This window comes from Myotis myotis, unplaced genomic scaffold, assembly GCF_014108235.1.
Source record: "Myotis myotis isolate mMyoMyo1 unplaced genomic scaffold, mMyoMyo1.p scaffold_m19_p_8, whole genome shotgun sequence".
Lineage (NCBI taxonomy): Eukaryota > Metazoa > Chordata > Mammalia > Chiroptera > Vespertilionidae > Myotis > Myotis myotis.
In genome coordinates this window covers 41,919,539-42,063,717 of record NW_023416390.1, presented here as the reverse complement: position 1 = coordinate 42,063,717, position 144,179 = coordinate 41,919,539, and the positions used below count along the sequence as shown (strand labels likewise).

General features: G+C 40.2%; 1 long non-coding RNA gene across 1 annotated transcript; it reads left to right on the top strand.

Moving 5' to 3' along the window:
- The first annotated feature begins 35,084 nt into the window (after nucleotides 1-35,084).
- On the top strand, nucleotides 35,085-96,451 carry LOC118661129. Its single transcript, XR_004969152.1, has 3 exons — nucleotides 35,085-35,193; nucleotides 40,772-40,905; nucleotides 96,287-96,451. It is a non-coding gene; the product is annotated as an uncharacterized LOC118661129 (long non-coding RNA).
- The last annotated feature ends 47,728 nt before the right edge of the window (nucleotides 96,452-144,179 follow it).

Below are 144,179 nucleotides of genomic sequence, written 5' to 3'. Positions count from 1 at the left end.
TGTCAGGCTCTCAGACCACTGAATGAATGTATGGCCAAACACAATTTATATACTCAGCTTAGCACCTTTTCTCATCTAGTTTGCAATAACCTAACTTAATAGAACATGGGCCACTAAACTGGAAATAAACTACAATTGAAATAATATAACAATAAAGGTACTACAGCCCTAACCAGTTTGGCTCATCGGCCTGCAGACTGAATGGTCCCAGGTTCACTTCCGGTCAAAGGCATTTACCCTTGTTGTGGGCACATCCCCAGTAGGGAGTGTACAGGAGGCAGCTGAATCGATGTTTCTCTCTCATCGATGTTTCTAACTTTCTATCCTTCTCCCTTCCTCTCTGTAAAAAAATCAATTAAATATTTTTTTTACAAAAAAGGTATTGCAACAATAACAAAAACCAATATGCCTCACATTTGAATGATGCCTCCCATTTTGAAAGACTTTTACAAACATCATCTTACTTGAAGATGTAACCATGTTTCGCAACCCTACTGTGCAGCAAGTGATCTTATCCTCATATCACAGATGACAAAACTGAGGCTCTAGGCACATAAATCACTGGCTGGAGGCCAAATAACTCATAAAGTGGAGTTAGAATTCTAAGGCCATGTTTTCACATCTCGTTCTGTGCTCTTTCTTCTATACTTTGCTGATTTTCAACAGGACTGAACTCAACAACAAAGCAATCAGTGTAATCCTCTGATCAGGATTCAAACTCGGTTCAGCAAGTGTTTCTTCAGCCTCAGCTCTGTACCTGGGCATGGCATCATCCCAAACTTCTTCTAAATATGAAGCCCTTGTGGCTCTCAATTGTCCAGGCTCCTGTTTTATTAAAACAAAATATATGAGGCCAAAATAGTTATAAAAAATAGGTCTATTCAAATGTTTTGAAATCACAAATTAATGTGCTGAACACAAATATATACAATTGCCATGAGAGGATATAAAGACCACCCTTGGAAATAACGTCCAAGTCTAAATAAAAGCCCTTGGTCAGGGTGAGACCTCCCTGCCCTGGAACACAATCCTGCCTGTGTCAGGAAATGCCTCCTTCACTAGAGAATTTTTAGACTCTACAGTGGATTGTAAATAGAAAGGTAGGACTTCAGAGAATTTTGATTAAATTCCCAAATTGTCTAATATTTGCAATTTATAATTACAAGGGGGGCTGGGGAAGAGGACTGGCGAGAAGTGCAGACACGGGTTCTAAACCCAACCCAACTGTCCTGCACTGTCCAGGCGACCATGGCGGAGCCCCGCAAATCCCAGGGCCTTGATTCCCTCATCTGTCCCTCAGCTGCTGGACTTCACTGTGTGAGATGCTTACAATTCATGTCCTGTGATTTGAGTGCCCATCTCCAACCCTGGAGAAGCTTCTTGCTGGTCCATGAGCTGAACCTAATGATCACTTCAGCCAGGCAGGGGTGCAAAACTGTGTGAGAAAAAAAGAATGTGCCATCACCAAAACAAACCAGCCCTGACTTTGGAGACGGGGCCATACCAAATAATGGCAAATGGCAGTAACCCAGAAGCTCATGCACCCACAAGAGCGTTTTACTTGGTACTTGGGACCATTGTGAAGTTTTATCCACACTCACGCACAAACACTTCCAAAGCAAACATTCTCTGGAAATACAAAAACTGCAGTTCTAGACGTCATCATTTTTCCTGGGCTGATAGCAGCTCAGGTGACTGCATTCTGTATGGGTCCCCACAGGGGGTTTAAGAACTTTCCTTAATTGGCCCGAGGATGCTAATCAAGCCTAGAGGCTCAGAGTCATGAGCTCCTGTGCTGCCCTCTGTGTTGTTTGAAATCAGACCACCTGCTTGGTGTGAGGCTTACCCCTGTTATTAAATCCCCTTTTGTTCTATGTGCACACCCATCAATCTTACCTTACAAATCAAATAGGGAAGGGACAGCATGTTTATAATTAATCCCTGTAAGCTGTTTCCAAATATCTAGTCACGTGCTCTCTATGATGTGTGTGCAAAACTATTTTTAGTTACATAGTGAAGTTTATTTTACTGATGTTAATAATCTCTTTTGCAGTAAAGTAATGGCCTGTAATCTCTTCTGGTTTTAATGTAGACTATAGAACTGCTTTGAGTTAGATAATTATTCTGATTATCTTGATTATATCCAAGACAAGATAGTTTTATTATAAAGAAAAAAATCATATAACCAATGCCAGCTTACTTGAAAAATTCCAAATTCATAAATATATTATTACTTGTGTCACTAATTTGGAAATCAGGCAGAAGCTATTAACTGCCTCCCACTATTCAGCTGCTCCTTCTCTCTTTTAGAAATAGAATCCCCTCCTACGTTTTAGCAAGACACAGACCATCCAGACAAAGACTCCATCTCTTAGTCTCCCTTGCAGCTAGGTGTGGCCATGAGACTAAGATCTTATAGGATGTGACAGAAGTGATGGGTGCAACTTCCAGCTCTTGGCCTTCGTGAAATCTGAGTATGTACTCTGCTCTCTCCTTCCCCTTCCCATGGGCTAGAACGTGGACATAATGTAGCTTCAACTGGCCAGATGTGGGCATCACCTTCAGACTGTCAGAGGAAAAAGAGAGAAAGATCCTCAATTCCCGGATGATATTGGACCCCTGCCTTCCTCTAGGTTGTTATATGAAGAAGGAATGAGCATCTACCTTGTATGAGTCACTGCATATTGTTCCAATAGTTTAGTAAATACACAAAATATGGACATTTTAACTTAGCCATTTACTGTTCAGCCCCCTTCCTTATAGAAAATCAGACTTTCCCATGTATTTTTCTTACTGTGTAGGCAGTCATAAAAACAAACATTTTAATATGTCTTATACGTATATAGGGAGGCAGCATAGTGTAGCATTTAAAAGTGAGAGTTCTGATGCTAGTCCAAGAATTCAAAAATTGTCGTTGCCACTTACTAAGCTTTAAGTGACCTTGGGAAAATGACTTACCAGTTCTAATCAGAGTTTCATCAGCTGTAAGTGTGATCATGACAATACTCATGAAATAGGGTTGTGGTAAGAATTAAACAATGATTTATATTAAGAACGTAATAAGTTCTCAGTAGATGTTAGCTCTTATGGTAATGATAATGCTATTGCTATATTTAACTGGCAAATTTAGGTAGCCATAGAGGATAAAAAAATATCTGGGGTATCGCTTCAATTTGCCCAGACTCTAATAAAGATAAAGCTGAAGCAAAGTTGATATGCAAAATTGAGACACCTCATTTTTTTAACTCATTGCCTTGCTCCTTTTTTCCCCCAATGAAGCACCTCTTCCTTATTTCTGTTCCTAGTTTTTAACCTGCTAGCCAAACAAGAATATGTGTATTATTATCAACTCTTAAGTTCACCTTGGTATTTTCATTTTGAGCCCTTGTTTAGAGACACTCAGACAATATATTTTAGTAAGAGAGGTATTGGTGCCTGATACTAATGCATATAGTGTCACTGGTCCTTCATTCTGTCCTGCTGCTCAGTCATTGTGCTTTGTCCTAAAACTCCCAGCCCCCTGGATACCTGGCTTGAGGCACTGGAACAAATATTATCTGTTCAGGAACACATATGAGGAGTGGAAAGAGTTAAAAAAAGGTAGAGAGAGAAGCAGTCTAATGACCAAACACTGGCCATTCCCTGGGGCTTGGAAAGCATGGAGGTGGCTGGGCAGGAGGAAAGACACAGCATCGGGAATGGAAAACTAGTCATTATATGATCTAGGACACACATTTTAGGCGTGTGGGCTATTGATTACGACAATGGTAAAATGAGGAATGACTAAACACTGTGGGGTATTAGAGTAAATGTTAACATAAATATCAATTACAGATCCTAGAGGACTGAAACCAGAGGAGAAAACTCAAATTGCAGTGTTTTACAAATCACAAAGTTTCAAAAACAAGGCATTAATAAGAGTGAAGATGAAGAAGGAGGAGGAGGAAGAGGAGGAGGAGGAGGAGGAGGAGGAGGAGGAGGAGGAGGAGGAGGAGGAGGAGGAGGAGGAGGAGAAGAAGAAGAAGAAGAAGAAGAGGAAGAAGAAGAAGAAGAAGAAGAAGAAGAAGAAGAAGAAGAAGAAGAAGAAGAAGAAGAAGAAGAAGAAGAAGAAGAAGAAGAAGAAGGAGAAGAAGGAGAAGAAGAAGAAAGTTGAAGCAGACATTGACTATGCCTGCCAGGTCCAGCTTCTTCCTAGCTTATCTGGCCCCACTGAGCAGAGCATTAGCCCAGCACTGCATTAGCCCAGTCCTTCTGGCCAAAACTGATCAGGAAAAAAAGAAAGAAAAAAGCTCAAAAATATGAACAATAAAATGGCACAACTGAATCTAAAAGACAAAATAAATGAACAAGCAGAACAGAAATAGACTCATAGATACAGACGCATATGGGAGGGGGTTGGGAAGAGGGGTGTAAAAGGTGAAGGGATTAAGAAGTACAAATTGGTTGTTACAGAACAGTCATGGGGGTATAGAATACAGCATATGGAATATAGTCAATGATATTCTAATAACTATGTATGGTGTCAGCTGGTATAAGACTTATTGGGATGATCACTTAGTAAGTTATGTAATGTCTAATCACTGGGGTATACACCTGAAACTAATATATTATTGTATGTCACCTCTAATTGAAAAATAAATATAAAAGCAAAATAAATAAAAAATAAAACCATGAAAAAAAGAAGCAAAAGTATATCCTCTCTGGGGAAGGAGGAGATGATATTATCCAGAACCTCCAATGATCTCTTCAATTTTTCATACACAATGTTCCGTTCTCAGTAGGAGATCATTTAACCAAAACCAAGAGATAAAATTATATCAGACAACAAAAACAACCCTCAGGAGATCTAGATATTGGAGTTATCATTTACTCACCAATTCATTGCATACCTACATGACATGACATAAACTGTGCCAGGCCATGAGAATATACTGATGGGCAAAACAGTTACGGCTCCTGCTTTCATGGAGCTCACAGTTTGGTGGGGGGAATCAACAATAATCCTTCATTTGAATTAAGGGAAGAAAAGAGTCTGAGAGACCACTCAATGGTGACTGGCAGGAAACTGTGAGAGCATGTAAAGTGGTGGTCAGACCCCGTGCCAGCATAAATTTTAAAGGAGCAAAACCTAAGAGCCTTAGGAAGAAAACTGATCTGCCACAGAGGATTATGCAGTATATTTATAGAAGAAAGCATAGAAGAGAGACTATGCAGTCCCAAAGAGAGCACCAGAAAGATCAAGAGTCATTTCCTGATGGCATTCCAGTTCCTAGGAAGCCCAACTACATTTCTCATAACTGGGTTCCATGAAATTGACCCTATACCCTTTAAATCAGCACTATTTTGACTTGAACTTTCTTAACTGAATTTCTGATCCTTGCAACAAACGGTATATCTGACAAAGACAGGAGTCATATGTGACCTGAGAACTATTACGCTAGAGAGAGAGAGAGAGAGAGAGAGAGAGAGAGAGAGAGAGAGAGAGAGAGAGAGAAGACATAAATTAAATATGTTGGATTAGCTTATTATGAATTTCATCTGATTACACTAGAAAACTCTACAAATGTATGATCAGTGTAGTCATATGCTGAAAACGCAAAAACTGAGAAGGAACCGCAGGTACCAAGCAGTTACAATTTGGTTCCCCAACATAAACAAGGCTGCCTCCCAATGAGTCAGTTACCTCCCAGACAAGTGAAAATCTAACCGCAATATTTAAACAAGTATTATTATGTTGTACTTTTTGACCAAAATATGTTCCCGGGGTTTTTAGCCACATGGTTGTTCTTTTTCTGAAAGTATTTTATTGTGCAAATCTGTCATTGCTTCTTCTTCTGCCACTTACTGCTCCATTCAGAAGGCCTTTCTGTCCAAATTACATATATCCAAAGTGGTCCAGGAAGAGAGTGCTATGCAGAGGCACACAGGGCAAAGGTACAGAAAGACGTGTGAATGCACTGGGGAGATGAGCAGAAAGATGGAGCGGTACTTGGGACTCAGCAAAACAAAACCAAAAGCTAATTTTTTAAAAATATATATATTTTATTGATTTTTTACAGAGAGGAAGGGAGAGGGATAGAGAATTAGAAACATCGATCAGCTGCCTCCTGCACACCCCCTACTGGGGATGTGCCTACAACCAAGGTACATGCCCTTGACCAAATCGAACCCGGAACCCCTCAGTCCGCAGGCCGACGTCCCATCCACTGAGCCAAACCGATCAGGGCACCAAAAACTAATTTAAAACTAATATAACTAAAGGACATTGGCCATATTTAAATTCCAAGAGCCAGACTTCAGTACTCTTTTGAGACCTTGACCAAATATCCTCTGGCCATGGTAATTATTTTTTCTCTTCACTTGTTTGGCATGTTTGCAAGTAGGGCAGATTGTGTTCATTTACAGGTTCATGTTACTTATATTAATTTACTGGTTACTCTGTACACATATACCCACAAATACTCATACGGTTTATGAATTTCAATCAAGCAGTAAAAAGTGTGGGGGTCAGGCATAAATATCTTCTATTGGTGAGCTCAGCATGGCACAGCTGAGAAATTCACCCATAGAAATGTCGGGTCCTTGTTTCCTCATCCAAATACACAAAAGTGAACAAAAGAAACCAGCCTCCCTAAAGTAAAATGAGCTTAAATTAGCAAGCAGCAAAGATGGTGCCAGTTGCCCAGGGCAACAAATGGTTGATGGATGGAATAATTAAGATCGACAGTAAACTAATCTCTGTTCTTTCATTGAAAAACGAAGTCCCCTGAATCAATTAGCCTTGTCATGGATTCCTTCTGCAAAACCGCCATGACATCCCAACCACTTCTCTTTGTTTAAGGATTTGCCTACATTCGGTAAGTGCAGGGACTGAATTCAACAGCACCAAGAGATAATAATGGGAGATTCCAATGCATTAGGCCCTGCACAAACAAATATAGCCACAGTCCTTGAAAACTATAAATGTCACAGACAAAGTAGGCCCAGAAGACTTCATGGACATCCTCAGAGATGTGATTTCTTCAAAGTGTTGCTGCTAAGTCTAAAATCCATTCTTTATATAGGGCAAGCATGTGCCTGTTAGAATGGAGACCTGTTGGCCTACCCTCATAAATGATAGAGTTGGGAGAACAAATGGTGTTAAGAGGAGATATCCTGATGCTCACATAGTCACTTTGGGGTCTGAGACAAAACAGGAAAGACCAGAAGATGAAAGAAACAGAAGATGGTAGGTTTTAGGAGTTTTTTCTGGAGGGAAGGGATACCAGAGAAGGATGCTAACATTCTCCATCAAATAAATCAACTCTGCAGCTATTGCAAGAGTTACCCTTAAGTTAGGGGATACATTGAGATGGTCAGAGATGGCCAAGAACTACAGTCTGGTTTCTAGTGTTCTGTGACCCGAAGTAAAGCCATGGTTGCTATAGTCACTTAAAAATCTGAGGGATTCTACAGTTAATCAAAGGACTTAAGTAGAAAGCCCTTTTTGAGTCATTTTTATAGGAAATCCTGCTCATTTTATTTGTCTACTCCCCTGCTTCTTTTTCAGTACAGCAAAAAGAAAGTCACTTGGTATTTCTTTGATAACACAGTTCCTGAAGTGCTTGGAAGTAGGACTTCTGATAGCCTTGTTAGAAATTTTGGGAAATACTGGTTAAAAAGAGTTTAAAGGATTTTTTCTGCAGAACGTTTATTGTGAGTATATGAATTGAGAATAGAGTTGGGAGATGGTAGTACATAGTGTTTCCAAAAATATTAGAGCACAGAACCCTTTTTCATAAACATGTCATGGAACTATTTATTCCACAAAATACAATTCTAGAATTTTTATTTTAGAACGTAAATGTAGATGTGAAAGTTGCATGTGATTACATATGAACAGATATGACCTAAGGATAGATCTTGTAAAGTGCCTATTAAAAACTTCCATGCCAGCCCTAACCGGTTTGGCTCAGTGGATAGAGTGTCAGGCTGTGGACTGAAAGGTCCCAGGTTCGATTCCGGTCAAGGGCATGTACCTTGGTTGTGGGCACATCCCCAGTAGAAGATGTGCAGGAGGCAGCTGATCGATGTTTCTCTCTCATCGATGTTTCTAACTCTCTATCCCTCTCCCTTCCTCTCTGTAAAAAATCAATAAAATAAATCTTTTTTAAAAAGACACATCTACATATTAAAAAATAAAAATAAAAAAAAATAAAAAAAAACTTCCATGCCAGTTTTACTGTCATGGAGAGAGGATATTAGCATTATTCAATAAAGGATCTTGCCTTTTTCCTTCTAAAATGATCAGTGTCAAAAATAAAAGCTCAGTAACTTAAGATATTTAATTACTTGATTACTTTTTTAAAATAAAATTTTATAATGGTAATAACACTAGCAAATTTTTATATGTAAATATATTAACTGTATGCATGTACCTTGCAGTTTTTGTTTATAGAATGTTATCACACTACTCTAGATAAAAACTTTAGCATCAAAACTAAAACCAAGTGGTCCTGAGGTGCCCCCCCCAAAAGTTGGCATCTATTGCAAATATGTTAACTCAAGTCGTATGTAAAACATCGTTTTTGAGGTAAGAATATGCACAGAAAATCACAAGAGTTGTCTGCAGCAGGCTTGGGTCATTTTACCTCCCAACAGAGAATGATAAAAGGGAATAATAGTAGGTTTTGCATCATGTAAAGAAAAAAAAAAGTATACCCTTTAAAATTGTCACTGATAGAAGTAAATTGTTCTACTTTATTTTTTAAATAAACATTTATTTTATGCAGATTTTAAAAGTAATATGTGCTCACTGTAAGGAGCCTGGAAATCACTGGACATTATTAATAGACACAAGACTAAAAGACATTACCAAGTGTGCCACCCACTATAGGCATTTTGGTGCATGTCCCTCTTGATATCTATGGTTTCACAGAGTTTAGATCATACTGTGCATATTTCGCATCCTGCTTGTTTCCTTCCCTTCCTAATGATCTGAGGCATTTTCCCTTGTCTTAAAAACTCTTTTAAACATCATTTGAAATGGCTGTCTATGATTTCCAAGCCATTAGCACGCCCATTATTGAGAGCACTCAGCAACACGGGGCTCTGTTTTCTCTGTGCAGAGACCTTGCCTGGTGAAACCTCCTGGCTGCCCAGCAGGGGTCCTGCTGTCAGTGGACAGGCCATGTGGGCCCGGCTATTGACTATTCACTACCCAGAAACGAGCATTTTCTCCTACACAATTTCAAGGGCAAAAGCTGCATTTTTTCTCTCAAATTCAAATGCACCAGGTACCGTTAGGCCTAAAAAACTATTTGCTTTTGCCAAACTCACCAATCGCAGGCGTCATCTGTCCAGTGGCACAAGACAGAACTGGCTGGAGCTCGCCTGAGTGCTTGATGTTACAAACCCTCAGGGCTGGAGGAAGCACAGTGTGAGAAATCAGTGAATCTCAGGATGGAGTTTTACTACCAGTGAGTGTGTGCCTCTGGCCACTTACAGTCCCTCTTTGTAAATAAATACATCCGGTGGTGAAAAGAAAACAAGTCTTATATTTTTTTCCTGTGGTTATGGGTCCCTGGAGAAGTAATACAAAAATTCTATTATCAATATAGGCAGTGGTGGTGAAGCTTCCACAACCATTCAAAATGCCATCCATTCACCAGGCTGGGGCCATCTGTTGGAGAGAGAGGGCAGTTCAAGTTGAGCAGGTATTTCTCCTTCCCGGTGGGCTGCGACTGGAGACCTGCAAACCCCTTTTCCTGGGGTCAGGAAGAGCCATCAGTAGGAAATAACTTGGAATCACTACTCGTGTGGGCTGGATATGAAGCAGCCCCCTAGAAGGGCTGAGCACTAAACTCCAGGCCCTGACAGCCTCCCACCGCCCAGGCTGCTGACACTTTTATTTGCTGGCATTTACAACGTTGCAGCAGCTCAGCCCTGCTAATGTGGCTGCTTCCAACACAGCACTTGGGCAAGGACTTCTTTGAGAGGAAAGCAAAGGGTGCATCTCTGGGCTATGAGACCTCCACCAGTCTTGTTCGTGCAAAAGGGAATTGCATTATCTTAAAAGCAAAAGCTAAAGACTGGCTATTCTTCCCTTAGTGTTTTCTGCTTCACAAATTATGTGATTATTTGTCATACACACCTGTGAGGGTGTTTATCATTTTTTCCCTCTACTGGTAACAAAGAAAAGAAATATGACATTAACTACAGCTACCTCCTAAGGAAAATGGACGTGTTAAAGGGGAGATGAGCACCTCCTGAATCTGGACATGACCCAGGCATTGAACTGAGCTTCATGTATGTAGAGATGGGTGTGGAATCCAGTGTGGAAGTCAGCCTGGAGCAGTAGAGCTTAGGTACACTGCAAAAGAGACAGAGGGAAGAACTGGGCATTTCCAGCCGCCATTGCAGAGAGCGGGGAGAGGAAAAGCAAAGGCAGACGAGAGGAAGAGAGGGTCTAGCAAGAGAGCCAAAGGCCAGAGCCCTCTGCTGGGGAGTGCACTGGGGAGAAATCAAGTTGGTGGGATGGACAAAAGGACTTTTCCCAACAAGGATGTCTTCATTTATTTCCTGTGATATAACCTTGGGACCTACACACCTTCAGTGCAAATTCTGCTAAATTTAACATCCTTAGTAATGTAGCTGATTGGGAGAGCTACAATTTACTAAGACCTACAATGTATCAAGCCGTTTGTACATGACATGTACAAACAAATTGAATCTTTACAAGTCACCATGAGGTAGGTGCTATTGTTATAATCACCCCCAGCTTACAAATGAGAAAACTTGGGCAGAGAGAGGTTAACAAGCTAATAAATGGCAGGGGTCGGATTTGAATTAGATGGTGGAGCTCCAGGGCCACACGCTTAACCAAGGCACTGCACTGCAGTAAACTAAATTAAGGGACAGTAAGAATACAAAATGGAAATTGGGGTCAGAAGTGATAAGGCCCTAGAAATAGTCAAAATACCTTAGACAAAGACATTGGGCCAGCCTTCCTCAGATCTTACTGGGTAGGATCCTAGCTGATGTCTGAGTTACATAGCCTTTCTTTCATGATTCATTGATTGAATATAGTTAATGAGCCTCCTACAAAGTACCAAGCACTGCATTTGGCACAAGGAAAACTATGAACAAGGCAGGCCTGGCTCTTACCCCCATAGTTTATAGTCTAAAAAGAAAGAAAGCTCAGGGAAGTACGGTATGTGCTTCAGAGAACATACAGAAGGAGCTCCTACCTTGGACTTGGAAGGCCAGGCTTCCTGGGGGAAAAGTCTAAACTCAGTCCTAAAAACTTAAAGCCAAGAAAAAATAGGACAAAAAGAAATCCAGGCAAAAGAATCAGAATGAACAAGACCCACAAGCAAGATAGGCTATGGTTTGATAGAAAAAATCTACGCTAATAAAAGAGAAAGATGCAAATTGACCGTACCTTCATGACACCCACCAGCCAATCAGGAGTGAGTATGCAAATTAACCTAACAAAGATGGCAGGTTAATTTGCATATGCAGACACCAAGCGGCTGGGGACGAGGTGACGACATAGGCGTTCCACACCTCCCCAGCCACTCCGGGCCTCTGGGCAGCATGGGAAGGCAGAAAGGCGGCTCCAGGCTGGAGCGAAGGTGGAAAGGTGGCTCTGGCCATAGCGATGGTGGTGCCAGCAGCCAAGGGAAGGATGGCCCATTCTTGCATGAATCTTCGTGCATCAGGCCTCTAGTGAAATATATTTGGATATGTAAACTTGATCATATATGCCACATACTTTAGTTACACTTTATCACCAAGCCAATGAAAACCATTGTCATGTTTTAGGCAAAAGAAGAATATGATTCATTCATTCAACAAATATTTATTGAGCACCTACTATGTGCCAGACAATGCTCTGGATGCTCGGGATGCTTTGGTAACCAAATCAAAGATCCCACCAGCCTATGGGGCCGGGGGGTGGAAAGGGATGATAATCTCAAACTTAAAAAGCAAATTATGTAGAATGTTATAAGTTGATATAACTATAAAAAAGAAAATGTTGCAAGGTAAGATGGTTTGGGATTGGGCAAGGGAGCGTGGCCAAATGCAATTTTAACGAGTTGTCGGGGGTAGGCCTTATGCACTTGATAGCTAGCAAAAGACTTGAAGGATCTAATTATTGCTCACTCTGCAACTCACAATCGACATTAGCAAACAGATGATATTCAAAGCAAAACTTAGAACTGTTTCTCTCTGCTCTATGCCCACAGCCTTACTTACCCAACTTGGAATTATAGTCCATTTTAATTCAGAAACATAAAATCAACGTTAGACTGTAGACTCTAGAGTTGAGAAAATAATCAAAAGCCAAAAATTCACTGAAATTTAGCTCAAACCGTAAGCATTTTCATAAGCTATTATCATATGTACCCCTTAGATGCCTTCTATCTTCAACTACCTGAAACCTTCTCTACCCCTTTACCTTCATGTCCATCTCCTGTGGAATGCAGCAGGTTAAAAATGTTTGATTTACATCTATTTGTCCTACAGCCATCCCAAAGACTTCCCAGTGGAAAACAAAGGCAACCATATTTGGTCAATTTGGTTTCTTTCTTCCCTTTTTTTCTTTCCTGAGTTTATAATTGTCAGAAACAGCTGTGTGCATTGCCAATGCCTTCCCTTAAAACGAACAGGGCTATAACGTACAAAACATCTATTCTGCTTCTAAATTTGTTTTTAATTATATTACAAGATGGAAAAAGAAATGCCTTAGCTGTTAACACTGGCTCAGTGGGGCCAACAGTAGACATAGAGCAGACACAAGGAAATACTTCAAAAAATTTTTTTTTCGTTTGCCATGATTTAATGGCAGATATTCCTGGCTTTGAGTGAACTCTGCAATATCCCTGTGTGACAGGATAAATGATCGTCTACCACTATTAATTTTAGGTCATAATGTCTGAAATGCTGCTTCAAAAATAAATGCAGTATTTTCACTTTATTTGGCCAGGTAAATACTAAACTATTTTGTCATAATAACTTTACAACACTGTGTTTCACCTTGTCTTGCCTTGACTGCTGAAGGTAATAGGGACCGTTTTATTATGTCCATAAATTGAATCAATTGACTTATCCTTATATCCTGTTTCCTGAACTTAACGAGAGATTCTGCATCATTAGGAAAACACACCATCCTGCAGCAGGATCAAACGCAGAGGAAGCCTGATAATAAGTCATTTTGATTTCAGGGAATGTTCACCAGGCAAACTTTCAATATTCTGGCAGAAGTAAAACAAATAACTGACTTTGCAAAGCATAGTTTGCTCAGAGCTGTGCTTATGCTGGAGACATCCCAGAGGGTCCACATACACACACACCCCCAAATAAAACCTCTCTGAATAGGAGGCCCTTGCAATGAATTTGTAGATTTAAGAGGTTCAGCACAAATCAAAATACTAAACATTTTTGCAAGGAAACTTTTTAAAAGACCTTTAACAGTCAGAGTTTTTAAAATTCATAGTCACAATCACATTCTTAATTTACATCTTTTTGTGTGTGTGAAAAATAAACGCTCATGGTAAAGCCAAGCTATTCTTTCTGGAACTCTGAAAGCTGTGGGGTTGTTTTGACTGCGTGTTTGTTATTGCTTCCTTACATGCCCAGACCCCAGTACAGTGCCTGGCGTATAGCACAATAAACAGGTGTGTGGCAGCACTGTGTTAACTGGGACAATGGCAAAGGAGATCGTGCCCTCCATACTGCATTCATAGGAAGGTCAGGACCCAACCCACAAATACCAATCCCAGTGATGATGAATGAGCAATGATGGTTTTAAATAATAGCTCCAATAGATTGAACATCTGTGCTGTGCTGAGGAACTGCCATAGATTGCTTCATTTGATCTCCACATTTCTATGAGGTAGGCACTACTACTATTACCATGTTACAGATGACTAAGCTATCGCTTAGAGACATTACATAATGTGCTCAAGTTTACACAGCTGCTAAGTGGCATCTGCTTCCAAAGCCTGAGCTTTTGGACTCCAGCGTCCAAATCTTGCAGTCTACCACCCAGAGAAGGCTCTCTTGCCAGAAGACACAGACCGCCAGAGGAGCCTGGTAAGAAATGAGCAAAGACCCTACACGTGTAGAAGAACCAAAGACACTGGGCAAGGTTGAGCTAAGCAGGCAGGTCTCTTGTCTAACCTATTACTCCCCTGGGCCTCTCCCACCTGCTGGGACCCTTCAGGAACTCTTTTGCAAGAGCCATTGGACCTTTATCCTCATTACTTATAGAATTCCCTGATGCTCCCTCAGATCCCTAGACCAAAGAATCTGAAGATCACCAGCTTCATACTAACAAACTCAACCAATGTAACTACTCTCTAAAGTACTGCTCAAAATGCTTAAGTGCTGAGGACCCAATTCAATGCCATTGAGACTGGGTAACCCTCAGGTAGTCCCACTAGATAGCCAATTCAGGAGCAACAGATAGAAATCACTTCAGTCTACCCTTGCCTAAACCAAGTAAACTACTAATTTTTTTTCTCATATTGTAGACCATCAAGGTACAAAATTATTCCCATTCTCCACTATATAAAAATAAAAGAATCGCCCTGACCGGTTTGGCTCAGTGGATAGAGCGTCGGCCTGCGGACTCAGGGGTCCCAGGTTCGATTCTGGTCGAGGGCATGTACCTTGGTTGCAGGCACATCCCCAGTGGGGGGCGTGCAGGAGGCAGCTGATCGATGTTTCTCTCTCATCGATGTTTCTGACTCTCTATTCCTCTCCCCTCCTCTCTGTAAAAAAAATCAATAAAATATATTTAAAAATAAAATAAAATAAATAAATAAAATAAAAGAAACATCTAGTGTTCTGTTGGAGTCATTCAAAACAAAGAATTATGAGCCTAAATACACCTGTAAGGAGTGCAAATATAAATGACTAACTACTGTCCAAAACTGACAGTGGCATGATCTGACCCCATCAACTTCTCCAGTGTCCCACTGGGACCCTGTCCCGCTCCTCCTCACTCACTGCTCTCCAGCCACATGGAACCACTTTCTGTTTCCACCTCAAGCTGCACATGTGTTCTTTTATCTAGAGTGGCCTTCCCCACTCATACTTTTTACCTAGATAACTTCTGTTGTCTTTTCAGTTGTAAAGAAATGGAAACTCAAACCAGCTGGCTCACATATAAGGAACACACTGAAAACTCCAAAGCAGGGATGCTTTGTGTTGACTTGCATGGTTAAGGAAGCCAACAAGAACCCAAATTCTCTTCACCTTCGTCCTCTGTGTTTGGTGAATAGGATTTTCCCTCAAGTGAGCTCCACTCACGTTCAGACCTGACAACATTCAGATGCAGAAAAGGTTGCCTCTTCCTTGTAAAGAGTGAGCTAACCATACCCAAAAACTCACTGGCAGACTTCTCCTTTACCTCAGCCAAAATTGTAACATATGCCCTAACCAATCACATGTGGTGACCTAACACATGCCTAACTCAATGGATGGCAAGGCCTTGAGATCGCCATTATTGACTCAGATCAATCAGGACAGGATTTGTTCTAGCTGTCACTTTCTCAGGAACACCTTCCCTGAAACTCACTACACAGCCAGACTCAGATCTCCCCATTATACACCATAAAGAACACTCTACTTTTTTATCATAGCGTTTATCACAATTGTAATTAAATAATTATGTTCATTAATACTTAATGTCTTTCTATCCTGTTATACCCTCTTATTCATTGCCCTAACCACAGTGCCTAGCATGATACCTAGCAGGACTGCTGGCCAAAATGTAGTCTTCTCTCACCACTGGAGCTATGCTGCTACTGACTCCACCTCATCCCTTGCCTTCAAGACATACAATTTTCACTGTGTCTGCTCCATGGACTCCAAGATGTTGACAGCAGTCAGCAGCTGAGGAGTCTGTCTGGCTCTGTGCCTCGCTGCCAGCAGGACTGTTGGCCAGTGATGTGCCCTTGCACCATTTCCCGTATCCATAAGGCAGCCTATGCCAGCCCCTGCCAGGAGAGCAGATGGCCAGGCTGTGTCCAGCTTAATCTCCTATGGAGATATATTTCTTTTTGTAGTGCACAAGCTCCAGGAACAAGTAGTCTATGAGACAGATATTTGGCACTGGCTAGTCAAAATTCCTCCAAATCAGTTTCTCTGGTGGCATCAGGGTGAGACACATAAACTGTGTTTTATGCCTTCCATTTGAGAGAACAACTGAGATAGAAACACTGAGTTCTTTGGAGTCAGACATACTTTGGAAAATTATTTAATCTTTCTGCATCTCATTTTCTCATCTTCAAACTGGAGAAAACAATCCCCATGATGTTGCTCAAGCTGCCATGGGGATAATGGTTGTAAAATGTAACAGCTGAGACATTCCATTAGTCTTGTTGCATTGACATCTACAGACAACTATATATTTAAAACTGTGTGAGGCTACCAGGCAATGGGAACTGGTGAGAGACACCTGACATGGTAGGCCTCAGAACTGCATAGAGATGAGATGACAACTGTGATTTTGCCAAGGCTGGTTGGCCAGGCCGGGAAGGCACCTCCAACGGGAGCTGAAGAAGCCTTCAGTGTTTAGGGTACCTTGAAAAACTCCATCTTTATACTGAGAGTAAGACTCCAAAGGGACTTCCAATTACTATACTCTATGTTATCTAGCTCAAGAATCATGACCATGATAACTTAGCCTTTGTTGTTTTTTACTGGAAGCTTATAGCTTCCCCCCTGTTATTCTATACCTTTACCATTAAAAAGACTGGATGTTTATCTTCAAAGTCAGCTGGAAGTCAGGAGAGGTTGAGGACACCATGTCCCACACTATTGACTGTCATCTAGAGAAAACATACAAGATGGCTGGTGGCACTTTTAATGAGTAGAGGAACGCAGCCTGCATCTCTGGGCCTGCACCGAGGAGGAAAGGAATGGCTTCCCAAGTCCACCTGGGCTGGAGGAGTGACTATCTTCTCTGCGGGCTGCCAAGACCACTGCTCCCAGATGACAGCAGACCCTTTTAACCCAGGCCTTCTCTTGCTCCCTATGAATGTAGTGATGCCATGCTCTCCCAAGTCAGTCTTAAGCTGTGCTGAAGGTGGACATTCCTTATGCAAATGGTCTGTTCCTCTCTACCCATGGGTACCTCATCCTGTGCCCTGGAGAGGTGCAGTCAACACTGTAAGAGATAACATTCTGTGAATGCAGTGATTCCAACCTGAAGAGTGTTTGGAAGATTTATTCTTCTACCTTTATGCCATAAATTTAAGAATGGAAAATTTAAAACTACAAGATAGTGATGGTTTGCATTTTCCTGAATACTCTGGGTAAGACTTGTAGTTTTCATCAAGAAAGCAGAGTAACAATTTTTTTTTTTTAATTCTCACCTTAGGATATTTTTCCATTGATTTTCAGAGAGTGGAAGGGAGAGGGAAAGACAGAGAGAAATATCAATGTGAGAGAAACACATCGATTGGTTGCCTCCTGCACAAGTCCCGACCAGGGCCTGGGCCGGGGAGGAGCCTTCAACCAAGCTATGTGCCCTTGACTGGAATCAAATTTGGGACCCTTTGGTCTGCAGGCCAATGCTCTAATCATTGAGCCAAATGTCCTTCAGTGGTTGGCAAACTGCAGCTCACGAGCCACATGCAGCTTTTTGGCCCCTTGAGTGTGGCTCTTCCACAAAATATCAACTTCTGCACATGGGCCACGAAGTTTCAATCGCACTGTACATGCACTCCCGCACATGGTATTTTGTGGGAGAGCCACACTCAAGGGGCCAAAGAGCCGCATGTGGCTCGCGAGCCACAGTTTGCCGACCACTGGCGTAGGACCAGAGTAACAATCTTAAAGAATCATTAGGCCCTAGCCGGTTTGGCTCAGTGGATAGAGCTTCGGCCTGTGGAACCAAGGGTCCCGAGTTCGATTCCAGTCAAGGGCACATACCCCGGTTGCAGGCTGGATGCTGAGCCCTGTTTGGGGCACGTGTGGAAGGCAACCAATCAGTGTGTCTCTCTCACATCAATGTTTCTCTCTGTCTCTCCCTCTCCCTTGCACTCACTCTAAAAGTCAATGGAAAAATATCCTTGGGTGAGAATTAAAAAACAAACAAACAAAAAAGAGTCATTGGAAGTCAGTATTCAAGGGTAGCAAGGTAGATGACGCCATATCATAAGTCATAATATAACCAGCATTAAAATAAATGGCATTATGGTATTGCAACCACAAGATCTATACTGTTTCAATACAAAAAGTTCTGGAGAGTCATGTCATTGTGAGTAATAACAGTGTTGCTTTTTTTTTTTTCTTTTTTTTTTCTTTTTTACTACATAGGAGAAACAAAATTAGCCAGGAACAATGCAATTCACTATAAAGAACATGAGCATGTGCACTGATTCGACAATATACCAACCACTATGTAAGTAACTCTTCTACCCATTTTTCCAAATCTTCATCACCAAAACACTACTTTTTATATTGTATTTTTGTAATACATTTTTAATCAAATTGCAGAGATAAAAAGAGGTCCCACAGAAACATATTTGCTTAAGTCCCCACATACCATGGAGAAAGATGGAAGCCCTGTCTCTCAATAACAATTCTCTACTTCTGCTATAGAAATAAAGTTGTAGCTGAACACATGACTGCATAAAGACAATATTTCTCAGCCACCCTTATCATGAAGTATGGCCATTTGACACTTCTAGATTATGCTCCTAAAAAAGAAATATGCAGGCATTTCTTTGATCCTTCCCCTTCTCCTGCTGGCTGGGATACAAAGAGAACTGAAGCATTCCTGGAACCCAGAAATGGAATCCAGGGGTTAGGATGGTAGAGTCATCCTACCAGCACTGGATCCCCCATCTCCACACTGTCCTGTGAGCCAAAAATAAATTCCTATTTCATTTAAACCACTGTATTTTGAGGTCTTCTTGAGACAGTAACTTACTGAAGTTTGGGAGGAGAAAGTATGAGGCGAATAAATCCAGGATTCAGTTTTAAATGTATTATGTTTGAAATTCCCATGAAATATCAAAATGGTGAGTCACATGAATAATTGGATCCACAGCCTGAGGCTCATAAGAGAGATCTATATTAAAAACTTAACTGCAAGAATTGTCAGCAGATTTTAATCAAGCTTATTGAGGTATATCTTATTATAAATTGAACCTATTTAATGTGTTCAGTTTCATGAGTATATACCTATGAAACCACCCTCATAATAAAGATTCAGATCATCTCCATCATCCCATAATTTTTACTCATGCGTTTTTGCAGCCCATCCTCCCTCTGCCCCAGCCTCAGGCAATGCTGATTGGATTTTTGTCACTAGAAATTATCTTGCATTTTCTATGATTTTAGATATATGGAATGATATAGCATGTACTCTTTTATGTCAATCTTCTTTCACTTATATTTGAGATTCATCCATGGTGTCATGTGTATCCATTGTTCATTCTTTCTTATTGCTGAGTAGTATTCCATTATATAAATAACACATTCTGTGTATCCATTTACCTATTGATGGACTTCCAGACTTTCCCAACTTGAAGCTATTGTGAATGAAGCTGCTATAAAATTCATGTACAGGTCTTGGTGTAGACTTGTATTTTTCATATAGATGTATTTTGAATGTTTAGGATTGAAAATTCTCAAGAATTTGGAAAAATGGGAGCAGCCAGGACAAACTCTGAGATATTCTCCAACTACATAGAGTTTGAATAGGAGAAAATACTTTCTTTCCAAAACAGAACTGGTGCCATTGAAGCCAAGAGATGAAGTATTTCAAAATGGCAGGAATTCGCAGTTCTGACAAAAACTGCTATAAAGCAAAAGAAATGTAGATTAAAAAGAGTCAATTAAACTTGAGGAGATGGAAGTGCCTGAGAACCTGAGCATGATGAATTCTGTTGGAGAGGTGGAAGTGAAAACCAAATTGTAACTGGTCAGAGAGCAAATAAGAAGTGAATAAATGAAGTAAATATGTATATACAAATTTTCATAGGATCTTGACTGTGAAAGAGGCAATTGATGAGAACGTGAAGTTAAGGGGGAACTCTCTTAAGTGGGGGTACAAAAGCATGTTTGGATGATGGGAAATATTCCATTTGGGAATGGACATGGGAAAGGTGAATGAATGAATGAATGAATGAATGACTGGTTTCATCCAATATAGGAGTATTATTATGCAATGAGTAAGGCAAGGAAACTGAGAATATTTGCAAGAAAGAGGTTAAAATGACCATGAAATGTAAGTGAATTTGGAAGAACGAAAAGATAAGAGGAGATGGAAAGGTTGATGGACTAGAGATCTTAACGAAGTAGTACCATAGTGGAAGCAGGAAGGAAAGGAAGTGGTGGTTAAAGAACAGCATTTTGCCTAAGTGACTTCCAGGTGATGCAGTCTCTGGCAACGACAAGTCTAGCGTGTAACCATGGAAGTGAATGGCTAAGTCAGAGCAGAAGAGAGTCATTATCATTGTGGAGGTCAAGGAACTGAGAGATAGGATACTTACTGTACAGGGTGCCCACATAGGCAATGAATTTGCCAAGGGCAAAGGCAAGAGTTGGATTAGAGAAGAATGCTTTCAACAAGCATGCCTGCCTCTAGGAAAAGATCAGACTCCCTGGCCAAGATGAGCTGGGCGCCGGAGGGGAGACTCCTAGAAGATGAGTGGACCATGAACACACATACTGTAGCTGAGCAGGTCTTGGGCTTCTACCTCAAATCCAAAAGATTATGCTAAGCAAAATAAACCAGACAGAGAAAGACAAGTATGACATGTTCTCACTCATAAGTGGAATTTAATGAACAAAGTAAACTGATGAACAAAATAGATCCAGAGACATAGAAGCATGGAACCGACTGGTGAATCTCAGAGAGAAGGGGGGTGGGGTGGAAAGAGGTTAACCAAAGAACTTATATGTATTGTGCATAATCCATGGACACAGAAAATAGTGTGGTGAAGGCCGGGGGGTGGGAGGGGGACAGCAGGTAGGGGAAGGTCAATGAGGAAAAAAGGAGGACATCTGTAATACTTTCAACAATAAAGATAAATTTTTTTTTAACGTTAACATTTAGAGTCAGGGCTGGGGTGGGAATATGGCTTTTATGGAGGCTCTTAATTGGTCAGAAAGCTATTCTTGTGGCATTAAAGTCTTAACAAAAGGATACTAAAGAAAAACCTATGCTTCTGTTTCCAGCAGAAGTTGTTCATGTAGCCAAAGCATCAATCCTATGAGATACAGTCATCATTATTTCATATTTATTACTGTACTTAATCTTTTTAAGAAAACAGGATTAACTTCCAGATTAAACACCATGTAAATGTTGTATTGAACTTTAATTAAAATGAAGAAGCTAATTAAACCAGAAAAAAGTTCAAATAAACCCTTGGGAGGGTATACCTTTTGTTAATGCTTTGTGATGTGAGTAAGGATTATGGCACATTAGAGATAAGTATTAGTTGGCTTTTGTTATATAGTAAAGGTTCCTAGATCATATATCATACTATTAATGGTGAGTTTATATTAATTATGTCTGCATACCAAAGCAATATTGGACAATATATGATATATGGCATATTATAACATGCCTCAATTCTGAATAACATTGTCAGCATACATTTAAACTCTCATTTTCAATTTATATTTCTGGGAATTCTTGTGTTTAGTTTATGCCAATAGAAATGAGCCTTTAAAATGAAATTGGAAAAAAAAAACTTTATAAAAGCAAAGTCGGAAATGCATTCATTCCATCCTGCTTGTTACACTAAGATCCTAAGTGTGTAAGGGTTCCAGTGGAGCTATTATTACCAAGTAAGGGGAAGTGCCTGGTAGCTCTCAATGAGTGTTCAGTCCACAGCTCATTGCCACTGAAGTCAGGCCATGGTCTGCTGTGTAAATGTGCACTGTGGGGCTCTTTAATGCACAGATTATGGGTACAATAGGCCATTACTGCTCTTCTCTGCATAAACACGTTCTTGGGGGATTTAAATATGTATACTGTTGCTCAAACTCGGAATAATTTCTGGATTGCTCTTATCAGCTAAATCACATTGCTTTAATGGGGACTTTCTCAATTTGCAAATGAATGATTTCTTCACTAAATTACAGATATAACAGTCTCCTGAGATTGACTGTGTCCAAACCCATTTCACAGTTTGTCCTTAATGTGGATTAAGACACTTTGGTCTTCTCACTTTGTTTGGATTCTTGACAATTTCTGCAAGTCTCTTTGAATTCAATTGACTCCAAGATCATAGATGATAGATAGATGGGTGGGTGAGTGGGTGGATGAATGGATAGATAGATAGATAGATAGATAGATAGATAGATAGATAGATAGATGATTGATAGATGATAGATAGATAGATAGATAGATAGATAGATAGATAGATAGATAGATAGATAGATAGAGGTGGAGCTGGCAGTGGGTAGCAATCACTGCCTGGTGGTCATGGACTTCTCTTCTCGATGTAGGAATATTCATTATTTACAGGCAGCTGGAGAGTCCTGTGGAGTGCTCCTCCAAAGAGCCAGCTGTGTAAGTGAGAGCCACACAGCAGGAACTGGTAGGATATCTATCCAAATGCCTCCTAGTCACTTCCCAGTAGTCTCAGTAACACATAACCCCCTTCCTTACCATTGTCAACCTCCACAACACCCACTTTTAAAATAGTCTGTACGCACAGTATTAGTCCCAGCCAATACATCGTTCACAGTTGAACACACCTTTAATCTATTTACCCAATAAACCTTCTGTGTCCTTTCAAACTTACAAATACATGGGAAAGAAACATTTTAAAAAGCCCTTTCCCACCCGCTCCCAACAATTTTGCTGCACTGCGGGGATGCCTCACAGCCTGAACTAGGCTCAGCATCCTGCAGGGCTCTTGAAAACTTTCAGCAGCCACACCAAAAACTCAACTGAGCGCAGTCTTTTCACTGCCTGCAGATTTGACTATATGTGATTTTTATTGTTAGCATTATTATATCGCAGTTTTATAGCCTCTTTATACTGAGGAGTTGAAAGATTTAATCTTCCATCCTTCAAGATCACTTTTCATTTTCAAAAAAAAAATGGAGAAAAATAGAAGATAAGGAGAAGGAAAAAACTTCAATAAAAAGAAAGAAAAATGAGGAACATGGAGAGGAAGTAATATTTGGAACAAGTCCCATCCGCTGGATTCCCACACTATGAGAAATGTGTTTAAACCCAATTTTTTTAGGGTCAACTTAGGTACTAATAAATAATTATTTCCTTCAATATAGCTCTTTCTTTCAAAGCAGTTTTCTATAATAATGATAATAATAATAGCTACCATGTATTAAGTGCTTACTATGTGCCAGGCACTGAGAGGTTGAATAACTTCCCCTAGGTCACACAGCACTAGGAAACAGCGGAGCTGGGATTCCCCTTCATTATCACCATATCCCTCGATAGATAGGAGCATCCCCTCCTTATAGGTGAGGCTCAGAGGCCACATGATGAACCCAGGGCTACAAATAACAACAGATCTAGGAACAAAAGAACCACAATTAGGACCAGGACTCTTCACCAAACATCTGGTGATTTTTCTCCAAGAACATACTTTGCTGTACTCTTGTCTAAACCTTTAAAAATGTGAATGTGTATTTTAACTGTGAGAACCGAAACTACTAGCACAGTGCTGGGCACTAGAAACAGAACTGTCCATTTCCCAGATGTCCTATTTACTATCTTATTTACCGAACAGGAGCTAGAAACGGCTTCTGTTCCTTTGAGATGACTGAGGTGTTGAGAAGGACTCCCAAGGAGATCGATCCCTGTTCTTGTCATCAGCCCCACATGACAGAGCCTTTCCCTCTCACCAGCCAAATTTAGAGAGGACTACAGGACCGGTGCAACCATGGAAAGCTCACAGATCTACCGGTGAATAACCTCAAGGCCCCTGACTGAACCAGCTGCCTTGCCAAGAATCCCTGCTCTTATGAAACCTCAGGGCAAGCTGGTGTACAGCGAGACCCTCTGAACCCCTGCACCTCTAATGAGCTCTGAGACCATTTCACCTGAGTTTCTGGTACTTCATTAGTAAAACTAAAATAACATAAAGTAAAAATAAAGGCATATGGTCAGATAGGTTAATCTCTTACCACTTCTCATTAATTTAAATTTGTGATTCTAAAAATAATACTCCATATTCCAAGTGGAAAACTGAGGTAAAAGCTAAAAGACTTGCTTAGATCCACAGAAAAGCCCAGGACCAAATTTGCTAAATTTCTAGATACTTTCTAGACACAATCATGAAAGTTCATAATTATCAGCTACTTGCTACTTACTTTTTTAAAAGGAATTTGCATAAATCAAATTTACTCATAGTTGTATACTAAAACACTATTTTGTCCTGGGTTGTTTTTTTGTTATTTTGGTTTTGGTTTTTTTGGCAGGCTAGTGGTTCTGTAGGTAAGGTTAATGAGATAGTTTTATATCATAAATCCACCTAGCATAAAAACTGTTTCCTTTTACTGTTCTAACTCAAAACAATTAATGTCCTATTTATAAACTGCTCAAATATGGAAGAGTTTGAACCAATGCAATTATATAAAAATAAAATAAAAATATTGAGATGCCATAATGATAAAATAAAATACAAAAACATGCCAGTAATTATTGAAAAGTGTGTGTGTGTGTGTGTGTGTGTGTTGATTTATGAGTCAGCCATTTTAGCTCCTGCCAGAAATGTGCTTAACATCCTGCATTGGGTCATACTGGATTGCCTACTGTGAACACATTGACTGTATCTGGCTCCATCCCTACTGGCTCCTTCCTCAGAAAGTGGTTAGAGCATTAGCCTAGGGACTGAAGGGTTGGATTTGATTCCAGTCAAGGTCACGTACCTCAGTTGCAGGTTCAGTCCCTGGCCCCCATCAGGACACATGCCGGAGGCAACCAGTCGTGTTTCTCTCACATCAAAGTTTCTGTCTCTCCACGTCCCTTCCAATAGAAAAAATACCCTCGAGTGAAGATTAACAAAGCAAAAGGAAGGAAGGAAGGAAAGAAGGAAGGAAGGAAGGAAGGAAGGAAGGAAGGAAGGAAGGAAGGGAGGGAGGGAGGGAGGGAGGGAGGGAGGGAGGGAGGGAGGGAGGGAGGAAGGAAGGAAGGAAGGAAGGAAGGAAGGAAGGAAGGAAGAAAGATGTATCTGTGTTAAAAAGGAAAGGGAATTAATTCTATGGATTAAAAATTCTACAAACACAGCTTTCATAAAACTTTTCATAAATCAGACTTCCCATTCTGAATGACAAATACATTTTTCTAATGTTTTCTTATGTAGAAGCACCTTAAAGGAATTTTAAGAGCAGAGAGAAAAAGTTTGCTAAAAAGATAGAAAAATGAAATAAAGATATGCCAACATATACATGCAATTGCTTTCTACCCAGCTATTCTGAAATAAAAATCTAGAACCCTCTTTACACAAACTGTTGACCCAATAAGCCGCTATCATACCTAATTCTCCTATTGATTAACCTCAATATGTCTTGAAGCTGAGAGATTTGATAATACCTGTGCTCTCCACCAAACTATAGCTAAATCTGGCATGCTGTCTGTTTTTGTAAATAAAGTTTTATTGGAACACAGTTATGTCCATTACTTTTGGCTGCTTTCAAACTACAACAGCAGAGTTGAGTAGTTGTAGCATTGATAGTATGACCCACAAAATTGAAATATTTACTACCTGATCCTTTCTAGAAAAGCATGCTGACTCTTTTTCCATACAACAATTCCATTCAAGTAATAAATAAGCCAAATGTATTTTTGCCATAACTGCTCTCCTCTATACCCAGTCATTCAACAATATTCAGTGTCTACTATTAGCCACACAATAACCTTTTTATATATCTAACATATATACACTAAAAATTGAATGAAAGCTCTCTTAGCCACAATATTTAAAGAAATTCTCTCATTTCAAAGTGAATTTTTTCTATGCTTTTCAGCCATTAATATTTGCTTCCAATCATCTTTTGTCAGAATTTAAAATTTGGAACTAAGTAAGTAGGTGAGGGTTGTGTCTGTTTTCTAGGTTTAATAGCACATCCTCAGAGAAGAGGCAACCCTAGCCCACCAGCTCACCCCACCTTCTTCCTATCTCCCCCCATCCCCAAGAAGCCCCTCACTGAGCATAGATTGAAAAGTCTTGTTCTGGACCACTCTTTTATGTCTATGAATCAAAACACTACAGAACAATAGGGATCTATGCTTATTTTTAAAGGTCTTTGGGACAAAAAACTAGATAGTTTTCCTAAGTAGTTCATTTCAGTGTCAGCCAATTTCTCCAATGAGAAAACCCTGTCACCTGTCTATTTCCATTTGAAATTTACTCCTAGTTTTCTTCCAGTATTCTCAACTCTGAATGACTTATGCTTCTGGAGTTCATATGTATTGAGGTTAAATCTTTTGGCTTCTTTGAACAGCTTTAGAGCTAATAAACAAAACACGTCCATAATAGACAAATATGCTACTCGAATTCTCCTCATACTGGGAAATTCTGCTCATTCATGCAAACTGTCCCACAGTTCCTTGGAAAAGTACATTGAATGACATTTTAAAGATAATTATTTGCAATGGCTAAAGAGAAAGTTATTCCATAAGGATAGGTGAATGTTGGTTCTTGTTCCTTACCTTTACTCAGTTTGCCAAGACCTAGAAAATACAAGTGCTCCTAGAGAAACAAGAAACCAAGGAAATAGAGCACGGCTCTTTGTGCTGCTAGACTTAGTTGAGCCACTGTGCTCAACTCATTGTGTTAACAAGCCACTTCTCCTGTGTCCAGGATGAATTTTCAAACCCCAGCCACTTACTACACAAGCATGATCCCTGGGTGAAATAAAATAAGTAGATCAATGTCAACTCATCATTGCCTCCAGGAAATAAAAACAACTTAAGCCTTGCCAGTCTTTATACATAAAACAGAGTCTATTTTTTTTTTATTTCACTCCCACTTAAATTGTAATAAATAATTAAGATGAGAGACTCCTATGTGTCACCCATGTTTAAATAGTCAAATTGCTAATTTAAAAACAAAAACAAAACAAAAAACAACACTGAGAGCCCATCTGGCATGGCTCAGTGGTTGAGCGTCGACCTATGAACAAGGAGGTTACAGTTTGATTCCTGGCCAGGGCATATGCCTCGGTTTGCAGGCTCGATCCCCAGTGGGGAGCATCGGAAGGCAACCAGTCAATGATTCTCTCTCATCCTTGATGTTTCTATCTCTCTCCCTCCCTCTTCCTTCCTCTCTGAATAAAATATATTTAAAAATAATAAACTTAAAAAAATTTTTAAACAATTAGATACTTTATTATAATAAAGTTAGACCCAGATACTATTTCTTCTGCAACAATCACCAAAAAAAAACTAATGGGGTAAGCACTGACTTAGACATTAATGATTTTGAGTGACTGACCATGGCTCTTTACAACCCGCCGTGCAAATGTTCTGAATTTGATCTTAAGTTCTTGGAAAATAGAATACTCTTAAAACAGCACAATTCAACAAAGTAAGCCCGGGAGCAACAAAATTGGAGCCTACAAAGCAATACCGTCAGGCCCTGAAAGAATGGCGCCAAGCCACTGAGCCTCACAGCATGTTTTCTACTCCAAGTCTGTTTAAAGCTATACATCTACTTCAATCCCTTCATCCACCCGCAACAGAGCTGCCTTGATGGGATTGATTTAATACTTGGGAGAGCCCTGAATTTGATGAATGCATGACAGCTGCTTATTTTGGCTTCTTTTGCAAAGCTGTCGCTTACATTGTTTGGCCTATTCTGCCCAAGCTCTCGCCAGCTCTATGTGGAAATGCAATTTTTTCCCTTTGTTGCACTTATCAGAACACATTCAGGGTAACTGTTACAGAGAGCAGGCTCCTGGTGTCCTTTTAGCACAGCCGGTCGTTACAGTGCTGGAAATGGGCGTGCTGGCTGAACGTGGTGCTTAGAGCATCCTCTCTTTGCAGAATGATGAATACCATGCCCATGTTAGTACCAAAGTCATCATCCACAGACACACCCTCCTTGGTTCTCCTGAGTCATGACAGGCCTCCTCGCTTGTTTCTTCCAGCTACCGTGCCTACCATTTTTGGACAATCCTCCCAGGCTGCAGGGACGTTTTTGAGGTTCATCAAGATGGCAAAGACCTCCCACCCATCGCTAATGCTGCCCTTCCTCTACCACTTCCTTGAAATTTCCTCCAACCACAGACACCAGGGTGCTGCTTTTCCTGTGTTTCTTTGCAGCAAGTCCAGAACTAGCCCTTAGTGGCTTTATGTCAGCCATTAGGGGTTAAAAGCACTCTTTAGATTAGAGGCAGAAAGTAGGCACGTGCATTGTAGAACACACTCCACTCACGGGAGGAAGGTGGGGGTTCACTGCCGACCACATTTGCACTGTGCTGGGCTAATGCTCTTTAGCTGAGAGGGGAAAGGGCCCGGTACAGTCTGCCCTGATAGCTTTCACTGCCTAACGGTTCACAGTTCCACCTGGATATGGAGAAAGTATCTCTTATCAGTGTACTATAATAGATTGCTATATGTACAAATGTACCCATTCATATTTGTTGTACATTTTTATTCAGTTCTACAAATTTCAGGAAAATACTTCATTAACAGTTACTATCATGCCGAATCAGGGTGATACAACGCATCATGCTTGTGCTCCCTGGCGCAGTCACTTCTTGTGGCATCAAAGCTTGTGCCCTGAGTTAGAAACTCAGAAGCCTCTGGAAGACAGCTCTCCACCACAGCTCTGGCTGACCCAGGGGAGAGGAGGGATGTGCCATCCATCACACAGGCTAAAACAAGGGGGGGCCGTGCAGGGGGTTTGGATGGAAGGAGGTAGCGGATGTGCTGGAGCAGGCTGTGAGGACGGTGCTGCAGGGGAGGGGCAGGAGCCTCGGCCCTCAGTGAGGGCACTGGGATGGGGATGAGAGTTTCTGATCAGATCTGGGGGGCAGGGAGCTTCGAGAGAAGCAGAAAACAGCCCAGTATTGAGGGGTCCTAGGCTGCAGTCACAACCCTAGGAGATCAACCCTGCAAAAAAGCCAGCACCCAGGGAGAGGGACCGGGTGGGTATCGGTCAAGGAGGCTTTGGTCTGGGGAAGGGTGAACAGGAAGCCTGTGGTGCTGAGTCTAAGAGAAGCCTCGTGCTTGGATTGACTGAGATGAGAGAGGGAGAGAGTCCTGAGAGGAGGGAGCCACGGGGGCATGGAGAGCTTAAGTGATGGATCAGCCAGGGTCCTGGAAAGAAACAGATGCTCATAGGAAAGAGAAAGGGGAGTGTTTCCTGAAGGGACTATTTTCAATGAAGAGGGCGGGTTAAAGAAAATCAACAAGGGACCTAATGGCTGTGGAGGAACAGGGGAGTGGGAGTACTAACCACCCCTCACCTGAAGAGTCCAAAGGAAGGAGCAGGTAGCAGTTGTCTCTCAGGGGTTTTGACCGAGAGAGCTGTCAGCTGGAGCTGTGGGGGAGGGCCCCCGAACAGCTGGCCTTTTGGGAGGAGCACAGCCACGGCCACCACATGGCCAGCAGGGAGGGAGTCCCGGAATAAATGCTACAGGTTCCCCTGCTCTTCTCTCCACTGGCCAGGGCAACAGAGGGGGAGAGAGGAGCCTGGCTGATGCAGGACGTGCATGACATTCCCTCCGTGCACAGAGTGGGGTGGACAAGTGTGGCCAGTGAGTGTGCAGGGTAAACTAAGAGTGTGGAGCACAGCGAGGGCCCTGGGAAGAAAGGATGCAGAAGCCCAGAAGTCACACTTGGACTCCCAAGTCTGTCTGCAGAGTTTGACTTGCTTTTAAGCAGAGATGGAGTGTGGGAGGAAGGTTCTTAATAATTTAGTTAACATCTTTTTTTTCCAGTTTGATGCAGGTATGGGGCTGGTCTGAACACACAGGGGTCATCTCTGCATTCAGCTGGTGGAGCAGGAGACGCAGAGAAAACAAGACAGGGCTGGGGCTGCTCTCTCAGGAGCAGGGCACTGATGCCAGCAGGTGTTAGCAGCCTGGACTGTGCTTCCCCCTTGCTGCCCAGCCTCTGCTGGCAAGTCCAAGGCCACTGCCGGTTCCCTGGTCTCTGGGCAGCTCCCTTCACACCTCCTCCCCCAGCTTTTTCTTTTAAAGCCCCCAAGTCAGTGGGTTCCCTTACAACCCCTCCCACCCCCCATGTTGCAGTGTTCGCTTGCTTGTTTAATTAGGCTCATTTAGCTTCTAGGCTGTGGCGGAAAGTCAAACCACAAGAAAGCTTTCAAGCCAGAGTTTCCCCAGCACAGCCAGCAGGATCCCAGCATGAAGCCCAAGCATCTCAACTCTCTCCTGCCCTCCTGCTCCACCCGCACACTCTGGGAGGCTGGAAAGAGTCTTTTTCTTCTTTTCTTGTTTGATATTTCAGACCTGACGCTAAGCGTCCATTTCGGCCCTTCCCTTCACTATGTTTACCCACTGGGGTTCCTCAGTAAACAAGTTTTATGGATGCTTTGCAGAGGTGCTGAGAGAGAATTAAATGCTGATGGCAATCGCGTCTCTGTGCACTTTGCTCCTGGTCTCCTCTCACCCAGATACTACACAGCTTGATAGGCTAGTAATTAGTTTGACCCAGAGAATCTGAGACCTTCCAAAAGTGGTTCTGAGAAGAGCGACACAAATCACCTTACAATAAAAGCCGCCACTTACTGAGACTAGCTAGATCCCATCCATTCAGTTGTATGGCTTATATATTTGTCCTCTAATCACCATATAAATATATGAAGAATATTTTATCCTTTAATACAGCAGCTCAATGGTTATGTATTATTATCTTCATTTTAGAAATTAGCTTAGAATGTGTAGGTGTATCCCCAAGATTAACAGCAAGTAAGTTGCAAAGATGGGATTTGAATTCAGGTATCATGGACAGGCTATTCTTAGTGCCTACCCTGCCTACTATGCCATCAGGAGCCCCTGCTGTAAGTGGGGCTAAATCACCTTATGACAGAAAGGGGCAGGAATATGTTCATTAACATAGTAGCAAGGCATGAACATGAAAATAAAATACTTCAGTAAACTAGATATGTGGGTTTCAGTTTTCACCTCACTCATATCTGTGTATTTCTTAGATGCATTATTTTCTTGGAATAGTACCTAATTTACATATTTATTTTTAATTGCACTGCTGAGACCAAGTACAGGACAACCACTCTTCTCAAAGCTTTATTAATACATTTAATTATTATAAAATCATTAACTCAATATTGTGTTTGAGGCTGGCAAACTCCTTTCCCTAAATCACCATTTCCAATTTCCGATATTCATGCTCAACAGAGCCTGTGACTGCCACCCCCCTATCCTGACACATTCCCCTCACTTTCTTGCACCCCCACTGTAATGTGTATTCTTGATCTCCTGGGATCTATAAACATCAGCAGCAGTCCTTGGCCACCTCAACTGTAGGAGGACCTCTCTATATGTCTGCAACTCTATCCCTTCACTGCCCCACAGAACAGCCTTCCTGCCCCACTGGGGCCTTTCCAGCCAATCCCAAAGCGTCATCTACACTATATTCCATCGCTGTTTACTGTCTACTGTGATGCTATATGCCATTTGCTTATTCCTTTGCAGCAGTTATCATTTTATTAGCTTTCCCTGAATTGTGGTCATTTAATTGGCAAAAATGGAAAGGAAATCAACAACACAGGAGTATAAAGATGTAATGAAGGTGGCAAGGAAGGTATTGAGCAGAGGAATTAAAATAACGGTTGTCATTTCAGGCAACCAAATGCCCGAGAGGCTGACTCCAAGATTGGTTTACAGACTGTGTAGCAGCACAATCCATGTCCACACCCTGCCTCACTTAAGGCCCAGCCTTCTGGAGACTTCAATCGGAGGTTCTGTATTTCACAGCTAAGCTTGGAAAAGGCAGCCTGGCCTTACAGGTGGTGAGAGAGCAAGAGGGAGAGCCAAGGCCCATGTCCTTTACATTGATGATATGATCAGAGGAGTCCATGGGGACATCCGAGGGACCAGCCACTCCCCGGGAAGCCAGTCCCTGGGCCAGCATCCCTTCCCCAGGCCAAGAAGGACTGAGTCCATCGCTTACACACTGTGACACAGGCAGAGCAGGTGGTGTAAATGAATGGGGACAGGAATGCAGCAGTTAGGAGTGCGTGTGCAAACTGCAAAGAAGGAAGCGGCCACTGCCCAGTTTGCCCAGTAATGGCCACATAGGATTGTGGTCAGTGTTGCCAGCTCCTCTGATTTTCCCAGAGAACTCAGAAACCTGGGTTTTTATGCAAAGTTTCTGTTTGTAAATGTTATCAACAATTTTAAAATAATTTTAAACTATGTGTGCCCTTGACTACAAACACACAGATGTCACCCACAGATTTCCAGTTTGTAATTTCTGCCTAATGCCCCCAAATTAAGTTCCGTGTCCTCTTTCCTTTCATTTGATTATTCCTTTTCATTGTGCGCTCACTAAGCTTCCACCCTTCCCCTTGGCATTCCTTCTGCCTTCTCTTTTGTATTGACTCACACCATCCTAATTCCCTTCAGTCCAAACACTCACTCCCTTCTCTAAATGCTGCCCTATAATTACATAAAAAGACCCAAACCCCCAATCAACAAAGCAATTTATGAAAATGAGTAAAACCTTTAAGCCTTGCATTAAAAGCCACCTAGCAGATTTCTCAGTCACCTGTAGGCACCTGAGGCTCATCTTTGAATTGAATCTGTTTTATTCCTATTTGACATTGTCTCATACGTACATACACTGTCTTTTCTCTTTAAGTTCTTGACATGAAGAACCCTGTCAGCTTCCCCTGCTCAACCTGTCACTTGCCTTCTCTCCACAAGCTAACATTTCTGACCCCTCTCTTGGGAGCTAGCTGACAGTGGTGCCCCCTTGGACCTCCTGAGGGTGCTAACTCTGTCTAAGGAACTGGGGCCATGACTGGAAGCTCTGAGGGAATCATCTATACTAATAATAGCCTAGGTCCATGGTTGGCAAACTGCGGCTCGCTAGCCACATGTGGCTCTTTGGCCCCTTGAGTGTGGCTCTTCCACAAAATACCACAAAATACCACACGCGGGCGTGCACATACAGTGCGATTGAAACTTCGTGGCCCATGTGCAGAAGTCGGTATTTTGTGGAAGAGCCGCACTCAAGGGGCCAAAGAGCCGCATGTTACTCACGAGTGCAGTTTGCCGAGCCGCAGTTTGCCAACCACTGGCCTAGGTGGTCATCATGCCCTCATGCATCATGCCCTAATGTCGTCACAAGATGGCCATAGGGAAGGACAGTTAGGGGCGAGCAGGCCAGCAGGGGAGGGCAGTTGTGGGTGACCAGGCCTACAGGGCAGTTGGGGTGATCAGGCCAGCAGGGGAGGGCAGTTGGGGGCCATCAGACCAGCAGGGGAGGGCAGTTGGGGGCAATCAGGCTGGCAGGGGAGTAGTAAGGCATCAATCAGGCCTGCGGGGGACTGGTTAGGGGGTGATCAGGCTGGCAGGCAGAAGCGGTTGGGGCAATCAGGCAGTCGAGCAGTTAGGAGCTGGTGGTTCCGGATTGTGAGAGGGATGTCTGGCTGCCGGTTTAGGCCCAATCCCACAGTCAAACATCCCCCAAGGGGTCCCAGATTGGAGAGGGTGCAGGCCGGGCTGAGGGACAACCCCCACCCCCCGTGCATGAATTTTATGTACCAGGCCTTTAGTTTGTATATATTTATCCAGCACCTCAGAGGCCCAACTCTCTGCCAATACTAAGGTATTTTCATTCCTCATTTTCTGGATTCTTTCTAATTTCTGGTCATTTCACAGGACTAAAATGTCAAAAACAGGGCCAATCTTGAGTCAAGAAACAGGAGACAATTACCTATATTCCAAGATTTACCAAAACATTCAATAGAAACTAAAAACTTCCCCCTCTGTCTACTATGGCTGAAACCTCTGGCCAAGTTTTTCATTCCACCACAAAGGTGCAAGAGGAGTCTGTGCCCTTGGAAAAGCTTCAGCAAATTTCAATCCATCCTAAGGGGGAACTGCCCCATGTCAGGCATTCCCCTGAAAGCCAGGTTTGATGATGGAGAAGGGGAAAACGTGGTGCTATGTAATAGGGAGGAGGCTCACTGAGGTACTGAGATGAGAGGTGTGGCAGTTGCTGCACTATTTTGCCTGCATTTCTCATCTACCCTGCTCCCTCATTGCTCCTCCTCCAACCTGGAGCACAGTGAGTATTTTTGCCTGCCAATATTAGAAATTTTGGGGGAAATACTTTGTATTTCCTGCAGTCATTCAGACAAGATTAAAACCCTAACCCACCTTCCACCCCACAATCTATCCCACCCCAGCATTTACAACATTTTCACAGACAACTCGGGAGACAGATAAAGTCTGCTGGAGTGTTATGCTGGTAATTCCTGAATCAAGACTCCAGGCAGGTCCTTTCTCATCAAGGAATTTCACTTTCCTGGTCCAACAGAGATACAGCCCACAGGGCAAACTCCCATGTTGGGTATAATTCTTTGGGTGAAATATTTAGAAGAGTCCTGCCAACACAGAGCAGCAATTTCCATGCAAATTAGTGCCTGTGGGGAAAAATGCAATTGGCCCAACAACCGTACTGATGGGACAGCCCCTTCCCACTCCAGTGGGGTGTGGAAGCATGACTTGGAGAAAGAGATCTATCTGTTTTTTCAGCTTTTCTCCCTCTGAGCATAAACAACTCCTGTGTTTCAAAAGAGGCGTTCGCTCCACACTGCTGCTCCATGGCAAGGACTGCATGGAAATGAGAAGTTGTTTTCCCTCCTTCTCAGCAGGACTGTGAGAACAAAGGCAGTGTTTTTCAAAAAGAAAAGGGAAAAAAGCCAGGGCATTGTGAAACCAAAAAAGGTTGGTTAACCACGAGGACTTTACAAAGAATTATCATCATCCACTGAACTTGGTTAGTTCCAGGTGATGACAGTGCTTCAACACCACCACCCCACCACCACCCGCGCCCCCCCCCCCCCAACCACCGCCCCTCCCAGCACACACACAGCTGACTCCCAGGGCCTGTGGCCACGCCGGGGCAGTGGTAGATGTAGTGGTGGAAAGAGTTCAGGAGATTGTGCTGCTCTCCTCCGCTATCAAGATGAGGCGGGGAAACGGCAATGAATAACTGTGATGGCGCTGAAGTAGCTCAGGCGGCTGTATAGTGGAAGACAGGTATGTTTGCCCCAGCGCATGAAGACTTTGCAAGGGGTTCATGGGTAGGGATGGTTTTGACAGTCAAATCAACTCCTCCAAGTCCTCTTCCCTGAACTTAATCTGCCTAAGGGGCCACAAGGACTCTTTCCCAACAGTCTTTTTCCCATTTTGCAAAAGAAAAGCATACCCTTGGCCCAGTATATTGCATTGTCTTGGGATGTGAAACCTCTATGGCTCTTCCTAAGGGTTGTCCTTTACTAGAAAAGCAGAGAGCTTCAGAAAGAAATACTAAAGGAGGCTGGGGAGGGGGGTGGGGGGAGCGGGGGGGGGGGGGGGGATTCATGGGAAGCCTCTTTCCTTCTTCTTCCTTCCCTTCTTTCTTTCCTCCAATTCCTGGAGTCAATTCAGAAGCAAAAAGTTTCCAAAAGGTTGCATACTAGCACACTTACTTGAATTAAAAAACAAAATAAGGGTTTTTTCCAGACTGAAAGTAGGTCCAATTTGGCAGAACGATTTCACAATAAGGACTAGCTTTGCCAATTCATTCATGTGATGGACACTCTCCATAAATTTAATGAGCTAAATCTGCAAGGCCAAAGTTTCGCTGAAAATAGATTTTAACCATGGATATGATATTCAGCACATCTAACATTCTTTGTTACTATTTAAATTTAAGATAAAATTTCAGATGTCAATTCAAAGAGAGTCTTTCAACATTTTCTTATGGGTTGTGGAGAAAAGAGAACCCTCATTCCCTGCTGGTGGGAATGTAAACTGGCACAGCCACTATGGAAAACTGTCTGGCGGTGCCTCAAAAAATTAAGATGAGTTTCATATGATCCAGCAACCCCTCTCCTGGCATCTGCTTGAAAAACTTGTAAACATTATTCACAAAGATATATGCACCCCTATGTTCGTAAGCAGCATTCATGATGGCCAAGATATGGAGACAACCAACATGTCTTTCAATAGAGCATTGGATACAGAATGTGTGGTACATGTATACTATGGAATACTACCCAGCTATAAGAAAAGATGAAATACTGCCATTTGCAACAACATGGATGAACCTTGAGAATATTATGTTAAGCAAAATAAGTCGGTCAGAAAAACCTAAGAACCATGTGATTTCACTCATATGTGGAATATAAAACTGAAACTCACACACAGACAACAGTATGATGGTTACCAGAGGATAGTAGTGGAGGTTGGGATAGGTAAAGGGAGCTAAATAAATGGTGATGGGAGATGGTTTCATTTTGGGTCGTTGGTTCGCAGTGCACTATACATATCTTGTATCATAGAGATGTATACTTGAAGCTTATATGATCCTACTAACCAATGTTACCCCAATATATTTAATAAAAAAAATACTATCAGTGAGGTTATTACTATTATTCACTCAACAGATGAATAAATATTATGATTACCTATAACAGCTTGATTATTTGAACTTATAAAATAATAGATTTTTATAGTAAATATCGTGTACAACAAAATTTCATCTTAAAAAAATAAAAGTGGCATAGTCAAAGGGCTAAAAAAAAAAAAATCTCTTATGGAGTACATGAGCGAAAAAAATAAGCCACTAGTCTAGCTCATTCTTTCCAGATAAACTACATATGAACTGTCATGCTCTCTTTTCTTTCTCCCTCTCTGCCCCCAGCTCTATCCCCCACTCTCTTGTCCTACTGTTTTCTCAATCATTGTACTTGAGAGGAGCCTCTGTTCCTAGTGTTTAGTATTCCTTTTCTCCCCCCAAATAAAACACACCTAAAAGACAGAAAAGTGGAGGGAGAATCAGTGGAGGCCAGATAATAAAGACCCCAGAGGACATCCCAAATATCTTGATGATCCTACAGATGAGGGGGCTGGAATGAACAGACTGAATAGCTCTGTTTCAGAAAAAAATAATAAACTGGTTTTGCTCCAGTTCCCCCACTGGACTAATTTAATATTTCCTTCTACCCATAAGAAATAAATATGATGGTCAAGGTCAAACACAGCAGCAACCTTTTTATTTAACTTTCTCTTTGGAATGCATTCCATTGATATAATTCCTTTTTTGTCCATGATGACCACTCCTGGCTATGAAAATGGCTAGGGAAAAAATATGTAGATATAGATACAGATATAAAGATAAATATAGAGATAGAGATGAGAGAGAGAGAGAGAGAGAGAGAGAGAGAGAGAGAGAGAGAGAGATCACCCATTCCCTTTGCTTGATTTCTAGGACACAGTGGTAAGTTTTTAGCATTACCAACAATCCTCAGAGAAGGAGATAAACTCCTCAGTGACTCTGATTAGCATTACTGCCTCGCTGGATCTTGTTCTAGATGAAACTTTTAAATTTTTTCATGCCATAGCCTCCTTTGGCCCTCTGTGGACTCTGATTTTTTCCCCAGAGTGGCTGTACCACTTTGTTTTAATTATGGTAAGAACACTTAGTAACTCATGTACAGATCAAGTTTTTAAGTATACCATACAGCACCGTTAGCTCTAGCTACTGTGCTACACAGCAGATCTCTAGAACTTAACTGAGACTTTATGTCCATTGAACAACTTATAGTTGTAACCACCATTTTCTCTTCCATGAGTGACTATTTTAGATATCTCCTATAAGTGGAATCATGCAGTATTTGTATTATGACTTTTATTTTGCTTAGAATTTTGTCCTCCAGGCTCATCCATATTGTTGTATATGGCAAGATTTCTTTTGTCTTTTTTTAAACCTCTTCATGGAGTTATGGAGACCTGCAAACAACTGTGCATATTTAATGTGTGTGACTTGATTCGTTTTGAGATAAGTGAAACCATCACCATAATCAATGCCATAAACATATCCATCACCAAGTTTCCCCTTGCCCTCTTCCTGTGAGTGTGATAATAACTTTAATGTAAGATCTACCCTCTTAGCAAATCGTTAAGTATAAACAGAATCATTCACCATAGACACTATGCTGCACAGATCTCAAGAACTTTTTGAGCCCTGACCGGTTTGGCTCAGTGGATAGAGCGTCGGCCTGTGGACTGAAAGGTCCAGGTTCAATTCCGGTCAAGGGCATGTACCAATAGGGGATGTGCAGGAGGCAGCTGGTCGAAGTTTTTCTCTCACTGATGTTTCTAACTCTCTATCCTTCTCCCTTCCTCTCTGTAAAAAATCAATAAAATATATTTTTTTAAAAAAAGAAGAACTTTTTTGAAATAAGCCAGTCAATGAAGGAAAGATACCACATGATCTCACTCATTCATGGATAATAGAGACCATTATAAACTTTTTTGTTGTTGTTGTTGTTGTTGTTGTTGTATAGTTAGTAATATTTCAAGATGGTTGTTGAGCTTAGGTGCACATTCTCAAACTGCTGAAGAAAATATTCTTTCTTTTTTTTTTTTTTTTTATTGCTTAAAGTATTACAAAGGGTATTACATATGTGTCCATTTTATCCCCCCGCCCTAGACAGTCCCCTAGCCTCCCCTATCCCCCAATGTCTTATGTCCACTGGTTATGCTTCTATGCATGCATACAAGTCCTTTAGTTGATCTCTTACCCCCCTACCTCCTGCTCCGCAACCCTCCCCGGCCTTCCCGCTGCAGTTTGACAATCTGTTTGAGGCAGCTCTGCCTCTGTATCTATTATTGTTCAAAAGTTTATAATGGAGAGCTGCCTCAAACAGATTGTCAAACTGCAGCGGGAAGGCCGGGGAGGGTTGGGGGTCAGGAGGTAGGGGGGTAAGAGATCAACTAAAGGACTTGTATGCATGCATATAAGCATAACCAGTGGACATAAGACATTGGGGGATAGGGGAGGCTAGGGGACTGTCTAGGGCGGGGGGATAAAATGGACACATATGTAATACCCTTTGTAATACTTTAAGCAATAAAAAAAAAAAGAAGAACTTTTTGATCTTGCATAAATGAAACTTTGTACCCTTTGACCAAATAACCTCTCCTCCCAGCCCCTGGAAACCACCATTCTACTATCTGCTTCTATGTGTCTGACTATTTTAGCTGCCTCATATAAGTGAGGTCATGTAGTATTTGTTCTTCTGTGTCTGGCTTATTTCACTTAGCATAATGCTCTGCAGATCTACCCATTTTGTCACAAAGGTCAGAATTCCCTTTTTTAAGGCTGAATAATATTCCATTGTGTATGTTTGTCTGTCACATTTTCTTTATCCATTCATCCATTGATGGACATTTAGGTTGCTTCCATATCTTGACTATTTTATATAGTACTGCAACGAATATGGGGATGCAGGTATCACTCCTGGAACCTGATTTCAATTATTTTGGAAGTGGGATTTATATGAACCCCTTCTCAGAATACATAAAGAAATGAGTAAGGTGGGGAAAGGAGATAATTATCTTAAAATACTGCTATAAAATATTTTAAAACAATTTTGTGGCATAACATTTTATGTACTTTTATTAACATATTAAATAGTAAGCATTGACAGCAGGACTTGAGATCTATCACAATTTTACAGTAGTGATTAGTATAAATGATATTTTAAAATATCAGTAACCACTATAATATATCATTAAAATATCTATGATTTGGTGACAAATTCACAGATACTGCTATTACTGAATTTGTTGCTCATGTACATAATAAAAGGAAATGTTACATTTCACTTAGAGTGAAAATAAAGACAAGTATTTTTCCCATCCAATTTCATGGATCCCCTGCTCTAGACAAACTGCAGCTCAGGTAACATTTTGAAGGTCTGTGCACCTTCCCTTTTTCCCCCCTCTTTACTCTGGTTGGCTCTTCCTCCCTAAAGCATCTACCGTATGGTAATTTCAGTTAGCTCATGTGATGGCTCATGAATAAGAACACCAGTCATTGTCTATCATACATTTTTTGTATAACTTTTAAATATAAATATTTTTTATTTCAGAGAGGAAGGGAGAGGGAGATAGAAACATCAATGATGAGAGAGAATCATTAATTGGCTGCCTCCTGCATGCTCCCTGCTGGGGATCCAGCCTGCAACCTGAGCATGAGTCCCAACTAGGAATCAAACCGTGAACTCCTGGTTCATAGGTTGATGCTCAACCGCTGAGCCATGCTGGCCAAGCCATTATCTGTATAACTTTAAAAACCATCCAGGACATTTTATCAGTGAAACAACTGAAGTTCAGAGAGGGTAAATAACTTGCCCAAGGCCACAAAGTGGAAGATTTGATATTTAAATTCAGGTCTGTATGGCTTAAAGCTTATTCCCATTTCAACTACACCATATTGCCTCCTTCTGGTATAGAGAAATTTTGCATTTTAATAGAGTCTAAAAACCAAATTTCTACCAAAAACATTTCTAATGGATTTAAGGGATCATCAGAAGTAGAGCTATTTGGAGATAAGGAGTCTTTAGACACCCCTCAAATCTTGCTTCATAAATGACTGTTCTCACCTACCACCCCACTTCTATGAAGAGATAGGAACTGGGCCAAACTATAGAAATATGTCCATAACCCTTGTGAGGCTTGCACAATTTACAAACATGTAGACAAACAGAACCCTTCTATCTTTTGGAAGAAAAATAAAGGCAACTGTGGGACTAAGGGACTGAGTCTTCATTACTTTTATTTAAAGGTGCCGGTCCCGGTTGTTTCACGCCAGGAATGGCTTCTTTCTTCACTGGAGCTGCTTTTGCATTGTTCTGTCCATGAGGCACTCCTGCTACATCCTTGGGCGTATGTCTGCTCTGCACTGATCTCGGCAAAAAAGTGAGCTCTCAGAGTGGGTCTTTACCTACTTTAATGCAATGTCTTGTGTTCCTAACAATACACTTGAGACTGAATTGCGGAGTGGATAAAAATGAAAGCATTGGGGTCAGAAAGATCTGGATCTCATAGTCCTTGCTCCACCACTTACTATGTGATCTTGGCCAAGCTACTTAATATCGCTAAGCCTTAGTTTCCTAGTCTGGAAAATTGACACAAAGAAATATATACTTCATAAAGTTGTTGAGGGGCTTAAAAGGGACTTTGTAGACAAAACAATGATCTCACTGCCCAGTACTTAGTAAATACCCACTAAATGGTAACTATAGTAGTGGTAGCAGCACTGCTAGAGGTAACAATGGTAGTTAACAATATCTAATGGATTGAGGACAAAGATGACAAAGTAAAGTACTCATGAACATGCAAATGAATTTTAAAGCTCCAACCCTTTCTCTATATAATATAAACTGGACTTAAATAAAAATATGATTATGGATATGGATATGGATATGGACATGGACATACATACATATGCATTAAATCAAAATATTTATCTTTTCACCAGGTATATTTTATTTATATTTCTTAAATGTTCACATGGGTATTTTCTGTCATTCATTTACACCAGCTATTCAAATAATTGTACTAAGAGACTCTACCTGTCTTAGAAAAACATGCAGATGCAATAGTGGGGCTCAGCAGATCACAAAAAATATAGCATAATGAAAATGTCTCTAGAGCATCATAAAGAAACACTTCAATATTTAAGATGGCTGGATTCACTCCAAGGACCGAGACACAGTCTGCCTATCACCAGCTCAGCTTCGAAATATAGTTCTTGGCTCCAGTCCACAGTTCAATGAATGTGATCAGTGCAAATACAAGGTGAATAAATCTTAAAGATACTGGACTAAGTTGTTTCCCAACACAAGAACACAAGGGACAAGACATTCTTGATTAGTCGATACCCAAGCAAGTATTTCATCTTGGACTGGCTGATGTGAAGTTTCATGTTATCGACTCCCTGTTTGAATCTTCTTTGGAGAAAAGCAATATTCCACTTTGAATTGGTTATTATCATAACACCCTCCCCATAGTTAAGAACAGTCAATATTCCTTCATCTGGGAGATGCTTAAGGTCTAAGGTTTTATTGGTCCTGACATGAAGTAATCTGCATCATAATTCACATGCAATTCATGTCACTTATGCAGTTCACCCTCCTGAACAAGGGAGAATCCTCCCAACAGGGACTATATTTATCTGCCATTCACCTGCAGCTGTGGAGAGGAAACTGGGTGCAGGATAAAATTAAGGGCATTTTACTAGTAGAGGATCTGAAAATTTACTTCTCAATAGGCAGCAAAGAATTGGAGGAAACACCAAAAGTTCCCAGGCTTGATATTAATTTCCTAGTCCTGCCGCCATAACAAAGTACCATAAACTGGGTGGCTTTAATGATGTTTATTGTCTCGGAGTTCTGGAAGCTAAAATCCAAAATAGAAGTGTCAGCAGAATTGGTTCCTTCTGAGAGCTGTTCTGGGGCTGTCTCTCAGCTTCTGTTGGCCATAGGCGTTCCTGAGTTTGAGGACCGTAACTCCAGTTCCTGCCTCCATCATCAAGCTGTCTTCTCCCTGTGTGTGTTTACATCATCTTCCCTTAGTGTATGCCTATAACTGTGTCCAAATTTCTTTTATATGAGAACTTTTATCATATTGGATTAGGGCCCACCCTCATGACCTCAATTACCTCTGTAAAGACACTATTTCCAAATAAGCTCATGTTCTGAGGGGGTTGGGACTTCAACAGATCATTTTTGAAAGACACAATCAACTCATAATATGAAACATGTAAAACTTTGAGCAAAACAGAGCAAGGAAATGCCATAGTCATATTATGGTAATGTAGGCCCAGGAAAAAATGCCAAAGTAGCACAAAAGATTCCCATTCTAGCCTTCCAAAACTATCTTTCCATGGTTTAACCTCCTTTTCTGCAAGCTACCATTAATATCCTTTCACTTTCCATCTCTATAATTCAAAGCACAGAGAACAACTTCACAACCTTTTCCTCCAGATCTGTTCTGGGATATCTGGCTTCCAAATAGGTTCTTCTGTTAGGTACAGGATCCCCTGGGTTTTCCATATTTGTTATTTCTTTAGCAAGAGGGTTTGGAATAACTTGCAGCCAACTGCTCTGTATATTATTTTGTTGAAAGTTAGATGCACATGGTAAGTATCAACAGATGTGCATTAGTTGTAAATTGGTAAAAGTCCTTCCAAACATTGGAATTTGACTTCATCTTTCTCAGAGAACATTTTTCCTCTCTTCATCGCTGGCCTCCAGTTTCTTAGAACTAACACCATTCGGGGGGGAGGGGGGGGTTAATTAAAGAAACTAGTAGGTTTATGATGTTGTTAGCCTATAAGTGTTACCTCTGCCAAGGATTGGTCTTCTAGTAATGGACTTTCAGTTTATTTCAATGTGCTTCAAGGAAGACCACTGTGAATCTGGGAATATCTCCTTCCTTTACCAAAAGTACTAGCATATGTTTTAAGCTTTTGAACCTCCTAAAGGACTAGCTTGCATATAATATGAGAAATTAGGGACAAGAGACCATTTCATAGAAACCATATATCTGAACCCAACTCTGGGTATATGTGAGATTTGAGATTGTACCCCACAGCAGAATCAACAACATAGAAAGTAAAGCCAATGTGAGCAATGTTTAGACTAATCCTTGTAACTGTATCTTCCTCAAGATTGGATGCTGAGTTTTAAATATTCCAAAGTCAGAAAAGAAGCCATAATTCAAGGAATATTTTTTTTCATTAGAGAAAAATATCCAGTTCTGGGACTTACAAGAATTACAGAATTATAACTAATTCTAACAAACTTGATAATAAAATACCAAACTCAAATGACCATTTAGTGGCACCATATTTTTGCCTGGGTAATTGACATTATAGGATATCGAGTTATGGAAGGTACATAACTTCAGCAACAGCCCCCAAATCCATGTTCAACATGTGGGTTTCTAGATATTTCAAAAGGTACCAACATGTGTTATACGAAAGAAAAAGAACCATTAGAGTCATTTTCCCAAAACTTGACCTATTAATTCCAGAAATAAAAGTCACTTAGCTTAATGGTAGTTTGGCTGCTTGTGCTAGTGTACTGATTTTAGACATTTTTCTTTCAAGTAAAATTGTCGCTTTACCGTAATACATTTTATGACACCTCATAACTAGAAGAGTTGAGTTGCATGATCTCAAAACTAGGACGGCCCTTAGAGATTATTATCTATCTTTTCAAAGTGGCTTTTACATACATGATCACTGTATCTTATATGAGCTTTCAACAGCTCTCTAAGGGAGATGGAAAGGATGTTAATAAGTCAAAAGAATATGGAGGTCCAGAGTGGATGTGGGACTTGCCCACATTCACCTACAAGATGGAGCCAGGACCTTGCACTCCATGCTCTCTGAATCCTCTTTTTCATCTCTATCTCACATCCATGCCACCTCCAAACACATCGCTCAAACACTTCCGCATCTGAGCCACAGTTTCTTTCCCCAGTCTTTGTCCATCCTTCTCAATAACAGAATCATCCATGTTGATGACCACTAAATTTCTCAACAGCTCTCACTTTCAACTCCATCATACATTAGCCACAAGTTGGATTTTCTCATCACCTCTAAGATGTCCATTCGGTTCTACTTTTCTGACACAATCTCCTCACTTTCGTCTCCTATCTCTATCCCCATATATCTTCTCAATCTGCCCTTTACCATAAGAAGTCAGTCTTTAAAAAAAAAAAAAAAAAACTATTAAGAACCTACTGCACTTGTGCCTGGGAAATCAGTGGGAGACTAGCTAAAGACAGGCATTGCCCATTCTGAGCATCCTCTCTCAGCTTACCCCACCCTTTACCTCTTATTCAGTTAGCAGCTCCCCATACACCAGTCCACACCTGCTCTGAAGAATTCAGTTGTCTCTCTGGTAATGGATGGTGATTTCAATGTTACCACCACCCCCCCAGCATCTTAAAATCCTTCAGTTCATTGATCATTCATCATCCCAGTCCCCAAATCTGAGTTGCTTCATCATTCATGTTCTCTGCTCCCAGACTACCTTGCTGCTGGATATGATCACAAAACTATGATGATTAGGTCCATTTCAAATTCAAATTCTCCAGCTTGAACTAAGACCTTTAAATTACTCCAAAAGGCCCAGAGAAAACCAAAATATGGGTGAATGTTTTTAAAATGCAGAGATCAGTTTGAAACAAGGTAGCAACTTATAACATCAGCTAACCAAGAACAGAATAGTAATAAATTCACTGTTACTGTTGGTGTTTACATAGAGCTCAAATCAGAGGTTCCCAAACAGGAACACCTGGGGAGATTTTTTTTGACATACAGATTCCCAAGTCCTGTTTCAGACATACTGCATCTGAACCTCTGGGAGGCGTATGTCTAAAGCTCCCCAGGGGATTCTGATGCTGCCAATCCACAGACAGGCATTAGAGTCCCTCTGGGCTATACTGTTGACTGGGCTTTATTCTGGGACACAATGAGGGGGATTTCTTCACTGAAGAGAAGTCCAGGTTGGATGGTCTGCCTTCACTTTTTATTTCCAGTTCTTTCTCCCCTACCTGAATCTGAAGCATGTTCAATGTTGTCTATTGCTTACACCCCTCTGTTCCACACATGCCACTTAGAGCTGAACATACTGATACAACTTGGGAGCACAAACCCTGCCCGGATCAGCTGTGTCAGTCCAGAACTCCTGCCAGTGTAGAAACGACAGCGAGGGATGCACAGGCGAATCCAGCTCATTCCAGCCCGCCAACACAAAGCACACAACTTCCCATCTTCCCACTAACACAGGCTGCTTGCTCTTTATGCTCGCTGCTCTCCTGCCTCGTGTGTAATGACTTCATGTTAGCCAGAATGAACGTTTCTTCGTTTCTGCCCTGTAGCAGAAATAAAAGCAAGATGCACGTTTTGTCTTTGCTGGACTAAACACTTAAATACATTTGCTGCTGCAGCTGGCCTCCGTGGATTCTACCCAGTGCAGTTCATGCCACTGTTTTTTAACATCTTTATGGTCAGTGAAAAGATCAAGCATTTACCTTCAGTGATGGTAAGGTCCAAATAGCCAGTTCCAGTAAATCCCTGAAGATGAGTCACAGTCTGCTCAGTTGATTTTTAATAAATCTCCCCCACATGCTTCTTGATAAAAGCAGACTTTTCAGGATGTTTAAAAGTTCCCTACCACGGCTTTCCTTTTTGTACTTTTCAGTTGGCAAATTATACAAAATTATAATTTCCATCATTTAATATGGATATGAGTACATGGTCCTTTAAAAAAAGTTACCTGCAAATATAGGTACTTGACCCCAATTCCATACACACACACACACACACAAAAATAGGTAATACTCTAAATGTTGTCTTTTCTGGTCTTTTTCATTGCATTACAAAGGTTTTATACAGGTCAGCATTGTGGTGCCTCTTTACTTTCATTTCTGTAACAATCTTCTTTATTATTAATAACACTGATGGCAATAAAAGTAATAATAATGCCTGTGTTTCTTCCCAAGAGCACAAAGGTCTTAGCCCTGAATACCAACTTGCACTAAAATATATGACAGATGCTATATATCATTTTTTAACATCTTGAATTTCTTCAACAATTTTCCTTTAGTTACTATGGAAATTCCTAACAATTGCCATTTACTGAAGGCATGATAGTAAAAAAAAAAAAATTTTTCCCTTCTTTTCTGTTGTCCCTTTAACAGAGCAGCCTCACATTTTTAGTCTTTCAAGTCTCATTTATACATTACAAAATCATTGAATTGAACAGATATTAGGATATTAGAGAAATACTTGAGTTTTTCTTCTGAAGGCCAGAATTTACATAGGAGTTTTTCTAACAGGAAAGGTACCTAGAGGAGATGGCCATTACTTATCTAGAGGTAAGCTATGTCCCTGAGGAAAAGATGGGCTTCAGGCCCACAGTCTAGCCAGCCGTGGGCAAACTACGGCCTGCGGGCTGGATGCTGCCCGTTTGAAATGAATAAAACTAAAAAAAAAAAAAGACCGTACCCTTTTATGTAATGATGTTTACTTTGAATTTATATTAGTTCACACAAACACTCCATCCATGCTTTTGTTCTGGCCCTCCGGTCCAGTTTAAGAACCCATTGTGGCCCTCGAGTCAAAAAGTTTGCCCACCCCTGGTAGACGATTCTCTTCTCAGCCAGAGTCATCCACTCATACTCTTCCCTTATTAAATCAGCCTTTTGGAAATGTAACTTCTCCTTGAGTCACCTGGACAACTACCTACTGTCAATTAAATAGACTTTGATTTGTTGGTTATTTCCTTCTCAGCACCATATCTAACATCCAGAGGTAACCATGTGATAATGGATCACAAAATACAAATCAAGTTCTTATGACGCACAGAAAGATGAGAAAATCAAACAAAAGCCTTTGTTTAGCCCATATTTTTATTCATTTCAATTTACTAAACATTTCTGGAACTTTTATTGTCCTGAAATAAGTTCCCTTGAAAACTGATCCTAGGGCAAGGCTTAAATTCTAAGCTTTATTGGGAGATGTAATCCAAGGGCAGCAAGACACAGTCTCTCGGTATAAGCTATACAGAAAGCTCTCTTGGAATAGCTCATCAAGGGGTGGAAGAGAGGAATTATCTATCAGCTCCCTCCCACCTGTTATATCCTGGGGTCATACCAGGTCAGTTCCTACTCAGCAAATAGAGTGGAAGAAGGAGTCCAGAGTTCTAGAGAAACAGGCAAAGGCCAGAAAATCAGACTCAAGAGAGGTGTCTGATACATTTACTATGTGCAATGAAATGTCTTGTATACTGTTTCCTAGTCAAATAGGAATCAAAATTATAATTAAATACATCCTACCTATATTTTCAAATCATAACTAAGAAAAAAATAGCTTCTGACCACTAGTTTCCTTTGAAGAAGACATGTAATAGCATATGACTTTTTAGGTTATTTTCACCTGTGAATTTCATTGATAGCATTGCAAAGCAATGAACATTAGTTAAAACAAAAACAGTTGATCTTCTGGAGAACTTTCATTTGCTAAAGTCCCTCCAAATTAGCAGAATCACGTAAATATTAATAAGAGCTTCTAAGGAAATATGAGAAAGCCAGTGAGCTCCCCAAGAGTCCTCCCATCAGGAAGGTGCTTAGGGATGACTCTGACTTCCTCAGCAGGATGGTTGTGAGTATTGTGTTCAAATGCTGTGGGAGAAGGCAGAAGAAATTTAGGAAGAGTAAATTACTCCTTTCATTAGTATGCAAATAAATATATTATGCAAATAATATGAACAGCACTGCAGTAGCTGTGGTTATAGTATTTTAAGTCTGTCTTACAAAAAAAGTATTTTAAATTCATCTGCCTGAAAAAAATATATATGTATATATATGTATATGTATGTGTGTGTGTATGTATGTGTATGTATATGTATATATATGTGTATGTATATGTATATATATGTGTGTGTGTGTATATATATATATATATATATATATATATATATATTCCTACCAAATTTTCCACTGAATTATTTGGGCCAAAATAACTACATTTGATGCAATATTGCAATATGAACCAATATCATTGGACATATCTTTAAGTGTGATTAAAACACTTCAGCTCAGTCTAATTTATTTCTATCCCAAAGGTGTCCAAATGTCCTTAAGGACAGATGACTATACCTTTATCACTACCATCATTAAATATTTGGATTGAGTTGGAAATTCATTTTGGTTAGTAATGCCTGATGTGAGAGGAGTCATTTATTTGAAATGCAGAAAAGACAACTGAATTCTATGATGTACCAAGTCTTACTTACATGAATTAGAAGTTCAAGGTGCTTATACTGCTAACCCCAAATCCTTGGGCCACCTTTATTTTCAGTTTATCCAAAATTCTTGAAAACACAAAAAGTCTATTATTTACATTTGTTCATTCCCTACCTACAGGGAGAAAAAGGCCCTCCAAAATAGTATGGGGGGACCTTATCTTGTTATGGGTCTAGTCCATACGAAAGATGTCTTAGTCCCTGTATTAGTTTGCTAGGATTTTTTTTTTTTTTAAACAGACGTTTCTTTTTTTTTTTTAAATATATTTTATTGATTTTTTACAGAAAGGAAGGGAGAGAGATAGAGAGCCAGAAACATTGATGAGAGAGAAATATCGATCAGCTGCCCCCTGCACATCTCCCACTGGGGATGTGCCCGCAACCCAGGCACATGCCCTTGACCGGAATCGAACCTGGGACCCTTCAGTCCGCAAGCCGACGCTCTATCCACTGAGCAAAACCGGTTTCGGCAGTTTGCTAGGATTTGATAAAGTATCACACAGACAGTGGCTTAAACAACAGAAACTAGTCATCTTATTTTCTGGAAGCTGGAAGTCCAAAATCAAGGTGTTGGCAGGGCTGTTTCCTTCTGAGGGCTGTGAGGGAAGGATCAGTCCCAGGCCTCTCTGTTGGCTTGCAAATGACCATCTCCTCATGTCTCTTCACATCATCTTCAAAATGATCAGTTTAAACTGAAAAGTAAAGCTCACAAACCCAGTGGTGGAAAAGAAAGCAGTTTCTAACTTTCCTCTCCAACCAACTTAATCTCCTCCAAGTAAGGATGCCTTTTAGATTAAGGCAGACTCCCACAGCCAAGCTCTCAGGAACAGTTGGCCTTGAATTACAGTGGCTGATCTCCACCTCACTCCACCTTTCAATGCTTTAAGATTTCAAAAGAATGAACTTAGTGGCCAACTGTTCTACTTTAGATGGGGATCCTCTATACTGAGACATTATGCCATACAGCTTCCTTCTCACAGTATCTGCTTCTCCATACCTCAGAAGTCATCTCTACTATTCATATCCCACTTTTAAGCTGTTCATATTTTCTCTATTATTCAGCCTAAGTTGGATTACCATATTTTGTTGTTGTTGAATTTCTTTTCCAAAACTGTCCTTTGCAAATTCTTTCATATCCATGGTGTTTATATATTAAATTTACATAAGTCTGTGATAAAAGGGTAGTCTCTGCTCCCAAGATTCTAATCTCATGTAAGGAGGCTACTAGGCTTATTGTAAATACATTTTTATTATTTTGTTGTCATGTTTGGCTTTTCTGTTACCTTCTCAGGGAACCAGGAATAAAAACAGAGAGACCTATGCAGGGGATGGGTCTCTGACCACACTAATACCCTCCTTTCCTGATGCATCTCAGGAAAGGGTGAAATTAGCATAGATAGACATCACTCAGACTGACATGCTCAGCAGATATGTTTCCTGGGAGAGTCTAAAACTTCATTAAAGATCCAGGGCTACACTATGACTTGCATGGTCCCCTTCCTCCATTAAAAAAAATTAAAAACTATATTTTCAACTGCATTGGTATAAAGATGTCTATATTAATGCTATATATTAAGATATTTTCTTCAACCTAAAAACTCATTTTATCCTTCTGATTTAAAAAGAAATTAAGCCTGGCCAGTGTGGCTCAGAGGATTGAGCGATGTCCCATGCACCAAAGAGGTGGCTGGTTTGATTCCCGGTCAGGGCACACATGCCCAGGTTGTGGGCTTGATCCCCAGCAGGGGGCATTGGGAGGCAGCCGATTGATGACCCTCTCATCATTGATGTTTCTATATCTCTCTCCCTTCCTTTTGCGCTAAAATCAATAAAAACATAATTTAAAATTATAATATTAAATAAAATTATTTCATGGGCCCTAGAAATATTGTAGATACTGTGTCTCTGTGTCTAATAGATGTTGGCCCTGGGAGCATCTGAGACACTACAGTCTGATATAAGGTTCCTAGTTGCTGACTGCCTTAACCAATTCATTATACAGCATCAGAGATTGGTACTAGCCATAACCTAGAGTTCTAGAAGAAAGGAAAAAAAATACAGGCCTACCGTGGCTCTGCATTTTAGCATATAGTTAGAGTAACGATTGCATAAATGCTTCACACATATACACACTTATCACATCCCAATTCTCTCTGTATTTCCTTTATAGATATATAAAATAGCATTTTCTGCTTTTAAAGTATGCATTTTACAACCCAAAGTTACTGATGAAGAAAAAAAGGAACTTAACATTTACTGAGGGCATCCTACTGCCTTGTATTAAGCACTGCCTTGAATGAATCCACATGTATAGTCCAGGGAAAGATGACTCTCCTCTTTTTTATAAATAAAGAAACAGACTAATTAGGTCAAGTAATGTGTCTAAGATAACAGAAGTTAGTAATGATTGAGCTAGGATTCAAATCCAGGTCCTTTTCATTTCAAAGTCACTGCCTTTTCTATTGCATCAAATAGATTGAGTTGTCCCATTTAGTATCTTCAGATAAAAAGATTTGGAGTGACCTTTTTTTTTTTTTTAAGAGAAAGTACCATTTCAAATTAAGGCACTTATCTGGTAAAATCTTATCCTCTAACTGAATCACAAAGTTATTGAACCAGAGGTCACATTTGAAGATAGGCCCAGTTCAATCCTTTCATATTCTGGATTGTGTGTGTGTGTGGGGGGGGGGGGGGGGGCGCGGGGGGATCTCAAAGGATTTGTGAAATTCCCAAGATCACATAGATAGTGGTGCACTGAACAAAAAAGAAAAAAATAAATAACTTTTATAAATAAAGTACAAAAGAATAGTAGAAAACAGTTATATACATAGCTATTTAGAACCATTTTTCATGGTTCAAATTGCTGCTAAACACACCCTTTTTATCTGTCATCACATGACACTAATGAAGTCAATTTCATATGCCTTTGAGCTGGTGGAAAAGCTGAGTTTCAGTGACAAGGCAGGCTCTGTTAAGCTCTGGGAATCGAGCTGAACTAGTGAAGTGGAATGCAAAGTGCTTCTATGATCAGAGAAAAGCCACGAAGCAGCCTTTAGCATTTGCCCTGAGCTTTAAGACTTTAGAAAGCAATTTCATAAACCCTACCTTCATTATACCTTACAACTCTGGGAGGGAACTTGTTAACCAACATGTATAATTTTATTGTTTTTAAATTAAAAATAAAACCTTGTTTTTAAAAAAGTTCAAAACAATATAGAGGTATATAGAGTAAAAAGTTAAAGTTTCCCTTAACCCTTTCTATGAATTCTATCCCAGGGCCCTTTCTCATCAGCAAACTTAAGTATGTATCCTGTCAGAACTTTTACACACGCACACACACACACACACACACACACACACATCACATACAGAAAAGCTGGGATAGAAGAAGGAGAAGGTTGATTGGAAGGAGAAAGCTTGGGGACAGAACTGAGATATTTAAAGATACATTAACATTTTATTTGTGACAGGCAATATACCCCATGCATCACTGGAGCTATTAGAATTGTATTTTATGTTTGGTTTGGGACAGGGAGGGAGGTAGAGAGGGTAAAAAATAGTGAAAATCCTCAAAGTTGGTGCTGGATGACAGCAGATCCATCCCAAAGAGCCTGGTTACTTAAGATACAGGGATTATAGAAATTGGGAGGAACAAAACCGTCGAAGACTTGAATCCCCAGGCTAAAGATTCTAGAGGTGTGTGTTTTTTTCCTCTCTCTCTCTCTCTCTAGGCAATAAGAAGTCACTGGGGGCTTTTGAGCATGGGATGAATGGCGTAATTGATGTTTTAGGAAAATTCTTCTGGCAGCACTAGGTAGGAGATAGACTGAAGTTATGGAAACCAATTAAGAGGTTAATGGATCCTTAAAGCATATATTCTCAAGGAAATAGTCTTAAATAAGGTCAAAGGTTTATATACAAGTATTTTCTCCACAGTGTCATAAAAGCAAAAGTGTTTCTAAAACATGGAAACAAATAAAATATCTAAAAATAGGCAAGTAAAAGAAATGATGGTATTCCCAATTCAATGAAACTTCATGGAGTCATTAAAAACAATATTTTTGAAAAACACTTAGTGACATGGAAAGTGTTGGTAATGCAATGTTGAGTGAAAACACTGACACAAAACTGTGTATAACTTTTACCCCAATTATATAGAGAATTTCCTTAAGAATACTGTTGTGGTTATCTTGCTGTAGAAAAAGACGACTAGTCATAATGAACATGTTTCAGTTTGCAATGTTCTTCTCCTTTCAGTAAATAAATTAAATAAAAATGTTCATATATCAGCATAACTTAGTTAAAGGAATATTTTGATTCCTATTATTGGTTCATGTTTACCTCCTGAAGCATAAGAAAGGTGAGTCAATAATAACTGGACTTCACTTTTCTGAGATCTTAGGAGTACATAGGCCAATGGAAAGGAAGACCCATTCAGATGCAATATTACTGAACGGAGGGGAGCCAGCACTGCCTGTTCATGGGCTGCTCACAATGCCAGTGTTCAAAAACAAAAACAGAGAAACTAAGATGGAGGCATAGGTAAACACCGGGAAATTGCTGCCTCCCACAACAACTTCAAAAATACAACGAAAAGACAAAACGGACATCATCCAGAACTACAGGAAGGCTGGCTGAGTGGAAATTCTACAACTAGAAGGAAAGAGAAAAGCACACTGAGAGCCAGAGGAACTGTGGAAGTAAAGTGCAAAGGTACGGAGGCTCTCGCGTGCAGGAAAGGGGCTGGCACCTGAGGACGTGGCTGTCTTTTTGAATCAGGAGGGAGTCACAAGCTCCCAACTGCTCTGAACTCCGGTTCCGGGAAGTCTCTGGGGACCCAGGACTCATACGGGGAGAAACTGGACTGTCTGGCAGCAGGCAGAACTCGGAACTTGAGGGCGGCTTTCCCTCAGAGGTGCTTGCAGCAATTATCGGGACACTGAGGCAGGGCTGAGGACCAGCCATAGCTGCTTGCTAAGCCCTTTGATTCCTTAAGACCCCGCCCCAACCAGGCTGTGGCAGAGGCTTTTGCATATGAATGCCCTGGCCCTTTGCAACCTGAAAATTACCTAACAAATTGCAGCTGGGCCAGACAGACCCAGAACTTCCAAGAGAAGGCCCAAGGCCCCATAGCAGCTTGCATTGCTTCACAGCTGGGCCTCATCAGGGCACCTCCAAACTCCAAAAAAGGAAGGGGAATCTGCAGTTCTCTTCGTAGCTCCTGCTGGGTAACCTCAGGCAGAGGCTAAATTAGCACCTCCTTAGATCCAAGAGCCAGTGTACCCAGTGGTCAGAGTGGGACCATCCAGATTACAACTCCTCAGATCCATAAGGGACACACTCAGGGGGCAGACTCAGTGAGCACCAAAGCCCCACTGAAGCAAGTCTTGCCCCAGAAGGGTGTCTTCAGCACAGAAGTTCTCCCACTGCAGACACAGCTGATTCTCACTGCCAATTGGCCTGGAGGTCAATTCCTCCCAGTGATCCTACAACAATCAAGGCATAACTACAACAAGACTGTGCACAAAGCCCACAAGGGGGTGCACCAAGAGTGTCCACCTCAGGTAACTGGGGAGGCTGAGCCACTGGGCCCTACAGGACACCTAGCACAGAAAGCCACTCTACCAACACAGGGAAGCATAAAAAATGTGGAGACAAAGAAACAGGTCACAAATGACAGAAATGGAGGAAAACAAACAACTGGATATAGAGTTCAAAACCACGTTTATAAGGTTTTTCAAGAATTTTATGGAAACCGCTGATAAATTTAGTGAGACCCTGGAGGATATGAAAAAAGACCAATTAGAAATTAAGCGTACACTGACTGAAATAAAGAATAATATACAGAGATCCAACAGCAGACAGGAGGATCCCAAGAATCCAAGTCAAAGATTTGAAATACGAAGAAACAAAAAATACCCAACCGAAAAAGAAAAAAGATTCCAAAAATATGAAGATAGTGTAAGGAGCCTCTGGGACAACTTCAAGCGTACCAACATCAGAATTATAGGGGTGCCAGAAGAAGAGACAGGGCAAGATATTGAAAACCTATTTGAAGAAATAATGACAGAAAACTTCCCCTACCTGGTCAAAGAAATAGACTTACAAGTCCAGGAAGCACAGAGAACCCCAAACAAAAGGAATCCAAAGAGGACCACACCAAGACACATCATAATTAAAATGCCAAGAGCAAAAGACAAAGAGAGAATCTTAAAAGCAGCAAGAGAAAGACAGTCAGTTACCTACAAGGGAGTACCCATACGACTGTCAGCTGATTTCTCAACAGAAACCATGCAGGCCAGAAGAGAGTGGCAAGAAATATTCAAAGTGATGAATACCAAGAACCTACAACCAAGATTACTTTATCCAGCAAAGCTATCATTCAGAATAGAAGGTCAGATAAAAAGCTTCACTGATAAGAAAAAGCTAAAGGAGTTCATCACCACCAAACCAGCATTATATGAAATGCTGAAAGGTATTCTTTAAGAAGAGTAAGAAGAAAAAGGAACTCTTACCATTTGCCACAGCACAGATGGAACTGGAGAGCAGATAGCTTGTTTGGAGATTCTAGCAGGGGAGCGCAGCTACTCGTATACCCTTGACCGAAGACCGGTCCTCTCCTCGGGGGGGAAGGTCGTCCTCTTCGACCGAGCGCGCAGCTTCGGGAGGGACGCACATGGATCGGTGAGGGAGGAGGGGGACACCCGCCTAGCCAGCCAGATCAGCCGAATCAACCCTGGCGATCAATGGGGTGACAGATGTCGCAGCCAGATCGCCCTCACATCCTGGAGAGCAGATAAATACCACATGACCTCACTCATTTGTGGAATATAATGAACAACATAAACTGATGAACAAAGACTGATCCAGAGACGGAGAGGCATTGATTGGACTGTCGGGCCTTGGAGGGAAGGTAGGGGAGGGTGGGGGTAAGGGGAAAAGATCAACCAAAGGACTTATATGTAAGCATATAGGCCTAACCAATGGACACGGACAAAGGGGGGCTAGGGGGTAACGTGGGGATAAGGACACATATGTAATATCTTAATCAATAAAAAATATATTTAAAAAAAAATAAGTGCAACAAAAAAAAAATTACACATCCACACTCACGTGGAAAGGAAGAAATCTAAGTCGGAGCAGGCATTATCTCTGGAAAATGGCAGTATGGGTGATTTGTTTCATTGCTATGTTAATAAATGGAGATCACTTTGGTAATTAGAGGGATTTTTTTTTATTGGGTTAATTTGTTTAAATAAAGAAGCAAGTGCTTGCCCTGCCAGGTGTGGCTCAGTGGTTGAGCATCGACCCAGGAACCAAGCGCTCACTGGTTCAATTCCCAGTCAGGGCACATGCCCGGGTTGCGGGCTGGATCCCCAGTAGGGGGTGTGCAGGAGGCAGCCAATCAATAATTCTCTCTCATCACTGATGTTTCTATCTCTCTCTCCCTCTCCTTTCCTGTCTGAAATCAATAAAAATAGCCCTAACCTGTTTGGTTCAGTGGATAGAGCGTCAGCCTGTGGACTGAAGGGTCCCAGGTTCGATTCCCATCAAGGGCATGTACCTGGGTTGCAGGCACATCCCCAGTAAGGGTGTGCAGGAGGCAGCTGATTGATATTTCTAACTCTCTGTCCTTCTCCTTTCCTCTCTGTAAAAAATCAATAAAATATATATATATATATATATATATATATATAGAGAGAGAGAGAGAGAGAGAGAGAGAGAGAGAGAGAGTTTACAGTGTATACAGATTTCATAGGCTTTGCAAATAAAGAGGACTATAGACATTTTAGACATTAAAGAAACCTACATAGGTAATTGTCTTGGGTTTTTCCCAAAAACTCTGTGTAGAATAAAGTAGAAAAGTGAAATAGTACATTCTTTCTAACAAATCTTCCCCAAAACCTCAGTGATGGGCCTTCAATCAGCACTATCAGTATGGTAACGCAATATAAGAACTTCTCGATGTTTCAATTACTAATGCAAAACACAATTTTTAAAAAGGGAATATTACACAGTATGACATTTTTGAAGGACACTGAATTCTTTTCTTACACAAATTCTCAAAACATGGTTCTATAGATCTTAGCACTGTAGACATTTCATAAATGCTAATAGGACTACCAAGTTACTATAATGATTTAAAACAATGAAGATGGAATTTCCTAAATTAGCAGTCCATTCTCCATTTTCTGTCAAAATAGTCAACAAGTAAATTCCATTTTGCCATAAAGTTTCTATATTATTTCAGTCATTAAACTGAATGGCAATAAAATGAAAATTTACAGTTCCCGATTAACCCAATCCTCTCCGAGGTCTCCATGCGGAATTGCCTGAAGCCTTCCTCCCTGCCCTCTACTTCCCCCAGGAGAAATGGACATATTTGGACCACCCAGAGCTTTCTATCAACACTAACAAGAATTTTCCTGAATAAGTACGTAAAGCTCAAACAAAATCAAATAAAATTAAATATAAATCAGATATGCTCTAATTTCACAAATTAGAAGGAACAACTAAGAAAAGTTTATACCACAATCTAGAGGATTGGTGTCTGTAACAGCAAAGGGTGTATAAGACATGGAGAGATTAACTAAAAAATTTCACATGGTATGTTTTTTTGCAGTCTTTGACATGTTCATGGTTTTGTCTGACCTCACACTAGAAAACTCAGTTTTCCTAATTTGTTTTTAAACCTCTGCATTGCTAGATAACATGAAACTAGTAAATTAAACTTCCTGAGGCACACTGGCATTATCAGAAAAATTTATTTAACAAATATGTACTAACCAGTTACTCTCTGAAATGCACTATTAAATAAATAGATGTTAGAAAATATCCATTCATTTTACCAATAGAAATTTTAAAACCACTAATTCGTTTTCTGACTGTTGCCTATTAGCTACTCTTCCTCAAAAGCTTTCTCTACCCAATAAGAGATGAAAAGTCATAAAATCCAAATATTAAAAAATTATTAATGTAAAGCTTTAATTTACTTATATTTTCTGATCTATTTAAGTACAAAGCCTAAAAAAATATATATATATATATAGTATTCTTGTTTTATATATATACAACAAGAGGCCTGGTGCACGAAATTCATGCACTCGTGGGGCGGGGGGGAAGGTCTCTTCAGCCCAGCCTGCACCTTCTCGCAGTCTGGGAGCCTACGGGGGATGTCCGACTGACAGCTTAGGCCCACTCCCCAGCCATCAGTTGTATATCCTCAGTGCTGCTGTGGAGACAGGAGAGTGGGAGAGGCTCTTGCCGTAATCGCTGCACTCGCCAGCCATGAGCCGGGCTTCTGGCTGAGCGGCACTCCCCCTGTGGGAGCCACTGACCAATGGGGGCAGCTACTGAGTTGACATCTGCCCCCTGGTGGTCAGTGCGTGTCATAGCAACCAGTCATTCTGCTATTTGGTCGATTTGCATATTAGCCTTTATTATAGAGGATAACAATTCTAACCTTCAAAACAGTAATGGGTCAATTAATGCATCTTTGCTTTTTTACCAATTTTATTGATATATAAATTGACATATCAGTTGTATTAGTTTCAGATGTATAACATGATTTGATATATGTATATGTTGTAAAAATGATCACCATAATAAGTTTAGTCAACACCCATCATCTCACATAGTTACAAATTGTTTTTCTCTTGATGATAACTTTTAAGACCTACTTTTTTAGCAACTTTCAAATATATAATACAGTACTGTTAACTACAGTCATCATGCTGTACACTATATCCCCAGAACTTATTTATTTTACTAGAAGCCCAGCACATGAAATTGTGCAGCCCAGCCCAGCCCACCCACGCAGCCTCCCCATGCTTGCAGCCCTGTCCACCTGCGCCCGCCTTGCTGCACTCACAGACCCGCCCACCCATACCAGTCTTTGGCCATAACGGCATTAGGGCCACTCAGTTTTTATAATATAGATAACTGCAAGTTTATAGTCCCTTCACCCATTTTAGAAAGCTCTTCAAGGATACCAAATCCTATGGGATCTATATGTTCAGCAGCATGATTATATATATATTTGGTAGCCTCTAGCTGTACAGAAAATCTTCTACGTTTACAAATACGACTACAACCCGAGTTTCCCCAGGCCTCCCCGACCATTGAATACAAACATAACCACACTAATAAGTAGAGCTCTACTAGTAAGTCTATGGGCTCTTGCCTCCTCCTGGCAGAACCTCAACACCCTATAAAAGTTTCTCCAATGCTCGAAGTGCTTTCTGAGGTCAGGTGCTTCTGAAGTGCAGGTGTGCTCATGAATCATCCCACAGCATCTGTTACTGCTCTCTCCGGCATCCACTGGGCACTTCCATGTCACCTGTCACTGCTGCCATGTCACCAGAGGTACCAGAGAGGTATGGTGGGATGGGGACGATGCCCGACGTCTGCCTAATGTTGACCTTATAACCTGCTTGAAGTTTCCAATGTAGTGATGTTTGTATGACAGTATCAAACAGAATTTTAGCTTTTGTTTGTGGTTTCACTTTTATTGGCAACTTGCTCCCCACAGTAACCAAACCTCTGTTAGTGAGTCAGGCATGCCTGCTCCTCCTTTCTTTAAAATTGGTTCTCTCCTTGGAAGTTCCCCAGCGCCCCTTACAAATAGTCTTTAGGTGCTGTCCCATGCGTCTACCAGATGTATCCACACATACTCAAGCCCTAGCCCAGGCTCAAGCTGAGATCCCATATATATTAATCACACCTACTGGAAGGCTAAATGAAAGTGCTAACTTTGGAAGAAAAAATACCTTTTTAGTTTCCTCTAGAGAAGGGCTCTTTGGGTTTATTATTTTGAGAGAAATAATTTTTTTAGTTAAAGTAAGTCATTATATTTCCTCCTTTGGTATAAAATTTCACCAAAATAATTTAAGTTATGACCCCAAAATTCCCATTTGCTCACTCTCGCAGAATAAATGAGTCCTTCAACCAGGCAAACAGAAACATTTATATTTAATGGTGTCATAAATGGTTTGCAAAACATTTAACCCATTGGTAATCCCCTGGGCCCTTACAAAGACTGAGGGAGCAGTTTAGGAATGCTTTTTCTAAGATTAGTAACATACACAAGAGTTCTAGTAACTATTTCACCTGGTAATTTTCACCTGGCTACACTGACAGTGAGTCTCGGGAGAACTGTTTTTCTCTGCTGATCTCATCATTGCTGGAGACTTGTTCCCCCACAGACAACAGTTTTCTCACTGGTTATCAATCTGGTCAACGACACACTGCCTTTCTTTCCACAGTTCATCTTAAGATCAAGAGTTCTGATTGGTGTTTCAGGCTTCTTAGGGTATATCAAACATGATAACTATCCTTTCTTGATCTTCTCACCTCTTTAACCGCCCCCCTGATTCTGGTGAATATGTCTGGCAAGAAATTCTGATTCCATCACAAAGCAGAACTCCTTTCTTTCCATCCTCAAAGACTCGGTTCACAATTTGAGAGGCAGTATAGCATAGTAGTCAAGAGCACAGACGGTGGACACAGATCACTCAAGCTCAAATCTCTGCTTCCCCACTTATTAGTAAGCTTGGACAAGTTACTTGAACTCTCTGAACTCCAGTTTCCTCATTTTTACAATTGGGATAATGACAATAGTAGGACCTACTTCACAGGGTTGTTTTAGGATTAAATGAATAATACATATAAGGCAGTAAGAAGAGTGTCTGGTACACAACAAACATTGGTTGTTGTTAATACCTTAGAACTATTCTTTTCAGGACATGAGGAGGTAAAGCAGGTGTGATTTTAAATCAGACACCAAATTCCATTATTTTAGCCTAAATCTAAAAGCACTCTCTGGATATTTGGTCAGTGGCTATTGAGTGGCATTGAGCAAATGATTCTCTAAACCTGTCTCCTCACCTATAAAATGGTGCTAATTGAAAAAAAATACATGTAAATTACGTGGCAATAACCTGACCTGCAGTAAACATTAATATTAGCAGCTATATCATCTGTAATCATGTCTGCTTTATAGGAGTGCTGTAATGAGATAAAATACGTGAAGTACTAGCTTAATAATTTAATATTTACTAAGCCAGGGGTCAATACACAGTTTCTTTCTCTCTCCATTCTCCTTTTAAACCCTATAAAATTACATATCGTCTCTTCCTCAATTGCCTTTCCTTCCCTTGCCAACTATACCTGTAAGCTCAAGGAATAGACAGAGCCAATGATCATGTGGACTCTACCTACCACTTAGACCCTCCACATACTTATAATTGATAAGCAAGCCTTTATCAAAAGTGAAGATTTATGTGGATAATTCTAGTTCAAAATAGGTAGTTGAGTTTTGGGCAACATATCATATTAAATATCAGTACCAACTCTTCCTGGTAATGACTAAAAATACTGGATAAAATTTAAAACAACTTGAATGCATCCATATGAGAGCAAAAGAGTAAGAAAGACCCAGGAAGGCAGCACTGAATCAGCGTTACCCTCAAGACATTTTGCTGAACCCAGTATACGTGAGCATAGATTTCCATTTCCATACTCTGGAAACAGAAGACACAGCCCAGGGACCACCCAAGTTGGAGTGTCCTATATTAGAACCCTCATAAAATTGGGACCCAAAATCATACACTCAGTGAAAGAGGGGACTAAAATAAACTACCCATTTCCACCCCCAAAAGTTTGCATGGAAAACCAAGTTTCAAAAGTTGGCAGTGAGCAGAGTGGGGAGAAATTATACAGAGAATTAGTAACCACAAGCTGACCCTCACACAACTTTGCACCACAAATTTGCACTTTTGAAGCAGCCTCAATAAAGCCTGAAGTCGCTATTACTTAAACTGGTTCTGAACTGGTAATGCCCAGGTACCTAACAAAAGCAAATGAATATCCTTTGTAGGAAACTGTCTCTTTCATTCCATGACACAGAGACACTCAATGGATAAATTTCCAAAGAAAACTAAACAACTCGAGTCAAAATTACTAAAGGCACAAGGAAGCAAGGCCATGCGTAAGAGGCCGCAGAAACACAAGACAGCGCAGACTCAAAACACTTCAAATACTTGAATTATCAGGTAAGAATATTAAAAGGCATGTTTAATCCTATACATTTTTAAAGGTAGCAGTTGAAATTAAACATTCAAGGACAGATTTAGCAACACGGAATACATAGTGCATATATGAAATTAAAATAGTACATAAATGTATGAAATAAAAAGGGACATAAATTAGAAGGTAACAAATATTAGATAATTAAGAGATGTGTGAGCATTATTTCAATAATGAAAACTTAGTGAAAATTATTTGTATAAAAGAAAACATACCTAAACCGACTCAAGAAGAAATAAAAAATATGAATGATACTATCACTACCAACGATATTTAATCATTGGTTTAAAAAATCTTTCCCCAAAGAAAATAACTCTGGAGAGTTAACTGGTAAGTTATACTAACCATTCAAGAAACAATTTCAATTTTAAAGTATTTCAGATTATAGAGAGAAGAAAAAATAAAGACACTACGCCACTCATTTTATGAGGTAACGTTGCTACCAAAAATTCAACACCAACACTCAAAAAGAGGACTTTACAAACCAATCTTACTCAGGGACATAAATGTAAAAATCCCAGACAAAACAGCAGCAAACTAAATCTTTCTTTCTTACTTAAAGAAAGAAAAATAAGTAATGTAATTTCCACATTAACAAACTGAAGGAGAAAAACATATGACTATCACAACAAATGATAAAACTCAACATTCCTTAATAGTAAAAATTCTTAGTAAACCATATATTAAAGTGAACTTTCTTAATCTGATACAGGATATCTACCCCCAAAAGTACAGCAAACAACATAATCAATTTTGAAATTTTGAAAGCATTCCACTTAAAGATCTGGAATAAGATAAATGTATGTTATCCCTACTTTTATGCAAAATTAAACTGAGGGGTCTAAACCAGTCAAATAAAGCAAGAAAATAACAACAGATAAAGAAAGAAAAAACCTGCCCGGCTGGTGTGGCTCAGTTGATTGAACATCGGCCCATGAACCAAGCAGGCACAGTTGGATTCCTGGTCAGGGCACATGCCCAGGTTTCAGGCTCCATCCCCAGAAGGGGGCAACCAGGAGGCAGCTGATCAATGATTCTCTCTCATCACTGATGTATCTATCTCTCTCTTTCTCTCCTTCCCTCTCTTTGAAATCAAGTTAATATTTTTTAAAAAAAGAACAAACTTGTCATGTAAAAATGATGTGGCTGTCTAAAAATATAAGTAGTTAAAACAAAAACGTCGATAAATATGCTAAATGTAATATCATTATGCAAAATTTATTGTATTTCCCTATACCAGTAATAAGCAGAAAAGAATTTTAAATATGTAATTTCTTTCAGCATCAAAAAAAGATGCTTAGGAATAAACCTAGCAAAAATTGTGCAAGATCATTAAGGAGAAAAACATAAAATTTTATTGTTGGATATTAAAGAAGACTTTAATTAATGAAGAACTGTACAATGTGATATTTTTTAAGAAGTGAGCGGTATATAGAACCTTAGGTCAATGAAACAGCACAGAGTCCAGAAACAAACCCATACACAAATTGCCATTTAACCTATGACAGAGGTGTTATTGCAAATCAGGGGGGAACTTAAGTTTTTTTTTTCCAGTAAATAGTAATGGAAGAATTTGTTTTCAATATGAAAAAAATTAAATTACACTCCTTCCTCTTGGGGAAAGTCTGGGGACGGGACAGGGATGAGGTGGAGGGGGTCAATGGAGGGAAAAAATGGGGGCATCTGTAACACTTTCAACAATAAAGATAAATTAAATTTTAAAAAATTAAAATCTTCTCTCACACAATAAACAAAAATCAGTTCCGGGTGAATTAAAGACCTAAATATAAAAAGTAAGACTATGAAATTTCAGAAGACAATCTAGTAGGACATCTTTATGGTCTCAAAGTAGAGAAAGATTTCTTAAATCAGACATAAGAAGTTCAAATTGTAAAGGGAAATATTGACTCCATTAAAGTTAATGTCTTCTGTTGATCAAAACACATTTTAAAAGGTGAAAAGGACAACTCCAAACTGAGAGAAAATAATTGCAACACATTAAGTATCAGAATGCAAAATATATTTTAAAACTTCTACAAATCAGCAAAAATGACAAACCAAACAGAAATGAAGCACAAATAGCCCATAAACACAAGAAGATGTTCAACCTCATGGCAAATAAAAGACCAATCCAAAACTGCCCAGCTTAAAAAGTGTGATACAGGCCCCAGGCTCTCTCCCAGGAGCACGCCCACCCGAGCCTTCCCTTCCCCTCTACTTCTCCCACAGGCACTCATCTCCTAACCCCTAGGGGACCCCAGGAGATTTGCAATCAGGGAGCCATGGGCAGCAGCAGCTCAACCTGGGCTAACCCTGAACCTGTCCTCAAGGCCCCTATTCTCTGACTTCTCAATGAGCCAAAGTGACCCCACCTAAGCTCTCCTGTCACTTCTTCTATGCTAAACCCTTCCTTGTTTCACTGCCCCCAGTGTTTTTGTTTTGCTTTGTTTTTGAATTTTTGTAAGAATTGGAGCCAAACTGATGACAATGTCAAGAAGCAAGATCTGAGATGCTCCAGAGAATGACAGTTTTTCAGTTTCTTTTATTTTTTTCTTTATTGATTAAAGTAGTACATATGTGTCCTTATCCCCCCATTGCCCCCCCCCACCTCCCTCCACCACTCATGCCCTCACCCCCCTGACGTCTGTGTGCACTGGTTAGGCTTATATGCATGCATACAAGTCCTTTGGTTGATCTCATAAATGTACTCTTAAAACCAAAACAATAAAATTTAAAAAAAGAAGTGTGATACAACCAACCGTTTATGAGATTGAGGGGCAATGAACATGCTCATGTCCTGCTGGTGAGAACATAAATTGGTATAACGCTTTTGGAAAATACCTTGGCATTACCTAATAAAACTCAGTGTGTATATATTCTTTATGATCCAATGTTCCCACTCCCAAGTATATATGCTAGAGAAATCTTGTATATGTGCACCAGGAGACATTTAGAAGGATGCATATAACAGCATTATTACAGTGAAAACTGGAAAACAACCTCAATGAATTCAACAGACTAGGTCAATAATGTGGTATTTTTTTCATAATCAAATACCATACCATAAAAATTAATCTACTATAGCTATAAACCAACATGAATGGATCTCAAAAATAGTATGTTAAATTAAAAGAAAGATGTCACAGAAGAATATGTAGAGTATGTTTTCATTTATATGAAGTTTAAAAACAGTCCAAACTAAGCAATACTAGTACAGTGTTTAGGGGCATATAAATAGGCAGTGTTGACCATTTAAAAAAGCAAGGAGAGGATTACTGAAGTGCAGAAATGTGTATATTTCCAGAGCAGGAGAAGGACACACAGAGGATTTCTGGGAAATGGTAATGTTCTATTTCTCAACTTGGTGCTAAATTAGAGGAATTTATATAATTTTCCTTGAAACTGTAAACATATATCTCAGACATTCTTCTGTATGCCTGTTATGTTTTATAACAGAAATTAAGATTTAAAACATTTAACATTTGCCTTGATTATCTGAATATTTTAGATAAAAAAATTTTGCCTGAATTACAAGAATAATTATTTCAGTTTCCAATTTTGCACCTGTAAAAGAGTCACAGAACTGGGTGTTTTTCTCTATGATAAAACATTAAAAAGTACTTTTGCACAAACCTGTTTATTTAGCAATAGGTTTCAATTAAGCAGTGTAGGTTTTCATAGTCATTCAAAGCATGGCAGAAAATGATATTCCATCTCTTGTATTCTTAGCAGCATTCATAGTATTCAAGGAATATCACTTTATAGCAGTACTGTCCAACAGAAATATAGCACAAGCCAAACATGTCATTTTAAACTTTCTTACTAGCCTCATTTCAACATCTGATCAATATTATTTTTTAAATTACTAATGAGATGTTTTACTTTTTTTTCATACTAACTTTTTAAATTTTGGTGTGCCTTCCACACTTACAGCACATCCTGATCTGGACTAGCCTCATTTCAAGTGCACGACAACCACATGTGGCTTGTCAGATACCATACTGGACAGCACAGCTTTGTAGTCTGCAAATGAAGAATAATCCACTTGGCTTCATCTCTAGAACTGAGGAGACCCACACACCAAACCCAGAGGCTTATTAGAACTCCAAACTACAAAGGAGAAAATTTCTAATTTTAGCATTAAGTAGATGGAGGTATCTTATTCATAAAGAACAATAGAACTGGTCATTTTTATCACATCTTTCCTCTTTATATCCCTGAATTTCCTCTGGATTAAGTCTAACAGGAACTTCTTGTAAAAGGGAAATCATAATGGTTTGGACTTCATAATGGTTTTCCTCAGGAATCTAAAAAAAAAAATTTTAAAACATTGATTCTTTAATCAACAATCTTGACATATTCTGCCATTGCGATTCATGTTTATGTAGAAAAAAAATAAGCCTTAGGCTAGAATGTTTAATATCACATATGACAATCAAGACTGACACTGGGCCCCATGGGTTCCCTAAGCACACATACATGTTTCTTTAGGTTATTAGATTTTCTTTTGATTCCATCTATCCAATCATTCATGCTTAAGTCCAATCATTCATGCTTAAGTCCTTATATTATTTCATATTTTAGCTCTCTACTTCATTTCAATATTCTCCCACCTCTCAGTTGACTGAAGAAACAAAATTTAATATAACTTCATGCCTTATTTAGTAATGTTTCTAAAAGAAAATATACAATTGGTAAAAAGGTTTTGTTTTTTTTATTTTGTAAAGACTAAGTTATAATTTTGGAGAACAACTTTTGGAGCAATAAAAGCCAAATACTAATTACTAGAGAGCTGAAGGATGAGATCATCAATATTTATGGGACTTTTCTTTTGATTCATTTTCACTATTTTGCATAGGAAATGTGAATTTTCTTAGTAAGTGCTGCTTAGTGAGTGTATTCTTTCTCCAGCAGTAACTGCATAAAGGTGTTACTAATGAGAACCAAACATTGACTTTCTGGGACTCATTTGTATGCTTATATATACACTCATTTTCCTGGTCTTTCCCTATTTTATAAACTGTATTTTATCCACAGCAGCACAAAATGTTATTTCACTAATTTCCCATACATTGTTTTTCTGACTTTCAGATTTCAAAAAACCAACAACAAAAAATACATGTTTTAATTGAGGGACTAGCATAAAGTTGCCAAGTTCTTATTTTGCCAATTACAGTTAAAAATTTTTTTTAATCTACCACTTATTTTATCACCATCACTTCACTAAAGCAGTGATTCTCACACTTTAGTTCCTGACTCAGTAGGTCAGTGGTGGCGAACCTTTTGAGCTCGGCGTGTCAGCATTTTGAAAAACCCTAACTTAACTCTGGTGCTGTGTCACATATAGAAATTTTTTTATATTTGCAACCATAGTAAAACAAAGACTTATATTTTTGATATTTATTTGATATATTTAAGTGCCATTTAACAAAGAAAAATCAACCAAAAAAATGAGTTCGCGTGTCACCTCTGACACGCGTGTCATAGGTTCGCCATCACTGCAGTAGGTCTAAGTTAGTGTTTAAGATTTGCATTTCTAACAAGTTCCCACCTGATGCTGATGCTGCTGGTCTGGGGACCACATTTTGAAAATAACTGCATCAAAGAGAGATCATTTCAGCAGGGAAAAATGATAAAAAGTAATATCAGGATAAAGGAGGCTCATTTATATTGAGTTAATTTTAGCTTATTTTTCTCATTTCTCCTGAGGTCAGTGAAAGTTTCACCAACAGTAGCAGTCCTTGAAGTAACATTTGGAAACCAATGCCCTAGTATGCTGTCTGATAAGGCAGCCCTAACCGGCCATGTGTGGCTATTGGACGTTTGAAATATGGCTGTTTGAACTGAGATGCGCTACAAGATACACACTAGATTTTAATGATTTACTACCAGAAAAGAATGTAAAATATTTCCTTCATTAATAACTTTTATATTGATCACATGTTGAAATCATAACATTTTGGACACATTGAGTTAAATAAAAATGTGAGAAACAAATTGTCAGACCCTGTCCCAGACTTACTGAATCAGAATCTCTAGGGATAGAACCCAGCAATCTGTATTTTAACAGATTCTTCTGATCCAGGTTGAAGTTCCGGGAGCATTTCTAGAACACTGCTTATCAAACTTTAACGTGCATACAAATCACCTGGGAATCCTTTAAAATTCAGATTCTAGTTCAGTAGGTCAGGGGTGAAACTCAAGATTTCACAATTCTAACAAGCTCTCCCAGGTTAGATGCTGCTGGTCTGAGCCATACTTTGAGCTGCAAGGACCTGGAACATTTACTCTTTATGGAGCACTCCAACCCATAACCACTACAGACAAATCAACACACACTTCTCCCAACTCCAAAGAGTTCATGTGTCAAGATTCCAGTTGGGCTGCTCTAAGGGAAAAGAACTGTGTTCCTCTAATAGAAGGAATTGTGTCAGACCCTTTGAGAGCTATAAATAAATGCTCCCACTTAATTGTTTGCATTATCAGACAACCTGCCATGTTCATCTAATAAGAAAGTGTGTGCCTGTGTTCCTATTTTTCCAGTAGGTTAATGGTGATTCAATCTATTTAGAGCTGGAAGCTACTTCCACTAAGCCGAGACATTTGAATGAAAAATGGGCACTCCAGCTACATCTCCCTTGGCAAAGTGATCCATTTAATCAGCCCTGTTGTTTACATCTAGATAGTGAGTTTTAATCCAAGCTACTATCTGCTGATTTGAACTAAGAGAAGGCAAAGAGGATTAGGAAAGGAAAGAAAACTCTTCTGGGCTGTGCTGAGTCAGTTTGTAGTTTATCCATCATCTCAAGAGCCACTGAAGACAGGCAGACCTTCTCAAATTCTGCTTAATTCCCAGGAGACTCCATCATACTTCCAAGAAACAGCTGCCCCCATATTTGAAAGAGGTGTTATATTTTTCTATTTTCTCCTCCTCTGAATCTTTCTTATTTATTTCTTACAATTTGCTCTAGGAGAAGAATATAGAAAAAAAATATTTACAATTGTCTGGAGAGAAAAAAGCTTATGATCCAACAGAAGAGGCAAAAAGTGACTATTAATTGTTCTGGTTCAATAAACCAGAACACAGAAATAAGAAGTTAAGAAATGTCTATTATAAAATTTTGCCAATCATCTTTGAAATAAAACTATAGAAAGCTGGGGGAATGTCAAGAAGGGGAAAAAGAGGAAACATATATAATACTCTTTGTAATGCTTTAAGCAATAAAAAAACTATAGAAAGCTTTGTTTTTAAACTAAAATCTCTTTCATTATTTATTGTGAGTATAGGAAGAAAAAATAGAATTGAGTTTTTTTATATGTGATGTATTACCCATCTCTTTTAGTTTTGACAAAACCTATAATATATTCTACATAATCCACGTGAGGTACAAGAATATGCTATAAAATAGATGTTTGGCATATACACACCTAAATACATACATTTATGTATATACTTTCTGTTTTTTCAACTTTTATGCAGTGACCTAAAACCAACCATTGAATTTAATTTATAAAAGCTTTGTCATAAGAAGTCAGTCCACTTTGTACCTAGTCCAGATGCCATTTGAAAAGACAATTATATAAATGTTGTGGCAATAAAATGAAAAAGCTGACTATTGAGGTCTGTGAAGATTGTTCCTTATAAATATACAACAACCATTTGTTATTTGGATGAAGAAGGTAAGAACTTTAAATCACTGGGTTAGCTACAATGAAGTAAAAGGTTAATGTCAACTGTCCATTGTACTTAAGAACAGCCATCTCCTGGGGTAGGGCATGCAGTCTCCTCTGGTCACATGCAGTCTGACAAATTCCCCTTCCACAGGCCTGGTTGGGATCCCTGTTCCAGTTACCAACATGTTGACTTTGAACTGGTCACTTACTCTCCTTACACCCTATACCCTCGTTTCTTCAATTCTGGCTGACCCTGAGTGAACAGCAATGTTTTGCCCAATATCTTCCTCCTTGGATCCTAGTGCCCTGTGATTTTGAGCTCCTTTCTGAACACGGAATGACAAAATCTTTTCAGAGTTGTGAGATGTGTTAAAAGTAACACGTGTCCAGTTTCTGAAACCAGCTGGTGCTCAGTGGCTGTACTGTGCAAATGTGAAGGCAACCCCAAGAGGAAGGGGTGCCACAGGCAGACCTACAGAGACTCGGTGCTCCTCTTTCCCTCTCCCTCCTGCGTGGAGGCTCTGAGCCCTGAACTCCGGCTCCTCTGACAACTGGGAGAGATACTTATTTTCTTTGATTAAACCACTGAAGGCTTATGTAATCTTTTTAATGCCGTGGGATTTCCAACTTATTCAGAAACCAATGCTTACTCTGCTATGTTCCCATTACACATGTTCCTTTCCTAGCTTTGCCCATTCTTTGGCCAAAAGATGATAGTGAGCAAATGATCCGAATGTAGGTCAGAAAGGTTCCGCATTGCATTCACAGTAAAACACCAACTCCTAGTGTGGTCCCTGCCCACCTCTCCAGGACTACCTCTCCCCTCTCTGCACCAGCTGTTCTGAGAGAGTTCAAACATTGCCTTCTCCCAGAAGTTCCCGTAATGCCTGCCGTCCCCTCCCCATCTCCACGGCACAGCGTACAGTAAGTCCTCACTGAACTTGGATAGGTCCTTGGAAACTGCGACTTTAGTGAAACTACTACAATGAAACCAATGTTCCCTTAGGGTAATTGATATAAAAGCAAGAGTTAAGTTCCTACAGCATATTTCTAGTCACAAAAACATCACCAAACTTCTAAGACCCAAATCATGTATATTAAATATTCAATAAATGTGAGCTACCCATACGTTTAAGAAAGATTAATAAAACAAGTAAGAAAATTGTTTTCCAACCTGTTGATTCCAGCTCAGGGTTGAGGGTGGCCAGAGCCTCTCCCAGAAGCTCTGGGGGCCAGGCAGGAACCTCCCTGGACCAGCATCACAGGGCGCAGGCGCACACAGCACACTCACTCAGACTGGGACAATACCCAGAGAAAACCCACACAGACTCGAGGAGAACGTGTAAAGGCCACACGGTGGCCCCAGCTGGAATCGATTTTTTCTCTTCACATCAACATCCAAATGAAATGAACCTGAACGAAACAAGAATCTGCTGTGCTCTAATTGTCTGCTAAACTGAAGCTCCTGCTAGAGACAGAACAGTGATTATCAAGTTTTATCTGAATCACTTGGAGGGCTTGTTAAACCAGAGTGCTGGGCCCCCTCCTCCTGCCATGGTAGGTCTGGAGTGGGGCACCAGAATTTGCTTTTCTAGCAAGTTGGGAATGTTGATGCTACTGGTCCAAGATCGTGGGTAGAGAGCCCCTGCTCTAGCCTACCAGTCAGTCCCTTGAGGAGAACCCCAACTTCCTTTATTTGGTATCCCTAGTACCTGACACAGAATCTGACATATGGTAGACATTCAAACAATACCTGTAAAATAGAAGAAATGGGTAAACTAATGAATCCCTTGCCATTTCATTTAGAGATGAAATGACAAATTGGTCTCACAGTACAAAAAGAACCCGAGATACCTTTCCATTAGAATTAAGTTCCCTTGTAAAGCAGAGGGTAAAGGCCACTCTGCTGGGCTCTGAGCTGCAGCACACTGACTATTTGGCACCACTGAAAGCTGCCATATGAAAATGTAAATTTTATTTTTAATGCATGAAAGCACGCCCTAGGATCAGAGACTGTGGTTTGATTAGAGATAATAATGGTAAACCTTCTCGTCTCTTAAATATCTCTTTGATAGCATTCATATGTGAATAAGTAAAAGAAGAGAAATAAGACACCGGCATTAGCAATGTCTTTGGGACTACTAATTTTATTTCAAAAATGTTATCCCCAAATCAACACCCTAACTCGGGTTGACCAAACTTCTCTCATCATCTGGGCGTCTTGTTTAGAATATAGATATTCAAGGCTTCCGTGGAGCATAAATTCAGTAGGTATGTGATGCACCGCCCCCCCCCCATCCCAGTCTTTTTTCAAAGTTTCAGGTGGGGCCCAGTTGGTGGGCTCATTAAACACAGACACACACACACACACACACACACACACACACACACACACACCTCGTGATTTTAATGTGCAGCTAGGGCTGAGGACCACTACAAGAACCAAGGAAAATTTTCTATTTTGGTCTAATATTTTTCACCTGGAATAGGTTAGGTCATGGTGCAAAAGGCCAGGTTCTCAACCTGGAATGTGGCTTTGTTGCCCTTTGGTTTCCTGTAGGGAATAAACGTGTAAAGCATTTCTACCAAAGATCAAGTTTTGCGTCATGGCTCCATGTGGTTTGAGCTACTCCAACAATAACAATAGGGCCATTAGTCAGAAGACCTCAGGAAAAGGGGGAACTTGTCACAGGATGATGCCAATTACCCAATTATTCTGAACTCAAACTCTGAACCTTTAAAACTTGTCTTATAGCATCAGAACCATGGGTATAATCTGGAGAAGTAATTACATATCGAAATCTTGAGTTGGGTCAATGTCATGGTAAAATAAAGGTAGGCTCTGCAATGTTGGGGGTAGGACTAGGGATGGTCTTGCATTTGAGTGTAAATATGGTGGTTTCAACAATTAACCTTCCACTGAAAAAAAAATTTCCTGTTTACATGCATGCTCCGGTTGGGGGGGAGGGATTTTATGTCATGGATATTATGTTTTAAAAAGAACTTCCTTTGTGCTATTTATTTAAGGTGAATTGTAGTTTTAATTCTGACAGTACGCATTTCTATCTTTTTTAAAATATATTTTTATTGATGTCAGAGAGGAAGGGAGAGGGAGAGATAGACAGAAATACCAATGATGAGAGAGAATCATCAATTGATTGCCTCCTGCATGCCCCCACTGGGGATCAAGCCCACAACCTGGGCATGTGCCCTGACCGGGAATCGAACCATGAACTTCTGGTTCATAAGTCGACACTCAACTACTGAGCCACCGTGGCCAGGTGAGTTCTATCTTTTTTAAATCATATTCTTTGGAATCATACTCGCTTTCCTACCTTTCTTCACTCTCTTGCCTTCACATTAAGTCCCAAGAATAAAATCCAAGGTAGTCATCATGCACTGTACTGGCCTCTACTCAAGGATCTAGGGGAGGCTAGTCAGGCTCAGTGAGGTCTGAGGCTCTTCGGCTCATTGAACTGTTTAGTATGAGCACTATTTTTTACTATTGTGTAATAAAAGTAAATGTTTTCTAAAATGAACAGTAAAAAATGTAGAAAAGTGTATAGGCTTCCAGGACACATACTCATAGGGACTTTACAGCTAAGAAGTCATTTTGCTAAAAATAAATAAATAGTGTTGTGAAGTGCCATTTATTATTATCACAGCACGAGCACAGGGGAGTCACCAGATGAATGTTTGATGACAGTTTTCTTTCAGGAACTGCCCACGTCTTTCATGAAACAACTACCATAAAAAAAAAATCATTTCTTATAAAAGAATCATTTGAAAGAAGAAAGAAGAACAATCTGAGGACTGAAAGGCTGCAAGTGTGAAACTAAAGTTCACTGAATTGTTAATAAGAATTTCAGGCACAATAAAGATTTTATACCCAAATATATTACAAAGAAATAGATGTAATGCTACATTAAAAGGTTACCACCCTAGGTTCATTTGCCTCTGTCTTTCTTTCCATACCCCAAGCCATGGCCTTCCCTTAAACAGGGGCTAACCAGGTCTTACATCCATGTACTAGTCCCCAGTTGGATATTTGCAAAGTCTTTGAGTATCATTTGGTGCCCTGGACCCCACTGCTCATGATGGGAGCCTGAGCTGCACAGGCTAAGGAAGGAAGGCAGTATAGCAGGCTCCTGTCTGCTGTGTTCCCCCCTTATCCTTCCCTTTAAACTGGCCTAACTTATCTTTAACAGCTTCTTGTGTGGGAGGTAAAATAGTTGTGATGTACAGAAAACCTACACCAAGAAAGCAGGAATAAAAAGCACCTCCCTCTCGCCTATCACCTGCATGCATGTGGCTACTTAAAAATTGTTAAATTCAATAAAATGTAAAATGCCATTCCTCAGTTGCACTAGCCACATTTCAAGTGCTCAATAGCCATCGTGCCTAGTGACCACCATATTCAACAGCACAGACATAGAAAGATCTATTGGACAGCAGTCGTTTCCAGAGGGCATAGCTGAGGACGGGAAAATGGTTCCCTTTCCACTGGAAGTGTCAACCAAGAAGGAGAGAAGGAAGACATACAGCAGTCCCCTATTTCTCAGAAAATTTTTTCAGTCCCATCAAATTCACCCCAGTCTTCTTCCCCTACCCTTTCTCCTCCTCAAATCTTTTGCATATTTTCTGAGTCCAGAGGAGGAAGGGGGTGGTACTGATGTTAAAGACAGTAAATACATCTTGTTTTCAAAATGTGGTGCTGTGCTTGCATTGTCCTGCTGCCCCACATGGTTAATCATCTCACTGGGGTAGCTTCCATATGGAAGTTGCTCTTGTAATTCCTAGATGCTCAGCAGGGGCAATTTATTCAGTTATAATTGTTTTTGCCATACAATCATGATACTGGTTGTTATTTAGAATTCATATTCATGCTGCCTCAAGTAATAGCGTTGGTAGTTTAATTTCAAAGCTTTAAAACAATACTTTTAATATTAATAAATACTGATTTTGCTACTCCTTTTAAATAAAAATCTGATTAGCAACAACCCACATACAGTTGCAACACAAATAAATAATACAATAATTAATAAATAACAATACAAGAATAAACTCTGTGTTCCATGTACTCACAACTGTAAACCTGCTTTTGCCTACCCTGTGTATTAAAAATTTAAGAAGAGGAATAACTAATAGTAGGAAAGTCATTTTTTTTTCTTCATGTGTGAAAAGCACAACCCTTTTATTTTTAACACACATGGGGAAAGACTATACTACTCCCATCCCCTTGAACTTAGATAAGGCCATATAATTATTTTTGGCCAATGCAATGAGGGCAGAAGTGAAGTGAATCACTTCCTGGCAAAAGCATTCATTGGCAGCCCTTGACTCTATGCTTCTTCCCTGCTTTGATGAGCCCTGAAGGATTGCACTGGCAGGTCATGTCTTAAGATGTTGAAATCTACATCTCTCTAAGAGATGACTACCTACAGAAGAATTCCCCTCCCACCTACACACCATCCACATTGGACATAAAGGGTAAGCAAGAAACAAACCTTTCTAGTTTTAGCCACTGATGCTGGCTAAATCCCATGATGATGCACCATGGATTTAACCAAACACCAACACATATCCCCCATGTGCTTGGAGCTGTCCTTTCAGTACTTCCACGTGAATCCTTCTCCAACATTTCTTCCCTTCTGGGCCCACGGAGCCGAACTCTACAACACATGGCACTGCTGCTACTTAGATACCAGAAAGTGAATCCCTGAGAAGAAGAAATCGTGTATGACTCACCTAAATTTCCCCAACGTATAGCACATTACCTGAGAGTGGACACCTAGTGATTAGTTGAGTGGAGAATGAATGGACAGATATATTTACAGGTTGGCTCATTATTTCTTTAGCTCCTTTTTAATCCCTCTCTTCCAACAAACATCTCAAATAAATATACAAGCTGTAAAAAATGTACTTTTTATTCAAACCAACTTCAAGGCAAGTCCCTGAATACCCCACCTGCCGCTGAAATCATATTTACATGTGGTTAAGCTCACGACCTCTGGAATCAGACAACCTCAATTCAAATTCTGGCTCTACTACTTGCCAGCATTATGAACCTGGGCAAGTTGTTGAACTTATGTAGGCCTCAGTCTTCTCATCTGTAAAGTGGAAATATAAACAGTGCTTCTCTCATAGGCTTGTGGGAATTCAATGACTGTAAAGTATTAAGCACAGGGCCTGACACAGAGTCAACCTTCCATAAGCATTAAAGCTAAAGCTTTGTTGCACCCAAGGTGGTCCTCAGGCCAGCAGCTCCCACATTGCATGATGCTTGTGAGAAATGCTATATCTTAGGTCCCACTTCCAGGCACCTAACTCAAAATCTGCTTTTTAACAGAGCCCCAGATGATTTACATGCACATGAATGTTTAGAAGCACTGCTCTAGGGTAGTCTCTGGTTGCAACATTCTCTAATTTAAAGTAATTTTAAAAGATGTGAATGATCTTTTATTCTCAAAGTAAAAGTGCTTAAAGCAATGGTTGGTTCTTAACCCTCACTGTGCATCAGAACCACAGGGTAAATTCTTATTAAAGAAATCACATACGCCTGGGCCCAACCCCACCAATCCTATACCACCCCAACCCTCCTAGGGACTCATTCTATTGGTCATAGGTAGGTGGAACTTAGGCATCCTATGTTTAAAAAAGCTTCCAAGGTGGCTCTAATAAGATCAAGCCTCACCGACTTAAAGAGAGCATTCATTCTGATAAGGTTTTCACGTGACTAGGCTTACCTGGAAAAGAAACTGGGTCAGTGGAAAGCAGTTCATCTGTAACTTGAGGAAAGGGTTCCAGTAAGCCCTGTCAGGTTTCTAAGCCCTCCACTGTCCTCCCCCAGGTTATGGTGGCCTACTCCAGCCCATCATGCCCCTCTCCTAAAATCTTGACCAAGCTGCTTTGGCTCTAGCCTGGTACCCTCTCTCTCTTCCCCACTCTGCTTCATCCCCAGCCACAGCCAGCCTTGGTGCAGACTATCTGGTGGCCCAGCCTTGACTTCTCAGTGCCCTTCTACTGGTTCACCCACATCCTGTGTTTTTTTACCATAGCTAGTCCTTGATCCTGGTCCTGATCAGAATTAGAAGAGATTTAATATTTGCATAATATTTACTATGTACCAAGCATCATTCTAAGTGCTTTAAAATATTAATTTGTTTAATCCTCACAATAACCCTATGAAGTAGGAACCACTATCATTCCCATCTTTCAGGTAAGAAAGCCAAGAAATGCCAAACTAAGTAACTTGCCTAGAATCATGCAATAAGTAATGGCAGAGCCAGGAGTTGGCCCCAGAGTTCATGCTCTCAATCATGCCACTCTAAGAATGAACAAGTAAAGTAGGAGGTGCTTCCTTTACAAAGTTTTCATGTTGTAAAACACTGGTACATTCAAAGCTGTTGCTGAGATCAAAGCCAAGTGAGTCTGAATGTGCCTTATATGCTGTGCCACCACCATCACTGAATTCTCATAGTAGACTGGGATATCTTAGAACAGATAAAGGCAACACTACAAGGATGACATACACTTCTTTTTTTAACTTCAGTACGGTAGTTGAGTTCACGGTAGATGATCATCTGTCCCTTCTACTTCTCCCCACTCTATACATATACACACTGCAATGGGCTTGCTAAATTAACTTAATTTGTCTGAATCCTTTTAATCTATGTTGTGATATTTTTGTGGCTGTTTTAAATTTATGTAAATGATATTATGCTAAAGATATCACTCTTTCATACATTTTTCACTGAATACTACTTTTAAATCATAAGATGTTATTGTAAATCTATAGTGCTTCTAACTATTACAAAATATGCATCCACTCCATTTTATTCATTCACTCCCTTTGTGATGGGCACATAGGATGCCTCAAATGGTCTGCTACCACAAACAAGACTGTGATGAATTTCTTTGGTGTAATAATGGACTTATGAAAGAATTTATCTAGAATATATTCCTAGAAATGGTCATAAGACATTCATTGACAGATGGCTTTCCAGAATGGCTATACAGTCCCGACTCCCATCAACAGTACATGGGGGTTCCCCTTGCCCACATCCTTGCCAATATTTATTACCCACCTTTTAATATTGACAATTGGGTGAGTATGAAGTGACAATGTTTTCTGTGATTACTGATAAGTTTCAGCATCTGCTCATATATGCATTTGTTATATATTTCTAGTATATTCTTGCAAAAATAACCCATTCATATCTTTTGACCATTTCTTTGTTGAGTTTCTTATCTTTTTAATGTTGATTTGCAGGTCATTATGTACACCTTATATAAATTCTTTGTTGTTTTTAAACATTATAAATATCTTTTTATAGTCTATTAGATGTCAGTCACATTTACATATGAACTTTCACATTTTCTAGGACAAATAATAGGGACTTTTGGTAAAATGACATTCTTATTGTGGAAAATGGAAAATTTTAAAGGCATTTACTAGTAGCTTTCATAATTGCAAAACCATCCTTTCACCAAACCATGAGACACAATTACTAAGGAGACTGCCTGAAAAATACATTTGAAGTTCTAGTTCCCAGATTAAGATTAAAGAATGCTTTGGGTATATGCTATTAATAAACTGAAGCCATTTTTTATTTATCCCACCTTGTTCCACAAAGGATCTGAGGAAGCTTACAAGAAAACAAGCAATAAAATTGAAAAATATAAATAACAAAAAATCTTTCAGGAACAGGGAAAATACAAGGCAGAATAGAAGGTCAAGACCAGGAGGAAACTAAGAATGCAGATATGTAGGCCATGGGGTCCTACAAAGTTATTAATGTTGAGCCAAAAATTTGGCTCTGAGCTTCTTGGCAACCAGAGGGAAAAGGGAAAAGGGAATACAATTAGGCACATTCAACGATACTCTCTTTGTTGATAAGAAAACATACAAGTTCCTTAAGGAAAGATAATCTTTTCCTGACCCTGAGTTCAAAAAGAGTTTCTCAGGTGGGCTTCATACTGGGGACAGTTTCCTAACTGATATCTCTGTGGTAAAAGCAATGTGCCTTATTTCTTGTGACATCTCTCAGTGAAAGCAAGTGGCCACCAAATATAATCAATTAAAACATTGGAAATGCCCCCATCTGTCATTTGCCAGTTAAATGTGGGGAGAAAAGGAGACCAAAATAAAATCCATCCAATTGAACTCTTTAAGAGTTCAATTTAATGTAAGAATCAAACCAAAAAACATCTGGAAGAATTAATGACACGTTAGTTAAGCTAACACTAGCTGCCGAAATAGAAACCCCTGAAACTCTCAGCAGCTGAGCACTGAATTTGGGAAGTTTGGGAACAGCAGTTTATTTCTTACTCGTGTAAAGCCAAAGTGAGAGCCAGCCTCTTCTATCTTAGGCCCACCGTATTCCAACACATGGGAATAGAACCATGCAGGGGGGTGGGAGGTAGGTGGTTATAGGCCAGGCCTGGAAGTGAAAATACATCACTTCCACTGGCTAGACCTTAGAACACCCTCAGCCACAGATTACCAGTTGTGTCTTTTAAACATTCCTTTATAACTTCGATTTTCCAAACCGGGTACAGCAAATTACAGGCCAAATCTACCTCACCACCTGTTTTCACGTGGCCCAGAAGATAAGAATGATTTTTTCATTGTTTAGTGATTGAACAAAAAAAGTCAAAAGAAGAATAATGTTTTATAACATATGAAAATTAGGTGAAATTCAAATTTCAATCTCCATTAAGTTTTATTGGAAGAAACTGCATTCATTTGTTTATATATATCTACTAGAGGCCCGATGCACGAAAATTCGTGCAAGAGTAGGCCTTCCTTCCCCTGGCTGCCGGCACCGGCTTCCCTCTAGCATCCAGGACCCAGGCGGCTTCCCTCCGGCCACCAGCAGGCACCTGGGACCCGGGCTTCACTCTGGCCCTGGCTTGGTCCAAAAGGACATCCAGAATGATGTCCGGAAGGACATCCGATCTAATTAGCATATTACCCTTTTATTATTATTATAGATGGCTGCTTTTGCACTACTACACAACAGCAGAGTTAAATGATTGCAACAGAAACCATTAAGACTGGCAAAGCCGAAAATATTTTCTATCTGGCCCTTTATGGAAAAGGTTTGCCAACTCCTGCTTTAAACTGATAAGAGTAACATGTTGAGCAACACATACTTCTAAGCAGTGACCTGAAACACAAATATTCCTGATTGGTGGTTGAAATTTGGGGATAACCTCAAATGTTTTTGTCCCAGGATCCAATATCAAACTCCTTATTTTATAAGAGGACACAGCCAGCGATGGACAGCATTGGCATTAGATTCCAGCCAACCCATTTCTTGTCCCTTAGTTCTTCCTCTGTGGACATTAGTGATCCAATGAGCTGATGGTAAAATTGATATCTTTGTTGAACATTGAGAAATCTAAACAAAATTCTGGCCATAGAATTCTCTGCAGAATTGGACCAAGGGGAACCTGCAGGCAAAGCCAGACGTTTTTATAAGAAGCATTTCTGGATCCACAACAATTAGAAAACAAGTAGTTAGTTAGCAACTTTTACATAAGTAAGTAAAGATACACTTACTTTCTAAATACTTGATTAATAAGAAAGCATTTCTTCAATAGAATTGTTCAATAGTACACTAGCATGATCTGTTTATAAATCTGTTTAAAATAATTTATAATTTTATTCTAGAAAGGATACTATTTTCTGAGAACTCTAAATACTTTAACTCCAATGGTGATGGGGTAAAGAATAAGGGTAAATGGCTAAGAATCATATTTCATGAACCCAAATAACAAGATATTTATTTATAGGTAGTTTCCTGAGGATCATGTTAGCATAACTTTGTTTCTTGATAACTCTAAAATCATATCAAGAACAAAGTAACTTCTTTTTACCAGAATGTCTTGTCAAACTCAAATATTAACTAATAGCATGTCTTTGTACTGAAGTTCCAGAACATAAATAGGTTCCCAAGGAATATACACAAGACCAGTTTAAGAACTTAAGAAAGAATAAAATGTACCAACATCTCAAAATAAGCTTTCAAAATAATCTTAGCATTAATATCATTATACTTCCTTCCCCCTTGAGCATCACAGTGACATAAAGCATAAGACTCACAACAGTTTTTCCTTTAGGCACTGTGGGTTCTCCAAAAGCAAGCAAAACTCGCAGCCCTGGGAACCCAGGCTGGCTGAGACCAGGAGGCCCAAAATTTGGGGATAACCTCAAATGTTTCTGTTCGAGGATCCAACATCAAACTCCTTATTTTATAGGAGGACACAGCCAACAATGGACAGCATTGGCATTCGATTCCAGGCAACCCATTTCTTGTCCCTTAGTTCTTCCACTGTGCCACGGCTCATCCTCCTATGTCCTGGCTCTCTGGAGTCATCAGTTTGCTGACTCAAGCAAGGTTCGCGTAGCCTCCTGCTAAGGTAGATCAATGTGAGTCCAATACTACTTCCTGCATGAACATCTTCCCAGTGAGACCTATAAATCAGAGGCCCTGTCGGCTCTGTGGGGTCGGAAGATCCCACAATACCTTCTTGTAAGAGCTGAGTTTCTCTCAACCCTCCGGCCAAAGGCTCAGATGTCTCTCACCTTTCTCTTCAGACTGCACTGATTAACCATGATTCTTTTCTTCTCTTCTTGCCTGCTACCTCTTTCCTCTGCCACCTTCTTTGCAGATCATTCTTTTGTGGCATGCTGGGACAGGTGATGCCAACTACTACACAGCTGCTCAACCGCTAGAGAATATAAGTCCTGGGCTACCAGACCCACCACATTTGCCTTACTATTCCACAATGCTGTGTGACAAATCCAAGAGTTGTTTGTAGATTTATTTCTGTGAATATAATGATTTTACTAAGTAGCTAAAATCATGATGAAATTTTGTCAATTTCCTAATTTTTTTAAAATTCTAAGTCACCACATTCTGGGCCACTTTTTCTTGGCGCAGATTAATTGGAGGAAATTTCTCTAATCAACCAAACTAAATAAATGTTATTCATTGTTACCTGACAAAATGAAAAAGTAGTTTCCTATTTCCCTCATATTTTGGATGAGACCAGATCTCAATTAACAGCTTTGATTTATTTAAAATAAAAATAATGGTCCCTCTTTATTCTCTAGCTCTCAATTGTAAAATCCCACAATCTTCAATTAATAGTGATTTATTTTAAGCAAAAATACTAGCAACTTTTCCTTTTTTCATCCACTGCCAAAGTGAAAAACGTTACTTCAGTGCTGCTTCTACACCAAATTAGAGGCCTGAAGAGTGTTTACAATGCAGCATGGGAGATGCCATTGAAATGGATAAACATTGGCATCCTGATTTTCAAAATTCTTACCCAGTCATAAATATAACTTTCTTTCAAGAGGCTTAACTGTAATACTTCCAGGTGGACATCTCCTGGAGCTTCTGAATTCCTTACCTGAGCCTAACTAGTGTCAAAACACAAAGGCTGGGAATACAGACTGTAAAGCATCCGGATTTAAAAGTTTAAAAAGGCAGATATCTGGGTGTTTGGGGTGTTATACGAATCATCCAGAAGCCAGTTCATTTTCACAGAGACGCTTGAAACTAGTTTCATATGAGCTACAAAGAGGAGGGACCATGAAAAGCATACAGTCTTACCCTTCTATTGAAAAATATACAAAAGGTTGTGGTTAAGAATTCAACTCTGGCCCTAGTTAGTTTGGCTCACTGATAGAGCATCAGCCTGCAGATTGAAGGGTCCTGGATTTAATTTCAGTCAAGGGCGCATGCCCAAGTTGCGGGCTCCATCCCCAGTAGTGGGTGTACAGGAGGCAGCCAATCAATGATTCTCATAATTGATGTTTCTCCCTCTCTCTTCCCTCTCCCTTCCTCTCTGAAATCAATAAAAAAAATATGTTGTTTTTAAAAAAGAGCTGGTACTCTGGAATCAGATGGTTAGGATTCAAATCCTGACTTCACCACTTTCTATTCTGAGAATCTGATCAAGCAGATTATCTTCTGTAGCTTGGTGTTCTCACCTATAAAATAGGATAATAATGACATTTACTTGGTTAGTTTTGTGAGGATTAAATAAAATGATATAAACATATAGGGCATCCCAAAAAATGTATACACTCACTTTGAATAATTATAAAGGCAGTGTTTATTAAAGTACATTTCATTTTCCAAATTGAGCAATTGGCTATTACACTTTGTATACATTTTTTGGGACACCCTGTATATTTGAGGAGGAACACTTAGAACCTATCACTTAGTAAGTACTTGATAAACATCAGATTTTTTTAAAATATAGGTCACTAAGTTAGGCCTGGGCGGTTATGTGACTTACCCAGGATGACAACACAAAAAGTCCTGGAATTCCTAGCCTTACCACTCCATGCCTGGTGCTCACTCCACTCTGCTATTCTCCTTCTTACAAGTGTTTTTATCCAGTAGACTTAGCTATAAACATTGCTTAGCATTAAAGCAACAACTGAGGCTAATGCAATTGTTTTTGTCAAAAATAACAAGACACTCCCACAGATATGGATGCAACTTGCATCATGTTTTCTAATTGAAGGCACGGTTGTAATACTACCCACATTTTCACAGCATTTATGGTGACTACTGTTGTTTCCACCAGCTGTTACTCTCATTGCCCTCTGAGAAGAGTGATTAGTTCTGTCCCTACTCACCAAAGTGGAAACTGGGGACTAAATTGATCATAGAAACCAATCTCTCTACAAACCTGTAGTTTTATGAAATTACACAAAGGTTTAGCTAGGTATCAACTTCTTCTAGGAAATGTGAACACTTATATTCTTACTTCTTCCATTTATATGACTAAATCTAAGAAAGATTTTATGCCACAAAAGACCAAATGAGGCCAAACAAGTCTTCTAGAATCAATTTGAAAGGCGAAAGTAATCCTATTATCATCAATTAGGGTAGCATGCCCTGGTTTAATAATTTTTTTTAATCTTAGACCATCTCATACACTGAAGAAATTAAAATAAGATATATTTGGTTTTAATATTGGGATGGAAGGAAAAGGAATACAAGCTTACCTAACTTTTGATTGTTTAAAAAAAAAGGATATTTAAAAATATTTCTTGACAAGTGCCCAAAGATACTAGTATATGAACAAGGTATTGATTACAATGTTGTTTGGAATGTATAAGGTATAAGGAGATAGCAACTAAAATACCCAACATAATAATAAGAAACAGCAGTGGTAAATAGTAATTTGTTATGATCCCATTTTGATAAAAATCTAAGTGAAAATCATACTTCATATGTATAAGAATACATAAAAGCCCCTAACCGGTTTGGCTCAATGGATAGAGTGTCAGCCTGCGGACTCAAGGGTCCCAGGTTCAATTCCGGCCAAAGGCATGTACCTTGATTGCGGGCACATACCCAGTAGGGAGTGTGCAGGAAGCAGCTGATCGATGTTTCTAATTCTCTATCCCTCTCCCTTCCTCTCTGTAAAAAATCAATAAAATATATATTTTTTTAAAAAAGAATACATAAAAAAGAAGTTTGGAAGGGTATGCATCAAAATAATATGGTTTACCTCTGGGTAGTAGGATTATAGATTAGGTTTTTTTATTTTTTTGCATTTTCTAAATGTTTACCCTCATTTGTTTCTTGGCAAAAAAAAAAAAAAAAGGTAATAAAGTTTTTAGTACATCAAAGAGTTGTATCCAAGCCCGGCCAGTGTGGTCCAGTGGTTGAGCATCAATCCATGAACCAGGAGGTCACAATTCAATCCCCAATCAGGGCACATGCCTGGTTGCAGGCTCAATCCTCAGTGGTGGGCATTCAGGAAGCAGCCAATCAATCATTCTCTCTCATCATTGATGTTTCTATTTCTGTCTCTCCCTCTCCCTTCTTCTCTCACTAAAAATCAATAAAAAACATATTTTTTAAAAATTTTATCCAAAGAAGTTAATATTAAGAGATTGTTTTTAATTATGTGGCACATTTCTTTCTGCGTACCTCATACCAGATAAGTGAGAATTACTTTATTTTCCTTCGGTCCCTGGGTAAATTGAGTTACCAACTAAAAATCAGAGGCAGAACTAAGACCAAAATACAAAGGTTCGGGATTTTAATTTTCAGCACTAAAGTTCACTTATTCATTTTTTCAATAAATATTTGTTATGCAGGTAAAATGTAAGGAATAAATGATAAATAAATCCTACTCTCAGAGACCATAGTTACTAAAAGAAAAAGGAATCTACTTAAAGTTAAAAAAGATAATATCTCAAGAGGTATACATGTGAAGAAGAGGTTTCTTTTTACTCAAGGAATTCAGGAAGTGATGTGAATCAATAAAAAGAACACAATTGAGATCCGATATTGAAAAGTTGAACTTGTATGGTTAGATGAGGTAGATTACCTTCAAAAAATTAACTTCAGCCTGGCCAGTGTGGCTCAGTGGTTGAGTGTTGACCTATGAACCAGGAGATCACTGTTTGATTCCCTGTCAGGGCACATGCCCAGGTTTCTGGCTTGATCCCCAGGTGTGAAGAAGGCAGCCGATCAATAATTCTCTCTTATCATTGATGTTTCTATCTCTCTCCCCCCCTCCCTTCCTCTCTGAAGTCAATAAAAATATTTTTTAAAAACAATTTGAAAAATGAACTCTATAAAGTACTAAGTGAAAAAAGTTGTGAAATAAAATGTGTTTAATATACATATGTTACATAAACAGGCACATGCAGAAATCTGTATACTAAAATTCAGCAACACTAAATCTCTAGATGGGGGTATTATAAGTGGTTTTAGGTTTCTGTGTTTTTATCATTTTGTTAGCCATCTCAGACTGTTTTTGCTACAATGAACCTGAATGGTGTATTACAAAGCAATAAATGGGAAAAACTTGCCCATGGCAACCAAATAAAAGCTTGCATCATGCCAAGATTAGCGCTGAACTATGAAGGAGTTAATGCTGCTATGAGATAGATTGTGACCAGAAAGCAGGACTTGCCTACTTTTCTGATAGCTCTGGCTCTGATTTTCTGCATCTGACAACACTGAATGACTGGTACACAATTGTTGTCTCTACTTTGGTGTAACATTCAGAGAACTGAGTAGATGCCTACAGACTGAAAAAAGGACCAAAAGAACCAGAACTCTTAAGGGTGTTTGCAATTATAGGATCATGAATAACCAAGGTGACTTCACAAAGGACTTGTCCTGTCTTGGTAATATACAGTCATCTTCTTACATAGCAAAGTGGCAGGCCTGGTAGGTCACAGAAAATAAATTGATGAAACCTAGCTTGGCTTTAGGAAGGCTTTTGATCCTGTCCTATAAGACATGCTGGTAAAATATGACCGGGAGCAGACAACTGTTCATTAGCTAACTACAGTCTGGCTGGGGAGCAGTAACTAAAGCATTCAAATTTAGGAGATCACGAATGGTGTTCTGTAACATCAAATAAGACTACAGACAGAGATGCCAAAAAAGGGGGCATTCAGAAGGTAAAATAACAATTTAAGATGAAATTGTATAAATTACCAGGAACAAAATTAAACTTAGTATGAAAACTGTGCTCCAGGTATACCTGGATTGTAGGAGACAAAGAATTTGAAATTATTTGGCTAGAAATGTGACTACCAATGGACATTACAATAGCAATTTAAAATACAGTTCTGACAATGGATCTGGAATTAGGACTATGACATACAAATGTACATTGTACACACGTCAGCACTTACCACACTGTATTGTCATTGTTTGTTGGCAAGTTATTCTCTCCCTCAAGGTTTTTGTTCTGTTTTTTCTTACTGTATTCCCAGCACCTAGTCTGGCAAGAGGGGCTTTTAATAAATCTTTAAGAATGAATGAGCCCGCCGAAACCGGTTTGGCTCAGTGGATAGAGCGTCAGCCTGCGGACTAAAAGGTCCCAGGTTCGATTCCGGTCAAGGGCATGTACCTGGGTTGCGGGCACATCCCCAGTAGGAGATGTGCAGGAGGCAGCTGATCAATGTTTCTCTCTCATCGATGTTTCTAACTCTCTATCTCTCTCCCTTCCTCTCTGTAAAAAATCAATAAAATATATTAAAAAAAAAAAGAATGAATGAGCCCTAGCTGGTTTGGCTCAGTGGATAGAGCATTGGCCTATGGACTGAAGGGTCCCAGGTTCAATTCCTGCCAAGGGCACATGCCCAGGTTGCGGGTTCGATCCCCAGTCAGGGGCATGCAGGAGGCCAATCAATGATTCCCTCTCATCATTGGTGTTTCTCTCTCTCTCTCTCTCTCTCTCTCTCTCTCTCTCTCTCTCTCTCTCTCCCCTCCTCCTCTCTGAAATCAATAAAAATGTAATTAAAAAATGAATGAATGAGATCTTCCTGTCTTCCTCAGAATACCTCCTTGGAGCTTTGTATTTAAAGGTGGATATGAATAATTTGCTGACTATTCAGGGGAGAACTTAGAAAAGCTGAGGGGTTGATAAATGAGAATTGAATTATTCAGTTTATAGAACTGGATTATTCAATTTATGGAAAAGAAAGCTGGTGGTACATTAGTTACAATACTTAACTTCTGAACTTATCTTACACAACGTATGTATCCTTCTTGGCTAGGAATGTCCCGAAACAGTTGGGTCTGCAGCCTAGTTCAGGGAAATAGGACATTAAATATTGTAATGGATAATAACAGCAACAACAAAACTAAAATACATTTTGCTGACTCCTTTCACAAAAGAGCTAGCTACTGAGCTCTAGTGATGAAGGTTACATATGAGCCCCTGTGAATTAAGGAACTGGCCTCTCAAGGAACCCCTTCCAGAGCCAGAACCCCACAATTTCATGATAAATATGAGTTATCAGCCATCATCAGAAGCTTTGCACAATTAAGAGAAAAAATGCAAAACTCGAGTTTATTTTTATGGTATTTAAGTTCAAGTCATCATAAAGATCTGTATCAATAAAGTACAAAATATAATGTGGGCCCTAACCGGTTTGGCTCAGTGGATAGAGCGTCGGCCTGCAGACTGAAGGGTCCCAGGTTCGATTCTGGTCAAGAGCATGTACCTTGGTTGCGGGCACATCCCCGATGGGGAGTGTGCAGGAGGCAGCTGATTGATGTTTCTCTCTCTCATGATGTTTCTCTCTCATCGATGCTTCTAACTCTCTATCCCTCTCCCTTCCTCTCTGTAAAAAATCAATAATATATATATATTGTGGATGGATAGTATGTAGATTTTTGAAAAATTCTATACTTACTTCTTCATGTATATTTGTATAGATTTTTTTTAATTAGCTGGTTATTTATTAATTCAGAACGTTCTAAATAAAATCTATAATAATAAAAGTATAATATGCTAATTAGACGGGACAGCCAAACGACCTTCTGGATGTCCTTCCAGATGACCTTCCGGATGAAGCCAGGGCTTGGAGGGCTGACTGAGGCAGGCAGGGCTGTGAAGGTCAAGCCCCTTGCATGAATTTCGTACATTGGGCCTCTAGTCTGATATAAAATACAATATAATTATTTCTGTTTAAAATGTGAAACCTTTGTACCTAATGTTCAGTATATGCAGTAATATATGGTTGTAGTAAGAAATAGTGAAAAAACACCCCAACTCTTGTTGATTCTTCTGATCTAGTTATTGAATATTATATTGTTCTATTCCTTGGCCATTGTTTTTATTTGCAATACATAACTGTTCTAATAACCCATCTGTCACCAAAAAGAGCCTTTGGGTTTTGAGGTGCTTTTTTTTCTTTTCTAAATATTAGTGAAAGGGTCCCCCAAACCTACTGATTTAGCACCAAATTTAAATAATCCCAGAAATAATCTCTCTCTCAATCTTTACATTGAGTAGAACAAGGTCAGAGTGGGCATCTTCCAAATGTGAAGGCTTAATTGGAACTAATTCTTTCATGATAATAATGTATATTTAAGATAGCCACTAAAAATTGTCAATGCTAATTTAGTAGATCAATTCCATTAAATGCTTTGAACTTTTCACCACTTGCTAATCTCATCTATTAAATCAGCTATTTTTGTTAAAAATCTAAAGCTATGACTTAATATCAAGTTACAACAATGCTGGCCAGACCTAAGAAATACTTCCTATGTGTGAAATATAACCCTAAAGGATCTTATGTTGGATTCAACTATAAGATTCTAGCCATAAAATTTCCTGCAGCCAAAATGTGGAGAGATTTTATCAGTCTACTGGCAATTGGCATTATGCTAAGAAGCTTGCAGGATTGTTCTTTGATTTCAGAAACACATGGGATTTTTTTTTCTGAAGCAAAGCTTTAATATTTGTGATTATTGATTATAGACTAAACTATATGGTTCAAATTTTATTATCAAACACCAAGTAACTTAGGTAATAGTTCAATTCAGATCATTAAAGCTATCAAGATTTTGCTCAACATTTTAAGCAATATAACTCATTAATGTAAAAATAATATATTTATTAATTAGCTAATGAAGAATTTGGAAAGAAGAGACTCCACAGCCCTACCAAATAGCTACTATGTCTCGTTTGTTTGGAACTGGACTTCTAAGGCTATTTTTATTCCCTGTGATTTACCACCGGTATCCTCTGGGTGATAGTTGAGGAAACAGATGCTGGGAATCTCTCTGCGCTCAGTTCCTGAGAGGAGAATTCTGACTCACAGCCCTGCCAGCTCGTGGCTTTGTACTCGCACATGCCGAGGGGGTGGAGTAAAACGTAACCGCCTGCCCAATTTCCAGTCTCTCATTGCCAGTTTCCTCAAAGTTTCCACTTACGCACTTGACTCCCTTACCAACTTCGTTTGAAGTTCCCATTCCGAAATCCTGAACGGCATGTTCCCAGGATACGTTTAATTTAAAAAATAATAATAATAACTATTCCACGGGGATTTTCCAACTGAAATTAAAAAATAAATGGAAAACTGGGGATTGGGTATTCTTTTTTCAGGGTTTTTCCTTGACCATTGATTGGTAGGACTGATATCTAAAGAGGGAAGATACAGAAAAAAATTGTAGAAATCTTCCCTTCTAAGCTGTAAGCACACTTTCTTGTGGGGAACCATAAACCTTCCCAGAGTTTCCTGCACCCTGTGATTTATTGTGAAAGAGTTTGAACTAAAAGAGATCTATATCTATTTGGAGATTATAATTAAACTGTTAATAAAAATTAATGTTTATTAAATGCTCATAAAGTATAGTGCAATATTCTTTCTTCGTGCACCTGGACTAACAAGAATATGGGGGGGGGGAGCCTATGCAGTTTAAATACCTTTTATAATGGATTTATAACAGAAGCACCTTATAGATTGAGAATTCAGTTTCAGAAAGCAACAGTTCCTATTAAAACTATTACCTATTACTTTATGGAGAAATTAAATTCACTGGCTAATCTGTGCTTTACAAAGTTCTTTTAAAAACCTACTTTATTTTAAACAATAGGACCTAACTAGGTCATTTTTATAATTTATTTTTACATAAATCGATGAGACTTCCTTATCAGGCACCACTGAATTATCTAAATGTTTACTTATTAATTATATTACTTAATGTGATTTAACGATAGCCCAGAATAATGGATTTAGGCTATTTTAAATTATGGAAATTTAGCAATTGTTATCGCATGTCAGATCAAATGAGTTTAAATCGATGAATTTGGTTTCATAGCATAACTGCAACACCTCTGTGAGAATGAGGAAACAAGTCAACTTACTAATTTAATGAAAATCTGTCAGTTCTTGGTGGGGAAAAGAAATGTTTATGTTTATTAGCATGTAGATCAAGCAACCACGTAAAGACTAAACTATTGATTTTCCATCATAGACACCTAATCACACTCAGGTTTACCACTGTGTGATTCTCTGTGGAAGACCTCACTGGTAGGTAGATTGGGCACAGTGCCTCCTCACTACCACCAAATAAATATTTCCACCAGCCACAGACAGACATATACCTACAGTGCAAAGTTAGTAATATTCTAGCAGAAAATGAGGAGCTTTGCAAAAGACTACTTGAATGAAAAAATTTGGTGAGGTGCCCACAATGAGCAAAGAACTTTAAAATGCAAGGGATTCTCCAGTGGAAAATCCTTACAAGCAGCTATACAAAGGCAAACAGTCAGCATAAAAATTTACATTTTAAAATCTATTCTCCAATAATATTGTGCACAGATATTATACGGATTATAAGAAAACCACACACACACACACACACACACACACACACACACACACAAAGTGTAAATGAAGCTAAACTACTCTTGTAGTTGTAACAAATAACTGATGTTTAACAGTTACACTCTTGGTCTCTCTGTACTAAAACACTAAAATAACCAATTGATTCAGTCAGACATTTGAGCAAAGAACTTCAGTCAACGGTGCTGGTGGCCAAGTAGTTGGCCACCCAGGCAAAGAGGTAAATTCACCACCACTTACATATAAATGAAAAAAGACAGGTTGGCAATATGCTGACGGTGACACAGACTGGAGCAGGGAAAAAAAATTTTAAATGCATACTTCAACTCTGGTATATAAATCACAAGACTAAAATCCTTCCAATATACACACTTACAATTGCCTAATTTAAAAGTCCCAGGCAGCACCGTCATGGGTAAGACATATTTTCATTTTATGTATCTCTTATACCATCAAATGGCCTGATTAAGTGTAATATTGAAAGTCAATCCTGTGGCATCTCAAGGGTTAAGTTCTGGGTTGTGAGTAATTTTGAAAAAAATCTCCCAGTAAGAATCAGGCTTGAGCTAGTTCAGCGAAAGGAACTGTTCTATAATGAGGCTTGGCCTGGACCAATCCCAGTAGAATTAATTTTGTGCTGTAGGACACCTAGATAAATTAGTTTTGCTTTAAATATTGAGTCCTAAAAGAGTTAAAAGAGGGAGAATATCAATCAATAATTTTTAGATTAACTACTTTGTATATGACAAAACAAAATTAACTTTGGCATTATAACCCCTTCTTCTGGCATTTCAGATGAACCCCAAGTTTAAAATAAATAATTGGAGATTTTAAACCAAAGCAAACATGTGCATGTGCTTGTTGGCACAGCATATCAACTCACTTTCTGGTTTGTAAAAAGAAAAGATTACTCATATTTTATAAAATTATAGCTATGTTTACTTTTAGTTATTAAAATCTGAGAATTAAGAATGCCAAAAATATAGAAATAAATATAGAAATATTTTGGGGGGGGGTAATGGAAATACTGAGGTAGTTAAGCTTCGGAATTAAATGAAAAAATAATATCTCAGTTGTTAGATTCCCAAATTCTATTTTAATTAATTCCCTCAATGTTTACCCATTAGTTTCCTTTTATAAAATTGATTTCTATTGAAATATTTGTGCAGAATTAAAATCATGTCTACAAATAACAACAAATTTAAACTAAAACTCCCTTGTATTTTAATGGCTTTTTCTGGTTAAATATCCACCAAAAATGGTAAGTACAAGATTCATTTCCATGGGAGATGAAATCAGGCTTTTAACCTGGCCAATCGCCCATATAAACAATCTTCAGTGTTATCTGGTCATCATTTGGTAATTAAAATGGGAAATCACAACCATACTGAATTTACACCCATGTGCCAAAAAGTTATTTAGCAGATAACTACAGATAGAGGAAATATCTCTTTAACAGACTCTTACGAATACATCTACAGGAAGCATCGGGCTTTTAAACAGCCGTAAAAAACAAGCAGCAGTTGAACAGTGGCACCCAGAGGTGAAAAGTATATTACTCCTCGAGATTTATATGGTTAACCACGATCTGTTTTTGAGCCATCCTTTTTGTCACTTCTAGGTTTTTCACTAGTAACATGTCAAAAATCATTTTTTCTAAGTTGCATATTGAAATGCCACATTTTAATAAATAAAATAAATGTTACATTTTTAAAAAACCACTACTTGTGGATTAAATGGCATATCAATTTCCTTCCTTCAAAACAATAAACAAACCAGCTGAACACCAGGCCAGTACTTTCCAGAACTGAATCTAACGCTCACTCGCCTATGGCCTATCAAAATTATTAGCTAAAACATTTTTAAGAAATGGTTCTGCAACTACTACACGGTTTCCATACACCCCAAATTGTGTTTTTACTCAAAATGTTTATGTCAAAATACTGCATATTCCTGAACCAAAATTATAACCCTGGGGAGATTTTTCAGAAATCCCTACCAACCCCCCACCCCCCACCCCACCCCCTCCATTATTATAACAGCAGGGGATGGGAGTAAGTGCTGTGCAGAGATGAGAAAAGGAAAGAAGAATAAGGTCTTATTCCACGGAAAGTTTAAATAAAGTCTATTTTGACCAAAATGAAAATGTGCCTGATTTTTAATTAAAGAAGCTCCATACCTTTGAACCTGCCAACTAGCAGCTGCACTTAGCATTTGGCTGGCGCTGGCTCCTAAACTAAACTGCAGAAAACACCTCCTCCTGGGCCTAATCACCTGCAGGGAGCCTCAAATAAACCTTCGTTTGTGGGGCCAGCATAGGTCAGGTTTTTTAAGAGCCTCAGAAGAACAGTCTTATTTTCGCTCCTGAGCTGAAATGCACAGATGTACTTAGTAGAGAGGGTTTTTCCAGGCCGCTATGCCTAATCTACCACTGCTTTTCATCTGTTACTGAGTTTCCATTACCTTTTGTCAGACGTTCTCTCCAAGATCCCGCTGCTTCTTTTTAATCACCTAAGGAGCAGCACTGATGTCACAAGCTCCAGAAGAAGGCTCATCCTTTCTTATCTGCATCTTCAGCCTAATGGTGAGAAATGAGCTTCCATATACTTGAACAAGGCAGGGAAATGCTGCCAAAGTCATTATCCAACCACTTAGAATTGGAAGTGATCTGTCCCTTTTTTAGAAGAATGCTAATAAAGTTTAAAATAATTTTACAAGGCCTTCAGCATTTCATGCGCAAAATAAAGGAAATGGCCCAGTGCTATTCAAAAGAAAAATAAAATATCTCACTTCCTACTATCTGAAATCTGCATCAGAATATAGTCTCCATTCCGCATATCATTCGTCTGACAGAGCTAAGAGAGGCTTATGTCTGCGTGAAAATTGGTATTAAAATAATCTCTCCTTTTTGATAGCTTCTTCTTGTCTTTTTTTCCCCCCCTTTCCCATAAGTAGCAGCATCTGCATCAATATGTGGACATTCAGGGGTACCTTCTATGCGGCATCTAAGTCGCTAGCAAGCCGTTTGCCCGTGAATGGGCCGTGAACTGCAGCCACATGCCTGTGTGCCTGCTTGTGGCTAAGTCGCAGAGAGCACAACTACAGGCTTTCTCGGGCTCAAACCCGCACCGTCATTGCTCATCTTTGGTGATTGCATTATTACAGTAACAGCGTGAAGGAGCATCAGACTTACAGCATTTTGGAGCAGACCTTAAGGACGCTGCTCCTCATGGACCATATTGATCTCTCCAGCCATTCTTCGAAACCCCACAGCCGTTCCCAAATCTGCGCCCAGCGGAGCCAACACGCAGCAGTAGATCCGGGCGCCATCTAGTGGATTCTCCCGATCTGGGGGCGTCGGCAGGAGATGGTGGGGTTATATGAAGATTCTGGGAACAATACCTAAAGCCACCCTGGAAAATAAAACGTTCTTCAAGCTACAATAGAAGCAGTGGGGAAGGAGGCTTATCTAAAGACAAAGGGAAAGAGGAATAGATACATGCACTCAAACGGCTCTTACAGGAAGTTCACAACTTATTTTTCAATATGAATGTTAGTGTCAAAGTGCCCCATTATTTATATATTTACTATGAGAAGGAAAATGTGGAAAGCTTATTTTGCCAAAATATTGCCACTTGTCTGTGATCTCCTAATTGCTTATCTCCACAAACAATATTTCTGTATGGTCCGAAGCCTCTGCCGCAGTAGCGGAGACTATTAAATATTGAATAAACAGCTATGACATACGTGGATGGCTGTCTCTCTGTGAGTAAATGCTCCGGTTATTCTTGCCTTTTGATGAGCTAAATATATCAACAATAACTGACATTTACTGAGCTTTACTAAAGCAGGCTTAAGTGCCTATACATGTTCTTATTGGATGCTCACGGCAGCCCTACGAAATAAGTACTTTTGCTATCTTTATTTTATGCTCAGGAAAGCTGGCTCTGAAAAGTTAAAAAGTTCACCCAGTTGACACAGGTAGTAAGAGACAGAGCTAGAACCGGATCTCAGTCTGTCTCCAGGGCCTGGCCTCTGAACCACTACACAAACTGCGTCTAACCTCTGAGTTATTGAATATATGGCACACTATGATCTTCTTACTGGTTGTTATATTTCAATGATTCACTTTACAACAAGTAAATAGTTATCATTTATCCCATGCAAAATCTGTTATTTAGATAGCTGTTAAAAGTATTCAAGTTGTTCTGAATTTTTACCATTTTTGTTCTTCAAAGAATGAGCTTACTATAATCAAAAGATTTGCACGGAGGAAGGAAGAGAAATTACTTTGCTGATCAAAGGACTAATGTGAACTGACTGCCTTTAGCTAAGACTGCAACAATGGAGTGGAAGAGCTAGGGGAAATGTGAGATCTGCTAATAACTGTTTCTTTGTTTTTTCAGTTCACCTGACCTCTTCAAGCATTTTAATTTAGAATTGCTCCTCACAGCCCTCAGGGTTGGTCTCATGAGTAAGCAAATCAGGAACCTCACAGGAACCACCTGCCGGGGCTTATTTCAAGAGAATTGGAAAGGACTCCCAACCCCCTAAAATATTTAAAGATGTTTAAAATTGCTTTCTTAGAGCTTCTTGCCTTTGACTTAATTGACAAAGGGACATTAGTCACAATTGTTCAAAACTGGAATAAACCACAAAATGGATAAATAACATGATACATTCATACAATGAAATATTATTCAGCATTTAAAATGAATGCACTAGGCAGGGTCGGCGGGGGGTGGGGGGGCGTTGAAAGCTTCATATTCTCTCTCTCTCTCCCTAAAAAAAATAAAATAATGGCGCGTGCGCACACACACACACACACACACACACACACACGCACACACACACGCACACACGCACACACGACAAAATATAATTTGGAGCAAAAAAAGCAAGACACAGAATACACAGAATTCCACTTACATACAATACCAAAGCAAGTAAAACTAAACTGTTGCTTAGGGATGCATAATTCAGATGGGAAAACTACAGAGAAATGCAAGGACATGCGGCCACAAAAGTTGGGCTAGTGGTTGCCTCTGAGAGGAGACTGGAACAGGACAGGAGACACAGGCAGCTTCTGGAGGTTCAGCAGTGTTTCATCCAACTGTTACACTCATCTCGTGTTCACGTTGCTGTATGTTTTATTTCACAATAAAAATGTAAAATGAGCACATCCAATGGTCATTCAAAAATGCATCAGGAAGAACACAGAAAGCTCTATCCATCACTTATGTTTTGGTGAGAATAAGTTTATTAGCCCTATGATTGCAGGCAGACTTGGGAGGAGAGGAGAACAGAGCAAGCATGAAGATTAAATTTTAGAAGAGGGTAATGGTTGGATTGTGAGCTCTGGAATCAGACAGACCTGGACTTGAACTAGAGGCCTGCTGCTTGCCAACTGTGGGCCATGGACTGATGTATAAACCTCTCAAACCTTCCACTCTCCACCTATAAAATGAAGATTAGAATAGGCCCTGCGTTAGAGGATTATTATGAGACTTACGAAACGTACTGGTTTTCATTAATTGCCCAATAAATGTCTTTTTTTTTTCTTTCCCAGAGATTGGAATTGGAGGAGAAAATCACCACAGGCAGTAGTGGAAAAAGTGAAAGCTCAGAGACTACCCTCACTGTCTGTATTTTCCACTCCTCCCTTGTCACTTCCCCACTGGCTTCTTCACAAACCACTCACCTGAGATTGCTCCAGCAAAGGCCACCAGGGACCTTCTTGTTACTACACCCAATGAACATCTTTTTCTACATCCTTTGACATTGTTGGCTGTCCTTATCCCTTGAAACTTTTCCTCCCTTGGTTTCTTCAATACTCTAAGCCAGTGGTTCTCAACCGTCTGGCCCTTTAAATACAGTTCCTCATAAAATTATTTTCGTTGCTACTTCATAACTGTAATGTTGCTACTGTTATGAATCGTAATGTAAATATCTGATATGCAAGATGGCCTTAGGCGACCCCTGTGAAAGGGTCGTTCGACTGCCAAAGGGGTCTCGACCCACAGGTTGAGAACCTCTGCTCTAAGCTGTTTCTTTCTTGCCAAACTCCTACCCCTACTCATGGACAGGCCCTTGTCATGTCCCTCCTGTCCTCCATAGCCTCCTAACCGGTTCTCTCCAGTGTGGTCACTCCCCACACTTTAGCCAGAGAGTTTGTCCTAACATGTAAATCTCATCATGCCTCTTCTCCAGAGCCTTCGTATGAACCGCTGTGATCCTTAGCCCTGGAGCAGCTGATCTGTCTGTCTGTCCTCAGGCTCCTCAATCGCCATGCTAACCTACCCAAACTCATGTAGATTTTCTTGCCTTTATACCACCTGTTCTCTCTGCCTGGAAGGCTCCACCCTCCCACCCATCCCTCAACACTTGGCCTACCTCACTTACACATCTTCAAAACTCAAGAGAAATCTCTTTCCTACCTACTACCCACCCCTTCCTTTGCAATCAATACAATCCCTAATTATTCTTGAACCACTGCATTGCTTGTGTGATGACCTATGTCCTCAATAAGACAGTCAATTCCTTAAAGACAGGTACTACTTCCTGCTCGTCTTCGTATACCACCACCCAACACAGTGACCAACAAACACCGAGGTAAGTGAATTGATGAATCCGACAAATAATCGATTCTATCCCAGCTTTACAGAACTACCATTGCCATCTCTTCTACTGCAACTTTCTCACTCACTCCCTTTTCAAAAGGGAAAAAGAGTTATGTGTCATATCCTGGTCCTTTAAGCCCTGTCTTCTAACATTTCTTAGTCTTGTCATAATAATTATATTTTTCCAGATTATATTTAACTAATGAGCCACTTTCTTCAAAAAGGAGAATCTCATCACAATAAGATTATTATGACAAGCTTTTTCCACACTTTGTTCTTCATGCCCAGAATGACATTGGTAAGATAAGACATTTTAAAAGTCAATAGCACTTATTTTGAAGTTTAAACTATCATGTTTAAAAAAAAAAAAAGTCATTTCCTTAAACAGGAAATGTATTAATAATGGCACAAAAGACAGTACAAGTCATGCTATAGAATACAATGCTTCCCTTCAAACAGAAAATAATGTTCTTATCCTCAAGGGTAGTAATTCTTTACCTTAGTTGTTTAAAGAATAAATGTAGGAGGGGGAAAATCTGGGCACCCTTCATCTTGCATTTGCATATATTTTGCTGAGTTATGATCATGTGATTTAACTAAAGATTTAAGTGGAAACTATCTGAAATTTAAATTCCAACAATGCTTTCTAGTTCTCACTAATCAAATAAGTTCTTTTTACTTTATACATATATTTTTACACCCACATTTGCAAAACTATTATATTTTTGCCATTCATCCATTCTATTAAGCATCATAACTCAAAAAAATGCTCTGCAAAGAATGACTTGTTAAAATACATTTTTACAGACTCCCAAAGTTTTTAGATTTACTTACAGAACAGGAATTTAAAATGGAAACACTTTTGGCATCATTTAATTTATGTTTTATTTGCGATTACTTGGGATTAAATAGTATGATGATGGGTTCCAAGCAATGTAATTATACATGGATCCAAATTCCTGAGGTGTTACAAACAGTATATGTTCATTTCCTATTAGCTAAAAAACATATAACCTTATATTCTGTTTCAGTTCACTGCCTAACTCATTTCACCAACAGGTCTGATTTTCCCATTCTTACCTAAATAAAATGTCCCCATTTGATTATAGTGCAAAACTTTAGTTTGGGTTTCACCAAAACACGTCAGAATTAATGAGTTTAGGTAAAACATTCCACTCTTTTTCCAAAGTAGTTAACTAACAGATTTCCTGGAGCCAATGGATGCTGGTATAGTCTCTCTGTGTGGACTGAGTCAGTTCATCAAGTGAGCATATGATTGAGGAAATGGTTATGTGAAGATTGTAAACCCAATGGAAGCCCTTATTTTCCAGGCTCAGGATATAAGTTGATCTCTGGAAACAAATGGCTCTTTACTTGCTAAACTAACTTTCTAAAATGGGACACTCCCAAGTCTCTGAAACTGTTGCTTTACTTTTGATTCAGCAGCCTCAGGATCCAGGAGGTAGATTACTCCCTTGAAAATAACTTTGTAAAATAAGTTTTGAGCCCAGCTGGTGTTGCTCAGTGGTTGAGCTTCGACCTGAACCAGGAGGTCACGGTTCAATTCCCTGTCAGGGCCAGTCAGGGCACTTGCCCAGGTCATGGGCTTGATCCCGGTGTGAGGCATGCAAGAGGCAGCTAATCAATGATTCTCTCTGATCATTGATGTTTCTCTTTCTTTTTTTAAATATATTTTTATATTTTTATTGATTTTCAGAGAAGGGAGAGGGGGAAAGAGAGAGAGAGAGAGAGAGAAACATCAATGATGAGAGATAATCATTGATTGGCTGTCTCCTGCACAACCCCCACTGGGGATTGAGCCCACAACCCAGGCATGTGCCCCTGACTGGAATCGAACCTGGGACCTTTCAGTCTGCAGGCTGATGCTCTATCCACTGAGCCAGATCAGCTGGGGCCATCAATGATGCTTCTATCTCTCTTTCTCTCCCTCTCCCTTCCTCTCTGCAATCAATAAAAGATACATATGTATATTTTTTAAAAAAAGAAGCAAAGAACAATCAGGGGGAAAAGGAGACATATGTAATACTTTGAACAATTAAAAAAAAGAAGTACATTCTTTAAAAAATACTGTTTTGAGGAATGATTTAGAAATGCTTATTTTCTGCTCTTTTTTTTTTTTTTTTTTTTTTTTGAGGAAAGAGGGTTCAGTTCTGGGTTGGTGACAGAAATAGAGAAGATGGAATTTTATTTTTCCATAAAGCTAGAGGTTGCAAAAATACCTCAACATGAAAAGGCACATCTTTTTTTATGGGAATTCTTTAAAAATTAGAGGCCCCGTGCACAAAATTCATGCATGGGTGTGGTCCCTAGGCCTGGCTGGAGATCGAAGCGCAAGCATCTGGCGTGGAAGGGCAGGTCTCAGCTGACCTCTGGGCCGTGGGCAGCACCTGGGCCCCCGGGCCCCTGGGTGCCCCTCCCCCCCTACCTGAGTCATGGAGCCTGAGTCCCCACGCAGAGATGTGGTGAGCGTGGCTGGATGTCGCAGGCCAGGGCGCAGTGTGGGACCCTGTGCCACCCATGGCGCCGCATGGAAACCGGGTAGGCAGCAAGCTCTCTCCTGGCTGGGCTCCTGCAGTCCCCGCAGCTGTGGCCCCGCTCACCCGAAGAGGCCAAGCGGGTGTGGGGCGGGCTCCTGGGAGCCCTGGTGTCCCAGGGGAAGGTGGCAGGGGGAGTGACAGTAAGCTCAGTAGACACCCCACATTCTCACTGCACCTCCGTCCCCATCACCCCCGCCCCCAGGTAGCCTGTGAGAGGTCACAGCACGCACCCAGGTGCCGCAGGAGGTTGGTCACCGACACCCACTCCCAGTTCCCCGTCCCAGCCCAGGGCGCAGCCCCAATCGGGCAATCAGGGTCTGCTGGCTGCTGGTCACCATCTGGGGAGCGATTGGTGAGGTGATTGGGCCCCTGCTCGCATCCGCCTTGGCCTGGCACCACCCACTCACCTGCTCCACCATCCTGCCACGGTCCCACTCTCGTTGGATCCCTTCGGGGCTGGCAGCACCTCCACTGCCGCCTGTTAACAGTGCCGCGTCACCGACACCCGCCATGTTCTGCACCACCCCCTGGTGGTCAGTGCATGTCATAGCAAGCGGTCAAACTCTCAATAGAACTCCGGGTTGAGGGGACAATTTGCATATTAGGCGTTTACTATATAGGATATTTTAACCAAAAGCCAAGCAAGAGAAAACATGATGACATCAAATCCACCTTTTTAATAAACTTGGATTGGTTTGAATTGCAGAGGGTTGGGTGCAGAATTCACTCCACTAAGTTGATTTAGTGAAAACTGAGAACTATGCCCTTGAGCACAGTGTGGATGTAAGAATGACTCACTCTTCCACTGTTTCTTTTTTTCTTTTGTTTTGTTTTGTTGTTGTTTTTATTAATTTCTTTTTTTATTGTTTTAAGTATTACATATATCTCCTTTTTCCCCATTGCCCCCTCCCCAGCCACTCCCACCCTCTACCCCCACCCCACCCCCCCAGGACTTCCACTGTTTCTTGAACTGGTTTGTGGGCGAAGATACGTGTTACTTTGTCTGGTGTGATTTGAAAAGGATTTAAGGAATCCAGAAGTTCCTCATCTATTCAAAAACAAAACAAAACAAAATGATTTTTTTTTCTGCCCCAAATGAATGTGTGGAATTTCACCATTCTATTAAAGTAAACAAAAGAGTGAGTCTATATATTCCCAGGGGACAGAGGCTGTCACTGCCTCACAATCCCATCCCCAGGAAGAGATCAGGGCCTGGCGCAGAGGCTGATCAATAAATATCTGTTGAATAAACACGTTTACTGACATTTTTATGCAAAGGAGGATTTTTAAATGTTGTTTGTTGCTTTTTTCTTATTAGATCTCTTTCTAATGCATAAATGCTAGAGTTTAAAGAATTGAAAAGCTAAGAAAGGGAAACTTTGGGGTAAATAAAGTGTATTTATTCATTCAGAATGGAGATGAGGGCAAATTTCTGACTTGTAACAATTTTTTTGGCCAGCCTGGTTACAATGTAATAAATGAAGAGGAGAGAATAAGTGTTCGCTTCTAACATATGAATTTGGTTACTTAATAATGGAGTACATTCTGTCTTTAGTTTTATTTTTCAATAGAATGTTGAAAGTTTACTTTCAGTATTATTTTGCATTGGTTTCAGATGTACAGCATAGTAGACAATCATATATACTTTACAGTGTTCCCCCCACCACCACCAATATTTCCAGTAGCCACCTGGCACCATACATGGTTATTACAATATTATTGACTATATTCCCTACACTGTGCTTTACATCCCAGTGACTATTTTGTAACTCCCCGTCTGTACATCTTAATCCCTTCACTGGAGTACATTCTTTATCATCAAAATTTTGTGATCCAAAAATCAGTGGGTGGTAGTATGTCCTTGTCTTTATAAGTTCCTATAAATCCTAATTCTAGTTTTACTTAATTGAGCTGTTGGGATGGGAGTGGTGGGTTGACTGACAAAGAAATAATTCCAGCATGTAGATTTTCACTAGCCTCTCCTATTATCAGATTTCACAGTAATGATTATTATTGAGATGGAGCAGTAATATACAAAAGGAGGACAAGTAACTGATGTTGGACACATTTTAATCTTTATGAAAAATCTTACCTTACCACCAGGGGACTGTGGTCCTGTGTTAATTTGCAGCTTGAACCTAACAATGGAATAAGGCATCGGAATAAGTCAAATGGAGAGCTGTGTACTGTAGTATTATGCCAACTATTAGATTACCTTTTAAAGAGGGAGAAAATATACGGCAGGTTTCATTTCAACACTTGAAAGAAAAGGCAGTAAGGTTATGTTAAATTCAGGAAGGAAAATTGTTTAAGTTGCATCTTTGTTAACAATTTGGAAGCATCCATTGTATTACTTTTGTAATGTTATTGAGCTAGTTTTATTAAGGCAAATTTATAGCAATGTTAGAAATTAATACCACTCTTATTTCCTCCACTGCCTGACTTTATTGAATGCCATGGGGCATATTAATCAGTAAAGCCAAGTAGTGCATGAAATAAAAGTATAAATTAACCTGTAACATGAACATAAAAGGGGCTTAATAAAATAGAAATAAATAACACTTTAATGATAATCAACCTGACCTATCTGAGCCAAGCAAAAATTGTGATAATGCCAAACACAGGATCTAAAGAGCCCTATATATTTATATAAAGTTAGATAGAAGCAAGCATTGACATGGAAGTCAAAGATGACAATCACGGCCACATAAGTCAGAAATGACGTGTTGCCTGAATGGTGGTCCTCTCAGTTCAACAGATAAGCACATGTACTGCATTAAAAGATTGTGAACACTGGGCAGCTAATTATTCTAAGTTCCCACTTCTTGTCCAGTGGTTTAGAAGAAAATGATTGTCTTATTGGACTTCCCTCCCCCACCCCAATATATTCAGGTACTTTCAAAAGCACAGTATATAGCTCTTAAATTTATTGATATTTGCCATATTTTCTCCAAAAAATTTTAAAATATTGTATTTTATTAGAATTTTTTAAATCTCTTCTCTATCTGTAATTAGGACTCTTTTTTACATTATTGTACCTTTTCTTTCTGGATCAAGTACAGTACAGTATTAATGTCACTATTAATAGAGGATGTTTATAACTCATATTTTTTTAGAAAAAGGACTTTACTGAACAACATTTACATATAACTCAAGGAGACTCTAATTTATTGCCCTTCAAAAAGTGTTTCCTATGAGCATATAATTGAATCAACTATGATACCACAGTGTATAACCCTTACAAAAGGAAAGTCAAAGCTTGTTTAAAACAAGTAGCCATAGAATGATATTCTCAACTCTTCACAGAAAAACTGAAAGAGCCATAAACTTCAATCTAATCTATAAATTGACATTTACATATAAAATCAAAAGGAGATCATGGGGGCAGAGGAGAGACATGTAATGCCTATTATTTTTATAAGCATCTGTTAACCTCTCTAGGTTGATGGAAGAACAAAGCAAAATAACACCATAGCATTTGGAATAATAAAATATGCTCCCTGAATGTAAGATATTATTACTAATATTCATGGGAAGAAAATACCCAACACAGCTCTACTTGACTTTTTCTCCTGGATCTTAGCATTAACAGTATTAATCAAGGAAGATGATATAAAAACACTTTAAATCATATTCTAAAAGTATGTGAACAGTGACTTTAAATTATAACTTCCTTATTTTGCTTTCTAATGCTAATGCTATATCAATTTGATTACATCTTCAAGGATCCTGTTCCCTGTCACCAAATCAATCTCCCTGGAATGTTATTCCTATTACATTTCCCTCTAAAACCCTCCCTGACCCTCTCTGCTCCCAGAATAAAGCCCTAACTGCTCAGCTCACATCAAAACTTCACAGATAGCCCTACCCGGTTTGGCTCAGTGAATAGAGCGTCGGCCTGCGGACTGAAAGGTCCCAGGTTTGATTCCGGTCAAGGGCATGTACCTTGGTTGTGGGCACATCCCCAGTAGGGGGTGTGCAGGAGACAGCTGGTTGATGTTTCTCTCTCATCCATGTTTCTAACTCTCTATCCCTCTCCCTTCCTCTCTGTAAAAAATCAATAAAAAAATAAATTTAAAAAAAACTTCACAGATAGCCCTCATACTCCCATAGGTACCCAAACTTCCTATGTCCTGGTCTAATCGGGCCCCTTTCCAATCCCAACCCTTTGTGATCTTTCTGCCTAAGAATCTTTCCCTCTCACCACAACAACATACTCCAGGCCTACCGTCATCCCCTCCCAACCTTCAAGGCTCTCCTCAAATGCTACTCCCCCTGAAAGCTTTCTGATCACAGATTGCTTTTTTACAAAATAAGTTTTCAACATGGAGGGAACCATAACTGTAGATCTACAGAATTGTTGATCCATCATAGAATTTTTCCATCAAAGAATTTTTGTTGTTGTTTTTGTTAATCCTCACCCTAGGACATTTTTTCCATTGATTTTCAGAGAGGGTGGAAGGGAGGGAGGGAGGAGAGGGAGAGAGAGAGAGAGAAACATCAATTGGAGATGTGAGATAGACACATTGATTGGTTTCAGGGGATCCAACCTGCATCCCAGGTACCTGCCCTTGATGGTCAGTGCTCTCCCACAGCTGGCTAACTTCCTGCGGTCCCTTCCCCTGGCAGGCTGGCCTGATAGGAACTGGGCTAGATGCCCTGATCAGCCTCAATAGCCAGCCAGGCGGAGGGACCTCACCTGTGCACAAATTCGTGCATCAGGCCTCTACTAGAGCAGAATAATCCAGGATGGGCTACAATATACGAAATGTATGCCCAGAGACATTATAATGGCTTAGAGAGCAGAAAGTCATTCAGATATTCTGAATTATTTTACAGAAGTGAAAACCTACTGACCCAAGGACCTCATCAAGCATAAGGAAACAATATTAAAGGCCACTGGGCTTCTGCATTTTATTAACTTCAAAATTGAAAATTGTCTCGGTCATAGAAGAACACCAAGTGATTGTGGTGGGACCTCCCCTCACTGTCACAATCTCAAACATATGCCAGATGGTATGTTTTATTTTCTATGCTTTATTTCAGATTTTTTTTTTTAAGTTGTAAGTGCCAGAGAACAGCCACAAAGATTATATAGAGATTTTAGTTGATTTCATCTTTTGTAAAATAACAAAATTCAGAACAGGTTTTCCCCTGGATTTATAGACAGAGAAGAAGCCCAGCCAGTATGGCTCAGTGGTTGAGCATAGACCAGGCCCAGGTTGGGGACTGGATTCCCAGTGTGGGGTGTGCAGGAGGCATCTGATCAATGAATCTCTCTCATCATTGATGTTTCTATCTCTCTCCCTATTCCTTCCTCTCTGAAATTAATTTTTAAAAATTTTTTAATAAAATAAAGACAGAGAAGAGAACTCTTACTGCCAATTTCTTGCCTATCAATTATTCATGATGATATCCTAATCATTTCATATAATTAAAGAATAAAAATTGACCCTCTTTGACTTAAAATTATAATAGTCTAGCAATGGTGATTATCTGTATTCTAAATATCTATATTATAAATGTACATAGATTGTAAACATCTTTATTATAAAAAAGTAAAACAATTATAATTATTATTATTATAATAATCCAGCTGGAGAAACTGCAGAGCATAAAACCATATGGGCTCCCCCTGCTGTTTCTACTGCTAAACTTAACTAACATATCCGGTTGCCAGAGCTTGGTAACCTGATTTTTAAGGCTGATTCATAAACAAAGGGTAAACAAAACAATAATTAAAATGTTAATAAATCAGTGGGTCAAGGGGAAGAGGAGACATGAGATTGTCCATGCATTGAGTGTAGTAAATAAGCATTGTGCATGAAGGTGACCATTGTCTGGGATTCCAAAGGCTATGCTGATGCACTTCTGGGGACCATCAAGGCTGTTCTGCCACTGCACTCAGACTAATAAGTTTGCTGTGGAACTTTATCAGATCTGAAAATTATATACTGACCACTGGCAAATTGGACACAGCATCGCCATTTCGAAGCTGCAAGTGTGACATGTAGACTAGCCCAAGCCCAACAGGGCACACTAAGGAGATGATTTTGGAGAAACCGTAATGACATTGAACAGGAGGCTAGCTTAACATCTTGTCCAAGTGAGATCCCAGGCCTCCTCCGTGATGGCTGCTTGGCGTTCTGCAAGCTAATGAGGGGAACCATCTGCAGGACTGTGCTGGCAGATGTGTCCCCTCATACTGTGCCAACGGCCTCCAAATGGGGAAGTCTATGGAGGGCTCCAGGATCACTCACTCTGCGAGGGAAGACTGTGCTATTTAGCAACTGTGTAATCTAGAAGCCAAACAAATATTTCATTATTTGCATATATGCATTTCAGTATGCTTATCTTTTCAAATGTGAATATCAGAAAGATGGGTGAATGTACTTATTTGGAAATGTGTTTATATGTTGTCACATTCAGAGACACCCATGAGTAAAAATGATACCCTACATATATTTCTTTTGTAAAGATTCTATAGCCTACTTCAAATGAAAGGAGGATCCAAATTGAGTGGACTGGTTATTTGCCAATATTACTATTTCATCAGAAAAATCTCCAAAGACATTTATACATACTCAGGTATGTTTTCCTGCCTTCAAATGTGTTAATTTTGCAATATAGAGTAAATTTCTAATTTTATAATATAAAAAAGTAATATGAAATTAAACTCAAATGATAAATCTTAAAATCTTTATGAGTAAATTTCAAATTATGATGGAATGACATTTCAAAGCATTCACTTGGCAGCATATGGGAAATTACATAAGGGTTATAGTAGGCATCAAAATATTTTAAGGCAACCATTAAACAGTTTTAAAGAAAGACCTAATCACAAGCTCGGCATTTAAAATAAGTACTTACATACCACAAAGCTGTTTTAAAAGAGCATAAATTATTTTATCTTGCTGCAATTCTCAAAATGTTATGGCAATTCAACTCTATCTTCCAATTTAGTTCCAATTAATCTACCGTCATTGAAAGAGCCTTGTTAAAATTATTTTTCTTTTTCCAAAAACAATGATAATAATACTCCTTTTCAGGTCTTGATTTGAAACTCTTATTCAATGATATAGGCTCAGTTTTCATCTCAAAAGAGAAATAAAAGAGACACAGAGGAGACCAAATAAACTGAAGATTTTAAGATATTTAACCAGGGCCTTATTATATATCAAAAGTTACAAGATGCTTAAGATCAAAGAGAAAATGTCTACACTTTAAATTGACGAGTAACAAGGTCAGGTGAATGTGTGTGTGTGTGTGTGTGTGTGTGTGTGTGTGTGTGTGTGTGAAATAAGCAGCTTTTAGCAAAAGTGTAAAATAACTTAAAATAGCAGTTTATGTAAATCTCACACAGCAGCACCATGACCAGCTATTTTACCACCTAATGTTTCATATAGAGAAGGCTTTAAATATATTTAAAATGTAACTCTGTTATAGCAGAGTAACATAATTTAGACTGCCAGGTATAACTGCGACAATCTTGCTGCCTGAAACCTCCTCTTAAATTAGATCTGCCTTCCAAAAATATTATTACAAGAAATTTCAGTTCTGATTACCCTCTTTCTCTTTAGCATAGATATAGATGTACAAACGACATTTAAAGAGAAAAGTTCCCCTTACAAGCTTCAGCTTGTTTTCATAATAAATTCCACCTTGAATATTAGTACTAATAATTGATTTTAGCAATAAGCAATAGAGTTATAAGCAGCTCCCGTTACTTAATGAAAGAAATGTCTCAACTTCCGGTTTTATGTATTAGCATTTGAAGTCCCTGCATACCCCTAGTAAGATCAGTTATGGCTTAATTAAATGAGAAAAATGGCCTGCCAAAAATTCTTTGTTCTTAAAATAAATACTGCATGTTTTCAGTTTTCCTGCAAATCATCATAACCCATTTCAATTTGAGGATAGATTGGGCCCTAAGCCTAAATTTATTTCATACATCTCAAATAAAGTGGGGGACTTTTTTTTTTGCCTGAAATTTTAATATATTTTTTCATTGTGTACCAGCTACAAATATTATCTTAAGAGGTTTCTTCTGCTTTATTAACCATTTGAGAGTTATTCATCTTAGGGTTGTAACAGTGAGAAGGTAGCACAGCCTGTTCACAGTAGAAATATTTGCTACTTAAACATTATCACAAATTTAGACTTACAACATGTCTGTCCTCAGTGCTGTGTTTGTGAGGAAGTTCCATAGTTATCACATGTTCTAAGTATATATTCAAATATATCTACAAAGGAAAACCAAAAAGCTAAGCATTCCCTGACAAAAGATTAAGCTGCTCCATCAACATGGCAGGAATATTTCAAATACATGATCTCTTCTCAACTCCTTTGGGAAAAGATTGCATTTGTCCGGCCTCTCCCCACCCCTGTCCACCATTTTTCTCTACTTTTGTCTATAATCTCTGTCCACTCGGCAATGATCCCCCATTATATTGATGGGAGGCATCGATGGGGAAGGAGGAGGGGGGCAACAAGATGACAGACCTCTGATTTGAGACCAACAACGTGGCTCCCCTCGCCTGCCACTAGCTGGCGCCAGAGCTCTAAAGATGCAGTGATATATCCTGTCTTCGCTTGCTAATTAACAAAGATGCTTGCAAACTGATTGTGGTCATCCGAGGAAAATATTAAATAATTTTAACTCTGAACATGCAGTACAGCAGCAGCACAGAGTTTACCATTCCAATTAAAATGCCTTCATCGTATGCCTCCTAGCTTTTGGGGAGAGAGAGAGAGAGAGAGAGAGAGAGAGAGAGAGAGAGAGAGAGAGAGAGAGGGAGATAACATTAAAGATTTCATGAAGGTTTTTTTCCTCATCCAAATAAAACGAGGCGAAGTCTTTTTTCCTCCACTGTACATATAAAACTTTTAAAATTTACGGTTATATAATGCTCTGTTAACCTAAATAAAGTGCCTTTTTTATTGTGCCTTTAGTCTAAGACAGAAGTGTCCGACACATCAGGGTCACACACGGAAAGCGACTTTACTGCGTGAGCTCCTAATTCATGCTTACACCTTCCTTTCCTTCAGCTTTGCATTCTCGGCCTGTACGCGCCCAGACAGCAGCTTTCTCTCCTCCTGCCCTGCCTCTTCTTGTGTAAGCACCGCACTGACTTCCAGACACTTCCTTGGCGGCAGATCTGTGGGGAGGAGCTGGCCAGCCATTCTAACGGCACATAATTGCTCATTTGCGGGGAAGGTGGCCTCTGGACAAAAGAACAGGTTTGCTTCATGACATCAATTGTTATAATGCAAATACGACATGCTGACATTTAGGTCTGGATAGAAGGTGAAAATGAAATGTGATGGACAGTCCAAATTTGTGCATAGCAGACACAATGAAGGCGCTCCGTGTGCCTGCAATGTAAGGGAGGGTCGGGTCGTATCCTTTGCTATCAGTTGTAATTCTGTTGGGCCTTTCCTGGAGACATGGGGGGGAACTACGTTAACCACAACCTGGAATGCTCCGATCTTCATGCGAACTACAGTTATCTTTTATTACTTACTGGCCTTGACCTATATAGATGGGCGGCATCAGTTGCTACTGAAGCCTGCAGGTCCCTCTCCGAAGCCTAGGCAGGCCTGAGTCCCATGCACAGTTTAATTCATATTCCACCCAACATGCCCGTTTTATTTCCAGTTGAAATTGCTCATTTAATTGCACTGTAAGTTTTATGGGGTATGCCCCAGGCTGCGTTCTTTATGCTAGGCATTTCAGTATTTATGGGCAGAGCTATACCCAAAACTTCAAACATAAAGTGAAACCAGCAAAATATGCTCTCCTCCGGTTCCATAAATACTTTTCACCAGTTTCATTATTTTTTCCAATGAAATTAAATGAGTGTGTTAAACCTATCACATAGACTATTGCTTGGTGCCTCTCGAGTGCTTTTGTCCTTCATATTCATATCTGATACAGCTCTGCTTTCCTGCTTAAGAACGAGACTACAAAAGAACAAGCGGGGTCCATTCTGAGTAACAAAAAGACTTCCTCGGTCAGTAGTCTATAGAGTTTTTATCCATGAAAGTAACCTTTTTTATTTTTTAAAATGAACTGTGACACCTACACACAGTATATAAACACTCCAGATTACAGATCTAACACATGTATTGCAGAATAGGGTTAGTTTAAAGAAAGAAATGTCTGTGTCAGCTGGCTGCCAACGACAGTTTCTGTGTTTGGGGGCAGGGGCAGACAGGCATATAATGTTACCTGTAGCAGATCAGAATACATTCCTAAACTCAAATGCTAATGAGGTTCTATTGTGCTTACTAAACCTAAGATTGCATCTATCTGTTGCTGTTATCCCATTACATTCCTTTGCCTGTGTCCTCAGTAGTGGAAGCAGTGGTTGAGCGGGAGCCCTTCTACGTACCAGCGATGGGCAGAGTCCCCTGCTCACCAGCACTGGGCAGATAGTGTGATCAAGAAATACACTTTGGTGCCCTGGCTGGTTTGGCTCAGTGGTTAGAGCATCGGCCTGCGGACTAAAGGGTCCCAGGTTGGATTCCAGTCAAGGGCACATGCCTGGGCTGTGGGCTCAGTCCCCAGTGAGGGGCATGCAGGAGACAGCCAATCAATGGTTCTCTCTCATCATTGATGTTTCTGTCTTTCTCTCCCTCTCCCTGAAATAAATAAAATGTACAAAAGAAAGAAAGAAAGAAAGAAAGAAAGAGAGAGAGAGAGAGAGAGAGAGAGAGAGAGAGAGAGAGAGAGAGAGTGAGGGAGGGAGGGAGGGAGGGAGGGAGGAAGGAAGAGAAAGAAGCTTTGGTTGTGTTAAGCTATAGATTAAATTTCTTTCTCATGCAAGGCTGAATGGGAGGGCCAAAACTGATACAGTGGTCCATGGTATTAGGGACCCACGCTCCTCTGGCTTGCTGGCCAAGTGTACAAGGCCATGGACTCATGCCCTAGGATCCCCAACAGCAGGAAGCAGGAAGCTCCCAGAAGCAGTCTCCCTTTCGCGTAGACAGCTCCCTGACCAGAACTCCGTCACATGGCTACACCTAGAGCTGCAAGGGAAGGGGAATGAATGAAGAGAATGAGGCTCAGCAGAAAATTGTGGACGGTTTCTTTACATATTCACTTAACTATCAAATTCACTAAACTCTCAAACACTCCTTTTGTAAATAGATTCTGGTGATAGGACTACACTCCCCGCCCCCTCCCCCTCCACCCCCACCCCACTACCACCACCATACATTTTAAAAAATATATATTTTCATTGATTTCAGAGAGGAAGGGAGAAGGAGAGAGAGATAGAAACATTAATGATGAGAGAGAATCATTGATTGGCTGCCTCCTGCACGCCGGGGATAGAGCCCACAGCCGCCCTGAGTGGAAATCAAACCATGACCTCCTGGTTCATAGGTTGATGCTCAGCCACTGAGCCACAGGGGCTGGGCTCCACCACCACACCCTATACAAATGCAGAAGCAATTAGACTATTGATCAATGTGGATGATAAGAGGCTGAGGCACCTGAATTTACTTCATCGCTGGGAGAGGCTTTTTGTTCTTTTCCCCAAAACTTTGTTAGTGAGACATTCTGAAACAAGAGTCCTTATCATAACCTTCAGCACGATTTGATATGACACTATTTGTATTAATTCCATGCACTTGCTTATCTGGCTACTTTGAAAGAAACACCACAAAAATCACATTTATATTATCTGCTATGATATCTCCTTAACAATCCCAGAAATACAAAGATGTGGAGGGAGTGAGTTTGGCTGTATATTCATTGTTTCTTGCAAAGACCAGACTAAAGAAAAATTGATTGACATAATCAATTCTAACTTTGGGGAGTTGCTTTCCCATGTGTCTGAGCTTTAGCTAGCAGCAGGAATTAGTGCTGCCATCTTTTTAAAATATGTTTTTATTGATTTTTAGAAAGAGAGGGAGAGAGAGGAAGAGAGAGGGAGAGAGAAACATCAATCAGCTGCCTCCTGTATGCCCCTCACTGGGGATCGAGCCCACAACCTGAGCATGTGCCCTGACCAGGAATCGAACCAGTAACCTCTTGGTGCATGGGTCAACACTCAACCACTGAGCAACGCTGGCCAGGCTAGTGCTGCCATCTTTAAAGATACACAGCACAGTTGATCCACTTCCGAAGACAGCCATTGAACAGACTTGGTGAAACTGGTCACAGCAGAACTATGTCACTGCAGAAAGAGCCTTGTTTATTTAACAATATACTCAGTTCAAACAAAGTTAAAAGACTGTATGTTTGTTTTAGTTTCACATCTAAGTTCATTTTTGGCCACCACTACTTCTGTAGAAAAAAGTTTTATTGTCAAAAATGTTTTTAAGCATTTCTTATGAGCACTACACCTAGGCCAGGAAGGAACCTGACCCACAAAGTATTTATGGTCTAAGATGTGGGGAGAAGAAAGACAAACCAGTGGGTGTATGGCAATTTTTGTACCAAATTAACTATCAAATTGCAAATCAAAAAAGGACCTGAGGAAGGCAGTGGCATGGTGTCACACCCTTCTCTCATTATCCTTTCGTTTTCTTTGCTTCTTTTCCTCCTCCCCCCTTACTTTATTTCTACAGGGGGAAATCTATTGTCCATTGGTGGATTCAAGCATGCCTGGATATGTTTGTCAAACTGGTGGGGCAGGCCCAGCAGAAGCCTGAGGGGCCCCTGGCAATGGACTCAAACTGGGCCTGCTACTTACATTCAAACACATCCAGACAAGTCCAGCGAATTAGAAGAGAGTAGGAGAAGGGGCAATGCGTGAGATGCAAAGTCTCCCAACAAAAGAACTCATTCTCAGGGAGGAGCTTACTTGCATGATGCGAGGACTGCCTTATTTTCCCCTCTCAAAATAATTCTCTTTTTTAAAAATTGAGGTTTAATCAACACACAACATTATATTAGTTTTAGGGATACAATGTAATGATTCGACATTAGTATGTGTTATAAAATGATCACCATAATAAGTCTAGTTAACATCCATCACTATATACAGTTACAGAATTATTTTTCTTGTGATGAAAACTTTTAAGATTTACTCCCCTATGTCAGATATGTTCTAGATTTATTGGGGAGATCACTTTGGAATAAATGTCTAATCACTATGTTGTACATCTGAAACGAATATAATATTGTATGTAAACTATAATTGAAATTTTTTAACATTAAAAAAAGATTTACTTTCTTAGCAACTTTCAATCAGACTATACAGTATTGTTAATTACAGTCATCATGCTATACATTCCATTGTTAATTACAGTCATCATGCTATACATTCCATTCCATGACATATTTTATAACTACAATTTTGTATCTTTTGACTCCCTTCACCTATTCTGCTCAACCCCACTGCCCCAGCCAGGTAACCATCAATCATGCTAATCCAATTTTAGTATATGTGCTATTGAAGGGAGCACTCAGAATCATTCTTACGACTGTTCTTAAGCCTAGGAAATTGGACACAGGGTCAGAATCTGTGTACCTAATGGGATCATCACTGTTAGAAGCTTAAGCAGGATTTGCTATCAGGTTAAAAAACAAGGCTGAAGGGTGCCTTTGTATACATTAGAGAAAGATGCCCTACATCAGAGCCTGGCCAAGGGAGAGGCTGGGGCAGGTAACTGACTGTAGTTCAAAACCAGACAGCCACACGTGGCAGCCCTGATTGGAATGAAGTTCATGCTAGTAAATGAAGGGTCCCAAAGTACCTAACTTCTGCATCGCCCAGCCACCTCTCTCCCCAGAGGTCCTGGGAAAGATATTGAAAGGCAATGAGAAATGGAAACTCCAAGAACCAGACACCTAAATGCCAATGCAAAGCTTTCTAGTTAATGGGCTAAGCACATGGTTTAGGCTTAACTTCAAATGAGTTCCTTTCCTCCCTGTTAGCCTAACTCACATCTTGGCATCTTCCATCCCTTAAGCCCAGCTAGTATCATGGGATAAAAGACCAAAGCAAAAAAATAGCTCAAATAGTGACCCACCAAAGCTAAAATCTGGCCTAACAAAAGCCTGAGAAAGAAATGGGAAAAGGAGTGGGGACAGAGACCGAGGGAGAGTGATCTCATGCTTAAATTGCCAACACTATGATACCATGGTTGACCCCAATAGTCTCAAAGTACAATTTTAGGGAGCCACTACAGCAAGCTGGTGAGGGGAAAAAATTGGAGTGCCAAGAGAAATGTGGAATAAATCAATACAGTATCCCAATACCATTACCCAAAAGGAACAAAAATATTAACAAGAACTTAAAGAAATATTAACACTGTTCCCTGGCACATAAAACACAGAGGAGTGGCATTTTCCCAGGACACATCCATTTCTGTAGTTACGTAACTGATTAACCCACTAAATGCTGAATTTACAAAACTCCAAGCTCACAACCAAGAGTTTTTACTTCTTTTGATACATCTTAAGACATTTTACATAATTTAAGCTGTCATTTTGTGTAGATTTATTAGAAAGCTAATGGTATGTAATGTAACTTTATTAGTTTTAGGAAATAATAAAATCAGTACCATCTCTTAAAACAAATAGTGATGTAAAATAATAAAATGACTCAGAGTTCTTCAAATTATAATATTCACTCTGCATTTTACTCAGAAATGAAGCAAATACCCAACCAAGGCATGGTTTTCCAACTTCTTTGTGGCAAAGAAAACCTTTTTGAAAAGCTATATTTTACATAGGCATTCTCAATAAATACAGGTAAAATCAGATCTGCTCCAGGAGTGTGTCATAAATGTTTGACAAGGAGCTCCCCAAGAAAAACTGACTTGAAGGTTTGCTGCTTTCTCTGATGGAAATGTTCCCATCACGGCCATCGCTGAGCAGACTTGGGAAGAGATGTACGTCATCTGACCGTGTGATCAGCCACCTCTGAAACCTCTGCACACCTCAGCACCCATTCTCTTCTCTCTACCTTAATGACTCCAGGGACACAATTCGAAAACTCGCAGTTAGATAACTTGGTACAGGAAACTTGTTGGTGATGAACTCTAAGATTGCAAAGTTTCTGCTTACTAATACTCAGAAATTCTTTTTTCCTAGTCTTACGATTCGGTGACAGAATTTTACAAATACATAATAGGAACTTAGTAACCACCAATACACATTTTCCCTCAATTCATTCAAATAACCTTTTGCCCTTCATCCTAAGGCATTCTCAATATATAATGTAATACATTTTGTCTCAAATTTAACATGATACAGAGTTTTTAAAAGGGCACATAAATCCTTAAAAACTTCCTCTTAACATTATAAAAAATTAGACATTACCTAATCCCCACGTTTCCTGTCTCCTTTCCCTTGTCTCTTTCTCTCAAATTCTCTTTCATCTCCCTCTCTCACTCTCTCTTCTTTACTCTCTCCAAAAGTTATAATAAATTTGGAGACATATAGCCTGGTTGAATGAGAAATTTGTACAGAAGTGGAGCACAGTTTAATCCTTTACCTTCTTAGCCTTGGAATTGAAGGATATGAGCCTTTTGATTTGAGGGAGTCTAGAGAGAAGGCCAGAAGCCAATTAACTTCCTTCTCGTGTTTCTGTCTCAGAAAGCCCAAATGCCCAGTTAGAGAATGCTTTGGAGAACATGATAGTCACCCATGGATAAAAGGATGAAAGGAAGAACTGATGAAGAATCCCAGCTTTTGCAACTTTTTAGCAATACCCATGTTTTCTCTCCTTCTTTAATGTATTTGCTTTCTTGTTAGCAAATAACCACCCCATTATTTTCTTCTTTACATGCCTCTCTCTCTAGCCACCTTCTTTAGATTTATATTGCTGGATTATGCTACCAGGGAACAAAAAATAAACATTTCCTCACACATGCTATGAATCCACAGTGAAATACTACTTATGCCCTGACTGGTGTGGCTCAGTTGGTTGAGCATCATCTCTTGCACCAAGAGGTCAAAGGTTCGATTCTCAGTCAGGGCACATGCCCAGTTTGTGGGCTCGATCCCCACTAGCGGGGCATGCAGAAGGCAGCCGATGGATGTTTCTCTCTCCCTTCTCTCTCCTTCTTCCACTCCCTCTCCCTCTCCCTTCCTCTCTCTCTAAAAAAAAAAGAAAAAAAAAATCAATAAAAATACTTTTTGAAAAAAATATAAAAGAAATACTACTTATGTGGTAGGCAGTTAGTCAGACATGAGCAGAGCAAGGATGATGGGCCAGTTACAGAAGATCACCAGGGTGGAAAGTCCCAAGTGCCTAGCAATGAGCAAAACTGGGAAAAAGAACAACTCTCCCAGAGTAACGTTTCTTCCCCTAGCATATGACTGGTCATGTGGCTAGGACCCTCCCCTGACCTTTTCTCCCCTGGCATGCCGCTAGTCATGTGGTAGAACCCTCAAAGAGTATCGTCATTCAACTCCCATGTGGGCCCTTGCACAGCCATTCCCTTAAGCATTACCCCCTAGGGATAACATCTAAGCCTCAGTTACGCTTCAGCTCCAGGCCAAGAAAAGCAGCAAAACCAGACAAGTGACACCACGGCTGACATCAGGACCAGCTGCATTGACTAATGACCCCCTGCCCTGGCAATGACTAATTAGTGGAGACCATGACCCTGGAAGGACACACTCAGAAAGCTGACGACTATTTTGTTGAGATCCTCCCCTAAAATCCCCAGCCTTAAAAGCTCTTAGGATGGAGGACCCAGACTGCTCTCCCTCTTGGGAGTATGACTGCCTTTCAGTCCCCTGCCCCTCCCCCTGGCACATTCCCTTTCCCTCTCCTAAGCTTCACGTGCCCTTCTTTGGCCCTATAACTTGTTTCCTGAGCCCATGCCCAGCTGGCTCATTATTCCTACCTCTGTGACTTTCTAAATAAACTTTATCTTACAGTTCGAGTCTTGGCTCTGAATTCTTTCTTAACCAGAAGGCAAGAACTGAGGTTGCTGAACTGAGGTCCAACCACTGGTAACATTATGGTGCCGTTCCTGCAGCCAGCACTTAATAGCTTTTTTTCTCTGCAGATCAAGTTAACCAAACAAAAGAAGCAGGTAGGCCCAGGTACACAGACTTAAGTATAAAGAAGGAGCCTTAGAAGGTGGTCCTTCCCAGACTGTGGCCCAGCTGAAAGGCTAAACCAGTTCACAAATTCCATACACATTTATGAAGCAATTACTCTGTGCTAAGTACCTGCTAGGTACAGAGGCTCTGGAAATCTGTTCTGCTATCCAAAAGCTCCTGTTTGCTCTCATTCTTGCTGTTTGTTTTTGTTCTTTGTTTTTTGCATAGGCAGGGAGGTGGGCAGTCTTTTTCATTCCAGGCAATGTTTACTTACCATGCATTAGCCCTCAGAGAGTTATCTGGTACTCTAAGAAAATGTCCACCAGATTGACTGTGCCCTTTGCCTGGAAGGAAGTGGGGAGTGATGATGCGGGAAAGGAAGGGAAGGAAGAGAGGCAAATATGTTCGCTAGATCAGGCTAGGCACACTGAGGACTTGGGGAGAGGGGCTTGTGAAGGACTAAAGACTTTCAGAAGAAACCACAGGAGAAGATCTAGACTGTACTAATTTAGGGGGAAAGAACTCCAGAAGGAGCAGGGTAGGAGAGGACAGAAAGAGAACCCTTGCTAGTGGGTTCTCTTTCAGGGAAAATGATGAGAAGGTGAACTTTCACAATCAGTAAATGCCAGGGAGCGATTCCAACATTGGTGTTGTAGCATTCTTTTATGTTTTAACTGACCACCCATCATTTCTATTATTTAAAAAATTCATAATATATGAAAGAACGGACATGTCTTTCATTATAAGTACCTGTGTAAATATTTAATTGGAATTTTGAGACCTCCAAACATGTGATTTAAAAAATTGCTTCCCTGAAAAACATAAATTCTAAATTAACCAAAGCAAATTCTGAGTTATCTCAGAAGCTTACTAAACGTAAGGAAACCTCTAAATGTTCTTCAGACGTCTCATTATCTGCACCTTCTGTTCTTTTGCTGTCTGCCTGTCCTGGGGTCTTTACCCTTCACTTTCTATGAGGCTCCATTAGACCCCCCTGCTCTTACCACCCCATTTAAAGTTAAATTGTTGATTGTGCTTGGCCCTAGATGACAGCCTCTCATGTCTTACAGCCCACGGGCAAAAGCTGAGCTCTACGACATTACTAAGATCCTCCTAACCCCAAAGAGGAGTCCATTGGGTTTGCTAGAGAATTTCTGCTCACTACCCAAACATATGAGCTAAGGCTCTCTGACCTCTATTGGTGTATCCATATGCTTGTAGGAGAAGGAGAAGGGTTAAACAAAGTGTAATGGCAAAACCCTGTGAGGATTTTTCCCATCAAGAGGAGAAACCATGAATGAAGCCTCAAAGCTGGCTCAGGGGCTTCACATATGCATGTAAATTCTTTGCTTAATCTCTTTCCATTCCCCCACCCCTCTCTCCCCCCTGAGATCTGTCAGTCTGTTCCATGTTTCTGGATCTATTTTTTTCATCAGTTTATGTTGTTAATTAGATTCCACATAAGTGAGATCATGTGATATCTGTCTTTCTCTGATTGGCTGAAAGCCAATTCTTATTTGCTTTCACATAAGAAGGAAGTAATACTTGGACAACAATGCCTCAGGGCTACCCTGAAACTGTGACTTGCTTTTTCTGATACGTGGATGACCTCCTCCTCTGCTCACCCTCTGAGAAGCATTCCTTGAAGATTGCCTTCACGTCCTTTGAGAACTAGCAAAACAAGAGACATAATGTATCTCAAGAGAAACTTCAACTCTGTCAAACTCGAATTAAATATCTGGGACATTTAGTTACTGATAAAGGTCTCCTCTTGGATTCTGATATGATCCAGGGCATTTTAACTTTTCCTATACCCAAGACTAAAAGGCAACTCAGGTGATTCCTAGGTTTGGCTGGACGTTGTAGCAATTGGATTCCTAATTTTTCTGTCATGGCTCAACCTGTATACTCTCTTCTCAAGGCTGAACAGACAGAGTCCCTTACCTGGACAGAGGAATCCCAGAACTCCTGCAATGAAATAAAAGTCAGTCTTTATGATCTGCCTTGCTTCAGGGCCTCCTAATTATCAATTGCCTTTTTTTTCTTTTTGTCCATGAAAGTGAGAGAAATGCCTTAGATGTCTTGACCCACTGACATGGAAGCCAACATAGGCCCATTGGATATTATAGTCAACAATTAGACCAGGGGCCAAAGGTCACCAAACCTGTATGAGAGCTATTGTAGCCGCCACAAATTTACTACAACATGTAGAAGAGATAATACTGGGCTCTCCACTGACTCTTTATGTGCCTTCTTCAATGGAAGTCTAACTTAACTTTAATCATGCTCAGCTCCTCTCTGCTACCAGACTAACCTCCTACAAAGTCCTTTCACTGCCTTAATGTGACTATTGCTACTCTAAACCCTGCTACTCTTCCCTCTCTGCCCTCTGACAAAACCCCAATGACTGCCCAACATTAGCAGACCAACTAATTCTCAAATTGATTTACAGGAAACACCTTTTGAAAACGCTGAGATAGTTTTGATTACTGATGGTTTTTACCTAAAAGATGAAAGGCCATTATCAAGCAGGCTATGCAATTGTCTCACTAAATGAAACCATTGCAGACAGTCACAAAAGGCAGAGCTCTAGGCATTCATTTGAGCTTGCAATTTGGCCAAAGGTAAAATGGCTAACATTTATACTGAGAGCAGGTACGCTTTTCTTGTTGCATAGGACTTTGGTATGCTTTAGAAACAGAGAAGATTGTTGACTTCTTTCTGACAAAAGATAAAAGGAAGTTCTTATCCTCTAGAACTCTTAGAGCAGTGGTTCTCAACCTTCCTAATGCCACGACCCTTTAATACATTTCCTCATGTTGTGGTGACCCCCAACCATAAAATTATTTTAGTTGCTACTTCATAACTATAATTTTGCTACTGTTATGAATCATAATGTAAATATCTGATATGCAGGATGTATTTTCATTGTTACAAATTGAACATAATTAAAGCATAGTGGTTAATCACAAAAACAATATGTAATTATATATGTGTTTTCTGATGGTCTTAGGTGACCCCTGTGAAAGGGTCGTTCGACCCCCAAAGGGGTCGCGACCTACAGGTTGAGAACTGCTGTCTTAGAGGCTATCCAATTACCTGCATCTTTAGCAATCATAAAAATTCCTGGACATTTAATGGCAAATGTGGAGAAAAATATAGAGGTAATCATTTGGCTGACCCTGCTAAGTCACCAACATTAAAACAATCTCAGCCCTAATGGAAGCACCTATGCTACAGGGTGAAGCAACTGGGGATTTAAAAGATAACATTATGGAAGCACAGCATTTGGATGTTGAACAAAACAGAAAGAAATGGTTAGAACAAGGCTGTAAATTTGACCCTAAAAGAAACTTATGGGTAGGTCCAAATTACTGACCACTTCTCCCTGATTGCATACAATATCATATATTATAATTTGTACATGAATTAACTCACTAGAACACTGACAAAATGGTTTTATGGGAAAACAGTATTACCCGAAGCCATCTCCAAAGATAGCTTCACCAGTATACCAAAAATGTCAAAAGCACAACCCTAGAAAGTCCATTCATACCTCCACAGGGCATTTTCCCTTGCCTACAGGACACTGAGGTCTGACGAATGGACTTTATTAGTTGTCCTCTTCTCAAGGATACAAATATGTTAGTAATGAGCTGTATGTTTTCCCATTAGGTGGAAACATTCCCATGCCTCATAGCCATAACCTCAGAAGTAAATAAAATACTCCTGGAAAAGATCTTTCCCATGTGGGGAACTCATTTCACTGGGCAAACTCTATATTCTGAAAGATCTGGTCAATTTTGTAACATTTCCTTTGTGCTTGTCATTCCTAGTTCTCCAGTCTTATAGAACTGACTATCAGGGTAATCAAAACTCAATAGGAAAAATTTACATAATCTTTTTTTATGATTCAAGGATTTATTAAGTCACACATGCAAAACATACTGCTAATTGCATTAGCAAAAAATCAATGAAACATATATATTTTTAAACTGTCTTGGCCTAAGGCTCTTCCCTTGGTATTGCTCAATCTAAGATCTACTCTCTTTGGCAAAGACAGACTGTCTCCTTTTGAAATTATTACTGGCAGACCATGAGATTAGATCAAGAAATGTCTGAACCTGCACTGATAAGAGGAGACCTCCTAATTTATTATAAAGAACTTGCAAAGGCCCTTAAGACTAACTCATAGCTTGTAGAGCAATCTTTCCACAGCACGTTCCTGGGAGACAAAAATCTGTAGCATCATGGTCTTCACCTGTAGATTACATCTATTGAAAACACCTCTCCATAAAGATGCCCTTCACAGAGAATATAGTCAATATTCTAATATTGTATTAGCTATGTATGGCATCAGGTGGGTAGTAGACTTATTGGGGTGATCACTTTGTACGTTATATAAATGTCTAATCACTGTGTTTGACACCTGAAACTAATATAATATTACTAGAGGCCTGGTGCACAAAAATTTGTGCATTCGGAGGGGGGGAGATCCCTCAGCCCAGCCTGTGCCCTCTCGCAGTCTGGGACCCCTCGGGGGATGACAACCTGCTGGCTTAGGCCCGCTCCCTAGGGGATTGGGCCTAAGCTTGCAATCAGACATCCCTCTGGCAGCCTGGGAGTCCTCGGGGGATGCCCACTTGCCAGCAGGGAGCAGGCCTAAGCTGCAGCCTGACATCCTTAGTGCTGCTGAGGAGGCGGGAGAGGCTCCCACCACCACTGCTGTACTGGCAGCCATCAGCCTGGCTTGTGTCTGAGCAGAACTCCCCCTGTGGGAGCGCACTGACCACCAGGGGGCAGCTCCTGCATTGAGCATCTGCCCCCTGGTGGTCAGTGTGTGTCACAGTGAGCAGTCATTCCCAGTCATTCTGCTGATAGGGTCAGTTTGCATATTACTCTTTTATTATATAGGATAGAGGCGTGGTGCACGGGTGGGGGCTGGCTGGTTTGCCCTGAAGGGTGTCCCGGATTAGGGTGGGGGTCCCACTGGGGTGCCTGGCCAGCCTGGGTGAGGGTCTGATGGGTGTTTGCAGCTGGTCACACCCCCTTCAGGGTGGGGGTCCCCACTGGGGTGACTGGCCAGTGTGGGTGAGGGGCTGAGGGCCGTTTTCAGGCTGGCCAAGCCCCCCGGAGATGGAAGCTCCCAGCCTCTCCTTTCTCTTTCTCTTTTTTTTTAATTCTGGGATTTATTTACCTTCTATAATTGAAACTTTGTTGCCTTCAGTGGAGCTCAGAGCCAACCGTGGCAGGCAGGAAGCTTGGCTTCCTCCATCATTGGGCAACCAAGCCTCCTGCTCACTCCAGCTCCGTGGCTGCCGACCGCCATCTTGGTTGGGTTAATTTGCATATAGTCACTTTGATTGGCTGGTGGGCGTGGCTTAAGGCATAGCAAAGGTATGGTCAATTTGCATGTTTGTCTTTTATTAGTGTAGATATGTCAACTGTAACTTAAAAGTTAAAAAGAAAAAAAGATGCCCTTCAGACCCAATGGAAAGTGCCATATCAGGTATTACCCCTCTTCAGGCTTCTCCCTTATGTGCTGGAATCCTACTATATTACCCTACCCAAGCTTGTCATTCCACTTTATCCTTGATACTGTCACTTACAGGCTTTCACGCTCACCAGAATCTTATTGCATTCTGTTTTCTTAGGTTTAGAAAAGTTAAGGTCTCTGCTCCTTTCTCCTAATTTCCTTTATTGCTTTTGCCCAAACCAATCCCCAAAGGAAATGTTGATGATTGATCTGAGTCCGAGACATCACATTAAGCCAAGTTTACCATTGAGCAGGTTCATTGTGTGTTTAAAGGTCATACTCCCCTCTCTTTCCCGTGATACCACATCAATAAGTAGACAGATTCAAGTTCCCAGAAACCTCTTTCTCTTTATATTCTTTCATGTAGCCAATTAGATGATAGCAAATGAAAGCAAATTTGAGAAAAGGATTGTCCACAACCTCAAAAGAATCAAATCTTCTTTAACTTTGATTGGACCCTTAACCAGCAGTCTCTGGAGGAAATACCTAATGCAAAACAAATGCAAAAAAAATTTTTTTTTTTTTAAAAAGCTATTTTTATGTTAGGAGTGATCCAGTTACTTCAGAAGTGACAAATACTGAAAAAGGAAATTAATCTAAAAAGTCACATTTTATGTTTTACATAGTAATGACAATACAAATATTCACAAAAATGTTCCTATGTAAGAAAGGTAGAAGAGGTGCCTGGTTAAGTGCTGCAAATTTGTCCTGAGATGGCGTGAAGAAAAGGTTACCATACATATATACATATATAAAAATAATCTACTAAAACTTCTTTGTTTAGCCTGGAAGATATGGGCTAATGAACTGAAGGAAATTAACAGACAGGAGGATATTCTGTTGCTGGAAGAACTTGGTGAAGGTGCAATAGGAAGGCGATAGAGCTCTGGTTCTGGTCTCTATAACATGGCGCTCACTGATAAATACTATCTGCAGGAATATGCTATTGATTCTTTCATGAATATGTTTTTATTACTTTATAAGTGCTCTGGATATTTTTTTAAAAAAAGATAAAGCAAAAGGGATAAGGAATTAAAGCATGGAGTTAACTTGGACTTTGCCTATGTTCAGCAATTAGACTTTGGTCAAATTACTCAACCTACAATGAGGAGACAATTTTTGACTGAGTTGGGAGGAAATGATAATAAATGGTTGTAAAGTACTCCATTACTACATACTATCATGATCGAGGTTTGGTAATGTTTTGTGATTAAATGTAAATTAAATGTTTAATTTCTTAATCCTAAAACCAACATTTTCTCAGAAACATGATGCTAGCCAGAGATTCCTGAGTCTTCCTGAGGTAACCATAGGAGACTGTGCAGACAAACCCATTTAGAGGAAGAATGCTTCTAAAAACATCACAGTGTAGTTCCTACCTAAAGTATTGTGATATTTCATTTCAAAGTCAAAAATTGAAAAATTGAAACAGGTTCCATGGGCAGAATAGCTTTTAGATGCCCCCAAATCAGCCCTGCAGAACTAAGTCCTTAACCTGTAGGATCTGATGCTATCTAAGGATAAATAGTGTCAGAATTGAGCTGAATTTTAGGACAGCTAGTGTCCAAGAATTGCTTGAAACCTTCTATCCAATGTTGGAATGGAGTGCAGAACTTTTACATATCTATCATGAAACCTTCCTCAATCCCTAAGACCATCAATTCTTTCCCCACCTCACAGAGGCACAGCACTTTAGTCTAGACCAGTGGTCGGCAAACTCATTAGTCAACAGAGCCAAATATCAACAGTACAACGATTAAAACTTCTTTTGAGAGCCAAATTTTTTAAACTTAAACTATATAGGTAGGTACATTGTTATTAACTTAATTGGGGTACTCCTAAGGCTTAGGAAGAGCCATACGCAAGGGGCCAAAGAGCCACATGTGGCTCGCGAGCCACAGTTTGCTGATCACGGGTCTAGACCACAGGAATCAGTACTCGTATATTGTCTCCCTGTCCTACCCATATTCTGAGGACAGTGAAGGTGTCTTAAGACTTTTTAGTGTTTCTAAAGCTTTGCATAGTATTGCACATATACTTGATTATCAACAAATTCTTGGTTAATTAGGATATAGGTCTTAGGAGTCTGAGGGAAAAAAGATGAAATTTATATCCAAGCATTATATTGCCTCCACATTTATATCAAGGCAATTATTTATTATGCATGCAATTTGATGATATTGGTATAAAAATAGGTCTTTATCATGAAAAAGGTGAAGGGATTAAGACATACAAATTGGTAGTTACAAAATAGTCATGGGATGCAAAGTACAGCATAGGGGATAGCCTACATAATAAAAGGGTAATATACAAATTGACCCTAACAGCAGAACAACCAGTCGGTTGCTATGATGTACACTGACCACCAGCGAACAGACATTCAATACAGGAGCTGCCCCCTGGTGGTCAGTACACTCACACAGGGGGAGCTCTGCTCAGCCACAAGCTGGGCTGACCACAGCTGTGAGCGCAGTGGCAGTGGTGGAAGCCTCTCCCGCCTCCTCAGCAGCTCTAAGGATGTCTGACTGTGGCTTAGGCCCGCTCCCCACCTAAGCCAGCAGTCAGACATCCCCCGAGGGCTCCCAGACTGCCAGAGGGATGTCTGACTGCCAGCTTAGGCCTGATTCCCCAGGAGGGTGCCTAAGCGGGCAGGTGGACATCCCCCGAGGGGTCCCAGACTGCAAGAGGACACAGGCCTGGCTGAGGGGCCCCTCCCCGCCAGAGTGCACAAATTTTCGTGCACCAGGCCTCTAGTAGTCAATAATCCTATATAATAAAGAACTAATATGCTAATTAGACTGAACAGAGGAACAACCATCTGGACATCCTTCTGGATGACCGTCCAGACAACCTTCCCGATAAAGCCAGGGCTGCAAGGGCCGGCTGAGGCTGCGAGGGGCTGTGAGGGCCTGCGAGGGGCTACAAGGGCCGGCCAAGGCTGTGAGGGGCTGTGAGGGCTGAGCCCCTTGCACGAATTTCATGCATTGGGCCTCTAGTATTGTAATAACTATGTATGATGCCATGTGGGTTCTTGAAATATCAAGGGAATCACTTTGTAAAGTATATGATTTAACCACTATGCTGTATACCTGATACTAATACAAAATAATATTGCATGTAAACTATAATTTTAAAATAAAACAAAAAGATCTTTATCAGTTATTCCTAAGACCACCTGAGTTTGTACTGTACACATTCTCAGGATTTTATTTTTTCAGACTCATGAAGCAGGCCTGTGTTTTTGCCAGTTTACTGGAAAATAGAGTCAGAGGAAGATTAGAGTGCTCTTGCTTTATTTGGTAGGTGAAACCCAGGGCAGTGAGAGAAAGGAGAGTCAGGAGAGAATGGGAAGCAATGAACAGGTAGGCTTTATGGAAACACTGTGCCATAGGGCATTTAGTCCATGAAAGGGAGGGAGGAGGGAAATGATCGACCTGCCACACTCTCCTGTTTCTACTGATCAAAGTTCATCCCATGTGTAGTTAACAACCAGCCCTGTGCATTGCATCATTCAGATCCTTTGGCTGCTATTTGGGAAGCCAGATACCATGCTCTTGCGTGTGATGTTTCATCCAGTCTCACAGTGGAGGGAGGAGCCAGAAACTCAACAACTGGCACAGCAGCAGCCAGGAAGAGCCAACACTCCCCACAAGTAACTTGGCAGCCCCAGTCAGCTGCATTTGGGCTAAAACAAAGCAATCTGCCCTGTAGGGGCAGAGAGAATCTAAGGAAGTGCATAAAATGTCTCTGATATAGTGTAGCATAAGGTTCAGAGGACAATAAGACCATCTCCCATTTTCTCTGAGAATTCTTTTCCTGAAATCTCAAAGCAGCATATGTTCATTACCATAATCAAATGGGACGCCTGGGCTTTCATTCAGCGTGCATAGAACAAGGATCTTTGCTCACTTCAATGGAATGATATCAGAGTGTGTCTGAGATAAAGAGGTGTCCCTTCTGCCAGCTACACCATACAGGGGTGAGCAGTGAGAACTAGCTTCTCTATTTTCCATGTAATACATGATATATAAATAATCTATAGCTTAATTCAAAATGTATTTCATAACAATTATATACATTTTTCAGCGGACTCAAATGTGCCGCTTCCACAAGGAAGTGGGCTATTGACAAAATGGCTCCTTACATGAACTCTAAGAGAAAGCAACACATTTTAGTTTCCAAGTACAGTAAGCACTTTCCGTTGTAGGCCTGGCCCCAGGGTGGGTGGAGTAAGCCCACTTCCGTTTCATCCAGGGAAACAGGTAATATCTGCAGGGTCTGGGGCAAGAGTACAAATAGAGGCCACTGCCTGCAGGCTTCCCCCACCTTCCCTTTCCACCTCCTGCTCAGACCCACATTAGGAGGGACCTCTGGAGTATTCTTGTAGATAGGACAGCCCATTTGTCTAAGGAGCTCACAAAATGGTGCATCTTAGGAAGGAGAGATATTGACAAGGGACACTGAAGGCTTTGCTGTGTGCTCTGGGTATGCGGGCAAGGAATTCAGGGGTCCCAGGAAGCCAAAGCATGGTCTAGAGCAGGGGTCCTCAAACTACGGCCCACGGGCCACATGCAAATACAAATATTGTATTTGTTCCCGTTTTGTTTTTTTACTTCAAAATAAGATATGTGCAGTGTGCATAGGAATTTGTTCATAGTTTGTTTGTTTTTTAACTATAGTCCGGCCCTCCAACTGTCTGAGGGACAGTGAACTGGCCCCCTGTTTAAAAAGTTTGAGGACCCCTGTTTAAAAAGTTAGAGGAGTGTTGTCCTAAGAAAATCATGAAAGTGCATGTCCTACTGAAGGTAGATGAGGGCAGAGGACTGGCTCTGCTCTGTTTAGGCTGAAGGCCTTCCCAGGAGTGGTTAGGAACAGCATCAGTACTGCTTGTTACCTGCAGATGACATACTGGCCTTTGGGGTGGGGTGAGTGGCTGCATGTATTTCTAATGCGAGATGAAAGGCTTTGTTTCTTGTGCAGCAATTTTTTTGTTTTGTTATCCTATTATGTATCCAGGAATTGATTTTGATATTCAATAGTTTCTAGTGCAGGGCTAGTTTTGAGCAGAGAATTGCCGAAACGGACTGGTGTGAAGATGTTAGAAATTATATGGTGAGAGGTTACTAGGTAATAATTATAATTTCACTTTAAATTGTGTATTGCAAACGGCTTTGTTTCTCTCGTGGATGAAGACACAGGGAGGATTTGAGGATTTAGCTAATCTCCCAACCTAATTTCTCAGGGAGAGCCCTTGGAAATAATTCATTCTTCTGGCATGAAATGATATCATATACTATTTTTATTACAATTTATGCCATTTTGCTCTTCAGTCTGAGAGATTTATTGTGAGAAAGTAGCTAGTGGCTTAATTTATACCCCTTAACTCACACGTCTAATTAGACGAGCAAAACCCAATTAGCATCTACATTTCACACCACTTTTGAGAGAAAAATAATCTTTACTAAAAGACAGTTCTGAGTCTTAAGAAACAAAATGCCGATTAATTGAGAGAATCAATTGGGGGAAGATTTGAAAGCACAAAAATAAGCCCGTAAGCCTTATTTGAAGTCACCAGAAAACAACTCTGGTACAGGCACCCCCCATCATCCTGCATCCTGAGCTCTACTGAATCTATATGGAGAATTTTCACTTCAAAACTTCTAATAAAGGAAGGAATTCAATATTATACTTTAATTTTTTGTGGCATTTTACTCCAAGTATACTTGGCAGGTCATGGGCTTTATTTCAGAAAATTAAAGCTTTTATGGAATGGCAGTTGCCTTCATCCTGCACAGAGGCCCAGGTCTAGCTAAGCTATTGCTATTGCTGGTGTTAGTGTGGCAGGGCCAAGAAGAAAGACATGGGTAGAGTTGCTTTCATAGAGATACATTTATCTCACAGTATCCCTGTTTCTTGTCAGACCTATTTTTTTCTTCCAATCTTATTATTATTAGCCATATGATCTTAGGCAAATTAGCTTCTCTGACACATAGGGTTCTAATCTCTAAAAATGGAAATAACAGCCCTGACCAGTGTTGCTCATTGGTTAGAGCATAAGCCTGAGCAGTTAAGTGTTGTGGGTTCAATTTCAGGTCGAGGGCATGTACCTGGGTTGCAGGTTCAATTCCCGATAGTCAGGGTGCCTGTGTGAGGCACCAACTGATATCTCTCACATCGATGTTTCTCTCTCTCTCTCTCTCTCTCTCTCTCTCTCTCTCTCTCCTCCCCTTCCTTATTCCCTCCCTTCCACTCTCTCTAAAAATCATGGGAAAAAATACCCTGGTGTGAGGATTAACAAAATCATATATAATAAAAGGTTAATATGCAAATTGTCCCCTCAACCTGGAGTTCAACCAGGAGTTTGACCAGGGGATGGGGCCGGCCAGCCAACCACCCACAGCCTCTCCCCCTGGCTGATCTGGCCGACCCTGATGCGGGGGGGGGGGGGGGGGGGCTACTTGGACCCCACCCATGCACAAATTCATGCACCAGGCCTCTAGTGAATAAATTTAAAAAAAAAATGTAGATAATAAACCTACCTATGGCCAATCAAAAGGTTAATTGAAACAATGTTTGCAAAAACTTTTGGCAACTAGCAGACTCTTAATCTATGTGCATTTCCATCCACCTTCTACCTTTTAAATATAAGTGGAAGGAGAAGCCATATTGTTCCTACCTTGTTACCTTTTTTAAAAAAATTATTGATTTGAGAAAGAGAGAGAGAGAGAGGAAGGAAGAGAGAGACAGAGAAACATAACTTTGCTGTCCCATCCATTCATTCAGTCATTGGTTGATTCCTGTATGTGCCCAGACCAGGGAGCAAACTTGAAACCTTGGTGTATCCAAACAATGCTCTAACCAACTGAGCTACCCAGCCAGGGCCCTACCTTGTTATCTTTATTGCCTAGAAATTCAAGCTCACAGCACAGGAAACAGCACAGAATCTAATGTTGAAATTGACAGAGAGCCAGGAATGGGGGAGATGGCTGCACAGTTCTTACCTGACAATTATTCAACTCTAGTTAAACTGGTTCTCAAAGCAATGAGCAAGAATCTCTTTTTAATTTAAATATTTGTTTTTAAATTTTTTACTAATCAAGAATTTTGCTTTATGAATACTTTTTAGAAACAACCTTTGCTCCACATATTAAGGGATACTTTAATGACACCTTGGACTTGGCTCATACTAACCATGTAAAAAAAAATGCATTGGCTAGAATGTGATATTCTTGGCAACTAAAAATAGCCTGGTGTCTGTCCTTCCATTGCTATGCTGAAAGACTCCTTTCAGTTCTCCAAGGTGTGTGGTCACTAAACATGAACAAAACTTAAGTGTTTGACACAGAACTTCAGCTTGACGACTTCAGAGCACATATTCTTTATTAACTGAGATGGTGCCTTGTTCATCAGGGCCCTGCAAATATTAATGAATATATTATAGAAAAAAGCTTTTGTTATCAAATAGCATAAAGGGTACACAAATTTTATTATAAAACTTAAGTAAGCTCTTCAGATTTGTCTACAAATAAAAATCTCAACATCAATGATAAATTTATAGTCTATGTATATTTGAGGCTTTTATGAACATAACAGAATTCCTAAAAGTTGGTTTTATGTGCTATAATAGAAACCATAAACATGGCCACCGTCTTATTTCATGTCTGTAAATACTATAATTTAGGTAATGCAAATAAAAACAAAAATCTAGCATATAAATATTCAACTAATAATTATGATGTAAATGAATAAAGCTTCACTCACTGATAAAGATGTGGCCTCATTTGAATTTCATTTCTTCTTTAAAAAGTGCTTCATTTTATGTAGTTTTGGATTTTCCTATTCCTTTATGCTACCTCACTAGTATATTACATCAATAATTACAAGAATAAAATATGGTATAAGTTAATGAGGGAGTTGGACTACATAATTTCTAATATTTCCTTCAGGTCTAATATTCTAAATTCTATTACAATAAAATTTCATAAATAATATAAAGAGAGTGAGAGGATAATGATATCATCATAGAAACAATTAAACTAATTGAGACACCTGAGGCATAGAATCCTGTCTTTAATCCAATCAGGCAATTATATTTTGATGGGTTTAAATGTACATAGAACTTCATTATTATAAAGTGAATTATAATAACTGAAAAGAACTGTCCCTAGAGAGCAAGCAACACACTCATGGTCACCTGTCAACCTAATGAAAATTTGTTAAAATTATCAAATATGAAGAGAAAATTCTTTAAATAACCTTATTAGACTTTATTTGTCTGTCTTGGTCAGTTGGGCTGCTATAACGAATACCATAGAGTCGGTGGCTTAAACAACAAACATTAATTTTTATAATTCTGGAGATTGGGATGTCCAAGATCAAACCAGATTCAGTGTCTGGAAAGGGCCCACTTCTTGGGTTGCAGATGACAGCCTCCTTGCTGAATCCTCACATGGCAGAGAAATAGAGATCATCTCTCTGGCAACTCTTTTTATAAAAGCATTAATCCCATTCATGAGGGCTCCACCCTCATGACCTAATTACCTCTCAAAGCTACACATCCAAATACCAACACACTGGGAACTAGGGCTTCAAGCTATGAATGGGGGTGGGGGAAACATTAAGTCCATAACATTGCCCTTTTTATTAATGTGAGTTGTTTGCTAAACAGTATTTATTTATTTATATTTTTTAAATATATTTTTATTGATTTCAGAGAGGAAGAGAGAGGGACAGAGAGATAGAAAAGTCAATGATAAGAGAGAATCATTGATCAGCTGCCTCCTGTACGTCCCCTACTGGGGATTGAGCCTACAACCCAGGCATGTGCCCTTGACCAATCAAATCTGGGAGCCTTCAGTCTGCAGGCCGATGCTCTATCCACTGAGCCAAAGCAGCTAGGACTTTTTAAATTGATAAAAGAGAGAGAGAGAGAGAGAGAGAGAGAGAGAGAGAGAGAGAGAGAGAGAGAGAGAGAGAGAGGGAGAGAGAGAGAGAAACATCAATGTGAGAAAGACATATCAATCAGTTACCTCCCAAATGTGCTCAGACCGGGGATCAAACTTGAAACCTCGGTATGTTCCCTGACTGGGAATCTAACCAGAGACCTTCCTGTGCCTGGGACAACCCTCCAACCAACTGACCACACCGGCCAGGGCATTAAATAGCAGTCCTGAGAAACATGTGAATTTAGAAGTATAGTGATAAAAAGTTGAATCCAGCTCCATCTCCAGTGAACTGAGTGGCCTTGGACCACTCTCTGTGTCTGGGCTTTAATTTACTCTTCCGTAAAAGTGTAGAAATGAACTAAATGATCTGTAAATTCTCTTCCTGCTCTAAAATACTGTAATTACTACCATGAGGGTTTGATATTTTCGATAGCTCTAAATATTTTCAAGAATTTTGATTTATCAAATGTCTCTCCACTAGATCTAGGGTTAGAATTAGAAATTTGGTATTTACGTTTGTTTGAATGAAAATACATGAAAGAAGAAAAGGACATACATAGAAAATGATACAGGTTTAAAAAGTAATTGTTTATTCCCCAACTCTGTCCACACTGCAAAGTCGTTCCTACAAATTATTTATTTTAAGGTCTTACCAACTGGGTATCATAAAACCTAGCTAACATATTAAGAAAATGTCAGGGGGTATTAAAATGTAGTAATTATTACTCTTTTGAAATGACATCTTCCTGTTTGTTTTGCCATTTATATTCCATTTTTTTGTTGCTGTTGATGATGAGTAAGATTAATCCTTAACATCTGGGAGCCCTGCAACCAAGGTTGATTGGATCAAAGATAGACAGACACCTGTCCATTGGCTTTCCTGCTTGAAACGGTATTCTGTCCCCTCCCACCAAAGATTTTAAATACTTACAAGTTTAATTCGTTCCGAGAGCAAGCTCGTTAAGGAGCTCGTTAACTCAAATTACTCTATCAACTCAAAGCAAAAAATCGGCCGAGAGACAGCTGGTATCTCAAAAAACTCGTTAGTCGGGACACTCGTAAGTCAAGGCCCCACTGTACACCTAAAGCCTGAAGGTGGTTTGCTGAAAGGTCACATACACTTAGAGGCTCTCTGCCATTTGGGGAACGTGTGCAATAACGTGCCAGCTACATGAAAGAGGAAATGGAGTAGATGTGCTACAGAAGAGGAGACAGTACTTGGCCCGAGTGAGACAGAAAAGGGGAGAATATAGATTCTTTGGTTCCTGACAGTTTCACAGTTAACAGCCTTATTTCCTATGAAGCCTGACTATATTTGATTTAGTGAGATCTTTATAAAACCATGTCCTCATCCTTTTTATTTAAACTAATTCGAATAGCTTTCTCTTCCTACTTACAAAAAGAGCTGAGTTTAGAACAACTGCCTGTAGGGCTGGCTTGATCTCTGATGGGCAGTGAATAGGAAGCAGTGCTTTAAAAGGACTCCATGGACCATCTAAAGTTCTTGGTTTAACAAGCTCTCTGTTGCTAGTTTACTAGGAACAATTATATAAGCACCTCGCCTGGCCTTAACTGACCCAAAGTGCTTCCTGAGAACAGACTAGAGGCCCAGAGAGACTGGAGGGTGAGTTGGGGGGTTCTGATTCAGTGGAGCGGTGAGCACACCCACTAACTGAAGTGGCTTTACCTTTCAGTAAAGAGCAAGACTCATTGAAGGAGATCCAGTTTTCTGTATTTTAGGAACTTAACTCAGATTAACTATCTCACACAGTTCTAACTTTAGCAATTACACTAGCCTGTGGCCAGTTTGTCTTTGTTACAAGGCCTAGACTAAGGATTATGTAATTTCAAAATTAAGGGGTTTTTTAGCCAAAAGGAGAAAAAATTCAAAATTATTTCAAATTGGGGGATCAAAATTTGTGACAATTATCCCTCAGACACATGGAATCAAGTATTCTAAACATGTTAGCATATTTTAAGGTGCTATGTGCTAAATGATTTTTATTTAAGCTGCTGGGGTCATTGCTTAAGTGTATTTGAAACTTCCTTTCTCCTCTCTCTCTCCACCTAACATTTTTTATTGCTCTATTATTTAATAACAATAGTTTCTGTTTTTTAAGTTGTCTTATACCTAATAGTAATAGTTAAGGCTTAAGATAAATCCAAATGTAAAATAATATTAATAAAGTAATATATAAATTTTATTTCTAGAACTCATTAAAACTTTTTTAACTTTAAGTCTTTGTATATTAGAATATTTGTAATTATTTTTTCATACAGTTCATATGGTATCATCTGATTTAAGGAACATTTGACCAAAACATAGTTAACCTGCTGAAAAAAAGTACAGTAGGAATATAATTATATGCAGATAATTAAAATAATTAAAATTAAAGAAATCTGAGATATAAACTGAAAAGAATTCATCTGGATTTACTAGTATATCTAATAGATAGTATTTAAAATATTATAACTACAACTTTCAAAGACCATAGTAGTATGTGGACTGAACTGATTCACAGTTGATATTGTAGTTTGAAGTAAACACAGAGAATATGCTAGTTAGAACCTTCTATAAATAAATTACAGGGTATCAATAAGACCCAGAGGTGTATTATCATTCTAAACCCAATATGGTTAGTTCTACTGAATGGAAAATGCTTGTATCTTGCAAAAAGGGGGGGAAAAAAATCAGTCTGCTCTGTCCATACAATCCTTTATAGTGTTTCTACTATTATGTCAGATTTCTAATAGTGGTCCTGCTTTGTTCTCTCTTATATTTACCCTCAAGAACAATCTGAATTGCATTGATTTCTACTTGCAGTTTTTTGATTGTCATAATTGCTGCAAAGGACTAACCAAAAGCATAGATCTATCACATAAAGATCAGAATAACATTGTTTGTATTTAATATTGCTCAACTGTAAAAATAAGTCATAAATCAGCATTTACCCATTGGGATCTGTCATTTCCTATGGATTTAATGTTATTTCCATTTCATTAATTGAAAACACAACTGAAATTATATTTATTCATCTACTAACTTTTGAAAGTATTGTGGGTTATCACCATCTATATCATGCTACATCAACATCTATGAAGAATCAATAAACACCTATTTTCTGAGCCTAAGTAGACTTCTTAAAGTCCTATTCTTTCAGCCATTTTTCCATTTTGTTATAATAATAATCCTATCTAATAAAAGAGAAACATGGTAATTGGCGTACGACCGCTACCCTTCCCATTGGCTAATCAGGGTGATATGCAAATTAACTGCCAGCCAAGATGGCGGCCGGCAGCCAGGCAGCTTAAACTGAACATGAGGCTTGCTTGCTTCAGTGACGGAGGACTCCAACGTTCCCCGCCTGCCTTGCTGGCCTCTGAGCCTGCAGTTTAAGAAACATTGTAACAAATAGAAGCTAAAAAAAACCCCAGAAACCAGCTTTCAGCCAGCTGGGATCTCAGAGCTGGAGTTGATACAGAGTTTCGATTATAGAACCCAAACAAACCAGATACCTGTTTTCAGCAGCTGAGGCCTCAGAGCTGGAGCCTCAGAGCTAAAGCTGGCCCAGAATAAAAAAAGAAAAAAAGAAAAAAAGCAGCAGTTGGGAGCTTCAGTCCCAGCCTGAAAACAGCCCTCAGCCCCTCACCCAGACTGTCTAGGCACTCCAGTGGGGAACCCCACCCTGAAGGGTGTGTGACCAGCTGCAAACAGCCATCATCCCCTTATCCAGGCTGGCCAGGCACCCCAGTGGGGACCCCCACCCTGATCCAGGACACCCTTCAGGGCAAACCAGCCAGCCCCACCCATGCACCGGGCCTCTATTCTATATAGTAAAAGGGTAATATGCCTCCCAGCACTGGGATCAGCGTGACAGGGGGCAGCGCCCAAACCCCCTGATCACCCTGCGGCTCTGTGTGTGACAGGGGGCGGGGCCACAACCTCCCTATCTGCCCTGCTCTGTTCGTGACAGGGGAAGGTGCCCCAACCCCCTGATTGCCCTGCGGCTCTGTGTGTGACAGGGTGCGGCGCCCCAACCCCTCCACCCCATGGGCCCTGCTCTGTGTGTGACGGGGTAGAGCCATAACCTTCCCATCAGCCCTGCCCTGAGTGTGACAGTGGCGGCGCCCCAACCCCCTGATCAGCCCTGCTCTTGGGTGATAGAGGGCGGCGCCCCAACCCCCTGATCTGCCCTGCTCTGTGTGTGACAGGGGGCAGTGCCCCAACCCCCTGATTGGCCCTGCTCTGTGTGTGACAGGGGGTGGCACCTCAACCTCCCCATTGACCCTGCCTTGAGTGTGACAGGGGGCGGTGCCCCAACCCCCCAATCGGCCCTACCCTAAGCGTGACTGAGGGTGGCATCGCAGCCTCCCAATCCGCCCTGCTCTGTGCATGACAGGGGGTGGCGCCCCAACTCCCCAATCGGCCCTGCTCTGAGCCCGACCCAGGGCTGCACCTAGGGATTAGGCCTGCCCTCTGCCACCCGGGAGCAGGCCTAAGCCAGCAGGTCATTATCTCCCGAGGGGTCCCAGACTGCGAGAGGGCACAGGCCATGCTGAGGGACCCCCCCTCCCCCCCCGAGTGCACAAATTTTTGTGCACCGGGCCTCTAGTCCATATATATAAAAGCCTAAGCAACTGGCTGACCAACAGACTGGCCGACGGGCCAACCAGTCTGGTAGCTATGATGTACAATGACCACCAGGGGGCAGACCCTTGATGCAGGAGCTGCCAAGCTGTAGTGACTTGGCAGCTGTGGTTCTCAGGTGACACACCCAGAACCAGAGAGGAGGGAGCCGGATTCCGGGGTGCTGTCACCCAAGAACCACCTTCTCGCAATCCAGGACCCCTCAGGGGATGTTGGAGAGACTGACTATTTTGGCCTGATCCCCACAGGCCAGGCTGAGGGACCCCACCAGCAGATGAATCTGTGTACTGGGCCTCTAGTAATACATAAAAGTTAACTTTTTGAGTTTTTCTGTATGTCATATTTTAATTAATTTAATCATATAAGAATCTTATAAAAACCTTGTAAAAAACAAAAACAAAACCACTGGTAAGAAATCTGACATTATAGGAAAGGCACTATATGATGCTATAAGGATAAAGTAGAGAGAATCCCAAATGTCTTTTTTAAAAAAATATAAACAATCTCTATTTGGCAGGTCCAACTACATTGAATTTTACAATAATAATGTATCTCTGGTCTTGTGTAGTCATGTAGAATGAGGAAGGTACTAGTATTATTATCTCCTTTCATACAGGATTGATTAAGTAACTGGTCTCAAGTTACAGAGATAGCAAGGAGTAGTATAATGGGAAATGAATATACTATACTTATATAAAGCTACCCATATTAATCTTTGTAAATGTTAAAGCCAACTTGTTACTCTAACCTGATTTTTCTCCCAAACTAGAACTTGCATGTTAAAATATTTGTTCAAAGTATACTTTACAGTTCAATGGTTTCAGTTCCTAAAGAGCAGCCTGACCTTCAATGCTCTGGCTAATGCCAACTGCCCAGACACAGAATTCACTGACAAAAAAAAACAGACGGCCAACTCAAGAATGCTGACCATGAAAGTCCATATCAGGACCAGCAATGTCCACAGCCTTTCCCCCTGATCTCTTTGTTCTGTTTTCCTTCTCCTTCCTTCTAAAAAAAACTCTGCATGAACTGAAATGTTAAGATGGGCTTTAAGACAAGCATCTCCCATCTTCTTGGGTGGCCAGCACTTGAATAAACCATTTTCCTTCACACTAGCACCTGTATCACATGTTTGGCTCTTATTACAGCAGGCAGCTGAACCTGGGTTCAGTTACAGTGGTGCTGGAGTTCAAATCTGAACAGTCTGGCTCCCTAATACTTGCTGTAAATCACCATAGTATATAGCATCTTTGCAAATGTGGCAAAAATTGAAGGCCAGAACAAAACAGAGCCCCCTCTGAAACTGAAGGCATCAGAGCTGTGCACATTCCAAAGTACAAACCTTCACCTGCTGCTACTCATCAGATCCCTAGCTAGCTAGAGGTCGAGGTCCCATATTAGAGGTTCTTGTTAAGGACTTTCCTACTCCCTTCAGCCCTACCTCCAGGCTCTTTAGGCAGCATGGCAAAGAGAGATATCCATCAGGCTCCTTTCCCTCTTGGGACCCATTTCCTGAAGGAAGAAGCCACTTTGCATATAGTAGCTTATATTATGAAGACAGGACAGAACCAGTCTTAGCTAAAATTATAAAATAGAGAATATTCCTTTGTCACTCTCAGCTAGCAAAACCCATTTCCCAGCCTCTTGTTGTACTCAGAACTAACCTACTCCTGACACTCAATACCTTCACAATGGGTTGCCTTTGGGATGCCCAGAGCTCCCTACCCCAGCCCCCATTATAACTTTCTACTCTGTAATGCCCTCCATCTTGAAGTCTCATTCTTCAAACTACCTATCTTTTTTCTGTGGCAGAAATTGCTCATTATTCCTTCAATACCTGTATGTCCCTTCTTCCATAATGATAGAGATCCCATTTTCTGGCTTCTTCGGAGTCACTTAAGATCATGTCACTAAGTTTTGCCCAATGGGATATGAACATACATCATGCGAGCAATTTACAGGAAATGTCCTTAAAGAAAGGTGAAGTATCCTTCTTTCCCTTTTCGTCCTGCCTGCTGGCTACAATGTAGATTTAATTTCTGGCATGAAGCATAGCAGATAGCAAGATAGAAGAAGTCTAAGTCTCCAAGTCTTGTGGAATGCCAAGCCAAACTTGGACTGACAACCTAATGAACTAAAAAGACTTCTGGAATATGACAGAGAAACAAACTTCTACTTTTTTTACTATTATCTTGAACATTTTGTTACTTGCAGGCAAACTTAACCTAGCTATTCCCCTCTTTCTGTTATTGAGCAGCAAGACTTGTGGCTTTGTTAATATAAACAGAAGAATATCCTCTCTGTATCACAGAACTGTATGAGCCAGTGAATATTAAGGGAATTTAGAAAAATACTCTCTTAAAAACTCAGTTTGCAAGGCTGCTGACATGCACAATACTATTTTGCTTTCAGAAACTATCATGTAGGTTTGTATCCTTTCTATCTCAAATCCTAATTTCCAAGTTCTGCCAGTTAGGTGAACACAGCTGCCAACTAGAGCAAAGGTTGTGCTCTGAGAAAAGCAAAAGAGACCATCACAATAATGGTTTTCAAATATCATCCTGTTAAGTTACCCGTAGGAAAAGAGCTAAGTCTTGTTCTTTTGCACTTCTTTAGCCATTTCCCATCCACAGAACCACCAAAATTCATCTTTTAAAAATGACAAATTCATGGAGACAGAAAGTAGACTATCAGTTCCCCGGGCTGGGAGGAGGGGAAGTGGGGAGTTAATTGCTTACTGGGTACAGAGTTTCTGTTTACAGTAATAGAACAATTTTAGACATAGCAATGATGGTTACACAACATTATAAATGTAATTAATGTCACTGAATTGTACATCTAAATGGCTAAAATGGCATATTTTATGTTATACATATCTTCCTATAATATAAATAAACAAACAGACAAACAAACAAAATGTTGGGAAAAAGTGTTTATTAAGGGAATAGAGATAATGATGCCCACCTCTAAAGCCTTATAATAATCTGTCTCTTTCTACTCCTACTTCTTTTTATTCCGTTTCCTAATTTTTGTATATACTTTTGGAGGTTAAAGAATGTGTCTAAGATACACTGCAATGGTAACCAGCATATTTTGTTTGTTTAGCTGAATAATTGTAAATAAAAGCACTTTCCTTAGTACATGGTTTCCTCTATTTATATTTAATGATGTGTGGGCAGGAGAAGTAACTTCTTAGTAGCTCATACCAAGATTCCTTTTACTGAGAGAGACTTTATTTGAGTAGAGCTCTGAGGTGAAAGGGAACCTGAGCTGGGGACAGACATGCCTTCAGCTACGCCATAAACACAGGAGAGAAGGAATACCTGACTCACATTTAAGCCTGTCAAACCTTCATCCTTGATTAATTTATAAATTATCTATCTCCTAAGACTGTGTATAATTTTACATAGTGTATAGGATTAGCAGAATCTCTTTCAGATTTATGTCTTCAGGAAAGACTTAACTAAATCAAGAAACTACAAATATCCTTGTTAGGAAATCTAAAGTTTAAAAAAACAAAAAAAGTGCTCTAGCTTGTTTGGCTAAGTGGATAGAGAGTTGGCCTGCGGACTGAAGGACCCTAGGATTGATTCTCATCATTGATGTTTCTTTCTTTAAAAAATATATTTTTTTAATTGATTTCAGAAAGAAAGGGGGGTGGGGGAGAGAGAGAGAGAAACATCAATGGTGAGAGAATCATTGATGGGCTGCCTCCTTCACATCCCCTACTGGGGATCGAGCCCTCAACCTGGGCATCTGTCCTTAACCACAATCGAACCCGGGACCCTTCAGTCCACAGGCGAATGCTCTATCCACTGAGCCAAACCAGCTAGGGTTCATCACTGATGTTTCTATCTTTCTCTCCCTCTCCCTTCCTCTTTGAAATCAATAAAAAATATACTAAAAAAAAAAAATGTCCTTGCCCTGGCCAGTGTGGCTCGGTTCAATGCTCAGTCAGGGCACATACCCGGGTTGCTGGTTTGATCCCATGAGCATATACAGGAGGTAGCCAATTGATGTCTCTGATCTCTCTCTCTCTCTCTCTCTCTCTCTCTCTCTCTCTCTCTCTCTCTCTCTCTCCTTTTCCCTCTCCTTCTCTCTTCCTTTCTCTCTAAAATCAATGAAAACATATCCTTGGTGACAATTTTAAAAAAAGTCCTTGATTGGAGGCAAAATGACACTATATCGTATGATGCTAAGGCAATGATTAAAAGGACCAGATAAACCAAAAGAAAGGAAATTAAAATCAACAGATAAAGCGAAAGTATTCTAAAATGTAAATGGGATCTAAATAAAGAAAATATTATCTCCACAGCTCATGAGTACCAGAAGCTGGTTCTGCTGACTCAAAAGTTCACCTTCCTTGCCGAAACCGGTTTGGCTCAGTGGATAGAGCGTCGGCCTGCGGACTGAAAGGTCCCGGGTTCGATTCCGGTCAAGGGCATGTACCTGGGTTGCGGGCACTTCCCCAGTGGGGGATGTGCAGGAGGCAGCTGATCGATGTTTCTCTCTCATCGATGTTTCTAACTCTCTATCTCTCTCTCTTCCTCTCTGTAAAAAATCAATAAAAAAAAATATATTAAAAAAAAAAAAAAAAGTTCACCTTCCGGCTCTGGCCAGGTAGCTCAGTTGGTTAGAGTGTCATCCTGATACACCAAGGTTGCTGGCTTGATCCTGGGTCAGGGCATGTAGTACATGTATCATCCAGGGCACAAGCATAAATAAGTGGAACAACAAATCAGTTTCAGTTTCTCTCTCCCTTCTTCCCTCTCTCTAAAATAAAAAATAAAAATAAAAAAAAAGACCCGGCTGGGGTGGCTCAGTGATTGAGCATTGACCCATGAAGCAGGAGGTCATGGTTTGATTCCCAGTTAGGGCACATGCCTAGATGCAGGCTCGATCCTCAATGTGGGGCATGCAGGAGGCAGCCAATTAATGATTCCCTCTCATCATTGATGTTTCTATCTCTCTCCCCCCTCCCTTCCTCTCTGAAATCAATAAAAATATATTTAAAAAAAATAAAAAAATAGCCCTGACCAGTTTGGCTCAGTGGATAGAGTGTCAGCCTGCGGACTGAAGGGTCCCAGGTTCAATTCCAGTCAAGGGCATGTATCTTGGTTGCAGGCACATCCCCAGTAGGGGGTGTGCAGGAGGCAGCTGATCGATGTTTCTCTCTCATCGATATTTCTGGCTCGCTATCCCTCTCCCTTCCACTCTGTAAAAAATCAATAAAATATTTTTTTAAAAATAAAATAAAATAAATAAAAAATAAAAGTTCACTTTCTATCTTCTTTCAACTACCCAGCATTAAATGCCTTGAGAAGTCATCTTTTTCATCTGTACATTTTCCCCTAGTCATGAAGATGTTTTCTCACTTCCCTGTATTACCCGAGGATGTGACATCCAGCATAGTTTTCTACTCCAAGCCCTATTGTTATCAGAGATAAATCTAATGTCCTTTTCCAAATAACCCAACACTCTGCCTTCACATTTCCCTAACCCTTTCACTCTCAGGAGGCATCATCTCCTCTTTATTTCAGGTGCCCAGTTCCATGGACTTTGTCATCACAGAGGACTTCTCTGCCTCTGAAATATTCTGTTTATTTACCCCACTTGACAACAACCTTTGATCACAGCTGTGTTGTCCAATTTTTCCATACTTCTTTTTCAATATCTGGGGCCTTGATTGTTCAATTTTCTCCCAATTCATCAGTCTTAATTTCTTTATTTAGTTTTCATGATCCATAACCTCAGCCATTCTTATCAATACTCTCAACTCTCTTGTTTCCCAAGACCTCCTATCCTACTCCACAATCCTAGACCAAACTAACTGGCTGACTTCTTTGTTCACACTCTCAGTCTACAGAGACCTGCTGGAGAAAATTACCCAGCTAAAGAGAGAGCCAGAGACAGAAAGGGAAAATGAAAAACAACAACAACAAATACACACACACAGTGTGTCCCCAAAAATATATACACACTTAAATAATTACAAAGTTTATTAAAATACACTTCATTTTCAAAATGCAAGAGCTATCAGCTGTTAAAGTATACATACATTTTTGGGGGATATATATATATATATATATATATATATATATATATATATATATATATGCTAGAGGCCCAGTGCACAAAAATTTGTGCACTCGGGGGGAAGGAGGGGTCCCTCAGCCTGGCCTGTGCCCTCTCCCAGTCTGGGACCCCTTAGGAGATAATGCCCTGCTGGCTTAGGCCTGCTCCCGGGTGGCAGAGGCCAGGCGCAATCCCTAGGTGCAGCCCCTGGTTGGGCTCAGAGCAGGGCCGATTGGGGAGTTGGGGTGCCGCCCCCTGTCATGCACAGAGCAGGGCGGATTGGGAGGTTGCGATGCCACCCTCAGTCACGCTCAGGGTAGGGCTGATTGGGGGGTTGGGGCTCCACACCCTGTCACACACAGAGCAGGGCTGATCAGGGGGTTGGGGTGCCGCACCCTGTCACACACAGAGCCGCAGGGCGATCAGGGGGTTGGGGAGCTCACCCCTATCAGGCACAGAGCAGGGCTGATCAGGGGGTTGGGGCACCTTCCCCTGTCAGGAACAGAGCAGGGCAGATAGGGAGGTTGTGGCCCCGCCCCCTGTCACACACAGAGCCGCAGGGCGATCAGGGGGTTTGGGCGCTGCCCCCGGCTCCGCTGATCCCGGTGCTGGGAGGCATATTACCCTTTTACTATATAGGATAGAGGCCTGGTGCATGGGTGGGGCTGGCTGGTTTGCCCTGAAGGGTGTCCTGGATCAGGGTGGGGGTCCCCACTGGGGTGCCTGGCCAGCCTGGGTGAGGGGATGATGGCTGTTTGCAGCTGGTCACACACCCTTCAGGGTGGGGGTCCCCACTGGGGTGCCTGGCCAGTCTGGGTGAGGGGCTGAGGGCTGAAGCTCCCAACTGCTCCTTTTTTTCTTTTTCTTTTTATTCTGGGCCAGCTTTAGCTCTGGCTCCAGCTCTGAGGCCTCTGCTGCTGAAAGCAGGTATCTGGTTTGTTTGTGTTCTATAATCGAAACAATGTGTAACTCCAGCTCTGAGATCCCAGCTAGCTGAAAGCAGGTTTCTGGGGTTTTGTTTAGCTTCTATATTTGTTACAATGTTTCAAACTGCAGGCTCAGAGGCCAGCAAGGCAGGCAGGGAACGTTGGTTTCCTCAGTCACTGAAACAAGCAAGCCTCATGTTAGTTTCAAGCTGCCTGGCTGCCGGCCGCCATCTTGGCTGGCAGTTAATTTGCATATTGCCCTGATTAGCCAATGGGAAGGGTAGCGGTCGTACGCCAATTACCATGTTTCTCTTTTATTAGAGAGGATACACATATGGCAAAGGCCTTGGGGCTTCAGAGAGGAGGAAGGTCATTACAGGATATTAAGAAGAGTAGATGTTTAATAATTAATAGTTTACCCAGTCATACAGATAGGTCAAAAGGTTATCTCTGATGGCGGGGTGGGGGGGTTGGGGGGGAGGGTTGGGGGTGGGGGTGGGAGTGGGGGGAGAAGGATGAGGGCATGTGCTGGGGGTTGGGGGTGGCCGGGAAGAGGTCAATGGGGGGAAAGGAGACTTATGTAATACATTAAACAATAAAGAATTTAAATTTTTTTAAAAAAGGTTATCTCTGACATTTGTTAGTATGGGCAATACTTTTAATTTAAATTCCTCTAAGCAGTTACGTGGGGATGCAGAAGTTTCTCTTGCCCACAGGGTCTCAGTTGACTTTAGCTCAAAATAATGCCTGTACCACAGAGGCACACCTTGTTCTGAATCCTTACAGCAAGAACTTTTGTCTTTTCTTTTTCTTAGTGATGTATTCTTAGCACCTAAAACATTGTCAGGCACATGGCTGGTGCTCAATATATATTTGTTGAATGAATAAATGAATCAATAAATAATAGGTCACTTGCCCAACCTTGAACCAAGTTCTGTAGTAGAGGGATTCAATGTTCTAATTAGGTAGGGACTGAAACATATGGCCTAAAAATGAGAAATGGGTGATTCCATAAGAAAATCATAGTACTATTACTATTAGGGAACTATATGCTAGGCAGGCAAAAACACAGATATTCATCTCAAAAGATGTGGGAAATACAGGGAAGTCAAAGATTTTAGCCTTTCAAAGGTCCAA